This window comes from Eleutherodactylus coqui, chromosome 13, assembly GCF_035609145.1.
Source record: "Eleutherodactylus coqui strain aEleCoq1 chromosome 13, aEleCoq1.hap1, whole genome shotgun sequence".
NCBI lineage: Eukaryota > Metazoa > Chordata > Amphibia > Anura > Eleutherodactylidae > Eleutherodactylus > Eleutherodactylus coqui.
In genome coordinates this window covers 37,203,313-37,335,930 of record NC_089849.1, presented here as the reverse complement: position 1 = coordinate 37,335,930, position 132,618 = coordinate 37,203,313, and the positions used below count along the sequence as shown (strand labels likewise).

The 132,618-nt window shown below is 46.5% G+C and overlaps 4 protein-coding genes and 1 pseudogene across 7 annotated transcripts; 2 read left to right on the top strand and 3 right to left on the bottom strand.

Moving 5' to 3' along the window:
* Positions 1–23,651: 23,651 nt before the first annotated feature.
* IFI35 (interferon induced protein 35) lies at positions 23,652–68,454 on the bottom strand. Its single transcript, XM_066586409.1, has 10 exons — positions 68,251–68,454; positions 60,404–60,461; positions 51,701–51,772; positions 34,126–34,284; positions 30,426–30,533; positions 28,648–28,792; positions 28,439–28,545; positions 27,343–27,529; positions 27,050–27,159; positions 23,652–25,757 (listed from the first exon to the last, which is right to left on the bottom strand). Exons 2-10 carry the CDS (start codon positions 60,443–60,445, stop codon positions 25,548–25,550), a joined length of 1,140 nt encoding a protein of 379 aa, XP_066442506.1. The 5' UTR covers positions 60,446–60,461; positions 68,251–68,454; the 3' UTR covers positions 23,652–25,547.
* Positions 37,918–44,679, top strand: LOC136587987 (catenin alpha-1 pseudogene; annotated as a pseudogene).
* Positions 68,455–73,590: 5,136 nt separating the features above from the next.
* Positions 73,591–81,327, bottom strand: RPL27 (ribosomal protein L27). Of its 2 annotated transcripts, none has more exons than XM_066586138.1 (5): positions 81,271–81,327; positions 79,051–79,133; positions 78,788–78,957; positions 75,630–75,740; positions 73,591–73,681 (listed from the first exon to the last, which is right to left on the bottom strand). In XM_066586138.1, the coding sequence occupies exons 2-5, from the start codon at positions 79,129–79,131 to the stop codon at positions 73,633–73,635; spliced, it is 411 nt and encodes a 136-aa protein (XP_066442235.1). In that variant the 5' UTR covers positions 79,132–79,133; positions 81,271–81,327; the 3' UTR covers positions 73,591–73,632. The 2 variants fall into 2 exon arrangements, with proteins under 2 accessions (XP_066442235.1, XP_066442236.1); XM_066586139.1 differs by lacking the exon at positions 81,271–81,327 and adding an exon at positions 81,218–81,236.
* A 5,930-nt stretch (positions 81,328–87,257) lies between these two features.
* On the bottom strand, positions 87,258–100,619 carry RUNDC1 (RUN domain containing 1). Its single transcript, XM_066587894.1, has 5 exons — positions 100,174–100,619; positions 94,789–94,947; positions 93,940–94,138; positions 90,962–91,045; positions 87,258–89,800 (listed from the first exon to the last, which is right to left on the bottom strand). The coding sequence occupies exons 1-5, from the start codon at positions 100,558–100,560 to the stop codon at positions 88,935–88,937; spliced, it is 1,695 nt and encodes a 564-aa protein (XP_066443991.1). The 5' UTR covers positions 100,561–100,619; the 3' UTR covers positions 87,258–88,934.
* A 9,424-nt stretch (positions 100,620–110,043) lies between these two features.
* PTGES3L (prostaglandin E synthase 3 like) lies at positions 110,044–127,136 on the top strand. 3 transcript variants are annotated; one of them, XM_066586561.1, is made up of 9 exons: positions 110,044–110,152; positions 112,950–112,985; positions 113,258–113,324; positions 119,911–120,009; positions 120,452–120,541; positions 122,738–122,800; positions 123,531–123,589; positions 125,846–125,885; positions 127,026–127,136. In XM_066586561.1, exons 1-8 carry the CDS (start codon positions 110,148–110,150, stop codon positions 125,883–125,885), a joined length of 459 nt encoding a protein of 152 aa, XP_066442658.1. In that variant the 5' UTR covers positions 110,044–110,147; the 3' UTR covers positions 127,026–127,136. The 3 variants fall into 3 exon arrangements, with proteins under 3 accessions (XP_066442658.1, XP_066442657.1, XP_066442659.1); XM_066586560.1 differs by having other exon boundaries at positions 112,950–113,063; XM_066586562.1 differs by lacking the exon at positions 123,531–123,589 and having other exon boundaries at positions 112,950–113,063.
* Positions 127,137–132,618: the final 5,482 nt, after the last annotated feature.

The following is a 132,618-nucleotide window of genomic DNA, read 5'->3' as shown; positions in this document are numbered from 1 at the left end:
TCGCGCTATCCCGCAGCAGGAGCCGGCTGCCACTAGTAGCCGGCCCGCAGCGTCCTGTATTGCCATAGCAGGAGAGAAGTCCTGCCATGCCTTATTGTAGCAATCATCTGTGCTGTAGTAAAAGTCCCCAAGAGGGACACAGATTGTGTAAAAATAAGAGCAAAATAAAGTACAAAAAATAAAAATGTAAAAAAATGTTAAAAAATCCTTTTTTTATGCTTTTTCTCATATTAACATAAAACATTTTTTTAAAACTAAAAACCCCACATATTTGGTATTGACGCGTCCGTAATGACGTGTACAATAGATTGAACACACTTTTTATCCTGCACAGCAAAAAGCGTTAAGAAAAATGCTAAAAAAACTGAGGCAAAATGCTAATTTTTAACATTTTGCCTCCCAAAAAACGCAATAAAAGGGATTTAAAAAACGTGTGTACCCCAAAAGGGTATCAATAAAAACTACAGCTCGTCTCACAAAAAAATAAGCCCTCACAGAGCGTTGTCCATGGGAAAATAAAAGTTATAGGACTTTGAATGCAGTGATTTTAGAAAAAAAACTATAATTTCCAAAAAAAGGGTTTTTATTGTGGAAAAACCTCAAAAAAATATAAGAATTTTGGTATCGTTGTAACCGTACCGGCCCGCAGAGAAAATGTAGTGTGTCATTTATGCTGCATAATTAACGCTCTAAAAAGAACCAAAAAATCTATGGCAGAATTGATGCATTTTCTCTCCCTACGATCATAAAAAAAATAATAAAAGTTTTACAATGTAGTCTATGTAACCAAAAGTGGCACCGATAAAAACTACATTTCGCCACGCAAAAAAACAGCCCTTATACGGCCGCGTCGACGGAAAAATAAAAAAGTTATGGCTGTTGAAAAATGGAGATGAAAAAATACCAAAAATCGTTTGGTCCTCAACGCCAAAATAGGCCACATCATTAAGGGGTTAAAAGTTGTGCCCGAAATTCTCAGGCGCAACTCACATCGGACAGCATTCAGACATCCGGTCCGAAAATAGGACAATAATAGGACATGCTGTATTTTTTATTTTTTTTTAGGCTGAGCTCACACGACCATATGGTTATACGCTGCACCAAAATTGGCGTAGGGAACTGCACACGTCTGCGTATCGTCGTGTTTTTTGTATACGTGTGCCTGCACTCATTTCTTCTTTTTTTTAACTTCTAATGTTTCCTAGCAACATGCGTAAAAATTGCCGTAAATACGCAATGTAATTCCGTAAGTACTGTGTTTCAAACGCACCCATTGAAAACAATAGCGCTGTACGCGCTCAATACGCTGTAAAATAGAACGTGCTGCGGGTTTTTTAACGCTCGTAATATATGCGATAAATATACGCAAGTGTAAGTGGAACAACGAAGATCAGCGTACTTCCATTGCCGCCATTCACAACTCATTATGCGCGTGTACATTGCTCGCGTAATACGCAATTCAAATATGTTTGCGTGAGCTTCGGGGGGGGGGGGGGAGTCTCACAGGAACGGATTTGAATTGCAGATTTCCTGATCGTTGCCATTTGAAGGCATGTATTTTCTAGTTTTTCTTGACCCTCAAATTGCCTATTCCTCGAGCGGAGGAAAAATCCCAGCATGCTCTGTTCTAACATGGATTCCGCACGGACGGCCTTTATAGAGGTCTATGGATGCGAGCGATCCGCAGCCTGTACGCAATTACCATTGCATGCACTCGCAATGTGATAAGAGAATAGATAGAGAAGCCGAAATGCCGTCTGGAGGGGCGAGCTTTCTTCCACGCGGACGATACGATGTGCATATTCTGCGTGGAAAAACGCCCGCATCCGTGATTATTCGCAATCATTTTCCACTGGGGATTGCAGATTTTCCGCTGCAGAATCCAACCTGTTTGTGTGAGCCCGGCCTTACTACAATATCAGTCCGAGTGAAAAAAGCATCGTCTGCATACCCCCACTCAGAATAATGGGGGCTATTTCCATCCGATTTTTGGACTGAAACACACGCAAAATCCGGAAATGTGAATGAACCCATTGAAATCAATGGCTTCTATTCTCTGCATATTGCGTGCGCAAATATACCCGTGTGACGACGACCTTAGTAAAATCGCAGCATATTCTATTTCTCTGCAAGTCTACAGAAATCTCACCTATTATTTCCATTGGGTGAGAAAAACCGCATCGCGCTGACACGTACCTGCGAGTTTTGAGTGAGTGCGATTTCTAATTTTTTGTATTTAACCCCTTAAGGACCAAGCTGTTTTGTACCTTAAGGACCAGATACTTTTTAGGGATTTTACCCATGTGGCGGTATTACTGCTCTATTTTTTTTCCTTTAGCTACCAAAATTATTTTTGCTGCGTGTTTTTTTCCGTGACATATAGGACGACTTTTTAATATCTTTTTCACTGACTTTTTTTTCCCGTTTTTTAGTTTTATTGGGGGTAAGAAGCTAAAAAAAATCATTTTTTTAACATTTATAATTTTTTTAAAATTATTTTTATATTTACACTAAAGTAAAGTACGGGAACGGGTTCCTCTATTTGTTTCGGACGTTTTGATATATAGTATGTATGGTTTTGGTTTATAGGGCGCATACGGCGACGGTTTTTGTTGGCGTCTGCTTTGTGTTATTCTCTTTCTTTTGTATGTATTGTTGTTTTATTCTGTTATTTTGTTTTACTTATGTATGTAATTGTGTTTTTTACTATCTGTGTCCCCCATGACGTCATATAAGACCTCTGGGGGACATTCACATATTTTTTTTTCCTTTGACACTTTCCCACTGTAGCTGGGGCGTCCATAGGAGCCCTAGTTACAGGGGAAAGCAACCCCTGTGCTGACATTAGTCACCTGCAGAGCTGCCAGGGTCTAGTCTGACCCTCCAGCTCTGCATAGCAGGGAATCCCAGGAGGTCACATGACCCCCGAGGCTCCTGTAGTGAAAGTACATGTTACTTTCACTTTCCCCATACAGTGCTCATTGAGCAGTGTATATCGGGGAAGCAGAAGGCAGGAAGGGTTAAAAACCCCTCCTGCCTTCTGCTCCGGGTTATCAGCTGTCACTAACAGCTGATAACCCGTTCCTGCCTCTGACTGATTGCAGAGGGCAGGAGACTTAAAGCACCGCCGTAATTTTACTATCGGCGGTGCTCTAAGCCCAGGACCAGCCGCCGTAAATTTACGGCGGCTGGTCCTAAACGGGTTAAAGTACATGCAATTTTCACACATGTGAAAAATGCGTGTGAAAATCTCATATTATGCGATGTCGTTTTCTCCCAGATGGCATTGCACTGGCATACAATATCGCAGCTTTACAAACACAGTATCAGTCAACGTTTCTCCAACCAATATTGCGCTTTTAACCTTGTCTGGCTTCAGAGATCTCTCCCATCATCTATTTATACCCAGAACTGTAACAAGGGGGCGCTCTCTAGATCTAGAGGAAAGAAGGTTTCTACACTGACATAGAAGAGGGTTCTTTACTGTAAGAGCAGTGAGACTGTGGAACTCTCTGCCTGAGGATGTGGTACTGGCGATTGTGGGCGACACAATATTACATGTTATACTCATTAATTACTTCAGGAGGGTCGGTGATCTGGGGATTATTCCGAATGCCAGATTGGAGTCCAGAAGGAATGTATTCCCCTAAATGAGAAAAATTGGCTTCTACCTCACTGGGTGTTTTGCCTTTCTCTGGAGCAAGATGGTGGTAGTGGTGATGGTGATGGGGTAATAGTCTGAACTGGATGGACATATGTCTACTTCTTCAGCCTACAAAACTATGTGACTATGTTACTATTGTGCGAGGTCATCCATGTGTAAGTCGCCAACAGCTCTTCGACCGTGTGGCTCTGCTCCCCTGGACATACGGGTTTTGAGGACATCACGTTGGCACTTACCACGTGCACCGCTGTATGGAGGTTGGATTCTGTTACATATATGTGCTTACGTGGAGAGTGTTGAAAGGTGGTAAGAAGAGCTGGAGGATGAGAAGGGGACAGACAAGGATGAATGTCCCACAACTCTTGGGGGTACCATGAAATGTGAACCACTACTTTCCACTTCATGCCCCACCTGCAGGACACTAACCCAGTGTGCTGTTAAGGATATATAATGTCCTGGCCATGCTTGCTGGACCATGTGTCCGCCGTCAGGTACACCCTGCCACTGACAGCGTTCTTCAATGCCAGGGACATGTTATCACTCATATGGCGGTACAGGGCAGGGATGGCTTTTTGGGCAAAGAAATTGCGTGTGGACCTCCAGTATTGTGGGTTAGCATGAAGCATCACATTATGGAAGGTGTCTGTGCCCACTAGCCTAAAGGGCAGCATGTCCATTGCAAGCAGCTGTGCAAGGCCTGTGTTCAGGCTCTGAGCTCGTAGATGGTTGGGGTGTTTTTTTTACGTTCCCATATGGAGGGCTGCCTACAACCGTGGACACGCTGGGATATGGGGTAGATGTAAATGTTGGTGAAGGTGATGATGGTGGCGGCTCAACTTCTTCTCTATGTTTCCCACTCTGGGCTCTGAAGCCTGCAGCTCAATTGTCAATTGCGGAGGAGAGTCCTGAAGTAGACGTGCTACTGCGCTACACAAGACTACCTCTCTATGCTCAGAGGCTACTGCAGGACCGGGGAGGAAGAGGAGCTACAGCAGCGGAAGAGGGAGCAAGTTGAGACTGATTTGTTACCCTATGGCCCGGATGGGCTCTCCAAGGCAGCGGGTGGTGGGAGGTCATGTGACTGTTCATACACGTTGTGTTGTTTTTACGTTCTTACCGCAGATCTTACAGATGACCGCTCTTCTGTCATTACGTGGCATTTCAGAGAAGACCCAGACCACACACGTCCTGTGAGAAGACCTAGCTGTGGCCTGATGATGGTGCTGCTGTGAGTAGTAGTAGCTGAGGGTGGTGGCACTACCCTTTTGTTTTGTTTGACATCCTACTTGCTGCCCTGGCAGGGTGCTGCCCCACAACATCCGCCGCTTCCCCTGCCAGCTGCTAGGATTACTCTCCCTGCCTCTCCCTGTTAGATCAAGTACTTCACCCTCTTCCACCTCCTCTTCGTCATCCTTCTCCTTCTGAGTGGACTGTATGTCACAGTGGACACCAGGAGCTGGCACCTCCGTTTCCACATCCGCCTGAGTACACATTGCCTTTGTAGGGCTGACCGCCGCACAGACCCACCTTCATCTTCCTCTTCGGAGGAAAAAAATAGTTGGGCATCAGTGCATTTAATGTCTGGGTCTTCTCCCTCTGGTTTTTTGGACTGCCCAGTTGACATCCATGATAATGAATAATGAAACAGCTCTTTATACTGATCCATGTGGACTGCTTCAGGGGGTGCATGGGATTTGGCATGTGGTGACGTAGAGGGGGATGCTTATGGCTGACAGGTGCAGATTGACATGCTGTGTCATCTATTCTACGACCTGTTCTGCATGATGTGGATATAAAGAATGGGCAGAACCACATCTAAAGAATGGCAGCGGGCTTGCCTCACCTCCTGCAGAACGTGGAGCTGCTGCTTCAGTGGGAGCCACTTGAAGTGCCAACTTGGCCCGTCCTCTTGCACCTCCACCGATATGTCCCCTACACCTTGCTTGCTTCATGTTTCCCTTTATTATTTAGGCTTTTTTTGGTTCACTTTTTAATGTAGTTTTATGTAACTTTTCAGTTCATTTTGTAGTTTGCAAAAAAAAACCTACTGCTAGCTGCGTAAGGCCTGAAATAATTTGTAGTGGACGGACTGGCAACTTTGAACGAAGTCTGAGGCCGCTGACACGCGTCGTATGGATTTGCTGTTTCCCTGTTTGGGCTTCATTTTATTTTGTATTAACAGAGAAAGCACCACAATGTGTGCGAACAATAGGCCACACAGTACAGCTTGTATCTTTGTGAGCTGTCTGTAATTAAATCCCCCAAACCCCACTGCAAGCTGCGTAAGGTCTGCAAATAATTCATAGTGGTGACTTTGAACAATATCTGAGGCCACAGAGACAGAACTGCAATATTCCCCACGCCAAAGTGCATTTTGTCTGTCTGCTTTACTACTACATACATTGACAGCAGCAATAATATCCCCTCTCCCAATGTACAGACCATGTGTCATAGAAGCATATAAACGTGATGCAGCTCCTACCTCTGCTCCCTCTAATAGAACCCTGTTCAAGTTCTCTGCTGGTATACAAGCTTTCACACCCAGCAGCAGTATATCCTCTGCAGAATATCTGACCCTAACAACAGAACACATAGCATATAGGGCAGTTTGGACAGCCATGGGCCCCAATGGGGCCTTGGCCCCTAGGCTACCACCCCTATTATAATCCGCCATTGAGTGCTGGTCAGTTTACACTGTGGATGGGATTTCTAAAGTTAAGATTTTGAGGCTGAGTTGATCCAGTGGAAGGCAAACACCCTCTTGAGGTATGAGCCAATTGTTCTCAAGGGGGAAAAAACTTCCTTCCTAACCCCAAATATGGCGATTGTAATAGGTTTCAGGATCAAAGCCTTTAGCTACCCTATCTGACTTTCTAAAATATATTTGTTACAAAGTGCCATCTGTAAGGCCTCCCTCACACAGGCGTTTTTGTACAGAGTTTAGCGCTGCTTTTTCAGCACAGCGCTGTACAAGGCTCCCATTCATTTCATTGGCACTGCTCACACAACGCTGCGCTTTGACAGCATTGCATGTTCTATTTTGGCCGTTTTCAGCCCTGCGTCGCCCATTGAAATGAGCGAGCAGCGGTTTCAGTGCTGCCAAAAACGCGCCACAACTTGGTCCGACACTAAACGCCCTAGGTACACTGCCTGAGTCAAAAAAAAAAATCAATACTCACCTTGCAGGTGATGTCGCTGTTCCCGGCGGCGCTCTCGGGACTTGTCAGCCACAGGGGAACTTTTTCTCTGGTGACGGGGATTCGAAATCCCAGCCTCCAACGAGAGTTTGCTCAGATTGGCTGAGTGCCGCTGAGTGACAGCCCACTCAGCCAATCACAGCCAGCACTGGATGCATCCAATCACAGCCATTCATTAATTGAATGGCTGTGATTGGACGCATCCAGTACTGCCTCTGATTGGCTCGGCTGGCTGTCACTCAGCGGCACGTAGCCAATCAGTGCAATTGGCCAGCTTCACAAGGTTCTGAGAGCGACGCCGGGGACAGCGACTTCACCAGCTAGGTGAGTATTGATTTTTTTTCTTTTATCAGCAGCCTTGGCTGCACTGAAAATGTAGCCAGAACGCTGGCATAATGCACGGCAGCGCTGCTGAAACCGGGTGAAATCTGCAGTGAACACAGTGTTGAACGCTGCGTTTCTGCAAACGCCTGTGTGAGGAGGCCTAACAGGTAGTGGAACCAGGGTGGCGTCATTATGTCATCGTGGTCCATGTGGCTATGCCTTCATCTCTGCTGTTTGCCTTTTACCTGTCACTGCAAAAGCTCCCTGTAACATTGTCTGTTGTAAATGCCTCATTGGAGCCCTCCTCTCCACTATGTTGTAACATCTCCTATGGTGTATGGACTGATTGGTTGACTGGGAGGTGTGTCCCTGGTTGGCCAATCAGCTATGGGGTGAGTGTATTTAATCTGATCACGCCTATTCCTGGGTGTGCTTCATTCTGTAGTCTAGCTGTTGGTGTGAGGATGTGTGCTGAGCAGCGCTCTGTCTGGTTCCAGTTTGGTGTCTAGTTCTATGTTGTGTCAGATGGGTGTAGTTCGCTTGTTGGTGTTTGCCTAGATCCGGATTGGAATTCATGTTTTGTGTTGTTTGCTCCCCAACATCTGTCAGTGTGTAGACGCCTGGTCTGAATGTCCCCCTTCTGACTGCAGGTGTGTAGATGCCTGACTCCATGTCTTGTTTGGTATGTGGATGAGCGTGTGACATCTGTGTGCTGGGTACCTATGGGTTCATCTTACATCTGTCTTTCTGTCTACTTTCCTACTTTGCATCTAGGGACAGACTAGGCTCCCAGGTTCGAGATGCAGAGCCGTTCTTGTCAGGACGATCGCCCTGCTTGCAGGCAGGGTCTACTTCCACCCCACCCCAAAAAAAGTTGCTAGGGCTAACTTTCCCTTTTATGTTTGATGGTGTGGTCCGTTTTGGACCATTATGTCTCAGTGTGGACCCCTTTCTTCATTCCTTCATGCAGGAAAGATGAATGATCCTGCATGACTGTAATAGTATTATCATCAATCTAAATATATATCATTTACTGTATGTGTGATATATACAGTGTATCAAACTAAACCCATTTATAAACTCTGTTGATCCAGAGGAAGACTAAAACCTCCTTGAGGTAGGAGGCAATTGTGTTCAAGTTGGAAAAATTCTTTCCTGACCCCAAATATGGTGATCAGAACAAGTCCCGGGGTCAAAGCTGAAATCTACATCTATCTGCATGTGTCTATACTTGTATCTGTGTGTAACAGTAATGTATGTGGCGTGTGCTACATACCAGGCCGCCTGTGCTGAGGTGTAACTGGAAGCCAGGCGTTCAGGGATAATGGTCGCTCTGACTATTTTTCGTGTGGCGTGCCGGAGGCTTAGGAGGGCAGATGATAGGAGTTGTAGTCAGTAACCTGATATGTCACGGTGACTGCTGTCGCCCTCTACCTCCAACCCAGCTGGTATATATGGTGTTGCTGTTCCGGTCGGCCTCTGCTCCAGGAGGGGTGATGAGCCTTTACCAAGTAGTGAGACACGGGACCCGCGGTGGATAGACTCTGGGAAATCAGGTAACAGTAAAAATAGCAGTTTAACTTTTATTTGCAAATCTTTCAAAACAGCACAAGCTGGCCTGCACAATATATAGTTTTCATCCTGACTTCGGTCCAGATACTTTATTCTCTGGGCCTAGGACAACTCTTCCTGTCACACAGTACTCTGTGTATTTCTGATTCTGTCTTCCCAGCTGCTTCTGGCTGTCTTGAGCTACTTGGGGCTTAAAGATTGCAGACTGACATGACGCACCTCACTCTGCACTCGCTGACCACCAACTTCATCTGCCCCTGACTTCTCTCTCCTCTCTAACTGTTCAAACTGACCTATCACAGGCCTGTCACTGATCACCCCTGTTTGTTTCCTCCTTTATTTTTCAGAGCCAATCGGGATTCTTCTCAACTAACTAGGACGGACCAATGACAGGTAACTATTCCCAGTCGCCAGGCAGATGTCGCTGGTCAAAATAGTCCTAAGGCCTCTCTTATCTTGCTTCCTATTGAAATAGTAAAATAAACGTAACCCTTTCTCACCTGGCCGGTAGGATGAGAGGACACCCACATAGTACAATAAATCCATTTTACATACATAGCACTGAAACACCTTGTAGTGCCCATGTGCGGGTCACTACACTTGGTTTGTTCCAGTTATCAAGTACAGGCTGCTCCTGGGGGTGGAGAGGGTCTTTGGATGATACCAGCCGGAGGATGTGAAGGTTCAGGGCAGCAGCTTGATGGAAGTCTGTGGCATGGTGGAGAGAGGATGTTGTTGGTGAGCCGAGCTCTTTTACCGCAGCCGAGCCGTCTGTGGCGTCAGGAGACAGTTGGCGCGGGCTGAGCCTACAAGACATAACAAAGAACTGTTAGTCTGGGTTCACACGGGGCGGATGTGCCGCAGATTTTCGCTGCAGCAAATCCTCGTCAGAAGCCGGCACTACGGTGCGGATTACCAGGACGCAGCAGGTCCTTTTTTTTTTGTTGTTGTTGCAGCTGCACTCCTATCTATGGGAGCGCCAGTCGCAATAGAAAAGCATGCAGCCAAGCCGCTTCTAAACCCACGGCTAAGGGCTGCGGGTTTTGAGGCTCCGCTTTTCCAACGGAAATCTCAGTTTTTCGCTGCGGCAAAGCCACAAGATTTCCGCCAGGAATACAACCTGTGGGAACCCAGCCTTAGTTGTACCTGTTGTGGATATAAACAAGTGAACTACTCTAACATGATGACTTATCAAAATATAATAAAAGAAAAAATGATCTTTCTGTAAGGCCGGGCACACTGACGGACTGGATTCCGCATGCAGGAGGCCTGAAGCGGATTCAGTCTGTGAGCCCGGCCGGTGACTGTGTAGCTGAAGAATCTGTATTGCGTATGACCACAGTGGCTCAAATAAAATGCAGATGTCCAATTTAGCTTAACTTACTATGCTAATATGCTTGCAGCTTCCTTCACAAACGGATTCTTCTCGTCATCCTAAGAAGCAAAGATGTAGTAATTACAGGAGCAGTAATAATGAACCAAGGAGGGAAGAGACTACAGACCTGTCTGATACAATTCTAGAGGAACCATGATTATAAACAGAGATCAAACTGAAGAATATCATCCCTAGAGGAGGAAGAATAACTTACCGGGTCCAGCTTGGTGATGTGAAGGACAATCCGGGGTGAAGGGGTGTCCTACCCTCCGGCCACTGCAATTTTGATTTTCCAGAACTCTTATAAAATAGCACGGCCCCCATTCAAGCCATCTTAAGTTCCAAGTCCCCCCACCCCAACCAATGATAAAGAAATGGTGATCTCTGATGTTCTTATACACACTGCACCTCTTCTCAGGCTTCTTACCCTGCAGACTTTCCAGAAGATACTTTGTCAGCATCCAACCAAGATTTTGGCTCCTTTCTGGTGATGGATTTGAAGACCTTTCTTCTGATGGGGCTGTGGTAGAAAAAGGACTGTCCTACTGCCATCGGGATACAACAATCCCCAGGCTCTACCAGTCAACTGCTGCATCATACTCCTTTCCAAGAAGCACTTCTGTGGCCATATAGTGAAATATGCCAGTCATGCCACCTATCAGACGAGGCAATGCCGTCTTGGGCCAACCCCAGGTCAATGAAGCGGATGTGTCCAAATCTGACCAGCATGAGGTTTTCCTGCTTTATGTCTCTAAAATGGGGGGGGGGGGGGGGGGGGGGGGGGGGGGAAGCAATCCAGAAGACCTGGGATGTACCGCAGCAAAACCAGTTCTCATTCAGGGCTCTAGGAAAGCGTGGTGCGTTATCTCCACAAATACAAGGAGATGGATAAATATGGGAAAGTTCCGCTTACCGGTGGATGATATGTGCAGGAACTGGAGGCCGCATACAATCTCTGCTGTGTAGTATCAATGGCATGAAGTCAGTTCCATATCATGTTACTATTAAAGTCTGTCACAACAGAAGAGAATAGGTGCCGGCCCCCCCCCCCCCCCCCCCCCCCCCGCTTGATTAGTCATTTACTCGCCCCTCTGTTGCTTGATTAGTCATTTACTGGCCTCACATTGCTGATGTCCAAGCAGCCGCACATCCTGATGGTAGGCGCCAGGCTGGTGCTGAACAGATACTGTGTGATGAAGTAGACTCGGTACTCAGACTGCTATGCGGTATACAGATGGCATATAAAGGGGCAGTCTAGGCCTGTGGGAGTATCCGTCGCTCCCTCATTAGGATATCTGCATCACTACTTTTTTTGTTGATCACCTGGATGGCCATGAAGATGTGGTGGCCGGGGAATGATGCCAGAACCACCTCAAGAAAACAGAGGAAAGTATCAGCGGCCAGAGGGGAGAATCATATACATTTATTACATGGGGATATATCAGTAGGGCTTTCTGGCTATTCTACGACCCAAGACTAAGAGCACACATAGCAGATCCTCATGTGAAGAGGTAAAATTCATGCCGAAAATCCACAACCTACATTGTCATGCCGCAGATTTCCAATCTTCATGGGGGTCAATTTACGCAGCAGAATCTTTCTTGTGGAGCGCGATATCTGATAAGGGGAATGAACTTTACTTGCCAGCTACACCATTCCAAATACTTTAACTGTGCTGCGCTTGTATTTGAGCGTGTAATATGCAGAGCATAGAACACTGATTTCTATGGGTCCATTCACATGCACGTATATTTCCTATGCCAAAAAAAAAAAAAAGGTTCTATTTTTCTACTTATTTACACTCAAAGTCCCCATAGAAGTGAATGGGGATATGTACGAAATATGTGAGGAGATGCATGAAACACTGTAATCACGCAGGAAAAAACACATCTGGACTCGGTAGACTAATTAGCCATTTCAGTTGGTGCAAATATTTCAGCGGCGCACAAATAAACATGCCTTGTGGGCACAAAAAAAATACGCCAAAGTGCAGTAAAAAAAATTACTGCTCATTCCCCAAATACGCTACGCTCCTGTAAGCACAAATAGGCATGCGCTCGCGTGAAAGGGTTGTGCTTCGCTTTTTATAGCATTTGCATGGTCTTACCAACGCCGCGTTAACCGCTGTAAAACACTCCCATTGATTTCCATGAGGCCTCGCAGACTAGCGTTCAAATGCAGCGTTTCTAACGCCACGATTTTCGAGCGATTCGTCTGCTCTTTATTTTCATGCGTTTTTTAGCGCACCTTATGACCCATCACAATGATGGGGTGCGTTAAACGCTGTACAAAGTGTTCGAAAATGCTGCTCAAAACCACTGTAAAACTCTGATTTTTGAACGCAGCCTTTTCCTAATGCTTGTGTGAGAGCGGCCGAAGTCTGTAAAATGTAGCTGTCATTTGTGTCTTTACTTAAAGGGGTTGTCCCGCGCCGAAACGGGTTTTTTTTTTTTTCAAACCCCCCCCCCCCCCCCGTTCGGCGCGAGACAACCCCGATGCAGGGGGGGGGGGGAGTTTTTCGCCTGATGCAAGGGTTAGTGAAAAAAAAAAAAGGAGACTATGGATCCAATGACTTACAATTCTTTCCTTCCCATTAGCGATGCTTTCTCTCATGCAATTTTGCAAAAGCAAAACGATTTTTTTTTAAATCACCCCCTTTTCTATATTGAGTCTTCATTTTATCGCAATGCACGAAGCATGCACTGCGATGCATTTTTAACATTAGAAAGTCCCACTGACTTTTGCGATAAAATTGCGCAATTTTTTATCGTGGGCAGCAGCAATGGGAGATTAATCCGAAAAAAAAATATTGCTGATGCTCAAAAATTGCGGGAATGAAGAGGCTTTTTTTGTTTTTTTTTAATTGTGGCAATATTGTGATCGCCTGTGTGAAGCTACCTAAGACCCATTGCTATGAAAAAAATCTGTTTTCAACTTGGGCGCACACTAGTGTTAAAAAATAAACTCTTCTGCGTTGTATCCACAAATAGACAGATGTTTTCTCCGTGTGCCACCAGTATGCCGTCTACGTGGCCTTATTTTAGCTTTGCATGCTATACGTTTTTCATGTCCACAAAAAACAACTTGAGGGCTTATTCCGACGTGCGGATATTGGCCGGGTTTTCACACCCGGCCGATGTACGCTGTCTCGCTCTGCAGGTGGAGGCAGGCTGGTCTGGGAGCAGGGCACTGAGCTTCCGCCCATTGCCACTATTTGCAATGGGAGGGAGTGGCACGGAACCTAGCTCCACCCCTGCCCTCCCATTGCAAACAGTGGTGAGGGGTGGAGAGGCTGCGGGAGCTCAGGGCATTGCTCCCGGCCCGCCCCCTTCCCCGACAGCGTATATTAGCTGGGCATGAAAACCCAGCCAATATACGCACGGCAGACTAAGCCCTGAAACAGGTTTTTTCCTTTCTCCATCTCTGAACATAAACGGCAGCCTGCACACAGATGCTCTCGGCTTTTTCTGTATCCTCTTTGACATGAATGGTTGAGTCTCATCTGCAGGGCTTATTCACAGGAGCGTATATCGGCCAGCATTTTCACAGCCGGCCGATTTACGCTACCATCTGAGCTGTCTTCCCCCTCGCCGGCTCTCTCCTCCCCCTCCAGCTGTTTGCAATAGATGTGGGCACAGCTAAGCACCCGCCCCTCCACTTGTCCACAGCCAGCAAGGGGGGAGGGGGAGCTTAGCTCCTCCCACTGCAAACAGCCGGAGGGGAGGAGAGAGGCAGAGAGCCGGCACGGGGGAAGATAGCTCAGATGGTAGCGTAAATCGGCCAGAGGTGAAAATGGCGTCCGATATACGCTCCTGTGAATAAGCCTGCAAACTGTATCAGTATAGCGCACGCCATGTTTTTTTTTTTGTTTTTTTTTTGTCAGTGTGTTGCGGTAAAAAAAAACCTGTGTCTTGTCGCAGTGACTAATATGGGGCCCTATGCTGTCTGAATCGCGCCCGTCTTGTACTCAGACAGCACATGGACTAAACAAATCATCTTCCGCCGGAGGCCTTATGCCAGGCTCTCACAAACTTGTTTTACCGCAGTGTGAGACGGCCTATCGCCACATATGGCAACAGTTTTTCACTGCCCATGACGGTATTGGTTTTTTTTCTAATTCCCCGTCCTATCACTTAGCGACGTTGCATATAAGCAGCGTTTCTTATGCGCCCATCATGCAACTTGACTGCTGCTTCTGTGAGCCTGCCACTTTAGCCTTCCAAAGGACATCCATGTTGGCCCGGATTTGGATACGTTCTGCTTGAACTCTGCGCAGCTGTTCACCTTCCGTTCCAAATTGGACCTCATCTTCTGTTTTTGGAGAAGCAGTCTTATTTTTTTATTTACTTTTTTCTTTGCGTTTTTATCCTCTGTAGTCCCAGCAAGCATTTGGTTGTCACTAGCAACTACCTTAGGGTTGCTGTCCACGAGCGTATACGTAAAGCGCTGCCGGTCTTCCTGCATCGGTTTACCGACTTTGTAAAGGCCGGCTCTGCCTGCAGAGAATCTCCTTAGGCCTAATTCCCACGGCTGGATTTCCGCTGCGTTTCACTGCAGCTTTTAGGCCTCATGTCCACGGGGAAAATCGGATCCGCTGCGGATTTGTAACGTGGATTTGGGCTGCGGATGCACTGTAATTGTCTTTTATTTTTCATGCTGGAGATCAAGCGAGCTCTATGTGCTCTGTGAGCTCTATGTGCTCTGTGAGCTCTATGTGCTCTGTGAGCTCCCGCACGCGTGATCCGCACTAAAATGGAGTATGGCCATTTTTTTTCATGCTCCAGAATTTTTTTCATTCACTTTTATTGACTATCCACGGGTATTTATCTACCCGCGGGTGGTCAATGCATTCCTATGGGGCGCGGATCCCACCCACCGTGTTATGTGACGATGCTGGCGCGTCATGCAGGAGCTACGCTGCGGATCTGGAGGCGAGTATGGGGTCTTTGGGTGGGTGCGTGAACCGCTGTAAAACCCTCCCATTGATTTTAGTAGGGCCTGGCAAACTAGCGTTCAAATGCAGTGTTTCTAACTCCGTGATTTTCAAGCGCCATTTGCTCTATTTTCATGCGGTTTTAGCACTTTTTAACAACCGCCTTACCCATTACAATAACATACAGTGTCTATGGGCATCTGTGCGTGGATCCATGAATATCCATTGACTCTATTCATCGTGTACCACGGTGTGTAATACTCAGCGAAAACCCGGTTATGGACATGAAACTACATTTGCAAAACCTCTCAAGTTTCTCTTCACCCTCAGGACTACATGCAATCTTTTCATTTTACTCCCTACCACTAGGGGCACCCTTGAGTTAATCACCACATGGGCTGTGGCTGAGCTTTCTCTATCAGCCTGTTATCGCTGCATTCATCTGTATAGATAATGGGCATTTTGCTCACAGAACAAAACATTCAAGACAAAATTTCACACAACATATCTTTATCAGTACACTCTTCAGATACGTTTTTCTTAAATGCTAATGTGCAGATTCCCCTACACCATCCTGCAAAGCAGACATATTCTGCATTTATTGTTTTGTCATTTCTAGCAGCTGACACGTCATGCAACACATTTCTAACATATAATTCATTGAGTTTTCCAAGTCCATGCTGCCCCTTTTCACCAGTCCCTGAAATGACCTCACCACTGCTCAGACCTGCGCTACAGCTTCTCTGGACCTTGGATACAGTTCACACCAGTCAGCTGAAACTCCAGCCACCAACTGCTTAGAGGCTTGTTTCTGGCTTGGCTGTTTGGCCTCATAAATAGCAGATTGTGTAGGAGGCACACCTGATTCTCTCCCTCCCACAACTGGCAGAAATAGGGGAAGTCTCAGAATCAACTCAATTTTTAGATCTTCACATTTCAAAAGCTCAAACGGCACAGTTCCACACACAGTCCCACACACAGTCCCACAGTTGATCGGCACAATCTAACCAGTCTCCAGACCTGTCTTAAAGAATGGCAGAACCTCAGGCATGACCTTGGAAACCTCCTGGTTTGGATCAAGGTCAATCAGCAGTGGCATTCCACCTACCAGCAACTCACGTGTCCCTCTTCTGTTTCCCTGCTGATACGCATGCAAAAAAGCCTTGTTCAAGGTGCAAATACGTCACGCTGAGGCACGCGCAAATGCGCATACACCCGTGTGAAGCCAGTCTAATGACCTGAACTCAGAGCACCATAGTAAATCTAGGATGCTCTTGGTTCAGGTCAGGACACCCACAGTCAGACTCCCACACCATTCCATATTAAGACCTTCTTCACACAAACGATTTTGTGCAGCTAAGTTAGCCGCGCAATAAAATTGCGACCATTAAAACCAATAGTTTCCAATGTATTCATTCAGACGAACAAAAAAAAAAAAAACAGACCTAAAAATAAAGCACGCCAGCAACAGAAATGTCCTGCTGCGCAAAAATACGATATACGGCGTCCCTCTCTGCAGGGGGAGGAGGCTGGAAGAGTCGGGAGCAGTGCTCTGAGCTCCCGCCCCCTCGCTGCCTCCTCTCTCCCCCCCCCCCCCTTGCACTATTTTCAATGAGGAGAGGCGAGACGGGGGCAGAGATAATTCCTGAAACTTAGCCCCGCCCCTGTCCCGCCTCCTCTCATTGCAAATTGTACAGAGGGGGCGGGAGCTCAGAGCACTGCTCCCGGCCCTTCCAGCCTCCTCCCCCTACAGAGAGAGACGCCGTATATCAGCCGTCGTGAATACCCGGCCGATATACGGTTGTCTGAATGCACCCTAAGGCTAGAAAAGATGACCGATGCCTCTATTTAAGTCATTAGGAGGATTACTGCCGACCAAGAAAATTCTGAACAGCAGCACATATTTTTGGCAATACATCAGCACCCGGCCGCGTGAATGGACAAATAAACACAAATGAAGCTTGGGACTTGATTGCGGAAAATCGTCTAATCACACGATTTTTTTTTTCACAGCTAACTTTGGCGCTCGTGTGAAAGAGACCTAAGGATGTATAAATACGCCCATAATACATTCGTGTGAGATCAGATTGGGCTGGATTCACACAAGTGTATATCTGCCGTGTTTTCACTCCTGGCCGATATACGCTGCCCCTCTGATGCATTGGTTTACAATTAGAGATGAGCGAGCGTACTCGCTAAGGCAAACTACTCGAGCGAGTAGTGCCTTATGCAAGTACCTGCCCGCTCATCTCAAAAGATTCGGGTGCAGGCCGGGGTGATATGATATTTGCATATAGCAGAACTTGTGAGTAACGGCTGGTCTGAAGGCCCATTTACACACTTTGCGTGTAAATGGGCCTTTAGTGAGAGTCCACCCTTTTATTACTCGTTGCTCATTTATGAAATCCATCTGAGGTTTGTTTTTTTTTAGCAGTAAACAAGGTCAGGAAGCAGGAACAGCCCAGCGGTCACCATATCTGCCTGTCGTCGGGCTCCATAACTTGGCTTCCTGTAGAATTAGACTCTGTTCACGCTCTGTACAATATTCTCTCTATATTGGCCAATGACAAGTGAATTAGCAAAGCAAAATTTGCATGAAAAAAGTTGCTCCTCTTTTGTGGGATTTACGTGGTTAATAACACAACCCCTCTGCATCTGTTCTCTCCATTTTGTTCACTTTTCCCCCACCAGGTGGCATCTTTCAGAGTAATGGCTGTGAAGAAAACTTCAACCTGCTGCTACTCAGCTGTTTGATAACCATAACTTGCAGCATGACCTGACAATGCAACAAACAAAGGTGGCCACTAGAGATGAGCGAGCGTACTCGGCCACGCCCCTTTTTCACCCGAGTACCGCGATTTTCGAGTACTTCTGTACTCGGGCGAAAAGATTCGGGGGGCGCCGTGGGTGAGTGGGGGGTTGCAGCGGGGAGTGGGGGGGGAGGGAAAGAGAGAGGGCTCCCCCCTGTTCCCCGCTGCTACCCCCCGCGCCGCCACGCCGCCCCCCGGCGCCCCCCGAATCTTTTTACCCGAGTACTGAAGTACTCGAAAATCGCGGTGCTCGATCGAGTAAATACTCTAAACGAGTATACTCGCTCATCTCTAGTGGCCACTATACAGACTGTGTATACCCAGGTTTTTTTTTTTGAAAATAAGACCTAGCATGATTTTTCTGGATTGTTGAGAATGCAGAATAATTTTTCAGGATTTTTGAGGATGCTTGAACTATAAACTGTACTCCAAAATGAAGCCCTAGTTACAGTTAATAAAAAAGTAAATGTAAATAGTATCTAGGCAACTTTTGGAGCAAAAATTAATATAAGACCCTGTCTTATTTTTGGGGAAACAGGGTATTTCCCACTATTATCACAGTTTGTGCTGAGTATGCTCAGATGAAAGGTGTGTAGCTATAAAGATCTGATTGGTGATCGCCTCATCCAGCTGTATGTATACTACCTTATTTACATAAAAAACATCTGGACAATTATGCACAACAAGCCCTTAATCCCAGGGGTGCAGCTGAGGGCTCATGGGCCGGCGTGCAAAAGTTCAGCTTGTGCCCCCCCCCCCCCTCCCCGCCCCTCCCCGTCTTCCTTCCTCCCCCAGCAGCTACTCAGCACGGCCATCTGCCGTGTTCCACCCCAATATATATTACATATTTGCCAGACAGAATACCTATAAGAGAACACTTAGAACACAATGGCTTAGATACAGCAGCTCAGTTCTTGTAACCTCTGTATAATTCAGTCAACATATAATAATCAGATATCTGCTCTTCACAGTGATAGTGATGACAGTTCAGTTACCTCCAGTGACCATAGGTGACGTCTCCTCTGATTTAACTTTACTCACTTTTGTTTTTCTTCTCTATCCAGGTCTAGACCGCCATGAAGAGTTCTTCCAGCTACTATTCATCTACACATACTCTCCCTAGTCTGACGCTACTACACAGTACTAGTGACCCCACACAGTAATAACTCCACTAAAATGCTGAGAAGCACTTGGCTGAAGAAGCTGCCTCTACTGTGATGGAGGGCGGCGTGTCAGAGCAGGCAAAGTGCTATTGGATGAAGTGGCTGGAGTTTCGTATGGGGGCACTCTGCTTCTGTAATGACGGGGGGGCCTTTGGGTCCCCCCTGCCTTCGAGGCTCGGTCAACCCCAGCGATCCCTATTGCTACGTCACGGCTTGTACCTTACGTTATATGAGTCTACTGCAGCCTCACCTAAAGGGGTTATCTAGTTATTGCAAAGAAGAAAAACGGATAAATGATAAAAGTGATACAAAGGGGAAAAGGAAAAACATTACTCATCATATCAATCCCCCACCGATCCACCACACATGATCTGGTGATTCCCCAACAATCTTTAGTTACAAGTTGCCAGTCATGATGTGCCGAGCCAGGATGTATCCACTGCAGCTAATTAGTGACCAAACGGTCACACCAGCAGTTCCGTGGCCATTGAAGCCACTGATTGGATGCGGTGGTCATGTGCAGCCATGGCACACCATCACTCGCAGCTTGTAAGCAAAGGAGAGAAGTTATCCAGACGGTTTTCTTACATAATGAAAAATTTTTGGGACATTCAGCGTGCGCCTCTTTATAGATTTTGTGCATCTGACTCCAACATGCTTAGGTTTAAAACTGGCGTATGCAGCACCAGTCTTAGTAAATTTTGGAAGGAGGAACCATTGGCGCTGGATTGGCGGGTATGAAGAAGAAAGCAGTGGTGGTTTATTTATTTATTTTTTTCATTTTGTAACATTTGCAATTTTAAAAAATAAACAAAAAAACAACAACCGACATTGTTCTAATGTAACCGAGCCTGACACACTGACAGAGTGCAAGCAAATGGAGTCAGCTGTCATAAATGTGGTGTTCACAAGTCACCAGGACAGGTGTCCGCCTTAACCCGGCCAGCGACTGTTGTCCTGTTCACAGGCTGTCAGCTGCTCAGATACCTTAAGGGTGAGTTCACACATAGAGGAACCGGTGCGGAATTCTGGTTGTTTAATGCAAGCCGAAATTCAGCAGCAATGTACAATACAATGTAGATGAATGGGGTTTTTCACAAGTCCATGAAGTAGGGGTAGTCTCCCCCCCACCCACTTTGCGCCAGGCCAGGGCGTCCTCCTTTTGGCGCCAAGTAACTTTGGCAGGAGCTACTTGGTGGGAGTGAGCCATAGAGGAGAGCATTATTATGAAATGGGCACCATCTTGGGGGGCCCCGTTAGAATTTAAGTGGCAGTCCATTAGACTTGTTTTGGTGCAGCAGATCAGATCCTGTGCCAAGTGACGCCAGAAAAAGCTACGGCTGCAACACCCCAGAGGGATGACTCCGGACACTTGACTACTGAGCTGTGAGGGTTAAGTGTTGGTTTGTCACAACGGCACTTACCAGGCTCTGGTATGACACATAGCCAAGGCCAGAGCAGGACTGCAAGCCAGCTTCGACACCCCTAGGATAGGGAAGGCCAATAAATGGGATGAGGTGAGTAGTAGCAGATATCACTCGTGACGCCACCGTTCCCACACACCGGTGTATGCTACGTGGCGGAGAAATAAAACAGAGACTTGTGTTTAGTACCTCAGGTCCCCAGGAACGGTTAGGGCCCGGTATAACTTGACTTGAAGAATAAACTTTTACAACAGGTATTCAAGGCAATGCAGGTACAATTCTCTTAAGTGGAAGTAGACTAGAGCTCAGAGGTCAGGGAGGATACACAGGATGAAACCGGTCTTACAGTCCACGTTATCTGTACGGCACCGCTCCTGGACTGGGAGCACTCCAGAGGAGGAAGGGGGGTAAGGGTTACTCCACAGACTCTCCGAAAGACAGTTATTTAAATGAAGGCTTAAACAATAAACACCCCGCACTGCAGGCGCATGGGTGTGACTCAGTCGCATACCTCTGTGCGGTGATCCTGACTCTGGACGGCCACACAGGAAAAGCCTGTAGTGTAAATTGGTACCTGTACGGTGGGTTCCTCTATACAGAATTATTTTTAATGGCTCTCTCTCTCACTAGAATCTTGGGACTCACTCCATTTACATTCAGACTCTAATTGTTACGGGATCTCTCCTCTTCCTCCATCTTCACCTACATGGAAGCTGAAGGTGCTTCCATGCGGCTCTGTATTAGCACTCTCTCGGAACTCCCGAAGATGGACTCCTTTCCCGCTCACAATCACTCCTATTTATGCCTTCACTCATACCACAAGACATGACAAACAGATACATCTACATGCAGGCAATGATTTTGTTAATGTTAACCTCTCAAGTGCCGCAGCTGTGCAACACACACTCTGGATATGACAAGACAAGCTTTGCACAGTGCATCTACATAGGACAAACATGTATGACATTTATGGAGGGGACCAGGATGGTGTTCTGGGCCACTACAAGAGCATGCTGCAATTTATTTCTTGTATCGATACGTAGCGCCCACACAATGGAAGAATGAAAGGTAATTTGTGTGTTACGCATAATATGTAGTGACAATACACCCGTATGGACAATACTCCTAGTAGTCTTCACAAAGCAAGATTTACCGTGTTTTCCTGAAAATAAGACCTACCCTGATTTTTGCCTATTTTCAGGGAGGCTTGGAATATAAGCCTTACCCTGAAAATAAGTCTTAGCTAGACTACATTAAAAAAATTGTCTCCCAGCCAATCACAGCTGTTGCGTTCATTCAGCGCGCACTGCATTGATTGGCTGAGAGCAGCGCTCTCTGAACCAATCAGAGCCATCACTTCCTGGAGGCGGGATTTATGAACTCTGCAACCAGGAAGCGATGATCGGTCAGCGGCTGAGGAATGAAGGCTGTGCGGCAGAGCTACGGAATTTTGGAGATCAGCGGGAGGGACCCAGACAGCGCTGGCTAGGTAGGTTAAATAAGACATTGTCCGAAAATAAGACACTGTGACTCTTTTGGGGCAAAAATTAATATAAGACAGGGTCTTATTTTCAGGGGAACACGGTATCATTGTACCCATAGTGCCACAATATGTTATACTCCATTTTTTGACTCATTTGATGTATTGATTCGAGGGTTACTCCCTATCTTATCCTTGTGGTATACCATTATATTATATGCCATATAACATTACGATCAGAGAATGTTAGGTAGCGAATACAAGAAAAACCAGGTAGGCAGAGCACTGTGAGAGGGATGGTAAGACAAGGGGAAGAGCACAGTGCTAGAGGAAGAGAAGATGTGGGTGTGCAGCCGACCTAGAAATGCTAATTGACCAGAGGTTGTGATAGTGTCAGTAAGCAGTGAGGTGACGGCTGGGACTCTGGTGCAACCTATGGATGGTGAGGTTCAAGAGTCGAAGATGGCAGTGATGAAAAATGGAAGAACAGTTTATTGAAAACCAGAAAGTAAAACATTTCGAGATGAAACTCCTCTCCATCAGACAGCTGGATAATATATCAAATAGTCGATACATTCATCATAGTCTAATTCACAAGGTGCTCATTACCAGGGATGGTCAGTGTTTAGAGAAAGAGTCAGAAGGGGTAACGTTTCTCCTTAAGCAGAGCAGCTAGTAGATGTGAGGAGACTTATAAAGCCGTGCATGCTCCTCTGGGAAAGTTATGCAAATGGGAAGATGGAATAATGCCTCCACTATTAGAAGGTAACATTCCTGCAAGTCAATGTCTGACAAGCCGGGTAATAATGACTGAAAATATAAGCCAAAGCCAGAGTCTTCTCCAGAAGGAAAAGATAAGTATGCACAGACAGACTGTTTTGGGGGTTTTGTCCCCCATCGGTGTACAATAGTTTGCTGGCTGGCTGGATGAGAGGCCTATGGTGTGGGTCGGAATAGGTTAAGTTCTATCTTCCCATTGCTTACATTCTCAGTCATTGTTACACGGCCTGTTAAAAGGTCAGACATTGACTTGCAGGAATGCTGCCTTCTAATAGGTGGCGCTGTGGAGGCATTGTTCCATCTTCCTATTTACATAGAGAGCGACTCTGATGGGTTATAATGAACATATCAACTATTTGATATATTGCCAAGTGTCTGATGAAGAGGTGGTTCACTTCAACACGCATTACCTGCTGGTTTTCAAGAAAATTTTCTTCCATTCTACAGCACTGGCATCTTCAATTCTTCGAACCTCATCAGCCATAGGCTGCACCCGAGCCCGAACCGTTTCACCTCACTGCGATCAGAAAATCTCCGACCTCTGTGTAAGGGCGCATTCAGACGACCGTATATCGGCCGGGTATTCACGCCAGCCGATATACGGCGTCCCTCTCTGCTGGAAGGAGGCTGGAAGAGCCGGGAGCAGTGCTCTGAGCTCCCGCCCCCTCTCTGCCTCCTCCCCGCCTCTCTGCACTATTTGCAATGATAGAAGGTGGGACGGGGGCCGGGCTAAGAGAGGGATGCCGTACATATATATAAATATATATATAAAATGCATTTTAAAGGTTACACCAAGTACATTTGAGTGTGAAGTGAAACAACCAAGGAGACGTGTATTTTTTCTGCCCTTTTTACGGTTTATTATGCCAATGCACTGAAATGATTGCAGTTCCATTTTAGTACTATATGAAAAATCAGGCTACAAAACATTGAGAAAATACTATTTATTATTGGTGTAGTGCCACAATTCTGGCATAAGTTGTACCTTTTTTGGTGTAAATCGATTTAGTCAAATTTACTGTTGATTTGCGCCATAAAGAACAGATGTTACGCCTCATGCTCCACAAAGTATCTGATAAATGGAGTGGGGTGTGAGTTGAGTGAAGTTTTTGGATTAAAGAGTTGCAACTTTTTAAAAAGTCACAAAACATGTCACAATCTCACTCCAATAGGTGGATGACGTACAACGTGACTCCATGGAGAAGATTCATTAAACAGTCTAAATGAAAAACTGTCTTAGTTGCAACCAATCAGAACTCAGCTTTCATTTTACCAGAGCAGAATACAAAATAAGAGCTGCGCTGTGATTGGTTGCAAGGAGCAACTAAAACAGATTTTCTTTTAGACCGTTTCATAAATCTGCCCCATGCATATCTCTAGAAATATTTAAAAATGATACATTTGTCACATTTGTATGAAAAGGTATGGGACCTCTTTGAGAAATGTGTTTTTTTAGCATGAGGCTAAACGATGGGGAAGATTAATGAAGTTGTCTTAAGGGAAAACTGTCTTTGTTGCCCATAGCAACAAATCACAGAGCAGCTTTCATTTTACCACAGCAGTTTGAGAAATGAAAGCTCCACTGTGATTGGCTGCTATGTGCAATAAACACCGTTTTCCTTTAAGACAGCTTAATAATTCTGCCCCTATATGTTTTAGCTATTGTGATCCACTCCAGAGATGGCTCACATTACTTAAAGGGGTTGCCCAGAACTTTGGTCATTTTTCTTCCATTGAAATGAATGAAGCTGAGCTGCAATACCACTCGCAACCTGCGGACATGAGAGGTGCTGGTTTTTGGAAGGCAACAGCCATGCTTTTCTAATCCAGAACAACCCTAGTTTCACACACAGTGTAAAAATTACGTTGTAAATACGCATAAAAATTCTGCACCAAAAACCACAATGAAATCTGCACATTTCAAAAATAGTCCGAGTTTGAAAAATTTGTGTCCGATTCTTAGAAGAGATCAGGACATGGAAATGACACGGACCGGGTGCTGTCAGATATGAACCGTGTGCGACACAATCCAAGATGTGTGAATACAGCCTAAATGCAGATTCCAAGACCGATACATGGAGTGGGAAACCAGCCTAATGATTATGTTGTGCGACAAGCAAGAGTTGTGACATTTGAAGCAGCAAATCTTAACCCTTTGCAATCCAATTGTAGATTCAGGGTTTCCTAGGGGGCTTTTTCTTTCTGCCATTATACAATGGCGACATCTGCTGGCTAGAGCCAGTACTGCAGTATGTGACATGCCGGAGAGGCCCCCGACAACATAGCGGCCAGTAATATATAGTAAGAATACCCTGCCGGACATCTTCTAACATCGGAGCTGTAGAGGCTACAATCAGAATGTAGGAAGACATCAGACAATGAGTTGGAAAGGGTTAAGAGACTCACTACAGTCACGGAGCTCATCATGGCCCGCAGATGAAGCACGTAAAATTAGTAAAAAAGTTGCATGCATGTATACTAAGCTAGACACTGGTTTAGGCTATGGGTGTAGCCCACTTCAAAAAGACAACATCCATATAAATGAGCTGCCAGTATGTAGCATTAGGGTGTCTCTGGGCACACCCAGTATATCAGCTACACACTACTATTATAGGAATAGACTGCATTGTTATCTGTTGGAAACATTCATTGATCTTCCATAGCTCCCTCGCCCATTGCTTCACAATCATTAACCCTATGCAGAGACATTTTGCATTATCAAAAGTACGTAGTAAGATCCCAAATCAAATACAGATTCAAAAATTCTGATCTTTTCCAAAACCGGAATTATTTCAGGGTTCTGATACATTTATCTTTGCTGTGAATCACTTTTTTTGTGGGACGCCGTCTTCATCATCTTCAAACAAGGCGATAGTATTCTTCCCCAGTGGACAATAGAAAAGTTCCTGCACCTCTCCTCCACCGTTCGTGGCTTTTTGAAAGTGGATCGTCAAAAGATCCTTCAGATTTTCTTCATCCTTAATATCAGGAATCCCTGTGAGCAAGACTGTCCGGTTACACAGCAGTTTCTTCACCTGTAAAGTAGAGTGGTTAGAGTTGTCATCCTATGGTACAGCGAGTACACACCAAGTCTACGGACGCTAATGGTACAGCCTTTGTGCTGTGCTTTTAATAGGTGCAGCACCGTGTATGGTCATACAGTTTCTGTTAGCTAATGTGCCCCTTCACATTTGGTGGAGCTCAGCCGAACCTGTCAAATTTAGCATGAGTGATCTTCCATCTAATGTACCAACTCTCCCCTAACTGTAGATGTTGAGAAAAATAAGGATTGGGCATGTTGAATTTCAATATGCCTGATCCCTGTTCTCTCGCTATCTTTTCTCCTTTGGGAGAGCACCTAGACAGTGAGTGACAGTGTACCAGTGACATCCTGGGCTTAATGCTTGGAGATTAGGGACAGCAAATGTGTTGTGGCAATTAAACTGGTAAGTTCCTATTTCTAGTATCCCTGAGACTTCAGTTCTATGGCTGCTTCACCTAATATGTCAGGACTAGGGATGAGCGAGTATACTCGCTAAAGCACTACTCGTTCGAGTAATGTGCTTTAGACGAGTATCTCCCTGCTCGTCCCTAAAGATTCGGGGGCCGCCGCGGAGCGGGGGGGGAGAGCGGGGAGGAACGGAGGGGAGATCTCTCTCTTCCTCTCTACCGCCCGCTCTCCCCTGCTCCCCGCCGCAACTCACCTGTCAGCTGCGGCGGCCCCCGAATCTTTAGGGACGAGCAGGGAGATACTCGTCTAAAGCACATTACTCGAGCGAGTAGTGCTGTAGCGAGTATACTCGCTCATCCCTAGTCAGGACCTAGATTGTCCTTGAACATTTCTCTGAAACTGTGTTTGCCCCAACCCACTCAACTCCTAGGTGTCTCCACACACTTTTTGGGTGCTCTCCTTAAGGAGAGACAATACTCCTATTGACCAACATCACAGGCCTCTCAACAGCCAAGCCAGAAACCTACTGCACACTAATGAAGGTCAAAGACCCCGAAACAGCTGTCTGTGCATGGAGTCTGGCTTTGCTTTCAATTCCTGGTTATTGTTACAAGGCTTGTATAAAGAGTCTAACATTGACTTGAAGAAATGCTGCCTTCCAATAGGTGGCACTGCAAAGGTATTGTTCCATCTCCCTTATTTGCATATTACCTAGAGGAGCATGAATGGCCTATTAAGTCTCATCACTCACCATCTAGATGCTCTCCCTAAGGAGTCTAATACTTGGCATATACTGTAATTCTTTGTATCTATGATCTTGAATAGAGAACTATACATAGCTATCATCTCTGAAGTGTACCGCCCCCATCAGCTTACCTCATATCTTGAAATGTCACCATCTAAAGATGGAGATACACAGACTCGGTGAGATTCTTTACCCCCAAAAGGCACATAAAACGTCTTTTTTTCTATCAGCTGTGGAGCAACTGCAATATATCAATGAGAGAACTAAGAAGATGGAGAAGACAGATGCCAGATGCATACACTTTTAGAACTGCGATTCCCTATACGTGTGGGGACTGTTGTCACAATCTGATCTATAATGCTAATACTACGAGTGGGTAGACCTGATACAAACACGGACATTTTTCCTATATTATATTCCATACCTCCTTCCTTAGCAAATGTCAGAATGGCGCTCCTGGAGTCAGCGAGAAACTCTCTGTTCTCCACTTCTCCTCCACCATTTTTCGTTTTGCCAAAATATAGCTCTAGCTTGTCCAAGAGAGTTTCTTCAGATATGTTAGCTGGAAGACTAGATACTAGGATCTTCCGGGGGCTTCGGCTCATATCCATCTGTGTGATAGGAAACAAGATCCCAATTACTGCAGTGATTTCCCCAAGAACGAATAAAGGGGGTGTTTAAGAGTTTAAAGGGGTTGTACCAAGATCGACTTTATCACCTATGCATAATCTAGATGATAAATGTCCGATCAGTTGGGGGTTCTCATCACGGAGACCTCGATTGATCCTGAGAACATGGGTCCCAGGTCACGTCATGCCACTCCTCAGTGGGGGCTTACTGCATTCCCCACAGTGCGGAAGAGAATGAATGAAGCAGTGGTCGAGCATGCTCAGTGCCACTCCAATAATTTCTACTGTGACTGCTGGAGATACCCAAATGCTTGTACTCTGCTATTTCCGTCAGCTCCATTGAAATGAAGACCACTACTCCAATTAATGTCCATGTCCCTGTGGGTGGGTTCAAGGAAGCCTGCAGTGATGAAAAGAAGGTGACAAGGGACTCCTGTTCTCTGGATCAATGAAAACTTCCATCAATCAGACTTATCACCTATCCTGCGGACAGTTGATAAAAGTCAATCTTGGTGCAACTCCTTTAAGAAATTGAAGTAGCCGTAGGAAATGTAATGCTGCTCCAGCAGTTCCCGACGGCCTTTGTTTACTGTCCTAGAGTAAAGACAATCCGTACATCCATGTGACAGCAATCACTAGCCTCAGCAATGCTACTAGCATGTATGGAACCACCAGTCATTGACTGCAGCGGTCCTATGGATGTACGATAGGCCAGCGCACCAAGATAATAAACAAAGATTGGTAGGGACCACCAAATCAGCAGCACCGGAGCTTTAACATGTGAGTAATATTTGGGGCACCCCTCTATTAACTCAGAATTCCCTAAAGCAGACATCCCCTTTAAGCCTTGCTTGCAAGCAGGTCTCCACCGAAAGACAAGTCATTACTTACACTGAGATTATCCAGGACCACAAGTTCCACCGGCTCGGCCGTCACATTGATGTGGCACTCCTCAATCTCTACCTGGTGATGCTTCTTCATAATCAATCTTGCAGCCACTATGAAGGCGAATGGCTTCAGTTAGCAGGACTATCCTCCGATTGATGCCTTTGCCTGGATTACTATTTACACTACAGATCTTTATTTCTTTTCAGCCTTACCCGATGGTTCTTCGAAGACCACAAGTGCGGTTCCTCCTCTGACAGGATATCTAATCTGATGAGTGACGTTTATCCCACTTCTGGGAATCTTGTCGCTCACTCCTCCTTTGAAAACCATTTTCCTCTCCACTCCGGAATTGCAAACCTGCCAAGATAGTGGGAATGAGAAGTCTGGGTTTCCTTAATAACTTCACTCTATTAAGACCGTATTTACAGGGTCAAGTTTATGGCGTAAATTCTGTGCGTTGCAAGACGCGCAAAAATAAAACGCATTATTTGCAATGGGTCTGTTTACATGGCGACTTTGCCCTTGCAGCCGGTCTGTGAGACAGGAGAACCGCAGCATTTCATATATTCGTGCGAGTCTCACATGAGAATAGTAGATGCAAATGTGCAGCGTCCCGCACATCACATACAACACAAGCGCGATGTCCGTGTTCTGCGTAATTCGAGGGGGACTCACTATCGCCGGGTAAATATGGCCTAACTCAACTCGGAGTATCTTTTCATTAGCATTGAAAGGGAAAATGACATCAGAAAATGACTAGAGATGAGCGAGTATACTGGCTTAAGGCAATTGCTCAAGCGAGCATTGCCTTTAGCGAGTATCTCCCCGCTCGAGACGGAAGGTTCGGGTGCCGGCAGCAGGCACGGAGCTGCGGGGGAGAGCGGGGCGGAACGGAGGGGAGGTCTCTCTCTTCCTCTCTCCCCCCCGCTCCCTCCTGCTGACAGCCGCTACTCACCACTCCCCCGCGCCGGCACCCGAACCTTCCGTCTCGAGCGGGCAGGTACTCGCTCATCTCTAAAAATGACCTATTGTATAAATCAATTTTTCATCTTAAACATATATTTTTTTTAATTATTGTTGTTTTTTTTTTTAATTTTCAATATCTCTTTTTTTTGCCTTAAATTTTCTGCGCTGCCCCTTTGCAATGGCGTGTATACACGCTGTCCATACGCAACGTAATTGTGTATGGGCGCATGTATCTACGCAGCCATAGAGAACAATGGGCTCTCATGCGTGTATATACGCAACAAGAAAGGGCATGCTGCGTTCTCTTTTGCGCTTGCGTATTACACAATCCTGACACGCAAATGTGATCAGAACTGCATAAGGCAATGTAATGATTGCCTGAGAATGACCGCGTATCACATGGGCATACAGCGTAATATGCAGTAATCATATGCTCTTGTGGGCCCGGCCTTAAACAGATACGAAAAATGGAAGATGTTTCACCATCTTGTCTACGAAAAAATATAAAAGACACATTCCTTTTACAGGGCTGTCCAAGCAAAAGAAGTCATTCCCTATGTACAGGATAGGGGATAACCAGCGAATTAGCAGGGGTCCAACCAGTGTGATTCCCACTGATCCCAAGAACAGGGGTCCCAAAGGTCTTGGCATGAATGAAGCCACAGTTGATCATGCCCACTGCCACTCCATTTAATCAATGAGACTGTCGGAGATAGCCAAGAACTCTGCCATCTCCGGCAATCCCAGGTAGATAAATGGAGCGGTGGTGTGCGTGCTCACTGCCACAACATTCATGCGGGGACCTTTGAGATTAGTGGAGATTCCAGCGCCGGACCCCCCCACTGATCAGCTACTTATCCTCTATCCTGTAGGTAGGCGATAACTTCATTTGGTGAGACAGCCTCTTAAAGGGACTTTGCACTGATATCCTTGGGATAGGCCATTAGGGTGTGATTGGCGGGGTTCTGATCACGTGACTATATTATACCTGACCCAGCACATAGCAGATGATGAGGATACTCACTGCTCCTAGCTTCTCCGTTTCCTTTTCTAGATGTAATATCTTCTCCTTCATGCTGCATTCTTCTTCCTTCAGCTTCTGGTTCTGCTCCTGCATGCTTTTTAATTTTTCCTACCAAGAGAATAAATTCGGAGGTGTCACATGATCACAGAGGTTTGCGCCCCATCCACGGACTAACTTTTCTACTACATTTGTCTCTGTCTTGCTCACTCAAAGTAGCTTTTAGGCCTCTTTCACACAGGCGATCGCGATATTGGCACGACAAAATCGTGCCGATATCGCAGCTTTGCTCACGCGATTTTGGAGCATCAGCAATGCTTTTTCTTGAGAGTAATTTTGCATCGTATCGCTGCTGCCCACGATAAAATTGCGCTATTTTTTATAGCAAAAGTCAATAGTTGCAAGGAGGCTCCATAGGGAAACATGGGCTACAAAAAATTGCAAATTGAAGCAAGATAGAGCATTCAATGCGATGGCTGTGATTGGTTTATCAAGCGCTGCATTGATTGGCTCTCGAGCTCCAGGGCTCAGCCAATCAGAGCCAGCGCTTCCTGGAGGTGGTATTTATGTATCCCTAACCAGGAACGGCGGCTGAAAACTGCAAACAAGTGTGGCGGAACTGCGAAAGGAGAACATGTATTGTTTGTTTCTTTTTAAGGGCAGCTAAGGCTTATTTTTGGGGTAGGACTTATATGTCAAGCCCCTCGAAATTCCAGCAAAAGAGCTCTACATAGTCGCGTGACAAAATCGCGATACGGCTGCGAGGAAATGCAGCGATATTGCACAGAGATTGCAGGAACAGAGTTGTGATAGCGCTGCGATTTTCTCGCTGTCGTCTGTGAGAAAGATCTGACATTCAGTTGGATCCCGTAAAAATGCAGCGAATACGAAGCTGCAGGCGTATTCACTGCATTTTTACGCATCTTGCCTGGAAACATTGGGTAAAAAATGGTGACATCAATTGGGCCTTCTTGCAGTTTTTTTTACAAGCAGAGTGTAAATATGGATACAACACGCGCATTAAAAAAAACCATGCATATGCACTACATAAACTCCGCCGCGAATCCGCCCCATGTGGACATACCCTAATGAAGTCGGACAACAATGCATAGCTAAATCCAAAGAAAAGGCTGAACAGACCAAGCCACTTAAGGACTCGAGCGCTGTGAGTTAATACTTTACAAGCCACAGCTGATCCGGGAGTCATGCATGCCTGAAGCGCCACAAACACAGGGCCTGGTATAAATAGTGCGAGCACGGTCTGCCTCCCCACCACAAGTTAGTCATAGTCTCTGTGTACAGTCAGTGATCGCCTGGGCTTGCTCGGATGACTCACTTACAGTTTGCCTGCGCAGCATTCACCTTCAGTAAACAGCTGGCAGACCATTCGGCTGCAGAAACTCCAACCAATCGCTAGAATAAGGCCATTTTCAAGCGACCAAGAAAACCACGAGATATTTGTGCGCTGCGCAATGCACAAATCTGAACGGTGCACATATGAGCGGTGTGATGCAGCACGTCCTATCTTTGTGCGTAACCTCACATTGCATCGCACATTGTTTTTAATTGGCCCAGCAGCATCGCGTCTGCGATGCCAGGTTTCAACATTGAAAACAATGGGAGAAACTCCGCAATCCCCCGCTGCGGCTGTCAGACAAGGAGGAGGATCGCTACTTCCCCTAAGTGATGCAAGGCGGTTTTGATATAAAACTGCCTCGCATCCTCGGGGAAATCGCATGTTAGCAGCCCGATATCGCATTCACCCATGTGAAGTTAGCTTGAGCCAGCTAAAGCGCTCAATAGAGCTGTCACTGCTCGCTAGCTGAAGACAGCCCACTGACACTCTATTAAATTCGTCTTCGGCTAGCGCTCACATGAGTGTTTCCGCTGATTTGTAAATTCAGAGTGTTCCTTTAGGGTGAATACCCACTCACGTTTTTCTTGCGCTGCGTTTTTTAACGCGATTGTCAGTGGGAGTTTCTAATGTTAAAAACTAGAGATAAGCGAACGTACTCGTTTAGAGCAATTACTCGATCGAGCATCGCTTTTTTCGAGTAACTGCCTAATTCGGGGGGCGCCGGGGGTGAGCGGGGGGTTGCAGTGGGGAGTGAGTGGGGGAAAAAGAGAGAGCTCCCCCGTGTTCCCCCCACTCCACCCTGCCGCGCACTGCCCCCCCGGCGCCCCCTGAATCTTTTCGCCTGAGTAGGCAGTTACTCGAAAAAAGCGATGCTCGATCGAGTAATTGTCCTAAACGAGCACGTTCGCTCATGTCTATTAAAAACGCATCCCAAGTTGGTGCTGTGCTATTTTTGTGTGATGCGTTTTTAACATTAGAAACTCCCATTGACAATCGTGTGAAAAAAAACGCGCAAGAAAACCGCAAGTGGGTATTCACCCTTACTCTAGAACTGCATTACCACAACATGGATCACATGATTAAAGATTGCAGTGTAGTCCTGCAATTAATAAAAGTGAATGCAGGTTGTGTTGCAACTCGCATGTAGCAGCCACTGTGACCTACAGATGGCAAAAAAATCCAACCTTGCTCAAGATTTTGGGTTCAGGACTTCTTTTTTGAGGCCCAGCGTGACCTGCATGGACTTCTCTCAGACTGGGAGATTCCAAGGCTACACTGTGGTCTTGGTCATTATGTACCCTCAGGGCCCTGTTACACAGGACAGTTGTCAGTTGCTGAAGTGCCCAACAGTCGTCCCAACGATTAGCTCTCCCCTGCTTTCACATAACAGAGGAGTGATAATCATTCAGTGAATAGAGGCGGAGCACACCGGAAATCATTCCAGCCCGTCTGCCTCCATTCACAGTGAACAGGCAGTCATTCATAATTGAACTACTGCCTGTTTACACAGACTGATTAACCTTTACATTTTTATGCCCGCAAAAAATGAACAACAAGCAAACTAAATATTTTGTCTTCTTCGGTAGTTGGAAGGTTTAAGACCCCCTGCGCACGGCAAAGCCGCATTCCGCAGTGGAGTCCGGTTTGGCCAGCAGCGGCACCCACACGTACCTGCTGTCTTCTCTTTTGATCTGTACTGCGGATGGTCCGCACGGCGAGCTGACATGAGCAGTTCATATTTTTTTCTAAACTCCTGCTTTTCACGTGGAATCCGCGACCTTTCCGCAATTACATTGTGGAAGCGCCGCGGTATCCGTGGAAAAATTGGAGCATGCTGCGACTTTTCCTCCGCTTGCGGAAACCACAGTTGGTTTTCGCAAGTATGCAGGAAGAATCGATGTCCCATCGCATACTATGGGCGCTGCTGTGGATTCGCGGTGCGGACGCCCGCCGCAAATATCTGTCTGTGGGCAGGAGCCCTTACACTGAACAATTATCACTCATTTCCGCAGGATCTCGCGGTAAACCGAACAATAAGCATTCGGTGTTAAAGGGGCCTAGCCTTTATCTCCTTGCCAGTTTCCTGTAAATGTGTGTATCATCCTTAGAGATACGCTGCATCCTGGGACAATAATAATGATGATGAATCTCATATAACGGGCAAACACTGCGCCAACATCCGGCTTCACCACACACTAGTGCAGTTTTCAAGTTGATTGTTAATGGCTGCTGTTTACTGGTGTAACAACCAATCAACCTGAAAACAGCCCCAATCTGCAGTAAAACTGTATGTGACACAGTTTTGAGCCTTTCCATGTGAATTCCCCCCTTGACACGCATCCTAACCTGGAACTTCTGATCCTGATCATACATGCTGCATTCTTTCTCCAACAGTTTTTTCTGCTCTTTTTGTGTTCTCTCTTGTATCTTCCGAGCCAGATCCTCCGCTTCCATCTTCTTCTGCTTCAGCTTGGTGATATCTTCCAACAGAGTTGAATGTTTCTCCTAAGACAGTACACATAACGGTTACTGATCGGCAACCGCCATGAACATGAGACATCTGTTTAGACCGCTATGATATGCATTAGTCAGAGCCAATCAGAGCACAGTACATTACTATAGGGGCAAGCTGAATGAGGGAAACAAGTCACGTTACAATCCCACAAAAGGTAACAATGATTTCATGTATGATCCATCAATCATCAACAGCAAATGAGACTTTGGATGTTCGATTTTTTTTTTGCCCTTGTATATCAAAGCTAAGGCCAGTGGTTGGCTACATTGGTCATGTGATCTGTTGTGCCTGGAGGAGAGACGAGACTCAGGGAACAGGAGCGGCAGGGAGTGGGTTGGGGAAAGAAGCAGATAAGCATATGTTCATTTGTTATTTTATAAGCAGCTGATGGGCATCTAGAAAAAAATGTACCCCCTAGACAACCCCTTTAATCGGACTCTTTACAGATTGCTGTATGTGTGCTTTCCCATATAGGTCTATGCATTCATTTCAATGGGGCTGACAGAAATAGCAAGCGCTTTGTACTTGGCTATCTCCCGAAATGCCATTGAAAATTAATGGAGCCGCACTGCACATGAGCAACCGCAGCTCCATTCAATCTCCTCCCCATTGTGGAGGCCGCAGCGAGGGGGAAGGGGAAAACGGGACAACTGTTCTCAGGATCAGTGGGGGTCTCAGCGGTCTGACCCCCACCAATCCCATAGCTTATTACAATAGAACACCACTTTAGGGTACTTTTCCTCACTTCCGAAGGTTTCACGCTATCAGCATATCCCGGCACTGGGTGGCCTGTAGTGAGTGCCGCGCCACTGGTCAGGTGATGCAGGAATGCCATCCCCTGAGCAGCGGAGGTCAGACAGAAGTAGGACAGGCTCTTCCAAATACACTAATGCAAATCAATGTTGTATGCTGTTTTTAAGGCCTGCTTCACACAGGTGACACGGCGTCACAGCGATATTGCATCGCTGGTCAATGCAATATCGCTGCGATTCCTCCCGCAGATTCAGCGATTTTGTAGTGCTTCAAAGTCGTGCAACTTTGTAGCACCTCATGCGAGGATTTTCACCTAGAAGTGCTCTCCTGGGTTCCGCCGCAGCTTCTTCTCAGTCCCTGGCAGTCTTCTTCATCTCTTCTAGCCAGGGATTGAAAAATCCCTGCCTCCTGGATGCGGTGCCTGTAATTGGCTAAGCGTCAGCCAATCACAACCAGCGCTCGATGAATGGCTGTGATTGGTTCATCGGGCGCTGGCTGTGATTGGCTAAGCATCAGCCAATCACAGCCAGTGCTTCCACGAGGCGGGGATTTTTCAATACCCAGCCAGGAGAGATGAAAAGAAACAGTGCCGTGGACCGAGAAGAAGCAGCGTCGGACAGCGCTTCTAAGGTGATGTATACAGTTTTTTTGTTATTTTTTTCCTGCAGCCAGGGCTTAGTTTGATAATAGGATTTCCTACGGTCAAAAACACGAAAATCGTGTTTTCATGCGATACAACAGAGAGGAAGGCTCCTTAGGGAAACATGGGCTATAAAACCTCGCGGACATATCGTCGGACCTGCGAAGTTTTTGTGTCGGGATGTTGCATGCTACAAAACCTCACATGTGTGAGGGAACCCAAAGGAAAGCAGGGGCTTCACATACATGCCATTTGTAGCATTGTAGCAACGTGACAAAATCCCCGGTGTGAAGGAGGCCTAAGGCCTTATATGGGTGTAAGGTCCCATTCACACAGGCGTGTATTCTGCCCGTATTATAGCTGTATGTTTTACGGACGTCATATGGGCGGCATACAACACCGCTCATTTGCACAGGTGCACTGTTTTCACGGACTAATTTTCGAGTTGAAAAAACAAACCACATTCTGACCTATTTGTGATCTGTACTTCTGGCCTGAAAATGACCATCAAAGTCTACGGGACTGCGTAAAAACAGCAAATACACAGTTGTGTGTATCGCGTTTTTTAAACACAGTAACAAGAGACCGTGGGGGGCGGGGTATCATCAATTGTGCCTTCATGCTTTTTTTTTTCATGCACGTGAAAAATGTAGTGACAATGGATGCAATACGGACATACAAAGTGGGGAGGAGAGGGGGGACGTGCCTGCTGCTGGGGGGGGGGAGCGGGAACATGTGCCTGGCGCTAGGAAGGAGGGGCAACACATGCCTGGCGCTGGGGTGGAGGGGGGGGAACAAGTGCCTGGTGCTGGGGAGGAGGAGGAGCACGTGCCTGGCGCTGGGGAGGAGGGGATTTGCCTGGCGCTGGGGAGGAGGGGGCGGGACACACGTGCCTGGTGCTGGGGGGGGGGGGGGGGAGCAAGAACATGTGCCTGGTGCTGGGGAGGAGGGATGGGGACCTGCCTATAGCTGGGTAGGAGGGGCCGGGACACACGTGCCTGGTGCTGGGGGGGGGAGCAAGAACATGTGCCTGGCGCTGGGAGGGAAGGGGGGACGTGCCTGATGCTGGGGAGGAGGGGGGTACGTGTTTGATGCTGGGGAGGAGGGGGGTACGTGTTTGGTGCTGGGGGGCGGAGGGGATGTGCCTGGCGCTGGGGAGGACACACGTGACTGGTGCTGGGGGGGCGGGGGGTTGCCTGGGGCCACGCACGTGGAGGGGGGATGTGCAGAGCACAGATGTGCGGAGATAATCTGACTCTTTTTGCCTAATTTTAATGCAGTGTGGAAAACTTCAAAAGAGGATTGTAAGCCCGGTCTGACACTTGCCGCTTTTTACTGCGATCAGCGCAGCGTCCCGCAGCACACCACTGCCAATGATTTCAATGGGGCCCCGCAGACCAGCGCTCCAACGTGTCGTTTCTATCGCTGATTCTCACGCGGTCTGTTCTATTTTTCTTTGCTTTTTTCACAATGATGGGGTGCGTTAAAAAGCGCTGACAAACGCTATTCAAAAACACTGCTCGAAATCACAGTAAAAGGCTGCAGTTTTTGAGCAGCGTTCAACGGAAGGCATGTGTAAGTGGCCTAAAGGTAGCGGCCGTATACCAACTGTACATAGCGATACCGCGATCTCATTACCAACACTATTACTGACAGCTTATATCGCAGCAGACGACGGGTTCCCTTTAATTGGACAAGTCTCACTTTTAGTATTCTACACACTGTACATCCAGTAAAGGCTGTACGTCCAGGGTTAAAAGAACATAGCTGCTTTCTTCCAAAACAGCGCCACCCCTGCCCATAAGGCTGTGTGTAGTATTGCAGATCAGGTCCACTGAAGTGAATGGGAACTGAGCTGCAATACCAGACACAACCCACCGACAAAGGTGGCGCTGTGTTTGTAAGGAAGCTGCTGTTTCTCTAACCCTGGACACCCCCTCCTATCTTTACTCTGAGGTCACTGTTCCTTTAAGACAATTACTGGGGCGTAGACCTCTTGAGGGAACAGTTCCCTGAGTGTAACGATTACTTCCTGTGTGTCTGTAGGACTACAAGCCCCAGCATGTCTGCTCTCTGTACACGCTCCCGTCCCCGCACTGCGCCCTCTCCCACCCCCCCTCGTGTTCTGGGAGCCGCCCGCGGGTGTAGCTCATGACGTCAGGGGGCGGGACGGGAGTGGAAGGTGGGGGGGAGTGAGGTGAGCCGGAAGTTCCTGCCCTCATTGCCTGGATAGGGAACAATACCGGGGTCGGGGTGGAGTCTCCCCCGCCGCTCTCGTGCAGTAGTTTCTCCTACCCGCACTCCCTCGTCTTCCCCGCCGTGGAGCGCACACACCTCGCTGCAACCATGAGCGTCAGCGCGGCCGACATCAACTTCAAGTGGGACCCGAAGTCCCTGGAGATCCGCACGCTGGCGGTGGAGCGGCTGCTGGAGCCGCTGGTCACTCAGGTCACCACCCTGGTCAACACCAGCAGCAAGGGCCCCTCCGCCAAGAAGAAGGGCCGCTCCAAGAAAGCCAAAGTGCTGGCCGCCTCGGTGGAGCAGGCGACGCAGAACTTCCTGGAGAGCGGCGACAAGATCGCCCGGGAGAGCCAGTACCTGCGGGATGAGCTGGCGGCCGCCGTGGAGGATGTGCGCAGCCAGGGGGAGCTGATGAGAAGCGCCTCGGGGGATTTCGCCGACGACCCCTGCTCCTCGGTCAAGAGGGGGAACGTCGTCCGAGCCGCCCGCACCTTGTTATCTGCCGTCACCAGGCTGCTGATCCTGGCAGACATGGCCGATGTCTACAAACTGCTGGTGCAGCTGAAGCTGGTAGAGGAGGGCGTCCTGAAGCTGAGGAATGCGGGCACTGAGCAGGACCTGGGCATCCAGTACAAAGCCCTGAAGGCAGAGGTGGACAAGCTGCAATCTATGACTGCCAAGCGCCAGCAGGAGCTCAAGGACAGTGGGCATCGAGACCAGATGGCAGCAGCCAGGGGCATCCTGCAGAAGAACCTGCCCATCCTGTACACCGCCACCCAGGCCTGCCTTCAGCACCCCGATGTAGCTGCCTACCGAGCCAACCGAGACCTGGTCTACAAGCAGCTCCAGCAAGCCTTGACGGGCATCTCCAATGCTGCCCAAGCCACCGCCTCCGAAGAGACTCCGGCCCAGCATGGCGGCGAGCTTGCCATCGCCTTGAATAACTTTGATAAACAGATTGTGATGGACCCCCAGGGTTTCAGCGAGGAACGTTTCCGACCCTCCCTAGAAGAACGTCTAGAAAGCATCATCAGCGGCGCTGCCCTGATGGCCGATTCGGCGTGCACCCGTGATGACCGCCGCGAGCGAATCGTGGCTGAATGTAATTCGGTGAGACAAGCTCTGCAGGATCTGCTCACGGAATACATGGGGAACGCTGGTCGCAAGGAAAGGAGCGACACCCTCAATCTCGCCATAGATAGGATGACAAAGAAGACCAGAGATCTGCGCAGGCAGCTACGGAAAGCAGTGATCGATCATGTTTCGGACTCGTTTCTCGAAACCAACGTGCCCCTTCTGGTCTTGATCGAGGCGGCCAAGAATGGGAATGAGAAAGAAGTCAAGGAGTATGCCCAAGTTTTCCGTGAACATGCAACCAAATTGATCGAAGTGGCCAACTTGGCCTGCTCCATATCAAACAACGAAGATGGAGTTAAAATTGTCCGCATGTCTGCCAACCAGCTTGAGGCGTTGTGCCCTCAGGTCATCAATGCCGCCTTGGCGTTGGCGGCCAAACCTCATAGTAAAGTAGCCATGGACAATATGGACGTTTTTAAGGAACAGTGGGAGAAGCAAGTGTTTATCTTGACCGATGCCGTGGATGATATCACTTCCATTGATGACTTCTTGGCCGTCTCGGAGAACCATATATTAGAAGACGTCAACAAGTGTGTCATTGCTCTCCAAGAAAGAGATGTTGATGGACTTGATCGAACAGCTGGTGCAATCCGTGGTCGTGCGGCAAGAGTCATCCACGTTGTCACTGCCGAAATGGAAAACTACGAGGCCGGCATCTACACTGAGAAGGTCGTTGAGGCCACCAAGCTATTGTCAGACGTTGTTATGCCACGGTTTGCCGAGCAAGTAGAAGCTGTGGCTAGTTCTCTTGCTGGTGACTCCAACCAACCAGTAGATGAGAACGAATTCATTGACTCTTCTAGACTGGTGTACGATGGCATCCGTGACATCCGCAAAGCCGTGCTCATGATAAGAACCCCCGAAGAGCTAGATGATTCTGATTTTGAGACGGAGGACTTTGATGTGAGAAGTCGTACCAGCGTCCAAACTGAAGATGACCAGCTCATTGCCGGGCAGAGTGCCAGAGCCATCATGGCTCAGCTTCCACAAGAGCAAAAGGCGAAAATTGCTGAACAGGTGGCAAGCTTCCAAGAAGAAAAGAGCAAGTTGGATGCCGAGGTCTCCAAATGGGATGACAACGGCAACGACATCATCGTCCTGGCCAAGCAGATGTGTATGATCATGATGGAGATGACCGACTTTACAAGAGGCAAAGGACCCCTTAAAAATGCTTCCGATGTTATTGGGGCCGCCAAGAAAATTGCAGAGGCTGGGTCAAGGATGGATAAATTGGGCCGCACTATTGCCGACCACTGCCCCGACTCTGCCTGCAAACAGGACCTCTTGGCCTATCTCCAACGCATTGCCTTATACTGCCACCAGTTAAATATTTGCAGCAAGGTCAAAGCCGAAGTCCAGAATCTTGGTGGTGAGCTGGTGGTCTCTGGGGCAGACAGCGCCATGTCCCTCATACAAGCGGCCAAGAACCTGATGAATGCCGTGGTGCAAACCGTGAAAGCCTCTTATGTGGCCTCCACCAAATATCAGAAGTCCCAGGGCATGGCTTCTCTCAACCTTCCTGCCGTGTCTTGGAAAATGAAAGCCCCTGAGAAGAAGCCCCTCGTCAAGAGAGAGAAGCCTGACGAGACCCACACGAAGATCAAACGGGCATCTCAGAAGAAGCATGTCAACCCGGTGCAGGCTCTTAGTGAGTTCAAAGCCATGGAGAGCATCTAACGACTCATTAATAGACCCTCTTCATTCCCGTTGCCCGTATCGTTATACGGTAACTATATCCATTGCCCCAAGTTTTTAGTTTATCAAACTTGACTACTAATGGAAATATTTAAAGGGACAGTCCATCTAAAATACCCCATTACCCCCTACTTGAGAACTTACACCATCTTCTCTTCTTGATTGATTTAGGAGTTCTTATGAGCCCTGCAGTGGAGTAACAACTTTTTGGGTTCCAGTTTATGAATATATTGACTGTTAACCACTGTGAATGCAAAATGTATGTGGCACAAAGATGATTTCCAGAATGACCGTAAAGTACCATAATCTTATTTTTTGGTTGCTTCTGCACAGTACAGATGGCCGTATGGTCTACTGGACCAGTATTCAGCTGTGACTTGATCCGGACGAATATTGGGTTCAGTGCATTGGCTTCTGTATTGGGGGTGGGTGCCCTTTAAATGTTATAGGTGTCTTGGGGGTAAAAACTGCCTATTGTGTGTTAATATAGTAACGTATTTATCATTTTCAGCACCTATATATATTTTTAATTTATTAACATGGTTTAGGTTTTTTTTGTTTTTTGGGAAGCAGTCTGCATTCATCTTGACAGTTGGAGCATGATGGGGATTGTACTTCACATGCTGCAGGCTACTAGTTAAAGGGGTTTTCATGGACCTTTACTGTTGATAACCTATCCTCAGGATAATCGTCAATAGTTGATTGGAGGAGGTCTGCTCCTCAGAATCGACGTCGATCATCCGATTCCGGGGCCCACTATCAGTGTTGGAAGCAGCTAGCACTGTCAATATTGCAGTGGCCCAGTTTGGTACTACAGGCACAGATTCAATTCAATGGAAACTGTGCTTCCAGTATCAAACGGGTCCGCAACAATAGTTTTATCTGCCTCCGGTGCTGTCCGCACCGACAGTGGGGCCGGCCATCAGCTGATCAGCAGATATCCCGATCAACTATAGGTCATCGATAGTAAAAGGCCCAGAGAGCCCCTTTAAGGTGTTGGAAGATGGGACTAGGTGTCATAAAGGTTAGCTTGCCATGCATTAGTAATGGGGCTCAGTTGATATGCTTTTAGTGTTGGGGAGAAGCGAGGGTATTTGGGGAGGGGGCCACAGAAGGTGTGGTCATTCTGGGACTTGTAGCGTTACAGCAGGGTGGAGACCTTCACTCTGCAATACAAGGAGCTACACCTAGTGACTGCAATAAGGGTTCACATAGTTTTAGAGGACACTAGTAAACTGTATATAAACCTCTGGTATTTCCGGCACAACTCTATAGCAATCCATATAATCTATGCATCGAGTAATAATCTATAAATATCATATGAACTGTAAAGACCCCATACTGTGACCACGTATGTTATTCAGGTGAGCGGTACAACGCACCAACGGCTTCCTGCTCGGATCTATAATAGCCTTATATTACACGTGCGTTCTGCGGGAAGCTCGCCATGCATGAGAGTCTTGGCAGCTGCTTATGGGGCTGTTACTAAGGGCTATTGCACAAGAAAATACATTTATTTTTAATCTTTCGTCACCAAAGGAGTTTTTGAAGTGGTTTATCATGCATATGTTTTAATCGAGAGGCGGCCATTTTGTGTCGCCGTGAGGGACTTGTAGATGGAGGTTGGGATCCGTTTCCAGCTTTATTACCTCCGGTTTATTCCAGCGTTGTACAGGGTGGGCCGCGGAAAGTTAGCCCGCCACTCTTATGAAAATATAATCTTTGTTGCCCCTAGCAACCAATCACAGCACAGCTTTCATTTTACCTCAGGAGTGTAAGAAATGTAAGCTGCAGGGTGATTGGTTGCTAGGGGCAACAAAAAACTGGTTCTCCTTACGTAAGAGTGGTGCGGCCTACTTTTCCACGGCCGCCCTGTACTTCGTTAGTGATGTCCAAGGTCACAAAATGGCTCCTTCAATGCCTTTTGACTTTCCGGTTTCATCGCCATTCCCTGTGGTGGTTTGACCTCGGTTTTAGGTTTTGCCTTTGTGTTCATTGAATGTCTGTAGGTGGCCGGGGTCGCCCCTTAACATGGATCATTTTTGAGTGATTTTGGGTTTCATGTGCTAACGAATACATCTGCATTAAAGGGGTCCTGTACGGCTAGTGCTTGCCTGAAGTAAGCAGTCTTGGCCGCCATGGTTGCCCGCTACAGTGGCACCTTTTGTAGGGAGTATGACTATCAGTGCTGTAGTCCTTAGGCCTCTTTCAGACGAGTGTATTGTAAATCCGTATTTGGCCCTTGTCTTGTTGACCGTGATACGGAGCTAATGTAAATCCATGTATATATTCACATGGCTGGGGTTTTAAAAACTTACGGTAGTATAACCTATTTTTGTTAGTTTTTTTGCCTCCATATATTCATTTTTTTGGTATCCTTTCTTATTGGGCAACTATAGAACGGTTTGCCCTGTAGAAAATAAATGCAGTGACAGCAAATACTGGTTACTTACGGTACAATGGCATCTTTAATATGTCGGTATTACAGTACGCTCGTCTGAGACCAGCCTAAGGGTACGTTCACACACAGCGGATTGCGGTGCAAATCGGCAACATTTGGTCCAGATTGATGTGGTTCTGCAGCAGACTTGATGAAAGGGTGAAGTCTGCCACAGACCCGCATCATTGGTGACTGGTTTCTGCTGCCCAAAACTGGCACCAATTTTGCTGTGATATCCGTATGGAGGTTACTGTACAGAACATGTCATCCACGGGAGACCACGACTGCTTACTTGCACTTTAAAGACCCCCATAGTGGGGAAAAGTTGTCAGAATCCGCTGATTTTAGTGGGACCACACAGATTTTCTGACATGATGTTGGGATGGGGGGCAGATTTTGGTCGTTGAAGTTCAACACCCGATCCTTTAGTTCTCATGGAGATAAGCCGCTATCATAACTGACTGTGGCTTTCTTCATTCCACCCCTTCCCTATGGAAAACACATGAGCGCCTGTCCGAACTGAGCCTTCATGTTTATGGGGGCATCGGGATGAATAACGGTCTGCTGAACCAGAGTTTAGCGACAGCTGGTGAAGGGGCAGAACTAGTTAACGTACAACCCCCTTAATTTTTGGAGAGTTGCACTGTTTCTGAATGCATCACTATATGAGGTGTTAATGTATGTAGAGAAAAATGGTGGATTTTGGAGCAAGTGCTGAAAAGATGGAGTGGTTGCCCAGAACCACCAATCAGCATTAGTTACATTATTAGTTAATGATTAGTGATCTGATTGGTTGCTATGGGCAACAAGGCCTATTGTGTTGGTACATGCAGAATCTAGTTCAACCTCTCCAACTATTCCATACATGTGCAGTGGTGACTACTGAAGCTCCGCAGCCGTGTACTGCACACTATTGGGAGTCCTGGTCCAGCTGCTTACCTCTTACATGTCTACTCGTTCTCTTTACATTTCACCACATGGAGTGTTTTACATCGTGTGTTTGCTTTAATGGGGTGATCCAGGCAGGAAAACCTTTTTTTGACGTGAGCAGAGGGTGGTGACAAGACCTAAAAGTCGTACTCGCCGCCCCCTGTCCACCAGTGCCTATTTCTCCACAGCTATGATTTCACGGACGCCAGAGACGCGACCGCCGCAGCTCTCATCAGCTCACTTTGGCTGGTGATGAGCTGCAGCAGCCGTGTGTAACCAGGTCAGGACATCCTTACTGGCTGCAGCAGCGGTAGAGGCCGGTGGGGGAATAGTCAGGTGCGGATGTCATATTTTATTTTTTGCCACTGTTCTCAGCTCACTTCAAAAAATGTTTCTTGTCTGGATCATCCTTTTTTAAAGCGGCCTTTTGTGTTTACTTTTATAACTTAAATGCTTTGTAGGGTTTTTAAAGTTTGCTCGATTTACTGTAATATTTGGGGACTTTATTTGTATGTTAACAATAAATAAATTTTGATTTTACTTAGGAAATGTGTGAATCTTTGTTTTTTGGCGGCACAGCTTGGGGAAGTGAGGATTTCTGTCACCTGATGGAACTATGACAGTTGGTGGTTGGGTACAAATATGGTGCCTCGAGTTGGTTCAGAAGGGGTGTTGGATCCAAAATAGGGAGAGGTGTCATAGTCTCATCCGATAGAACATTAGCTGAGGCTTTCGGATTGCTCTGAGCTAAGAAGTGGCACCAAACTAACACCTTCAGGTTACATTCACACGTAGTGGACTGGGTGTGGAATTTCCGCAGCGGAAAAATTAATGCCCATCTGCGCCACTTTATGTGGATCCACACCCTTCATGTGATACGCTGTGGAAAAGTCTCACCAAATCTGCTACATGTAAATGCATCCTATTCATGTTGGGTTGTAGGTATCACAATAGCTCCTATGATGTTAACAGAACCTTATATAACTAGAGTTGGGCCTCCTGGTTTCCTACTCTGTTATGGGCTCCTGCTTGAATGGACCCAATTTTTTATAATTGTGTCTGTATGCTGCGCCACTTTGTCTGGAATTTTAAAGGGCCACTGTTTTTTTTTGTTTCATTATGCAGCTATCCCCTAAGGCCTCATGTCCACGGGGAAAATCGGGCCCGACGCGGATTCTTCATGGAGAATCCCGCATCGGGTCTCTCCTTTCCCGGGAACATGAGGCTAAAAAGAATTTACTCACCTGTCCGGACGCTGCGGACCTGCCCTCCGTCACGGCCGGATCTTCTTTCTTCGGTCCGACGGATGTGCTCGGCATGCCAGCAACATGCCGTGCGCATGCGCCGGGCACTCCATTTTTTTTTTTAACTCCTGCTCTCCCGCGCGGAGAGCAGAAATTCAGGCGCGGGTGTACCGTGGATCCGGACGGCTTCAATAGAAGCCTGCGGGAGACCCGCACTAAAATGGAGCATGCCGCGGTTTTTTTCCCCACACACACACACAATCCGCACCTAAAGGGTAAAATGACATCCACAGGTATTTAACTACCCGCGGATGTCCAATGCACCCCTATGGGGCGCAGATCCGCGTGCGGGAAAAACGCTGCAGATTTTAAATCTTTTTTACCGTGGACATGAGGCCTAAGTGTATGGCCTCCTGCACACGGGCGGGATTTCCCACAGAATTTCCACCCGTGCACGCTGCCATAGGATTGCATTAGGTAATGCAATCCTGTGCAGACAGACGCAATTTGACTGCGTGAAAACTCGCACGGTAAACAAATCGCGGCATGTCCTATCTCTGTGCCAGCCGTCACATAGAGCGCAGAAGACGCTAGGAGGAGGTGAGCCGCGGTGGTCACTGAAGGAATGCAGCTCACATCCCGCTGCGAGAACTCTCACGCAGCGAGAACTCTCGCAGCGGGATCCGACTCGGTCGGCTGCAGAAGGCTTATATGTGAGCTTATGTTACTCTGCTTATGCCCCTTCTACATGGGGCAAGAATCTCACAATTCTCGTCTGCCTGAGTGAATGAGCTGCTGATGTCATCACCCGTTAGTTTGCGCTTGGGCGGTGTGTTTAAACTTCCCGATTCTTGTTCAGAATTGTGCAGTTCTAGTTTAATCTGGCACATTCTATGTGAGATACTGTACAATCTGTTTAAAGTGCACGAGCCGGAACTGATTTTTATGCCAACTGAACAATGACGGAGAAGCACCCGATTCTTGCTCAGTCGTTGGCTCGCATTTAAACTGAACGGTTCAGAAAATTGTTCAAACGAGCGAAACTCAATGGTTCCGTGTAAACGCAGCATTTAGTTATTTCTTTCTGCCTTAGGCCTCATGTCCACGGGGAAAATCAGATCCGCTGCAGATTATACATGTAGAATCTGCAGCGGGTCCCTCCTGCCCCGCGGGCATGAGGGCTGAAAATACAAATAAACGACAATAAACTTACCTCCGATCCGCTCCGTTTCTTCTCTTCGCGGCGGCGTCATCTTCTCTCGTCGCGGCCGGATCTTCATTCTTCGGCTCGGCGGATGTGCACGATGACGTCGGTGACGTGCCCCGCGCATGCGCCGAGCCGAAGCAAAATGATCCGGCCGCGGCTGAGAGAGGATGGCGCCGCGGCGAAGAGAAGAACCGGAGCGGGTAAGTAAAATGTGATTTTTGTGTCCCGCGGATCCGGACGGCTTCCATAGGCTTCAATAGAAGCCCGCGGGAGCCGTCCCCGCGGGAGACCCGCATGAAAATGGAGCATGGTCCAGATTTTTTCATGCTCCATTTTTTTTTAAATCACTTTTATTGACGATCCGCGGGTATTTATCTACCCGCGGGTGGTCAATGCATCCCTATGGGGTGCGGATCCGCGGGCAGAAGAAGAGTTAAAATCCGCTGCGGATTTTAATTCTTATTTTGCCCGTGGACATGAGGCCTTAATCTCAGCCGCTTTGTGATCTCAATTCTGACCAGCTGAGATCTACTTGAGGGTTATGGATTTTCTAGGCCATTTCTCGGCTTGTGTGATGGTGTTACGTGGATCTACCACTACTTAGAGGGGAATACAGACACTCCTGTCAAATATACTGATGATGATCACAGTTATAATGAAGGAGATCACAGCTCAGCCTCCTGGCTGTATACTTATGATCTGTATCTTAAGCCGGTTTCACATCTGCGTTACATCTCTGGTCAGAGGCTCTGTCTTGAAATACTGGAAGCGCTGCATGCACAAACAGCTGCACCCTGATCTGCTGAGTAGTTTGCTGATCACCTTCCTTGAAAGAAGCAAATTGTGAAATATGTGATTATACAAAGGGGTGCGGCTGCCTTGCTGGTCGGTATCCGCACTGTGTTGCACCATTTTGACTAGTGATATTTTTCTCTTTGCAGGTGCGTGTATAATATAACGTATGTGTATTTTCGGGTATAGTATATTGTGTACTGTGGCCATATATGTAACCTTTAACATCTGCTTATGGAACTGGTTTCAACCACACGGGAAAGGACTCCATTGCTTCTAAAGGTGAGGATTATAATATATATATATTTTTCTCTCCTCGCTGCGAGAAGCAGCAATGTGAGAGAAAAAATGCAGCATGTGCTATTTTTGGCAATTGTGTTTTTAAAAATAGTTCATTCTTCCTTATGAGAGTAGAAAAGAAAAAAAAATCCCATTGCACTCACAGGTACATGCGAGCTTCTTGTGGGCACGATGCAATGTTTTGGGGTTTTTTCGTTCCCACACGGAATAGGAAAAATTGCGAATGCAATGCAATTTTTCTTGCAAAACACATTGCACTCACATGAAAATTAAAGGTTTGCAAAAGAGCAATTGCACTCAGCAATGTAAATGCACCCTAAGGCCAGATTCACAACAGCGAGCGCGATATCGGGCACAGAAACTCTGCCTGTTGCGCTTCCCAACGTGCATTTTCCATGTGGATGCAAAGCGGTTTTCATTCAAAAACGCCTCACATAACTTCCGTGTAATTGTGATCCTCAGGTGCATCAGAGGTTTGCAAGTGTTTCCCATTGATTTCAATGGGAAGCCTCACATTGCACTTGCGTGGACATTGTACGGCATGCGACTGCCATGCGATGTCTTTAAAGGTGCCATTGAAAACAATGGGCGAGGCGTTCCGAGAGAATGCCAAAACTCTTAAAACATGATGTTTTGTTTTTTGTTTCCATCCCCTCTGTCCTCGCAGCATTTCTGTGAGGGAAACAATCGGTCGTATGAATAACTCCATCCAAAAAGAGTTCATATTTTGTGAGTTTTATGCGTCTTGCAATGCATATTATGGACGCGTTACAATACAGTTGCCTAAGGCTGGATTCATTCGTGGCTTTATGCCACAACCCCGCGCTCGGCTTACACATGGATTTTAATGCCGATTTGCTGAGGAAATGGCACTGCCAAGAGTGGAATGTGCAACATTTCCGTCCCCAAATCCTTATGTAATACCTGGATTTTGTGGGGGATTTTATTACAGTTTTGAATCCTTTTACACAGACATTGTGATTCCCGCGATCAGCGACAATCTGTCCGATTCTTGTTCCGTGTAACTGCATGGCCCAAATGAACGACAAATAGAACTTGTTTGCTTCTCATTCGTTGTTCAATTTCTGCATGCGGGAAAGTGAACTGCTGACCGGTACTGTATACTGTCAATAGAGGCGGGCTGGCACGAGCGCCGACCCGCTGCCGCCATTCACTCAGCAATGATCATTCCCATGTAAAAGCACAGAAGCCATTGTGCTGGGATGGGCTGGAGAAGATCTGTGCCCAATAGGGCGGGTCATCTAAAATAGTCCTTGGGCTACTATTTTTTTTTTTTCCCTTTTCTTCTAATTCACAGTATACTACCAGAAAGCCTTGGGTGTGCACTTATGGCACTGTGGGGGGTGGGGGTCTGATCACATAACATTTACTTACTGGCATAGTAGATGATTAGCAAAGTCTTATCTGGTGTATGCAGAGTAGCACACAGCAGGAGACTATATCCATATATACAGGCATACAATAAAGAACAGGCTTTCCCCTGCCCACCAGGACAATCCATAAGGGCTGCCAGCATTAGGTCTTCTTTATACTGTATATGGCAGTTTCTAGTTCCCTATCAGCGGCGCTTGAGTGAAGAATGCCAGCTATGCGTCATATCGGGGAATGTGCCTGATAGGACAAAAGTGCAGAACTGCTGTGATGAAGAAAACACAATGCTGAAGGTTTCAGGGAAACAAAGCGGCTTCCAGGAATGGGATCGGTGGTTTCCTGCCCCGGGCAGGGGATGGGATCTGCAGAGAACTTACAAGTTAGGACAATAAGGGCCGGGATGCCTTAAGTCTGATTAGGAAATGTGTGTTAGAAGCAGCTCCTATGTGACACAGCATTGATGTAGAACACAGTGTGTGGTCCCATGTTAGCCAGAGCAACCTAAATACTCTTGTATTAAATATTCTAAATACTCTTAAATAGACAAAATTATTATAGAGGTGATATATTTATTGGCTAAGCAGAAAAAAAATATATGCAAGCTTTCCAGGCTACTAGGCCTCTTTGTAGTACCCAAGTCTGATGAAGAGGCCCAGTAGCCTGGAAACCTTGCATATATCATTTTTCTGGTTAGCCAATAAAGATATCACCTCTGTCGTACTTTTGACACAGCATAGAAAGACTTCACATGTGCAGTCATGGCTGCAAATTTACATAAGGTTGGGAAGATTATTTTCAGGACTGGTCTATATTGTGACACCAACCTACTACTAGTTTCCTGAAAATAAGCCCTACACTGATTTTCAGGAGTGGGTGGGCTTGAAATATAAGAACTACCCTGAATAGAAGCCTTAGCTACACTACATGAAAAAAAAATAGCAATACTTACCTAGCAGGCGCCGTCCGGGTCCCGCCCGCAGGCCTCCGCAGTTCTGGCAGGCTTCCTTCCAGTTTTCAGATGCCAAAAGATGATCGCTTGCTGGTAACAAGGATTGTAAACCCCACCTCCAGCAAGGGATTGCTCTGATTGGCTGAGCCGCGGTGCTCGAGAACCAATCACTGCGACGTTCAATGAGCCAATTACAGCCATCACATTGTAAGTATGATAGGACATCCCCCTGAAAAGAAGACCCTCTGCCTCTTCTGGGGCAAAAAATTAATATGTCAGGATCTTTATGGTTTGAACACCGCTCAAGGAGCTATCGCACCCTAAAATTGCCCACAACTTCAATGTACATCTTCGGAGTGAGGCCACATGTTTGTAAGGTAAGGGCCCTTTTCGATGGAACGATGTCAAGAGTTCGCTCATGCAGATAAATTGTTTGCTTGGTAAGGGCTCATGCCCACGGCCGTGACGGGCTCTGCAAGCAGAATACCACAGCGGAGTCCGTCACGGCGCCCCATACTCTCCTCCGAATTCGCTGCGTAGCTCCCACATGACACTGCCAGCGCAGTACAGCACGACACGTCGGCGGTGTCACATGATGCAGTGGGCGGGGCACGTATTCACACTATATTTCCGCTGTACTACAGCGGAAGTATAACGTGACGGGTGGCTTCCATTGACTACAATGGAAGCCGTCTGTGAATATTCCCACAGCAAATAGGGCATGCCGCGTTTCACTCGGCAGAAATCCGGCCATGGGCATTAGCCCTAAATCATTCAGTCGAATGAGAATGAACGATCAGTATTTAAACTGAATGAGCCAACGAGAATTTTCATGCTTGCATGAAATAAACAATAAGCAAATGAATTATCATTCAGCATTGACCGTGTTTATATTAAACAATCGAGCATTTCCTACGTTGCGCGAGGGTATGTGTGTGGAGCTGCTCGTTACCGCACGAATATTTTCGAAGGGAATCGCTTTCAGATGAATTAGTGTAACAATATAGATATTCATGATGGCAATTTTAAAAAAATGCCATGTATGAATTACTGCAATCAGTGAACTGAAATCAGCCCGTTAAATGGGCCTGCGCCAATCGTACGGAAAATCCGTGGCAATCGCTACATTTTCTAACATAATCATCTAACGTTTCATCTAGTCAAGTCATATTGCGACACTCTGCCAGTACAATAAGAGCCAACTTGGTGCCAGCGGCTAGGTGACACGGAGTACAGTATCCAATACAAATGAACTGTCACATACTAACGCCTTACTTGGAAATCAGATGAAACGCGCGAGCTGCAGCACGTAGACTTCAATATACAATGGATTGCATACGCTGCCTTTACAAAAGTATTAATCTCAGGCTGCGTGGTACGCTGAGCAATAGTGCATGCTGCTATCTATTGCTTGTGCGTATCTACATGTTCATTGCATGGATCAACGAAGGTCCATTGACTCCATTCAGCACATATTACACTGAGGGGGGAGCTTTTACACGCAGCGAGAAGTCGGCGACAATTTTTATGCTGGTTGAAAGCAAGTGACAAATGAGAAGTAAATGAATAGTAAATGATGCTTTGCATTTAGATGTAACTGTTATCGCACATTTTTGTTCATGGGAGCGAATTTTGCCCCCATAACCGTCCCAAATAAATACCCCTAAGACTAACAGAGCGACCTACCTTGTATTTCTCAATCTCCTTTCGTAAAGAGTCTTCACTCATTTTCTCCTCTCCAACATGTACAAAGTCGTCCTAAAATGAGGGAGTCACTCGTGTCAATACGTATTTCTGCACATATAGAACTACTCGCAGTTATAGAATACCTACATATACAATTATCATACTGCAATCCGCCAGCAATCTCTAATGCTTTGCTTCCCCTAATGTCGTTAACATGAAGCTCCAGTACTGACCCCCCTCAAGTAATACTTATATAAAGTTATTGGTACTGCTAACTTTCCAGATGAGGACCTTGTATTACGCCCTATGTATTACACTGTGGCCCATTTATTTCATTGGCCACCATGTAATATTATACTATTTCACAGCATGGCCACTACAGGGGAAATGTTTACTTCCCTTGTGATGACAGCAAGTGTGTTATGTGTGCGGACACGTGGGGTGGGCTAGGCAAGTATAAACTACAGTAGCCCACTTAGAGTCAGCATTCATAACGGGAATACTAGAGGAGTCTCGGGACACAATGGAAAAAGGAATTAGTCTTGGACAAAATTTTTGCTGCCTGGACTTACTTCCCAGCTTCTGAATTAGAAAAGCGTAAATGCACACGGGCAGAAATTCCTCGGCGGTATTTCCCGCAGAATTTCCACCCGTGCACACTGCCATAGGATTGCATTAGATAATGCAATCCTTTGCAGACAGCCGCGATTTGTCCGTGTGAAATCTCACGCGGTAAACAAATCACAGCTGTTTGTAGGAGGCCAAAAAGAGAGCCAAGTCCTGATCATGTTGGGGGAAAGAATTGGGCGTGCTGAATTACAACACCAGGCCGTTTTATGCCCTTGAAGGTAAGCCGCAAGAGTTGTCTGGCTGTGGATTTCTCCATTGGCCCCACGTAACACACATGAGCGCTTGATCATATTGGGTATCCATGTGCAAGAGGGAACCGAGAGAAATAGCTGTCAGCCGAAAGCTATTGAAGACGTACAAAGACGCACCGATTGAAATGCCTAGTTAGTGCCAGATGTGTTCTTTTTCCAGCGCAATAACGCATTGTTTCACGCATCTCTGTGCGCACTCCCCGTTGACTTCTACGGGGACCTTCGGCGTGCAAATACGGAGTAAAATAGAGCATGAGCTATTCTTTTTTGTGCGACCAAAATACGGACGCAAAATACAGAAATGGGAATGATTGATTTCAATGGGTTCTATTCCCTGCGTATTGCAAATACGTCCGTGTGAAGCCGGCCTTCACACTTGCAATTAAATCCTGCGATGCGAGAGTGAGTGAAACCGCAGAATTACGAAACCAATGGTTTCATTCCCATTTGCGATGTTTTCACTCATGCAATACAGTGGGGAAAAAATCACGGCATGCTCTGTGTGGTGCAGAGTGTAAGCTCTCGCCTACGACCTGCAAGTTCAATCCCCACATGAGTCAGGTAGCCGGCTCAAGGTTAACTCATCCTTCCGAGGTCGGTAAAATGAGAACCCAGATTGGTTGGTGGGGGCTAATAAATGAATTTATTTAATTTTTTTTTCTTAATCTCCCATGTTTTCCTATGGAGCCTCCTTTTTATTGCATCGCAAAGCACAAACTTGCGATTTTCAAGCGATGCATTTTTAATAAGAATGAGCGAGCATACTCAATAAGGCAAACTACTCAAGCGAGTAGTGCCTTATTCGAGTACCTGCCCGCTCGTCTCTAAAGATTCGGCTGCCGGCGCGGGTGACAGGTGAGTTGCGGCGGTGAGCAGGGGGGAGAGAGAGATCTCCCCTCCGTTCCTCCCCGCCCCCTGCCAGCACCCGAATCTTTAGAGACGAGCGGGCAGGTACTCGAGTAAGGCACTACTTGCTCGAATAGTTTGCCTTATCGAGTATACTCGCTCATCTCTAATTTTTAACATTCGAAACTCCTATTGTCTATCATGAGAAAAACACGCAATAAAACGCAGTAAGCAGAGCTGAACGAGCGCCGATCGTCCCTAACAGGCAGTCTGCCAACGCAAAACCACCTTGAGCTCCAGTATATACTTTGCACCAGGGAGTCAGACAACAGCTGGTCGCTCCCAGGGTGTTGATCCCCATACCAGCTACTTCACCTAGGTGACCTTTATCCCTAATTCCTCGCACCAAGAACCCTCAGATTCTAAGATTTTATATAGACATAGCAAACGTTACACAGATGGCAGAACAGACAGGTCATATATTAATCTGAGTGCAAATACAGTAAAATCCCCTTAATCTGAGCGCCAGTAGTCTAGAAATTCTTAGAATCTGTCAATAGTGTCAAGAAACTAAATAAAATAATCTACAGTTGACAGGTAGCTTTCATATTCCAATAGACGCTTCCCCCCATATGACCTTCAGACCATCCAGAATATTGCATATCTCAGCACCATTTATGTTACTGGAATTTACTAAAGGGTTAAAGCTATCAATTGGCTGATGTGGAATAATCACGGATCTAAATAAATCTATCTTAATCTTGTTGAAGTACTAAAGCAAATGAGATTAGGCCAACTCTAATTAGCATCAAGCTCCCTGCAAGGTGTTATCCATTATCTGGACAGACACCCCAGAGACCACCCCTCCCTCGTTTGGTTTATTACCCTAGCATCAATACACAAGTGTGTATCTCCTATGGAAATACTCGCCCATATCAAAATTAGTTTCAACACCCCTCACCCACCATGAATAAATGCTAATGTATCACAAATAGTGGCATGTTTAACTCCACACTCTACATCAAGTACCATCCTTAGCAGACCAGGACCTTAAAATCCTCTGGCCCATGGAAGGATTATTCAACTGCTTGAAAGGATTATGGAGTTTTATGTAAATTATAATTATTGCACAATGGAATATTCTGCAACTTTAATTCATCCTGTGTTTCAACTCCCCACAGTGCTGAAGAACTCTGCCTGCAGTCAGTAAATAGAAACCTTGTTTATGTGCAAGGGCTGAAAATTTAGGGCAGGCTTACACAAGTGTAATTTCATTGCGTATTACGCACGCATAATGGAGTCAATGGAAGTACATTGATTTTCATTGATACATTGCCACTTACGTATAATACAGGTGTAAAAAAAAACCCCAAAAAACACAGCATGTTCTATTTTACTGCATATAATGCGCACTAGAGCCCTATGGGTGCATACAAAACACTCAACATCACAGCAGAGTCCGCAATGGCGTACCCCCAAAAACCCCATACTTACCACTCCGGATCCACTGGACATGTCCCACATGGAGGGCCGGCGCGCATGCGCAGTACAATACATGACGTATTCATGCGATAGTTCTGCTGTACTACAGCGGAAGTATAGCGTGACGGACGGCTTCCATTGAGTACAATAGAACCTAATAGCTGCGGGGCAACACCGGATTTCCACTGCGTAAAACGACTAGAAATACGACAGTGGGTATTAGACCAAATATAGGAAATGAAAAACAAAAATGAAACCGAGAAGCCTGTGCATGGAAGTGTGTGTGAGATATGCTGTAATGCGCAGTTAAAAATTACTGCCATACGTGGCCATAAGCCAGCGCGACCGAAAATCATGTGAATGGGCGCACAAATCTGCAGTTTGTGTGTCCATTCAGACAGCCCGGGCCCGGTGCATATACACAGAGCTCGGGATACCATCGGGCGAGGGGAGACAGCTCTGCTAAACTGCCTCCACCTTTCCATCCCCTCGTCGGCTCTCGGCAAGGGGAGGGGGTAGGAGCTAATGTGCTAAGCTCCTGCTCCCTCTCCGCCCCTTGTTGGTTGCCAGCAATGTGAGACATGCTGCTAAACTCCCTCCTACCTCCCTTTTCCGACAGCTACCATAGGAGTCTATGGGAGCCGCCGTATTCCGGGCCAGAAGATAGTTCAGGAACTATCTTTCCTGGCCGGAGTTAAAGCGCCCGTCAAAGTTCGCACCATATGTGCTATCTTGACCGGCCGGGCGCTTTTATGCTGCAGGAATACGCCCATCTGAACTGATGCATTGTAAATCAATGCATAAGATGGGCAGCGTATATCAGCCGGGCGTGAAAATGGCAGCCAATATAATAATAATCTATTTATATAGCGACAAACATATTCCGCAGCGCTTACAAAAACAGGGGGATACAGAAAGCCAAAAATACAAAAATCACTGTTACATAGTAATCAGTTGGATACAGTAGGGGTGAGGGTCCTGCTCCAATGAGTTTACATACTACAAATAATGGAGTGATGCAGAAGGTAAAGGGCTGGAGATGTGCACGGTATGGCGGGGTGGGGAGTGAGGGGTGCTATACACATTGACAATAGTCAGACATTAAGCCATGTGGTGGCTGAATCGGTGTGACTGCAGGGGGTGGTTGAAAGCGGCTAGCAGGGTTGTAGTCACTAGGACAGGGAGCCTGTTATCAGGCGGAGTACAGAGGGGTTTGGTTTAGGAGATATGATATGCCTCCCTAAAGAGGTGCGTTTTTAGAGCACATCTGACGTTTTGTGAATCAGGAATTGCGCAGATAGTCTTGGGTAGCGCATTCCAGAGGACCGTGCTGCTCTGGAGAAGTATTGGAGGCGGGAATGAGAGGTTCAAATTAAAGTGGCACTCAGTCTGATTTCGTTAGCAGAGCAGAGGGCCCAGGCTGGGTGGTGGACTGAGATGAGGGAGGCAATGTAGGGCAGTGCAGTGCCATAAAGAGCTTTATAGATGAAGGTAGTGAGTTTAAATTGAATTCTGTATTTGACAGGCAGCCAGTACAGCGACTGCCACAGGGCAGAGGCGTCCGAGTAGCGGCTGGACAGGAAGATGAGCCTGGCTGCCGCATTCAGGATGGATTGGAAGGGGTAAAGTCTGGAGCAGAGGAGGCCGATCAGCAACGAGTTGCAATAGTTGAGGTGAGAGTGGATGAGAACAACAGTGAGTGCTTTTAGCATGTTCACAGTGAGGAAAGGGTGGATTCTTGCGATGTTCTTGAGGTGCAGCTGACATGTTCAGGCCACAGATTGGACGTGGGGGGTAAAAGCAAGATCAGAGTCGAATAGGATTCCAAGGCAGCGGGCGTGCTGTCTGTGAGTTATGGTGGCACCACACACTGAGATGGAGATGTCAGGATGAGGTCGGTTAGTAGAGGGCGGAAACACCAGTAGGTCACTTTTCGAGAGGTTCCGTTTTAGGTCATAGAGAGAGGACATAGTGTTAGAGACAGCAGACAGTCGGTGATGTTTTGGAGGAATGGTGCAGAGATGTCACGGGAAGAGATATATAGTTGGGTGTCGTCAGCATAAAGGTGGTATTGGAGGCCAAATCTGATGGCTTGTCCAATAGGGACTGTGTAGATGGAAAAAAGGAGGGGGCCAAGGACCGAGCCCTGGGGGACCCCAACAGCAAGTGAAAGAGGAGGAGAGGTAGAGCCAGCAAAGGAGACGTTGAAGGAGCGGTCAGATAGGTAGGAGGAGAACCAGGAGAGAGCAGTGTCCTTTAGGCCGATGGAGCGAAGCATAGTGAGGAGGAGTTTTTGGTGAACAGTGTCAAATGCTGTGGAGAGGTCGATGAGTATCAATATTGAGTAGTCACCCCTCGATTTGGCAGTCAGGAGGTTGTTTGACACCTTTGTAAGGGCGCTTTCTGTTAAGTGTTAGGGGCAGAAGCCGGACTGTAGGGGGTTGAGAAGAGAGTTTTCTGATCGATAGCTTATGAGGTGGGAGTAAACCAGGCGTTCTAGTAGTTTGGAGATGAAGGGGAGGTTTGAGATGGGTCGGTAGTTACCAGCATCAGTCGAGTCAAGAGTCGGTTTCTTTAGCAGTGGAGATACGATGGCATGTTTGAAAGAGGAGGATAAAATGCCAGAGGTCAGAGAGAGGTTGAATATAGTGGTGAGATGGGAGATAACCACGGGGGAGAGAGACCGGAGGGAGGTGTGAGGGGAACAGGGTCGCTAGCGCAGGTGGTGGGGCAAGCAGAGGAAAGAAATCTGGAGATTTCTTCCTCTATCGTTGGTCTGAGTATAGACAGCGAGTAGGGGCTGTTACTGACAAGACTAGGGTCAGGGCTAGTCTGAGATTGGGAAGTTATTTCCTGCTGGATGTCGTCTATTTTCTTTTTGAAGTAAGCAGCCAACTCTTCAGCACTGAGATCTGGCACTGGGGGCTACAATTTTGGGCTGAGAAGGGAGTGAAAGGTATCAAAGAGCCGTTTAGGGTTGTGCGATACTAAAGAGACGAGAAGGGTGAAGTAGACTTGTTTCGCACGGTGGAGGGCGAGGTTGTAGGTTCTGAGCATGAATTTGTAGTGGAGAAAGCTCGTGGACATTTGCGACTTTCTCCACAGCCATTCGGCACAGCTAGAGCACCGTTGGATAAAGCGCACTTGAGGCGTGAGCCAGGGTTGCCGAGGTCTGCATCGATATACGCTCGTGTGAATGAAGCCTTCTACATGCAAAACTTTACAACACGCTGATGTGAGCCCGGCCTTATTCTGACCTAGTCCTACTCATAAAACTGATGGATTTGTCACAATATGGCAATGAAAAGTATCTATTGTAAGCAAAGTACAGCAGCACAAATGTATCTCCTGCCCTGGGCTCCAGACTTATAGCTGTTGTTACTGCACCAATCAAAATGATAAGGCATAGAAACACTAATGACCCTTTTAGACACTATGAGAACTGCAGGATTCCCATTTGCCCGAGCAACCCAGCTAGTGACGTCATCAGCAACTTGTTACATCACCAACTTGTTAAGACAGGCAGATCATCCTTGAGAATAGTTTAATGAGTCGCATTCCTATGTGTTTAAACGCAACAACAAGTGAACCAGCCAATGATGGTTTTTATGCCGGCTGAAACTGAACAACAAACGAGAAGTGAACGATTCTTTTTCGGCAGTCAGTCGTTGGCCCACAATTGTTCAGTTTTGTTCATTTGAACGATTTTTGGAACAACAGTTGTTCCATCTAAACGCACTTTAACGCTAGCCATAAACCTTCATATGCATGGTCATCCGCTGGCTGTTTCCCCCATTCTACACATTCACATTGGACTTGGCCAAGCATTCATGAGTTTTCAATGGGGTCGGGAAGAGTTCTCAGATTGATGTCCCGAGTGCCGATCAACACACGTCAATTGATGCTCGTTTCATTTTCTTTTACTAAGGCTTCTTTCACACGAGCGCATATCGGCCGGCCGTTTTTACAGCCGGCCGATATACTCTACGTTGCTAGTGAAAGATTTGGTGAACGGGAGCACAAATCAAACGTTTGTGCGCCCATTCATATAGCCTGGTGAATTGCGCTGAGCTCACCAGGCCATTGCCCACTTCCCCTTCCTCCCCATCGCAGGCTCACCTCTCTTCCTCGTTCTGTGCAATGGGAGGGGGTGGGACGGGGGCGAAGCTAAGCACCAGTCCGCCTTTCCAACTCCTATTGATGGCTATGGACAAGGGGCGGGAAGAGGGCAGGCACTTAGCTCCGCCTCCATCCCACCCATTGTCCATAGCATCAATGGGAGGAGGCAGGCGGACAGCGCTTAGCTCCACCCCCTCCCATTGCACAGAACGAGAGGGGAGGAAAACAGGTGAGCCTGCACGGGTGGGGGGGAGCACCCACGCTGCTAAACTCCCTCCCACCTATGGCCGCTGCCATGGGCTCCCATAGGAGCCCGTGCAACGGCTGGACGTATTCCGGCCAAAACATAGTTCCAGAACTATGTTTTGGATCAGACGTAAAAACGCCCGGCGCTATATTGGCTTGGCCGGGCGTTTTTACGTCTCACAAATACGCCAATGTGATCTGATGCATTGGAAATAATCCATTGCATCAGATCACAGCGCATATCGGCCGGCCATGAAAACGCCGTCCGATATGCACTCATGTGAACGAAGCCATAGGCTGAGAATTGGCCTATGGGGACAAACGATCACTATTATAATCGTTCATCCCCATAGGCCAGGCCATATCTCCCTGTTCACACATGGAAATCTACAGACGAATGCCCTCTGATATTGAACGATCAGCCAACAAACAAGCTGATCGCTCTTTGCTCGTTTGTTGGGTGATCATTGGGTGCTTTATACAGCCCAATTTTTGGCGAAATGCCCAGGCCCAATTATTGGGCCATATAGAAGGAACTTAAGCTGATGTCAAGCACTTTCAGTAGCAGCTAATCGCTCATAAGGATTAGGATGTTAAAAACCATCTGTAACCCGTTTTCAGGGATTCATACCGAACGTCATATGGAATCCAAGGACATAAAGTAAAACATGGTCTGAACATACATGAATCTAATATGTACAGCCAATGTAGGTTTCCGAATTCTGGCGTACAGGCTCCACCCACCCACCTGCTTCCGTTATCTAGGGAAAGGCCGCCTGCACACGGGCGGAAATCCCGCCGCGGGATTTCCGCCACTGAAAGCTTGCATAGGATTGCGTTAACAAACGCAATCCTATGCAGACGGCCGCGGTTTGGTCGCGTGAAATCTCGCGCGGCAAACAAACCGCGGCATGTTCTATTAGAGCCGGGGCCGCCGGGCGCGGGTGAGTACGCACTCGTCCCTGCAGGCGCTCGGGTCGGGTCCCACCGCCGGATCCAACCCGCTCGTCTGCAGTCGGCCAGAACGTCATGCCACCATTTTAACACACAAACCATCAAGCTTTTCTAGTAAATTAAGACATGCGTTTTGGTATCAGACACGAGCTCTTAAATGTTTTTGTTATTGTACCTCATTTTTGACCATCTTGGACGCCATCTTGGTATCTTCCATGTGACAGCTGTGATTTCTGGAAGCAGATAAATTAAAAATTTGTTCAGAAAGAATAGAATTTAAATGTTTTCTTAACTATGTGTCTTAAGGCTCATTTACACGCATAGACAATTTTTCAAATGATTGAAAGATTGACAGTTTTAGCGATCGTTTTGCATAAAGTGTTAATCATAAGGGTCCCTGTTATCTCTCTCTGAACAATGGATTTTTAGCTCACCTTAAAATCATTGTGCAGCCGAAGAGTGAACGATGGCAGCATTTACACGCAACGATTATCGCTCATATGCCATAGTTTGCACGAATTTTGAGCGATAATCGTTGCGTGTAAATGGGCCTTTAGAAAGTAGCTTACTGTGAGATGCTATATCTGCCCCTGCTTTCTTAAGTATGTTTTAGGCTCGAGCTACATGACAAACCTGGCCGCGACCAAAACCACTAGACTACTGGTGCTTAGATTAACCCCTTATGACATGGCCTATTTTGGGCTTAAGGACGCAAGGATTTTTGGCGGATTTTCTTCTCCATTTATCAAAAGTCATAATTTTTTTATTTTTCCGTCGACGCGGCCAAATAAGGGCTTGTTTTTTGCGTGGAGAACTGTAGTTTTTGATGATGCCATTTTTGGGTACATGGACTATATTGTAAAACTTTAATTTATTTTTTTTATGATAGCAGGGAGAGAAAACGCATCAATTCTGCCATAGATTTTTTATTTTTTTTTTTACAGCGTTAATCATGCAGCATAAATAAGACAATCCATTTTTGATCACTTTTATTGCGTTTTTAGTGAGGCAAAATGCTAAAAATTAGCATTTTGCCTCAGTTTTTTAGCGTTTTTTTTTACGCTTTTTTCCGTGCATAGTCAAAAGCATGTGCAACTTATTGTACACATCGTTACGGTCACGACAATACCAAATATGTGGGGTTTTAATTTTTTTTTACCTTTTTTTAAGCTAATATGAGAAAAAGCATAAAAAAAGGGTTTTTTTAACGTTTTTTTACATTTTTTTTAAATTCATTTAAAAATTTTTTTTTTTTACAACATTTGTGTCCCCCTGGGGGACTTTGACCACAGCCCTGATGATCGCTGTGATAAGGCATGGCAGGGCTACTGCCATGCCTTATCGCTTATACAGCGATTTTAGGCATTGGCACTACAGGACGCCAGTGTCTGGCGATAACATTGCGAGAGGCGGCCGGATACACAGAGGGAGCGCGCTCCCTCTGTGAACTCTTTCACTGTCGCGGCAGGGAAGGGGTTAACAGCGGGGGGCCGCCGGCTGTGATTGACAGCTGCCTCCCGCTACGGGATAGCGTGGGATCATATGTGATCCCGCGCTATCCCCAGGACATAAGTTTACGCCCTGTTGTGGGAAGTACCCCGCTCCCAGGATGTAATCTTACGCCCTGGAGCGGGAAGGGGTTAAAGGAATTTTACTGTATTTGCAGTATGATTAACCCCTTAGTGACCAAGCCTCTTTGTGCCTTAATGACCAAGCCAAATTTTGGAAATCTGACATGTGTCACTTTAACATAGAATAACTCCGTTAAGGTTTTGCATATCCAAGTAATTTGTGACACACTTTATATAGTGTACTTCATTTAGGTGGTAAAAAGAGACCGAAAGAATTTGTGGATATTTATTAAAAGCGACAAAATCTGAAAAATGTTGAAAAAAAAGTCATAATAATTGCAATATCTGAAATCTGTGCAAATCCAATGTTATTCATTGAATAGCACCGATCACATTACTGAGGGGGGCTCCCCGCGGCCCCCCATGACAGCTCCAGGTTGTCGGCTACCTCCGGGAAGCAACAGCATGGAGCTGTCACGTCCAGAGCCTGCAGGGCTTTAATCCCCAGAGGAAGCATGATCAATATACTACCGTTGAACTCAATGGAGGCACAGCGCTAGTCGCAGGTTACCACAATGTTGCGGTTGTGTTAACTAGCAACTTACACTGCGAGTTGTACTCCATTGAGTTTAATGGCAGTGCAATTTTGCTTCACTACACCGTAGTTTTGGTCACGTGACCCCAATCACAGTCAAAATCACTGTGTAGCTCTAGCCTAAGAGGCGCTTTTTACCGCGATGTTTTAAACACCACGTTAATCCCAGTATAACACTCCCATGGAAATCAATGCGACCTCCCAGTCATGCACTCAATCACGGCACTGGATGGCACTTTCGAGCACCGTCATTTTCGAGAGGAATCTATTATATGTTTGTCATATAGCGCACCTCATTACCAATCACAATGACGGGTGCGCTAAAACACGCTGCGGCCGAAAGCAAAAGTATAATCGTGGCAAGGGCTGCATTTGAAATTGCGGCGCTTTGCTGCTTTTATGTGTGAGAACGGCTTTAGGGCCTTTCTACACGGAATGATTGTCGGGCACTTTAACGCCAAACACTTGTCCCCTCGATCGCTCCTGTGCTGCATACATATTGGGACAGGTACTGGTGCATTATGTCTCCACCAAAATAATGGGTGGAGACATGGTTTAGCATCCTCAGAGGCTTAGGCCTTATTCAAATGACCAAATATACACAGTTAATAAGCGGTGTCCAAAAATCAGGCAAAAATCGCGACCATCTGAAGCATTGGATTCCAATGTATTCATTCAGATGAGCGGTTTTTAGCAGCGTAAAAAAATTGCGCCGTTAAAAATAGAACATTGGCGGCAGTTTTCGGTCACTGAATTTATATGCTGCGTCCAAAGATAGGTTTTGCCCTATCTTTGACCGAGATACGCTGGAAGCTCCCATAGACTCTTATGGAAGCTGAAAAAAGGGAGGGGAGGGAGTTTAGCTGCGTCCAACGCTGGGAAAACAAGACAGCTGGCTCTATTTAAGCATTAGCGGTCATTCCGAGGATTTCTACCGATCAAGGGATTTTCGTGCTGAAGTGTATTTTTTGCGGTATGCTGCAGCCGGCCATGTGGATGGCAGAAAATACGAAGCTAAAGATTGGAACTTGATTGTGGCTACTCTTCATTCATGTGATTTTTTCCTCGTATACAGCTGAATGTAATAAAACAAGCCCTCATACAGCTATGTCAACAAGTTACGGCTCTTACAATCGCTTGGTCTTGAAACCCAAAGATAGGCTGATCACTAAGGGGTTAAAAAAAGACCTCCATCCAAAACGTTTCTCTGAGGATGGCTATATCATTGGGACGCCTGCTAGTCATTGACCCCCTACTATTACTGAAAGGAGAAGCAGCTGCCAGACATCTCTGGATGCGCTTATCTCCAGGGGAAGCGAACGATGAAGAGCGGAGCTCCCTCATGCCTGAGCCTTGTTCCCCTGGCGGTCAGCTGCCCCTACATATGAGGTTGTCAGCAGATTCCTATGCAAGCAGTGGGATCAGCGCTGACATTTCTGTGTACGGCCAGCTTGAGTCATTCTTACATTAACTTACTAGGTCTGTCCAATGTTTGTCCCTGGTAAACAACAGCGCTCTATTGTCTGATGGGAAGCAGGGAGAACCAGCTTGTAGGGTGTGGTTATATGTGCCCTGAGCTCATGGCAGGAGATACTGTTCTGATTACAGATTAGGGTATGATCACACATCGGGGATTAAATTAAAGATTTCGGGGTTGGTTTTCGCCGCGGAACTCCCTCATTGAGTCAGATGAATTCCGTAGTGAAAATCCATAGCACTTCTGCCACAAATAGACCATGCGGGAAGCCTTCAGAGGAGGTGAGGAGGAGCGCCGCGTAGAATGACATCAGCTGCAGATACATGGCTGATTTTAAGTCAAAATCGGCTCCAATGGTGGATGCAGAAATGCTGCGGAATTTGCTCCCTGTCTTGTTTGGAATGGCCCTGTACTTTTTATAGCGACGGAGGTAAAATCATATTAGTCTGGCTTACTGCATCTTATTAGAGTCTACGGCGATTGTGCCAGCCTTCTGGCGATTGTGCCTGCTCTGCACATTATCGGGCACCTCTGTGATTCCGTTCTTTTGAATGTTTTCATACACATTAGCGATGGTTTCCCATATGGCGCTAATATATCGCAGCCTTATCCTCTGCCACAGCCTCGCTCGCATTCACAGAACTTTCACATGATGGAGAGTGTGATATGGGGGCGATATTCACGGCCCCATACCCCGCTCGCCAGTGTGAAGGCAGCCTTAGGCTATGTTCATGGTTTTTGTTGCACAATTAAAAAACATCAAAAACTGCATTTGGAAGAAACTGCATTCACTATTTAAAATTACGTGTGCATTTAAACAATGCATGCTTTTTTTAAACCAGCTGTACATATATAATTATATACAGGAGATACCCAGGTTATACCAGTATGGTCCATATCACTATATACAGGATGTATAACTAATACCAGCTGTACATATATCATTATATACAGGAGATACCCAGGTTATACCGGTATGGTCCACATCACTATATACAGGATGTATAACTAATACCAGCTGTACATATATCATTATATACAGGAGATACCCAGGTTATACCGGTATGGTCCACATCACTATATACAGGATGTATAACTAATACCAGCTGTACATATATAATTATATACAGGAGATACCCAGGTTATACCGGTATGGTCCACATCACTATATACAGGATGTATAACTAATACCAGCTGTACATATATCATTATATACAGGAGATACCCAGGTTATACCGGTATGGTCCACATCACTATATACAGGATGTATAACTAATACCAGCTGTACATATATCATTATATACAGGAGATACCCAGGTTATACCGGTATGGTCCACATCACTATATACAGGATGTATAACTAATACCAGCTGTACATATATCATTATATACAGGAGATACCCAGGTTATACCGGTATGGGACATATAACTATATACAGGATGTATAGCTTATACCAGCTGTACATATATAATTATATACAGGAGATACCCAGGTTATACCGGTATGGTGCACATCACTATATACAGGATGTATAACTAATACCAGCTGTACATATATAATTATATACAGGAGATACCCAGGTTATACCGGTATGGTCCACATCACTATATACAGGATGTATAACTAATACCAGCTGTACATATATAATTATATACAGGAGATACCCAGGTTATACCGGTATGGTCCACATCACTATATACAGGATGTATAGCTTATACCAGCTGTACATATATAATTATATACAGGAGATACCCAGGTTATACCAACATGCTCCATATCACTATATACAGGGAGATGTATAACCAGCCCTCAAATTTTTTCGGACGAGCAGGCATGTACTCGAAAATGGCGATACTCGCTCGAGTAATTTGCCTTAACGAGTACACTCGCTCATCTCTAGTAATTTCTCTTCTAAATATGATACAGGATGATTCAAGACTTGGCGGACCAGACTTTATGTCTGTGGCCGGTCCTCTCTCCATAGACCTCTTTATTTATAGATAGCCCACAAGGTTAATGATGGGAGGACTGTCCACTCAGGGATGAGCTTTCAGTTATCTGCACCCTCCCTTAGTAATGCCACCATTTCCAATTAGGACAGAACCCCCCTATAGAGGATTTCTGCCATCGTCAGTGTCCGTCTGCCTTCCTAAATGCTTTTCTAAGTGCAGATGAACTCTATTCCAAGTCATTTTATTGATCATAGATAGAACTGAAAGTCTGCTGCTTATAGTGGATGGAGGCGGCGGGGGGAGAACACTTTACAGCCACCCCACCTAGATGCCGTGCTGTGAGCGATGCCAGCGATACCCGCTCCTGTGAAACAGCACAGCAGTGAGCTTCACTGGGGCGCGCTGTCGGGCATCGTTTGCCCAACAGTTCGTCCCGCCTAAATGGGCCCTAACTTATACCAGCTGTACATATATAATTTATATACAGAAGATACCCAGGTTATATCAGCATAGCAGTATTATTGTACCTTGACGCCACCAGAAGCTAGGGATTTGACAAGAGGAACCCCTGTCACACCCCAACTCCCGATTGGCAGAATTGGTTAAGCTGCTTGAAGGTCCCACCAGCCTCGGTACTGATTTGTGCCTGTCGTCTTGTTCGGCGGTAATGATTCGGTGTAAATGCTTCTATGCTACTACTGTAACATGCAAGCATTTACAGCTAATAATGAGAGCAAAACCTACCGTAACCCTCCAGCCCTGGCTGCACTGTGCACCAACGCTGTCCTACCCCCATGCAGTTGCGCTGACATAGTGAGCTGGGTGACTGTGAGCAGCCGAGGAGCACAGCAGTTCTGCAGGGTGAAGAGCTCAGCACGGCCATAGGACCGGAGGAGCGCTGCTACACATGCCCGATAGCTGCCAGATAGCAAGGGGGGGTGGGTGAGGGGAGAAGGTTTACTGTCAGCAGCGGAGGGCAGCGGGCAGAACATCAGCAGGCTCCTAGGACAGGAGGTGCGCTGCAAGTCATCAGGGACAGCAGGAAGGGGGTGAGTGTCAGCAGCGGCCAGAACGTGAGCACGCTGCTGGGACCGGAGGAGCACAGCAGTGGGAGCAGAGGGGGCGAGTGTGAAACTACGCTGCTGGGACAGGAGGAGTGCAGGAACACATCCTGACCTGCCAGGACCTGCAGGAGAGACATCTCAGCAGCCAATCAGTAACAGGGGGCATCACCCCTCTGTCACTCTTGTCTCCACTAAGACTTCTTGGTGGCGTCAAGATACAATAATACCCAGCATAGCATGCTCCATATCATATATACAGGGAGATGTATAACTTATACCAGCTGTACATATATAACTATATACAAGAGATACACAGGTTATACCAGCGTGGTCCATATCACTATATACAGGGAGATGTATAACTTATACCAGCTGTACATATATCATTATATACAAAAGATACCCAGGTTATACCAGCATACTCCATATCATATATACAGGGAGATGTATAACATATACCAGCTGTACATATATAATTACTGTATATACAGGACATACCCAACTTATACCAGCATGCTCCATATCACTATATACAAGGAGATGTCTAGCTTATACCAGTAGAACATATATAATTATATACAAGAGATACCCAGGTTACCCCAGCATACTCCATATCATATATACAGGGATATGTACAACTTATACCAACTGTACATATATAATTATATACAGGAAATACCTAGATTATATCAGCATGGTATAACCTGGGTATCAGCTGCCCCGCATTTTACCGGATGAAAAAGCGCTGCAAGCAGTGCTATTTCTTCCGGTATTTTGTGCTGGAGGTTCCAATGCAGATGTGAACGCGACCTTATCCTTCTTTCCTCCGCCATCTTCTGTCAGAGGAAAGACGGACAGCTGCTGTACATATACGAGAGTCATGCGATCCTGCTGAAATCAGCGGTTCAGACAACCATGTATGGGGGCCTTTATAAAGAAAGTTGTGGATAAGAGTGTAACAAACACATTATTAAGGACCTGAACCATATCTCAGTGGAAAATAGGGCATGCATGTACGCCAGTCATAAGGTGGCATTACAAAAGGTGTCCAGCATGCCTAGTAAGTGCGCCATTTATATTGCTTCAGATATTCACGTACCCTAAGACACTAATTGTGAAGGCAGCTACGATAGCTCCGCAACTCACACACATTAGGTAACTACTGGTCAAACTTTGTCCACCCTCCCTCCCTTCTCTGTTACATGCATGGCATAAGGAGCTGCCAGCTGCTGGGGCACACCAGATCCGCTCTTCTGCATTAGGCCATAGTTTTAGCTATATGGGGGTGATATACCAGTGGGTATATAATGGACCCCGGTGCCTGGCACGGTCAGTAATTGCAGACTGCTGACATGTTCATACCTCTCCTCTGCCGGCTCTGCTCCTCTCCTCTTCTTTACGGCATCTGCAAGTTTGCAGCTTTCGCTTTCATTTCTTCTCCAGGAAATTCTCAGCCTTGTTGTAAGAGGCGCTCCTGCCCTCCCGCCTTACCGTACATTCACATGTAGCAGATGTGTTGCAGAAAATGTTGTGGCTGTGCATTCACTTGAAGGGGGCTGGCAGGACTCCCTCTGTGAACCCTTTACATGCCGCCATCAACAAAGGTCGCAGCATGCAAGGGGTTAACAGTGGGGGTCGCTGTCCTCGTGTACCCCATTGTTGCAGGGGGAGGCCGGCTATCAGTAACAGCCAGCTTCAACTGCCGGAAGGTGCAGGATCACTTCTGAACCCGCACCATCCACAGGACGTAAGGTTACGTGCGGTCACACGGGGCGGAAATCAGATGGAATTCTGGGAGATTTCCGCAGCAGAAAGGCAGCTTCAAAACCTGTGCGGATTTTGAAGCGGCTTGTCCACCTCTATTCTGCTGCGGAGATCTCTCCCCATGGAGAGGAGAGAGCCCGCAGTGGAAACGGCGATACAATTGACATGCCGCGGCTTTGAATTGCGCACGGCCTGTCAGTTTCATCACGGCTTGTCCGCAACGTGAATGAGATTTTTGCAAAGCTCGTCCACTTTGCTGCTTAGACTCGGGTTTAAGATTGCCGGTGGATTTTCTGTACGGAAATTCCGCAGCAATTCGACCCTGCGTGAACGCAGCCTTGGGCTAACTGCACAGAGGTGAGCGCGAATCCCGCCGCCATATCACGCTCCCCACCATGTGAATTCCCCGAGGATGCTAGGAGTTTTCATGCCAAAACAGCCTGGCATCACTTCGGGGAAGAAGCAATCCTCCTGCCGTGGCTGTGGGAGACCTCGCAATGCTGCTGTCGCCGACCCTAGTGAAAACAATGGGTGCTGCAATGTGAAAGAGAATGCAGAAAGATAGAACATGGTAGATAGAACCATCGCTCATCTGCATGACCCCATTCAAAAGAATGAGGTTCGCACTTGTGCGTCTCGCTAAGCACGAATCTCACACAATTTTGACGCACAACTCTCGCATGAATATGAACCCCATAAGAACCTGACTTTTCTAACTTTTCGCGTTTATATGGGGTCCTCGGAACACATCGCCCAGGGACAATGGGACAGGAAAACGCATGGCACGGCGTGCAAGGTGCATGCGGGTGCGATGTGAGGTTTCTCCTTGAAAACAGTGAGAAACTCTTAAAAATCCTTCGGCATGGCACGGGAGAATCGCTACTTTACCTGAAGTGATGGGAGGTGGTTTTAATAAAAAACACCTTGCCTCCATGTGTAAATCGCACATTGGCGAGTGCGATATCGATCAGAGTTTATCGGATATCGCGCTCAGCCGTGTGTTAGCCTATGTTCACACATGACAGCGGCCGGAAATGGGAGGTGGGAGGGAGTTTAGCAGTGTGTCTCGGCTGTTGGCAAAGGGAGGGGACGGGCCGAGGCGGGAGATTAGCACACCGAGCTCCCACCCTCTCTCATTGCAGACAGCCGGCTAAACGTTATCCCTACGCCCGACCGTATTCTGGGTGCGATGTATACATGCCGCACACGCTCGTCTGTACGGCTATATAAACGGGAGATGCAGCCGTGACTTGGTCACAGCTGCCACTTGTTCAGGCGATTTTCGGTCACGTAGCGCCCGTGTGATAGAGCCCTCAGGCGTATAAACGTAACGATTGTTAAAAGGTAATCATTCAAATGAGCAAAAGTGAACAATAATCGTTCGGTCTAAACGCGAGCCAACGACCCGCACTACAAACGAGGATTACGCTAATCACGCACTTGTCGATCGTTATTCAATTTCAGCGGCACTAAAGATCACCGTTAGCCCGTTCCCTTCTCGTGTGTCCCATAGGAGTGTGAGGCACTGAACAAGGAGTGCACCATTCTCAACAATGATCTGCCTGTCTAAACGAGTTAGCGGTGACGTCACTCGCGCGTTCACACGAGAATCTGATTGTCTACAAGGAGTATAATTAATGACCCAACTGCTATAGTGCACTGCTCTAGCCCCCATAAACAGCCTTTGTTCTACTGTGTTCCCCGCCGCAGCCACCCTGCTATGCCTGGGACTACTGGCATAGGGTGTTGCCAGTGTTTAGTCTTTACAAACCAAGTCGCACAGTGACATCTGCTGCCCAAACATGGAACTACACATCATATGATAGGAAACAGGAAAGCGGAAGATACCCTTGTTTAACCCCTTAAGGACACGGCCTATTTTGGGCATAAGGACGCAATGATTTTTGGGTGATTTTCATCTCCCCCTTTAAAAGCCATAATTATTTTTTTTTCCGTTGACACCGCCATATGAGGGCTTGTTTTTTGCGTGGCAAGCTGAAGTTTTTATTAGTGCCATTTTTGGGTACATAAACCATATTATAAAATGTTATTAATTTTTATATTATGATAGCAGGGAGAGAAAACTTCAATTGTGCCATTTTTTTAGCGTTAATTATTCAGCATAAATGACGATCCGTTTTTTCCTGTGGGTCGGTACAATTACAACAATACCAAACATTTTCCACAATAAAAACCCCTTCGGAAATTATTTGCTTTTCTAAATCGCTGCATTCAAAGTCCTGTAACTTTATTTTGCCATGGATGGAGCTCTGTGAGGGTTTGTTTTTTGAGTGACGAGATGGGGTACATCCGGCTGTTTTGATCACTTTTATTGCTTCTTTGAGAGGCAAAATTAAAAAAACATTTTGCCTCAGTGTTTGTGTTTTGTTTTTTTTTTAATGCTTTTTGCTGTGCAGAACAAACCGTGTGTTGTACGAGTGTTCACGAATACGATGATACCAAATGTGGGATTTTAATTTTTTTACCACTATTTAAGTCCCTGTAGGGCCGTGTGAATGGGGGAGAAAATGTTCACATGATTGTTCACAGTCCAATTGTCGGGTAAATGGCATTTGGCAGAACACTCAGGCTCCAGAGTCCCTGTAAAGGACAATGTTTCTCAGATGGCTGCACTTCTATACTACAAGGAAGAAGGGGGGGGGGGGGATACTGCTAAGGCCTCGTTCACACAGGCTACAAAGTCACGTGATTTTGTAGCATGGCTGCAAATCGCATGTATGAGAACTCCATGCTTTCCTGTGGGTTACGTCACACATGCAATATTTTGTAGCATGCAACCACCCAACACAGAAACCTTGTGGGTGCAGCCACTCGTGAGGTTTTGTAGCCCATGTTTCCCTATGGAGCCTTCCTCTTTGTTGCATCACGACAGGACCAGAATGTCAGCGCAGTTGGCAGTCGTTCAGCAACGGTTTTCTGGCAACAGACTCTTTAATCACATAGCAAGTACAGCCTTTTAGGCAGTAGCCTTACACTCCACACCCATGGCATGCAGATTTTAGATAGCAACCAACGATCATTTAAAAGCCGGCTTGAGGACTATGGCGATTGTAGGTTAGGTTTAGTAAAATCACAAGGGAAGGGTCTAGGGACTGAAAGCAGCCTCATGGTACGTTCATGCTCAGCGGAACTGGAGGGAGTTTTCTCAGCCCAAATTCTGCACCAAAATCCATGCCTAAACTTGTACCAGACTTCACACCCTTCAACTGCAAGGATGAAATCTGCAGTAGATCTACATCAAGATCCACGCCAAGTGATGCAGATTTTGGTATGACTTCACTAAAATCCGCTAAGTGCGAACATCCTTCAAGGATACAGACAGCGGCCAAAGTATGTATTCACAGAGGCAAGTATTCCGTGCGAGTTCTGTCAAGAAACAGGCAGAACTTGCAGGGAAGAACCGACAGTCCAAGTTTCACGAAACTAGAACATGCAGCGAGTCTTGCAATGTGCGGAGTGTCAGGTGCGATGGAACTCGCCGTGTGAATACGGCCTAGAGGGTGCCCGTATACACTGGATGATCCACTAAACGTAGATTGCACCTGGCCTTGCTTACTGAAAGTGCAGGTGCCACACAGCCATTAGCAGTGGTCCTCTGTTTAAGGGCACTCTTAGGTCTCCATCGGTTGGGGACTGTACTAGTGATGCAATATACAGACTACCTACCTACAGCACCAACTTTTTCTGAATGGGTCCAGAAGGTGAAAACCAAGCCATCAACTGTTAGCACAGGAAAGCTGCAGCCAGCAACAAATGGGATATTATAAGGTCTTCTTTTGACCAAATGGGTAACCATGTATCACCTGGCTACACGGAATCCATAACACAAGTGGCTCTCCAATCAGCAGCTGGAGAGCGCCCACATATCATTGGATAACAAGGGAATTCCCCATTGTGTCAACATAAGGGTGCTTTTACGTGGGTCAATCTGTTGTGCCCTCACACAGGAACGAGCATTGGTGACTAAATGAAAGTGGTGCGGCTGGGGATTGTTCCAGTCCGCCTACTCCCATTCACATTAACAGGTAGTCCATAAGTGAGCGAGCGCCTGTTTATGTCATTCAGTTTGTCTCATTCGTTGTTCAGTCGGGGCATGCCTTTACACTGAACTCTACTTGTTCCGAGTGTCCCTGGATCGTGGGAATCAGAACGACAGTTTAAAAGCACATTAAGAGCCCATACTGTCCTCTTTTCAATGGCGGCTTTAATCTGCCTGCTGATGTCCTTTTGCAAACTGCAGGCAGCCTGAGCCGTCTCCAAACTACTGCAGCCAATGACAGAACGTAGGGATCATCACTAAACTCAAGTCATTGACTGCAGCACCATCTTTACAGGATGTCAGACTGCAGCCTGTAAACAGAGTTCCAGAGCCGCTAGAGGACAAGGAGGAAGCAGCGAGTATGAGCTCTTTATTCGGTTTACACATTAAGGGACGTCTTTGGGGGATGGCTCTCTGGCAAGCTTTAAAAAAAGTTTCTCAGACAACCCTTTGGACCATAAGGAAGCGTTCCCACAGCTTTTATCTAAGCTGTGCGATTCCGTCTGGGGGTTGTCACAAATAGCATCGGGACGGAATCATTTGCCCATCAGTGCAGCGGACATCACTTGGGTTCCACTCATTTCCGTTATATTTAGATTGTAGGACAATGTAGTCGACTACCGTTCTATAACCCAATATAATGTCACACATACACCAGGGTGGTGTCAGTTACACAAATGACAGCGAACGGTTCCATTAGTTTCTGTTTGGGAGCTGTTACTTATGCTGAACCCTCCCCTTCCCCCCCGACAGTCATGAAAATCACTGAGGTAACAATCCCTCCGCCCCACTCCCAAGTAAGCAGCTAGGAATCCATTTATTACACCAAGAAGCTCCCAGCAGTTAAGTCATGTCCATTACAAACACTTAAGACTTCATGTTTTTCATAAACTTTAATGTTGAACAAAACGAACAGTGATTTAGAACCGCAGCTTCTGGAAGAACCACTTGTTTTTGCCAGTCTTGTACCTGTAAAATACATAAAGACATATTTAAGAAAACTAGTAATATAATTATATACGGTCCCTAGAGCTGTCCAAAGAAATGTCAATTTAGTGCAGAGCTGATGTATAGTTATTAGTGTCTGCAATACTTTACAGCAGGAGCAACTAGAGCGAGAGAGCTGGAAGTTTAGGAGGCGCATTCACATGAGCGGCTCTTTAGTTCTGCAGCAATGGGCAGGTGTACAATCTTCATCCAATGTAGTTCTGCAGAACTACAACTCCCAGCCCACAGCTGTCAGAATGCGATGAACTAACGTAATGTATAAGACTGGAAGAAAAAGAAAATCATGGGCTCCTAGGATGACCATGGAAAAGTTAGGAGACAATATTGCCAACAGAACCATGTGGATCTAAAAGACACACACTTTGGAGGAGGGGGATGTGTGTCTCCTAACTTTTCCATGTCATCCCATGAGTGCAGGATTTTTATTTTTTTTTTTACAATTTCTTTTCTTTTCTATACACTGGGGAACAACTGTTTAGAGGTCCCCGAGCACGCGTGCAGCTCTCCCCTTAATCAAGTGGATGCGAGCAGCATAGGACAAAGGCCGAATGGACACTTATTGGAGGACCACAGGTGAGGCACCTGGAGACCCATAGGGTCCAGGAGCCCACACCCAATGAGTACAGACCATTGCCTTTTGAGGCGCTTTCCTTATACTTTCTTTTGCAACGTATAAGACGGCATTCTATAAACGCTCTCATTCACTACTGAGGCCTGGTTTGGAGGATGTGAAATGTTCTAGCACTGGCTTCCCATTTCTTATTACTATACTTCTGTGTTAACATGCTAAAAGCTTGGGGTTTCAAAAATCCATTGATGTCAGGCAAGCCTCAAATGAACATCCAACCCAGAAGCTCAACCCATCACTCACAAAAACAAGGGTACAGAAGGCCCTTCAATGAATAGGATGATTGTCATACGTGTGCACATCACCACTTCCTCCATTTCAATGAGACCACAAAGATAGCTGAGCGCTTGTATTGGGTTATCCGTCAGTGGAGCGATAGTGTGCGAACGTGACCTCCACTCCATTCAGGGACCCCATTCTTGTGATTGGTGGGGGTCCTAGATGACATACCCCGACCAATCAGCTAGTGATCCCCTTATCCTGTGGATAAGCAACAACATATTTCGGTTGTTCAAACACTTTAAAAGGGGTTGTCTGGTTACTTTTTGAAGATTTAATGGTGCACATGAGTGAAAACATTCAACAGTACTTACCCGCCCTTGGCAATCCAGCAACGCAACATTGCCATTGTTCCAGTCGGTTGACAGTGGAAGTCAGCTGACCGCAGCCTGCCATCAGAGGCTACAGCATCACCATTTGGAATTCCTGGCCTCATGGCACCCAGTATGGGAGCTGACACCAAGAGAATGGGTAGTGACACTACTGCCTCTGATTGACAACAGAAGTCAGGTGACTGCTGCGTGCCAGAGACCAGAACAATCGCGGGTCTGCAATGCTGGATCGCCATGGCCAACCAGTAAGTATAGCTCCCTGCGGCCGACAGCTTCTTCTTAGTGCACTTCATAGTGATGGGTGATGAGGTGCACTAAACAATTACAGAACATGCTGCGCTTGAAAATTGCATTGCTAAAGGCGCTGTTTAGCACTGCGATGGAATACGCTGGGCCATGGATTTTAATGGGAGCGTTATACCACGATTAAAGCAGAGTTCAAAACGCCGCATTAATCACGGTAAGAAGCACCTATGTAAGCGAGGCCTTAGGAACAGTCATGGATCCTACAGAAACTTAACTGATCTGAGAGATTTATTTAAGGGCAATCTCCTTATGTTCAAAGCCTGACAGAACCTAGTTTATGTATTCTTAAATCAGCACAAGCTAGTTGTCCACGATATGCACCTCTCTGTGCAATACTAAACAGCCAAGAGCAGGATATACCAACCTCTCCTCAAATTTTACTTTGGCCTCCCTCCTGGCTTTACGCTTCAGAGCTGGGTCCCTGAAAACATCCTTGTTCACCACAGCCTTGTCCAGGGGGATGTCAACAGAGTATCTGCAAAGACAAGGACATTTCTGGTTCACTTATGTGTGCAAGCCATCAGTATAAAAAACTGTCACTAGGTATATAGTTGTGCTGCGGGTCAGAGGGTGATCCTTCCCAAGATTGTAGAAAGTAGTGCGCTGCGCAACCTTTATGAGATTTACCATTTACATACAAATATATCTAAGCAAAGTACCAACATGAGATCTCTGCCAACAAAATAAAGGCCATTTTACATGACAGAATGGTTTTGCATCGTCAGCGCATATAATACAAAAAAAGAAGAAAAATTATACAAAGCAATCTGTAAATCATTTCCTTCAGTATTTCGGAGAGCGGCTGCAACAAGGAACTACTATTCATTTACTCCATGTCTTCCTACGATAAGACCTCACATGCCACAGTCACAACTGTCACTGTGCCAGTCAGCCCATTATTGGCAAAAACACCCGTCAGACATGGAGTGCAGTTGAACGCATGCAGATAAAGGCCTGGCCCAGACTCAGATAAATGCCAGAGAAGATCTTACACCTGGCACCACGTCTTGCTCTCAATTACTACTCTGTCATTCCTGGAGTCTTCACAAGCATCTTCATGCGGAGCGTCATCCTGCTCCTCTACGTATTTTATCATAAAGTGGTCTACCCATCTGAAGCCCGCACCTATATACGCATGCTGGGAGTTGCGCGTCCAGAACACATGGCGTGTCCCGATACTGACAAGACATCACTTCAGGACAGCGGTGGGGTGGATACAACTAGAAAGGCTAAGGCCTCATGTCCAAGGGGTTAAAATCCGCAGCGTATCCGCGCCCCATAGGGATGCATTGGACACCCGTAAATACCTGCAGATGTCATTTTTCCCCGTCAGGCGTGGATCCGCGTGCGGGGAAAAAAATCCGGACATGCTCCATTTTAATGCGGGTCTCCCACGGGGACGGCTCCTGCAGGCTTCTATTGAAGTCTATGGAAACCGTCCGGATCCGTGGGAGACCCGTACCAGAATTAAAACTCACCTGTTCCAGACGATGCGGTTCCTCCTTCCTTCCCGGCCGGATCTTTTTTTCGGCCCAAGCACATCCGCCGGCCCGAAGAAAGAAGATCCGGACACGAAGAAGGGAAGAACCACATCGTCCGGAGCAGGTGAGTTTATTCTGATTTTTAGGCCTCATGTCCGCGGGGCAGGAGGGACCCGCTACAGATTCTACATGAAGAATCCGTGGCGGGCCTGATTTTCCCTGTGGACATGAGGCCTAAAGGTCCTTTTATAAAGCCTGGTATGAACGTTCCTCCGAACATTCGCCTGACAATCTGCTGTGTGAAAGGGCCAATGATCAGACCGCAAATACGTTTACGCTCATTTGGATGATTGACGATTTCCAGAGAGCATGAAAAGGCTCATTGATTAGCTGTACATATTCCTGCCTACGCTGACAAGTGATCATAGTAGAGGTTGCTCATTTACATAAGCATTAAACATTTAATGAGTGCTGATATATATGTTTGTTGAGCAGCAGTCCATACATTAGATTAGTGTAAAAAGGACCCCAAGATTGTGACAGCAGGACCCTTAGCCTCGGAAGCAGGTGCTTCTAATCCTGAGATTACAGTGCTGGAGATGCTCTCTATAGGCTATGTACAGTGAAACCAGGGAAAAGCCACTTGCATTTAAAGGGAACTCGTCACCTGCCTAAAAAACACAAATGTTAGGGCAGGTGACAGGAAGCCAGGTGAGGCATTTCATACCCACCAGCTTTCTAGTTTCTACCTGTAAGATGCATGCGACAGCCAAAAATCTCTTTTCAGAGTCCTGTTTGCGCGCTCTCCTGTGCAAGTCTATGGACTCTGAAAAGCGGTAAATTTGCGGCTGGCACAGATTTATAAGCCGGCACCAGGAAGCAGGAGTGTATGAGAAATACCTCACCGGCTCCTTGTCACCTTCCCTAACAGTAGCATGCGTTAGTTAACGGTGCTTTAGGCAGGCAACAAGAGTACCTGTCGCCTCTCCAGATTTCTCCTTTTTGTATTCCCCATACCACCAATTCTGCATCTTGTCAGATCTCCTGGTTGTGCTGTTCCTCTGTTGTAGAATTTACTGAAATCATTAAAAGCTGACAGATGCTCTTTATACTTGCAGATTTATATCTATTTAGTGAAAATTAGTACAGCAGTTCTATTTCACATGCCAATACATGAACTTGTCTTACGTAGCAATGTGGGGGCTCTACTGCCTAACTCACAGCAGAAGTGATGAGTTTAACAGGGTAGGGTAAATAAAAGTGCTGGGAAAGAATGTGGCATGGGCCATTTGCATTGAGCAAAGTTAAAAAAAAAGGGGGCCATTTCTGGGAGTGGAGACATGCAGGTCACTTTCCTCTGAGAATACACTCATTTTGCAATTACGAGTTCTCCCTCTGCCGCGCTTTAAAATGGCTCTGCTACTGATGTATACCAGTGGAACTATGGAGCACAGAACAAGTGCAATGGTTTGTATCTGCTATTGCCAAAGACCATAGTAGAGGGCAAATCCATTAGAGCACAAGAAAGCCGGATCCAAAAACGGATCCCATTGTTTTCACTATGATCGTTTCTGTCAGCTGACGCATCGAATGCAACACCAAATGTCTTCCTATGCTTGGATGAGAAATGCAGTGGTTTTCTGTCAGGCTACTTCAGGTTGTGGACACCACACTGGTGCATAAAGTGCTCAAAAAGGTCATTAATTCTGTCCAAGCTCAGGAGTAAAACTACCACCTAGACATAACTGATATGTGCACGCAGCATCAGCGGGGTTGTAGAAGTGGCTGAAGAACTGATGCACATGATAGCATGACCGCTCCTGACAACCTCTGTAATACACCGATACAGGCATAAGACGACAATTCTATACAAATCTGACCAGAAAAGAACAAGGATGGCGTGCTCCATCAGGTGCTGTATGACTGAGCTGTGTCTCTAGAGGACAGCTACATGCACATGGTCTAACCATAAGACGGATGGGATATAAAAGGCTTTGACATCACCGATGCAGTGACCAAACCTGGGTTATTCAGCCCTCACCTGGTTGGCATGAGATGGTTGTAGTTGTACACCTTCACAAAAGACTTGATCTTGGACCGCTTGGCAATTCTTTTCTTGCCCATGGTGGCAGTCACCTTGCGGGGATAGCGGTCAATGCCAGCAACCAGGGCGTGACTGTACTGACGATCTGAGGTGCCATCGTCAATGTTCTGCCAGGGAGAAAAAAAAATAAAATATAATGTACACAATAATACCCGGCATCAACCTTTATACTGAGGAATACAGATTGGGATCGGGCATACCTTTACAATGACAGCTTTGCGGCCTGCGTAGCGTCCTGCCAGAACAAGGACGACCTTCCCTGGTTTCATAAACTTGCCCATCTCTGCAGGGAAAAAAAAATTCTATGTTAATAAGACTGTCAACATTTGTAAGCAAGATAAAACAGCTCAAACATCTTATTACTTTGTATTCGGCCATGCCCAAGATGCTACGGACATCCCGAGTCATCGCAGCACTGCTGAGAGCCTCCAGAGCCACTCCAGGTAATGTGCCTGTTCCTCATTGATTGGCAGCCCCCCTCTTCTAATGTAATCCCTTGCAGGCTCCTCCTCAGTCTGGTAATGCACAGTGAACCCCCTGCACCTTACAAGGAGCACCAGCGACTCAAGGGCCTTCAGCAAGGCCAATGACTCTGGTGGATGTCATTAATATACTGCATAGCAGGATACAAATTATCCAGCAGAATGACACCAGTGATTTCAACAAAAATCATGTACACAATACCGGTTGCTATAGCGACATGATGGTGCATTAGTATGCCAAAAAACAGTGACAGGATCCCTTTAAATGAATGCACCTTTGCACAGATTTCCTTCACTTACAGAAGTGCAGCCTGACAGCACCCCATAATGGAAAGAGCCCACGGGTGAAGGAGCATGGATGTCTTCAAGGAAGGATAGTCTCCAGATTGTTATTAGAAGGGTCCCCCAATGATAAACTAATCACAGGGTCTCCCGCGGCTGACACCCCAGTGATCACATCCGCCTCTGAGGCTGTCACAGACCCGGGCCACAATCCCAGACAGAACAGCTTGCTGTGCCATTATCCCGTAAAACGTCATAAAGGCATGACAGACCCCCTTATAGCCAGCGGTCGATCCGCTGAGTGCGACAACATTCCCATTACTAAGGCCGCTGTCACATCTGCATCCATCATAGATGCAGGAAAGACTCCAGATGAAATAGTACAGCATGCTGCGCTGTTGTCCTGGAGACTTCCAGAGGTCATAATGGAGGCCGGACAGACGCCATTATAGTTTATAGGGTCATTCGGCGCCATCTGATTCTGTTATAAGAGCGATTTTTGTCCATTTGGACAGGAAGCCTACTTTTACTGCTCCTGTAATGCAGCAGGACACATATGAACCCGGCCTTAAAGACCCGGTCACCATCTTTTTGCACTTCTATCGGAGGGCAGCACAAGGTAGCGACAGGCACAGATTACAGCGATATGTCTGCTGTGTAGATCCGTGCAGTAGTTTGGGAGAAACTTGCGTTTTATCAGTAACTGCACTTACATAGAGGACTACAGGAAGTAGTCCTGGATATGGATGAGCAGAGAGCAGTCAATCAGTGACTGGGTAGGTGGAGCTAGCCTGCAGCTCATGAATATCCAGGACTACTTCCTGTAGTCCTCTACATATGTGCTACTGATAAAATGCAAGTTTCTCCAAAACGCCTGCACTGATCTATACAGTAGACATCAGTGTAACCAGAGCTGCCTTATAGCGCTCAGTGAGGGCTGCAGAGACACGGGGACAGTCTCTGCAACACAAAGCTGTAATAAAAGGCAGGGAACCAAGATTATGTGTCACCCCTACCCTCAGGATAACCTGCGGATTGCTGGGGGTCTCGACACCAACGGCCCGTTTACACAACGATCGCCATTTAAAAATATAGCTTAAACAAGTAAAATTCGATCTGGGGTCCCGTGTCCCCCCTGCGAGGAGGGTACTGAACGAAACGCCGGTCACACAAGCCAACCGACGTGGACTGTTCAGCCCACGCTCCTCAGTCGGCCATCACCAGTGGGAGATGCGGCCTCCACAGTGACAGGCAGAGGGGGACAGGAGACCCCCATTCCCCAGATCAGCGGTGAGTCCCCACCAATGTGATTCTGGTACAACCTTCAAGTCCAATGCACCCATGAGGAGTGGCACCGCTGCGCCCCCTGCAGGCCCAGATATCTGGCTGGATGTACAGTCCATGAAGCTCAGGCTGAAGACCCCACGTGACATGCCGGGAGCAGCCATCACTCCTGTACAGTCACACCGACACATATGTGCAGCCCGGCCCACTATATACACCTCTGACCGGGGACTAAACAGCGGCCCCCGCCATAATACCCGGCCGGTTACATAAAGCAAGCCCCGTCCTGTGAACCCCCTAGGCCTACAGAGCGCTATACCGAGGGGACACGGAGGATGGAGAAGGATTACACGCAGAGCCCCGGCTACTCACTCGCTCCAGCTCAATGGCCGCCCTGAAAAGAAAGGAAGTAGTTACGTCTGCGCTCACCTTTCACACGCCGCCGCGATGACGTACTTCCGCCCGGAGTGTGTGACGCTCTATGCTGTAGGAGGTCGGTTTTCTATGGTGCTGGAGGACCCCGCTCCTATTGCTCCCTGTTGGAGGAGGGCAGGCTGTGGGTCACTTCTGTGCTTTGCACCGTGTAATAAAGAGACATGTCCATCAGATGTGTTCACAGCAGCCCTGTATCATGTAGTCAGACATAGAAGGGGCTGCGGACACTTAGGGCCTCCAAAGGCGAGCGTGTGCGCAAATACGCTCGCCGCAACACAGAAAATGTGTGCATGAACTAGATTTGGGGATGGCGACAACCGGGCTGATGCACGCGTCAGCGCAGAGTAATGTCATCTTTGCACGCACTCATGAGAACAACCCATTGAAATCAATGGCTTCGCTTTGTCACGTTTTACGGGCGTGAGTTTCACGCGCACAAAAACCTGCGCAAACCCGTTAGTCCGTTAAAGGGCTTAAACAGCCACAGGGAATATAAAACGGGTGTACTGCGTAGGACAGCGTGCGTGAGATACACCGCGACACACCGGGTCACCGCCGGCTCTACAGCTGTAAAAACGCTGCGTGACCCCCACAGCCGTTTACACTTACGGACATATGAGCCGGCCTAATACTGATAGATTGGTGGGAGCCCCACCTATCCTACGAACAGCGGACCCGTGTCCCCCTATTTCACAATGCCGGGTTGTGTCGATCACTGTAAGGCCTCAAGCCTTTTTAGCGGGGAATCCGCGATCGGTTCCTGCAGCTAAAATCCGCGGTTCAAGACGCACATAGAAAATAATGGCGTCTGCTGTACTCCACGCACGGATTTGCAATGCATAGGAGTGGATTTAAAGACACAGCATGCTCTATTTTATCGCGCATTATACGATGACTGGCTGTATTGACCTCTGTGGAAGCGCATATCCGCATGTGCTGAGTGCATGAGGCCTCATGTCCACAGACGGGTCAGATTCCGTGGGCGGGAGGCCTGCCATGGAATTCCACCCCACCCGCAGCATGAGGACAGTACTTACCTCTGCGTGTCTGTGCAGATCTTCCATCTTCTCCTCTGTGGATGTGGGTGGGCACGCCAGACGTCACACATGCACAGTGATATATATATATATATATTTTTTTTTTTTTTAAATCTCCTGTTTTTCCGCGGGATCCACGGCTCGTCTGCAGGGTCAGCTGCGGGTGTGCCGCGGATCAGACAGCTTCCATTGAGTTCCAGCAGATGATTGAAAAAGTGAAAAAAACTTTCTCTCTCGAGAATGCCCCTTTAAATGATGGGTTTATAACTTTTTTTTATGTTGAAGCACTTGCCCCCTCTATTAAGTGTTTGTAACCCCCTTTTATGTCTAAATATATGATATAGGTGAAAACTTGAAAAACCGTATACTCTGCGGAATACCCCTCTAAGGCCAGGTTCGGTCTCTGTTGAAGGTTCCGGTTGGAGCCCTAGGCCCAAGCCTAGATGAAATAGCACTATTATATCCAGGAAAATGCTGTTGGGATTGCCAGAAGTCAGATGGACCCCATTATATTCAATGGGGTCTTTTCATTGTTTGGCTTCAATACAGGAATAGACCAGAACCGCGGCTGCAAGCTGCTCCCTATTCATGAACACAAGATATCCACCTGTGTGAAAGCACCCCAAGACGTTTGGAACAACCTCCCTGCTGAGTTTCTTCAAAAACTGTGTGCAAGCATACCTAAAAGAATTGATGTTGTCTTGAAGCCAAAGGCTGGTCCCACCAAATATTGATGTGATTTACATTTCTCTTTTGTTCATTCACTTTGCATTATGTTAATTGATGTAAAAACTATTAATACTTCTATGTTTGAAAGTGTTCTTACTTTGCAGCATTTTTGTCACGACTGCCTAAAACTTTTGCACAGGACTGAATGGCTTTTTTGATAACACCAGCAGACATCGTACAGAGCTATAAAAATGTGTCTCCTAACTGCGATATCCCTTTAAATGATGGCCAGATGTCACTGCTGCACCCTTTGGCCATAGTATGTTACAAGTTTAAAACTTTTTTTATATAAAGTGTGTTTTGCCTTTATTTTAATGGCTCATATCCCTTTTAGTAGCAGCGACTCTAAAATGCAGAGGCTCCCACTCTAATCTTATTTTTAAAAAGACTGTTACAAAGGTTGTCTCATCCGGACTTGCTATTTCCATAGGATATGGTAAAGGATTATCCCCAAACCATGTATTGGCTATCTGCAGTGTGAATTCCCAAGCAATTATGAGAATGGCGCACGGGTGAATGGACCGCTGGTCACATGTGCCCTGCCCATACATTATCCCGCGGGACGTGTGTTATTCTCAAGATCCCCCACACCCCCTCCAGTCATTAATCATTTAACACCTTCAGGCAGCCAGTACCCAAGCATGTTTTGGGGCCTTGTGTGGTCCATGAGCCTATACACATGGACATTTGTATCACAGGGCCCCATGATCTGGGTGGAATAACTCATCACACATCCTATTCCTGTCTGTTTTACAGATGAGAAATAGGGTATGTCAATGTGCAGAATTTGCGTATAACAGACTGGTGCCTATGTGCTTGTCTGATGCATGTTGCTCCCGAGTCTTCTAGGCACAACTAGCCCAAGAGGTTGGGGAGTCCCTAGCCATACTGTGCCTAGGTGATAAAGGGTTTTTGTAGGATCACTTTAGGGGACATTCACAGGTAGTAGAAATAGTGCGGAAAATCCACAGCTAAGTTTGCAGCAGACCTCACCCCTTCAATGGATCCGCACCAAGATCCATAGCAAAAAATCTGATGTGTGTGTGAACCTTCCACTCCTGTGCTCGATTGTCACGGAAGCACAGGGCCTTCTGAAGGCACCCAGGGTTGCCATGAATGTTTGCCTATTAAGATGTGTCTGTGGCATGTCTTAATAGAATACCTGTCCAAATGCAGTACGTACGATAAAGTACACCCTTCATGAACTCCTTTGAAAACTAGCAGCATTTTATTTCCATGATATGATCTATTTGCACCACATCTACATAAATAAGCATTTAAACAGACCAACAAAAATGGCAGTAAGGACATGGCATACAGGACGGGGCATTCAGCCAATAGAAGATGTACAACATGGAGACACTGGATTCTCGGAGGTCTGTTCACAGGGTCCACAGTCAGATGTTCAGGCATATATGATGTGAAAGCAATAAAGTGATTTACCCCACAGCCGCCACTTCTACAAATACCTGATGCAGTTACACATTAGTGCGCTGCAAACTATACTAATAGATGCGCCAAAAGTGCAAAATAGGAGTCAAATCCCATTAGAATGGAATAGTCCATTTCCCCCCTTTTTTTCCCATATGGAATGGTTTTAGGATTTTGGTCAGGGTCACCGCCATTTAAGTACTTGACATTGTGCGCAACCCAAGCTTGGCGAGATCCGTCCTCATCAGGACTGAAATGGTCGGAATACACTGCAAGGGAGGAAAGAGGTAGAGAGAAGGGTGCAGATTTCGTGAAATCAAAGTTTTAACCCATGTACTTACGCTGCTCTCACACCACCCGCTAGACGCCGCAAAAAACTCCCAATGATTTCAATGGGGCCTCGCAGACTAGCGTTTGAACGTAGCGTTTCTAGCGGCACAATTTTCGAGCGTGATCTGCTCTATTTTCCTGCGTTTTAGCGCCACGTAAACACACCTCATCCCCCATAAACAATGGAGCGCATTAAAAACCACTGTTGTACGCTGTACAATGCATCTGAAATCGCGGTAAAGTGCTGCGATTTCAAATGCAGCGTTTTGCTAAGGGCTGTGCAAGTGGCCTAAAAAGGTTGAAGGCAGGCATGCTGTGGGGTGATAATCTGCAGGTTTTACAGAACGCTGCCGAAGTTTTCTGCAGGCCGTGGAGGAGATTTTGGAAATCACAAGGCGGAATTTACAACCGAGTTTTCCATGGGAATTCCGCCTCTAAAAACCACGGCTTCCCACAGCGTGGATACAGCCTTGTCAATGGGCAAAATCTGCATGTGGAATTCTAATGGGGAGGGGGAAAGAGGCGAGAAAAAAAATGCATTTCTGAATCATAAAGTGGCATGTCATTTTTGACATTGAAACATGTCAGAATTCCGCACACGGATTTGGGCCATTTGCTAGGGCTAAATCAATGCTAGAAACCACAGTTGAAAGCTGTGGATTTTGACAGTTTTTTTTTTGTTTTTTTTTTAGAGGCAGCATTCACGTGTGATCATTTTCCGAATGCTGCGGAACGTCTGCAGAGATTCTGGCAGCGGAAATTAAGCAGCATTTCGGGCCGGTGTGAAAGCAGCCCAAGGAGACACATTCACACGTGGCTCACGCGCTGCAGAATTTCTACGGCTTGTGAAAGTGGCTTTAAAAAGAGGTATTCTAAGTTGCTAGTGTAGAATATCAATTGGTGAGGTGTTCAGCTTCTGGGACCCACATGGACACCACAAATGAAGAGCGTGAGGTATCAGGGTCCATTTTGCAATTCACTTGCACAGTAGTATTCAGTCCCTTTAGAAGTAGAGGTTTAAGGGGCGAAAGAAGAAAAGAAAAGGAAAGGAAAAAAAAAAAAAAAAAAAGGGAGGAGGGGGAGCTACTTTTTTGTGGCGCTTCTTCAGGGGAAAAATAATGCCGCACTAGGGAGTTATGAGATGCGCTACAAACAGTACATCTTTTTGTGGCATCACTTTTCATGAATTTTCTCTATCCCCTTCAACGTAAAACTTTCTGTTGCCAAGAGCAACCAATCAGATCTCAGCTTTCATCTATTAAACTGCTTTGGTCAAATAAAAGCTGAATTCTGATTGGTTTCTATGGGTAACTATGTTTAGTCAGACAGTTTTGATACATCCGCCCCACCACAGGAGGCAGGGGCGTAAGCTCCTGCACACAGGATGGCTGGGAGTGTTATATAGGGAAAACCTTGGAAAAAGGGCTGCAAAGTGTAACTAGTGCTGTGGCCCCTTTATTCTAAGAATCGGTGGGGGTCCCAGAAGTCAGACCCCATTACCTTCTATCCCTTGGATATTCTGACTGTGTTGACGCATTCCAGTTCAATGCCCTATAAAAGAATATTTTATAGTAACCAACAAGAAGCAGCGTATATACGGGGCGCTTTATACCGCAGAGGTAATGCCAAGTTCATGTAAGACATTCAGAAATATGTACGTCAACCATACATATGTGCTTCAGAAGATACAGAATCAAGATGGACACAGCTCTATGGAAACCTCCTTCAGGCCGTATTGACGCGGGTTCTATCCAGCTACGAGCAGGACAGAATACGTACTTGGAAAAAAAAAAAGTTAATTGCGATGAGTTTAATGCACACCAGCGATTGTTCCATTTTTGGCCAATTCTTGCTCAAGAATCACTCGTTATTTACTATGGCAAACAATCATTGCAGTTGCATACCACACATTTAACTGTTGGAACTAAATGCGATTTCCTTCATTTGCATGAAAAACATAAATCAATGTGAATCCCGTGTTTCTGATGTGAAACTGTATCATATGTGTGAAAGTTGCAGGGGGAAAAAAAAAAAAGTCTGGGAAACAAATGCGATGTGGATCAGATTTTTCATTGACCTACAAGCAGTCGCCCGTGTAAATACGGCCTTAGGCCTTATTCACACGTGTATATCGGCCGGCATTTTCACGTCCGGCTGATATACACTACCATCTGATGCATGGGCTCGGCCCATCTATGCCATCGGACGGGAGGAGACACCCGACGGCATAAATTGCTGGTGGAGTCACGGTGTCCACCTTCCCTCCCCCGCGCCGGGTCGCCTCCTCTCTCCTCTCCTCCAGCTGTTTGCAATGGGAGGGGGCAGAGCCAGACCCCCCCCCGCTCCTTGTTCGCAGCCACTAATGAGGGGGCAGAGCCAGCCCCCCCCCTCCCCCCATCCCCTCTTCCCTCCCACTGCAAACAGCCGGATGGGAGGAGAGAAGGGGGAGGGAGTTTAGCAGTCACACTGCTAAACTCCTTCCCACCTCCCTTCTCTGGCCACTGTCTTTGACTCCCATAAAAGTCTATGGCAGCGGCCCTAGACCGGCCAGGAAGATAGTTCCAGGACTATCTTTCAGGGCCGGGCGCTTTTACGCCGAGAGAATACGCCTGGGTGATCTGATGCATTAGAAATCAATGCATCAGATGGTAGCGTATATCAGTCGGCCATGAAAACGCAGGCCGTTATACGCTCCTGTGAATAAGCCCTTACAAATATGACAACAGTGGTTCATCAATAGACTATATTTGGGTGGCCTAAAACTTCAAATATACAGTATAAATATATTTCTTTGGTGCTCAACTCTAAATAAATCTTGATTATATTCAAGCTCCAGCATTTCAGAAACCGGTATAACTAGTAGAAATACTTCTAGTAGTGAAATCACATCACTCCTCTAGGCTTGTGATCTACGACACGATGGACATTTAATCCATTAAAAAAAAAAAACCCCAAAAAAATCTCCAAGTGACTATTGTATGAGAATCATTGAAGTTGCCACATTGGCACATGGTTAGGATGACTGGTGAGCAATACACAATACCGCGTGACTGGGGAGTCCTAACCCTCAAGGGTTGGTCTCATTAACGAGGTTTGTGTCCCATTAACAGGAATCTGAGTGCTATGACCCCGTGACCGCCTTAAATGTATGGCAGTGGCACTAAAGGTGGCTTTATATAGGACAACCATCATCCAACAGGCACTCGATTAGCGAATGCAAGAGACAGTTATGTGTAAACATGGCCTCCAAACAGGCGATGAGTGAGAACTTCTTGGTTAGTTGCTTTGTTTCAGCGCACCTAGAGAAATATATATATATTTTTTTCTTATCGATTCTTCGTGAATCATGAAACCCTTGTGTGCTTGGTCTCTTCGGGACCAACTTTTATGACGTTTAGTATATGATCCAAGCAGCCAAGTCTAGAATAAAAGAGCCATTTTGGCATCTGTAGAGTATTTTAATTAACTCATTTCCAAAAAGGAGTAATTAGGCAAGTATTCTTCATGCTGGCATATTGCTTTGGCAACTATTCAGACAAATAGTTGTCCCATATAAAGCCACCAAAAGAAAGCACACTGCCTCGTTAACTGGTGTCAGCCACTTATTCCGACCCACTACCATTCTTCCTTTGAATTAGTGTAATTTCCAATATTTGAACATTGGAGTCTCCTTTGTAATGCCCTCTTCTATGTAGTGCTATACCGTGAGAGCAGAACCTCCTACAACGGCAGTAGTAGAGTAGTCACAGATCCTCAGGGGCGGGACATATTTTGCAGTAGTTACATAATATCGATACTATATTTAAAATACATATAAACCTGTTAAAATAAAAGTTACCATTTTGAAACTTGGCAAAATACATGATTGGATGATTTACGGAGGACTTTTAATTGTGCTTGGTATCCTGAAAACATCTCAAAGTTTTGGGACCACTCGGACCTAGTTATACTCGTTCTCCCCATTGAACTGGCAGCTAGAGAAAAGAATGGGGTGCAGACGAAATCCAGTCCTCTACAGACACCTGAAATGATTACGGCGGGATGTACAAATGAGACTCTGTTCACCGGGCAGTGTCAAAAAGCATCTTTTATGTTTTTGAGCTGCCGCACAGCAATGTCTACCGGCAGGTTGAACTTTAGGTTGCTGAGCCGGCTGAGAATGTTCAGGGCACTTTCGAAGCCGCTACTTGCCATGTAACTCCAAGGTTGGTAGTGAGATTGTATCAACACCCCCGACTTGCAGATGAGGTTCAGCCAAGATACAAGACGCTGCTCGTTCAGCGCCATGCAGATCAGCGCCTTGAATTCCGAGTCTGCGCCGCGCTTGAATGGGTCATGCTCAGTTAAGACTGTATTGATAGCGGACAAAAGACTCTGCTTTGGGGTCACCTTATGACCTCCTGAGACAGGGAGGGAGAAGGACTGCGAGAGCTTGCGCGCAGGAGATTCAACAAACGCTTTTCCGTTCTTCTCATTGTAGTACTTAACAAAAAGTTCCCACGGGTGCATAGAAGGTGGTGAGGCGGTGAAGACAGGGATGAGGCATGCAATGGGTGCTAAAACCACACTCATTCCTTGAGATGTAGCATATAGACCATGTGACATAAGGTCCCTTATGGCAATCGCCAGCTCTTTCCTGACAGCCACTGTCAACTCATCTTTTCCTCCTAGTGCCACCTCCTGCATGGTGGCATAGCTAATGACATGATCCTGAGGCTGCTGGTGCAGTGCCAGCTGCTTCACCTTCTCCACGGAAATGCCCAGCTTATTAATTAGTGGCGTGAAGTCTCTGTTGCTTTCGTCTTGATTCCACAGGTTTTGAGGAACGCGACCCGCACCGCAGCCAAACTGACTCACAGCAAAGATCTGCAGGACGGCCAGGGCCCGACGTAACAAGTGTAAGCCCGTCTCTCGCATTTGCTTGGCCTGCTCTGGACTCACTGTCAAGACAGAAGACGCAATGTTTATACGGTTCGCCACACCATATATATTACACACATACAATTGGCAACAGTGTCACAGACAGGAAGTAAAAGCAGAGCATCTTCATACCCACTCATTGCTAAGGAAAGGTCATACTTTGTATATATTAGTACTGTACACACGATCAAAAAATTAGCAATAAGGCCACTCACACACCTATTCAGTTTTTTTTTTTACTGGTGAAACAAAAAAAAAATAACATAGCAGCCAGGTGGTGGCCCAATTGATAGAATTTAAAGCGCCCATTAAAGTCAATGGGTGCAAGAAAAAAAAAAAAAAAAAAAACACTCACGGCCTGTGTGCGCACTTTTCCCGCACTCTGACTTCAGAAGGGGTTTTGGATTACATCAATTGGGCTACCTTCTGTTTCTTTCGACATGTATGAAAAAAGGATTACACGCCGATAACAAAAATGTGATTGTTCTCAGTAAGAGAAATCAAGTAATCTTGTAGATGAAAACTCAGATAACACTCACACGTCAAAGCGAAAAAACAAACAAACCGTGAACGTACATACAGTCCCAGCGCAATCAGTCAGTTTTTCACTGATCAAGATTGCACTTGCCCACATGGATAATGGCCAAGAGTGAGGATCCTCGGAGCGCACTGCTCTGTACAGGAATCCCATTAGGATAACCCTTTTAATTCTTCCTCCATGTATAGAGGTTTATGGGTTGTGAAATTATACATTAAAAGGGCCATTTAGGTGATTTATTTTTTTCAAGGCATCCATTATGTGGTGGGGAAAAAAAAAAGAAAAGTTTTTTGCCAGAGCAGCACTTTGTTCCGATCTCAGACTGCTGGCATAGCCACGTCATAAAAGTGTGTTAGACATGGACCCCCTCGGACACTAATCCGACTGTACGTAGCATCTGGCAGTAAAAACAACTGAGTGACTGCTCTACGTCACCTCTAAACCAGAAAAAAAAAAAGCGAACAGCAATTACTGCACCAGTACAGCCAGCTTGGCCTTTCCAGTCCTCCCGCATGCACAGGGGGTCTGATCATGTTATATGCCTTAGTGGAGCAAGGATATGGCAAACCGGCACATTTTGTTGCTTTTTGCAAGCTGACTGGCATACCCCCCCTCCAATTCCTCCATGAAACCTTATACTCACCACTGGACCGTGCATTTGGGCCAGAACTTGAGCTGTATCCTGTCGCTCCACCGATAGGGTTCTCCGATGGGCTGCCGATTTCATCTAGACAAGAGAAAAAGTTTTATACCAGTTTATGCAAGAGCTGCGACTTCAAGTGACAGAAAATAAAATGATAAGCTGCTAGATAGAACAAAAGTTGGTTCCCATCTCAGGGAACCCCTAGTGTAAGAAAGCGAGAGGAAGGCACTGATGTCTTTGGACACTCACCTTGAAGAACTTGACACCAAATTGGGAATCCTTGCTCAAAGCCCTCCTGTAATTACACCTACGATTCTAGTGACTACCATACTGTGTCACCTGTGACCGGACCTTAAGGACCAAGTTCGGTTTTGCATCACACATTCAAATGCATGCCAGAAGCTAGGGTGTCGCCAGAGACGGACACGCTGTGGGGGACATCATCACTCCTTCAGCGCATCGATAGAACGTTTGCTTTGTATTTTGAGTCAATCATTTGTTTTGCGCTCCCTTCAGACATCGCAACGGAATCCGCCTGCCTGTTCAATACGTATGGAGAAAGCAAGTGTGCCGGCCGAGTATTCGCCAGGGGTGCGCTGAGCGTTCAATTCTGTTCTGGGCAAGATTTGTGACCATTTTTATCCACTTACATGCAGAGTATCTTTAACCCTTTCCAATCCCATTTCCCTGTAACCCGCACACTACCTAGCCTTCATTTATATTAGGGTTGGATAGCGCATTGGGGATTCCTAGGAATTACTCAACAGAAACACATAAAATGAACTGTCACAATGACACACATACACAGAAGGGAGCTGCGAGGTCTGATGCATCGCTGTTAAATACAGTAGAGAGCCCCAACATCGCAGCTCACTTCTGCATAGTGTTAGGAACAAGTGGCGAACTTCAACCGACAGCAGAGCTGTGCAGGGAGATCTCAATGTCCGACACTGGATTGTAAAGGGTTAATAGAGCCAAGATCATCCCTACTGAGAAAGTGACCACTTTGTGGAACGCCATTATATGATATGCAATATTTGTCCTATAATGCTGTTCATAAATTACCCTTGTAGACCCCAACATGCCAAGCAGAAGCCCCCACCCTACTCCACTATCCCTACGATTAGTTATTTGTTACTTGTCTTTGGCCACGGATACACCAATACTGAGTCACACTACAATATCAAGGTATCTGAAGAAGTAAATACGAACAGCGCCGTGCACGCACGTTACAAAATGAATCCACCCTGCAACACGTCAAACCCATGTTAATCATTAACCCTTACACCGGTCTGGTACGGTTCGTTAAAACATTTAAGTATGATATATATTAAAAAAAACAACAAAAAAACGACATTTTATGCAATATACTACTGAGAGAATATATGCATTTATAAAATATGAAAAGGTCCTACTTACATTTTTTTTGCATAGATTCCAATGCAGATTCTGTGCAGAAATCCATGTTATTTTATGTTGACTACATTGTACTTCACATTGAGTTTTCTGCCCACAGACTTGCAGCATTTTATTTATTTTTTTTACATTGCAACACTTGAGGCAAATGCGGCGTTGGGTTGCCGTACAGCGCCGAGTCCATTAATACACATATTTACAGCGTAGGAAGCAGCACCAGACTCATCTCTGCAGCTTCCTGCAAACTTTGAAATGTAAAAAGTGTTGTCCAAATTATAATAACTTGGTACAAGCCTTTCCCCTTATGCAGCAACATAAGAAATAGACATACTCACCCGTCCCTGCTCCCGCGCCGGTGTTAGGGCCATAGTCTGTGTTACAGCTGCAGTCCCATCCGGTTTAATCCGACAATAGCAGAAATAGGTCGGGTTTTCAGTTGTTAGTCACAGCAGAGGACCCGGAGGGGGAAGGAAGAAGTGGTTTTTAACTGCTTCTGCCTTCTCCTTTGCATGCAACATAGCACTCAATGAGTGAAAGTATTATTTCTACTATGCGACCTGTGGCTGCATGTTCCTGTCATGGTAGAGCTGCAAGGTCTTCGCAGACCTTGATTAGCTCTGCCAGTGACTATTGTCACTACAGGGGGATGTTTTCCCATGTAAATGGGGGCTCCTATGAATACTGCTTCTATGGATGCCGCAGCTACAGTGGAAAGGTGTGAAATTAAAAGAAATACAATGTCAATGACCCCTAGAGGTCTTATATGATGTCATGGGGGTCACAGATGGTAAAAATATCTATATAGTTATTGAAATAAGTAGTAAAATACTACAGAATAACAAAAATATATACAGGAGAGAAAATGACCCAAAGCCGATGCCAATCAAAACAGTCGCCATATACGTCCTGTAATCCAACACTATACAAATTATATCAAAATGTCTAAAACAAAATGAGGAATCCCTTCCCGTAGTTTTAGTGCAAATATACTAGTTTTAAAAATTAACTAGGTTTTTAATGTATCATATTCTAGCTTTGTATCGCTAACAAAAAAAAAAAAACCACCAACACAGCAAAAGTAATTTTGATAGCTGAAGAAAGGAAGAAAGTAAATAAAATCAGTAAAACACGGGTAGAATCCCTAAAAAGTATCTGGTCCAGAAGGGGTTAAAAGGAAATGTAAACAGCGCCTGAACTGTAGCATAGGGGGAAGTGACATCTTCCTCATCACTCAGCAGCCTGTAGCTTCGTTTTCCTGCCCGTTGACTACCTATTCTCAACGAGTCGCTAAAAGGCAGAGTGCAGAAGAGGCAGGCTTCTGATGCAGGTACTACTCCACAAATCCATAGCGATTTACACGGCAGTATATGTGAATGAGGTTTGCAAAACGCCATTCACACGGACAGGGACGTTTCCGCAAATTCAGAGCTTACTGGGGATTTTCAAATTCTCCCTATGCCCATTCTGTTGCGGATCATCAATTATCACAACGGACTTCAACCCTTGCAAAGCAATCCACAGTGTAACACAAGGAGTGCTTAAATTGCAGTCTAGATTCTGACCTTGAATGAACTGTATGAACATCTCCAGATCTCGGATCTGGGTCTTCAGCTGCTCCACTAGCTGTTCCTTCACCCGCGCTGGATTGACAATCTGAGCGATTGCAGCATCCACTCTCTGGCGCAGTTCTTCAGGAGATAAGCAGCCAATATCTTCATTTAAATTGACATCCAGTTTCTTTATTAACTCATCAATGATCACCTGAGGGAGGAGGAAGATCAACTTTATACATCGTAATTAATTCGTGACATCATCGGTCACCAACATCAATCCCCTTTAGATTAGGGTAAGGGGTATTCCAGTTGCGAGCCTTTTTTTTTTTAAGCTTTCACCCATTCACTAGATGGGTAAAAATTATAGCAATGGAGTTCCATCCACTGGGACCCAAACAGATCTCGAGAACGGGGGACCCGGTTTCCCAATCATTCTCGCTTCTGGTTGGCTCCTCCCACCAACAGTGACGTCATTGAATCTAACACAAGTCAAGCTTACGCGGTGCGGCTCTATTCATTCCAATTTGGCTAGCACTTTGTACTCTGCCATCTCCGGCAGTCTCAATGAAAATGAATGGAGCGGCACTGTCCAAGTGTGACCTGCGCTCAATTTAATCTCCTCCTCACTGTGGGGGCTACAGTGAGGAGAATAAGGGAAACGGGATCCCCGTTCTCAGAGGTCAGACGCACACTGATCTATCAATTTTCAAAAACTTTAGACGTGTACTGGAAGTCAGAGCCCACCAAGCTGATATTCATGGCCTATCCTAAGCGTAGACCATCAATGTACTCTCAGAAAACCCCTTTGATGCAGATATTGTAGTGTATAAACCATCTTATAGGATAATGATCACTTACCCGCTGTCTCTCCATGACCATGGACTGGGGTAAAGAGTCATAATTTCCCTCTTGGTATGCAAAGGTCTCCAGATCATCCAGCTGTGTCTTGAGTTGCACGATCAGTTCTCGCTGCTTTTTCCTTTGCGCCTCAATACGTTCCCTCTTCTCCCATTCACTCTACAGAATGAGCAAGCAGGAGAGTTATAGGATATGGCTGCAATAGTGCACTACAAAATGACCCCAGGAAAAGCTGGTTTATCCCAAAATGCCCATTTCAACTAAAGGAAAGCACAATCTGGAAGACCTTGAGAAAGCACAGGAGGATAGGTTATCAATAGTTGATCAGTGGGGGTCTGCTGCTTGGGACCCCCAGTGATCCACTGCTATTGGGACAGCGGTCAGTGGGGATGGACCCAGGAGCTGACATTCTGTCCAGCCCAGGTTGGCAATTGCAGGTACAGCTCCCAATGAATTCCATAGGCATACACGCTCATTACAATATGGACAGTGTGATCACACAGCGACAAGGAGTCTGCTTAATGCACCAAATAGAGAGAGAATGGGGACTCAGCAGCCCCCTGACCTACAAGTCCATAACTTTAGTTTATGGCCCTTTAAGTCTTTATCTGGAGATTTTCTTAAAAACAAACATAAAAGGAAATAATGCAAGGGCTACATGGCAAAAATTGGTCCTGCAACATGACATCACTGTACCATGACATCACATCTAGTGATTGTCAAGGGGAGTCACGCTGTGACCTGCGTCTTAAAGTGATGCACCAGGCATTGGTTGCAAGCAGCTCTGCCATCATAGACTGCAATGAAAGTTGTACGCGACTTGTTTGCAACGGATTGTAGCGGCAGTTTGGCGGTTTGACAGCCAATTTGCAACTGTAACAATCGCATAACCCAAGTGGCAGATAAGTTCCACGACTCGGCTGCGGCTAGGCTTACACCGTGACTCTCCCCACAACATGTCATATGGCCAGAGATCAGAGTTTCTGTGCTACATTGCAAACGGACGTAAGTGAACGCGATCACGCTGCAACCTGACAATCGTAAGAGATCCAGCAAGGAAACCGCTGCGCACCCGCCTTCACTTTTATTAGTTTGTCATGCAGCACGGCAATAGAACTGTTTTTGGCTGTATGACATAGTTAAAGTTGCCATGCAGACCTAGCAATAAGGCTTCCTCACAGGACAGTATATGCAAAAACGCTTGCCGCAGCGCAATATATTTACGGATGGATGAAGTACATTTGCACGTCTGCACATAGCAGCGCACTTTTTGCGTATGCAGGGCCAGTTCACACACCCTTTCCGTGAATTAAAAAGCTAACTAGCTAAACTAGTTCTTATCCCAACGTTCTGCACAGGTGTTTCCCCTTGTGTATTCGTACACCTCCCATAGACTTCTATAGGGTCTACGCTTCGTAAAACCCAGGAAGATAGAGCAGGTCTTGCTTTTCCCCCCCCCCAATGTACGCAAAATGCGTTCACGAAAACTCAGCCATTGAAAATACGCTCATGAGAACGAACCCATTGAAATCAATGGGTGCTATACTCTGTGTTTAGTGTGCGTATATTTAATGAGCGCAAAAACGTGCACAAATCCAGCCTAAGCGCTTCTTCACGCGGCCGTATTTGCATGCAAAAAAAAAATCTACATGCGCAATACGTAGCAAGAAGAACTTATTGATTTCAATGGGTTCGTTAACAGGCGCACATTTTGCATGCACAATTTCATTGCGCAAAAGAATACGCAACATTTTTATTTTACTATGCATTTGCACAGGGAAAAGCAAAAAAAAACAAAAAAAAAAAAAACAATAAATTAGCCATTTCAATATAAAGAACCGTGGCGGCTGTTTTTTTTTCCTTCTGTATGCGCATGACCTATTAATGTAGCACAACCAAATCGCCATGTAGCCCTCGCCTTGTGCGGCTTGAGGGGATATAAGCTAGAAACAGCACAATATAAGACTGACACTTACCAGTTCCTGCACAGGGCAAGCAGTAGAGAGAAAGGAGAAGAGAGTTGGTTATTGGCCATCAGTAGATGTACAACTGGTTTTACACGTTACTAGAAGAGCCGGGCGTGTCGCGTGTATAATTCATTACTCACGGTAGCTGCAGGCTTGTAACGCCAGGAGCCAGCCATTCCGACATCACAATGCAGGACTTCCCTCAAACTCAAGGCCCTTTTACACGCAACGATCATCATTTAAAGAAATAGTTCAAACGAGCGACAATGACCAATAATCATTTAGTGTAAATGCAACCAACAATCGAGTTCCAACTAAGTGCATGAGCCGTGGCTGAACTCGCTAGACAACAGGGAAAGCTTGTTATGAGACAGCCCCTTCAATTCTCACTTTCGCTGAAGCACCAGGGAAGAGGAGCAATCCTGTGCCCACTTGTAGCATGGAAGGATAGAAGGATGTTACTGCTAAAGATGTTAGCCCATAAAGAAAACCACAGCAAGGCGACTTGGATCAGCATTAGGGGACCTGGTTCAAACAGTGGGTCACAGTCCATGAACCGGGTTTGAGCACGAGAATTAGAGATGAGCGAACACGCTCGGATAAGTCGGAGGAGAGGGGGAGACTGACTTATCCGAGCGTGCTCGCTCATCTCTAATTCTAATCCCTCTCCCCCTGCCCCTTGATCCCAGTGTACAGTCAAGCAGGGGCTCCTCTAAAGCCCCTTTTACACAGAATGACTGTCAGGCGCTGAAGCATCCAACGGCTGTCCCAGCTATGATCATTCCCGTACTTTTACACAGGAGGTTCATCACTCAATGAATGGAGGTGGAGCGGGCCGGGAATGATTCCAGCCATCTCCCCTGCATTCATATGAGCAAAGAGTTATCAATAGATGAAGGGCTGCCTGTTTAAATTGAACAATGCAGTGGTAGACCAATAACGATTTCATGGTCTGCATGAAAAATCCGATCAGCGATTTATCACCGATTGGTCATTCACTGCATGTGTTGACCGTGCACAACTAACGGGCAAACCGCTCGAGCCAATGGGCAGTTTTCCGGATAATCGTGCGTGTGGGAGGAGTTTAGCTCGGCATGCTGTCTTTGTGTTCCCTTCGCGTAGCAAAAATTGTCTTTTTATGTGGGAGCTTTAGCTGATCAACAAGCGCCCACCGGGTATTCTCACTTCCGCTGCTCCAAAATTTGGAGCAAAAGTTTGCCCATCTTTTCCAGTCCGTTTCTGAAGACAACTTTTAACCCTTACAACCATAAACGTCTTGTGCTAATCTGTGGCTGAATGCGTTCATTAGGAGCGCAGGATTACAGATCACTGAATTGTAGCAAGTCATCTTCATTTCAATTAAAGGTTATCTGGATGCAGATCATCACCGGCTGTGGTTGGGATTAAGGTGTTTGCACAAAAATTTGTAGCACGCAAACCCGGTCAGACATGTGCAGGATGAGCCGTATACAACACCTCTGCGCTAACGAAAGACTGCCTGTCCACGGGCGATTGTTCATTGTGTTACCCGTGGCGATAATCCGGCCGCGGGTAAAGCAGTGAACGCTTTCCATAGCGCAGCCCCCTGTCCACGAGTGGAGAATCATAGGGATTCTCCGCTTGCCGGATTCAAATTGCGACATGCGGCGATTAGCCGCGGTGGGCCTGTCAGATGGGCTCACCGCAGAGACCTGACAGTCCTCCCCCCTCGGCGGAATATTGCTGGCAATATTCCGCAAGGCCGTGGACAGGGGGCCGAACTGTATTCACTGCTGTACAATTAGATAGGTAAACAGAGTATAGGCACGCAGGATAAGGTGCTTTTGGAGGGAATGATACTCGTTAAATTAAAAAAAAAAAATTAAAAAAAAAAATCTTTGAAACGAGCAAAAGTGAGTAATAATCGGTCTAAGGGCGCCTGCACACGGGCGAAATCCCGCGGGATTTCTGCCGCTCAAAGCACGGGTGAGTACGCACTGGTCCCTGCAGGCACTCGGGTCGGGTCCCGCGGTGAGAATTCTCGCTGCTGGATCCGACCCGCCCGTCTGCAGGCGGCCTAAATGTGAGTTAACGACGAATGATAATTCACTTTTCATTTGTTTCTTTTATGAAGGCATAAAAATTGCTGTTGGTTTATTCAGTTTTTCTCATTCATTTAGGCTGCCTGCAGACGAGCGGGTCGGATCCGGCGGCGAGGATTCTCGCCGCAGGATCCGACCCGAGCGCCTGCAGGGACGAACGCGTACTCACCCGCGCCCAGCGGCCCCAACTCTTTCATGTGCCGCATGCGCAGACCGGAGCCGGGTGAGTGAGCCCCGCACAGAAATAGGACATGCCGTGGTTTGTTTGCCGCGTGAAATTTCGCACGGCCGTCTGCATAGGATTGCGTTTGTTAACGCAATCCTATGCAGGCTTTGAGCAACGGAAATCCCGCCGTGGGATTTCCACCCGTGTGCAGACGGCCTTAGACAGTGAATGAGAACGACTTAGTGATTCTCTTCTGAACGAGCCAACGGTGTATCTGCGGACCCCAAGTCAGGCCAAATGCAGACGGGCGGGTCGGATTCCACCTACAGAATCTGGCCCTGACCCTAGTGGGTGACCCTGCGTACCAGTCATCCTCTTCGCCAGCATCTGCGTAGACCTGTCTTCTTCCAGCTTCTCTGTACTGCGGATGGTCCGCACGGCTTGCCATCGGACATGAGCAGTACAGATTTTCTTTTTAAACTCCTGCTTTTCCTGTGGCCCGTCCGCAATGTCAATTGCAGACGGGCCGTGGGTCAAACGGCTTCCATTGACTTCAATGGAAGCCATCCGTGCGGGAACCGCAGTAAAATGGAGCATGCTGCGTTTTTTCATCCGCAATTTGTTTCCGCTCGTGTGCATGAAGAATCATTTTCCCATAGCATGCTATGGTGGGTTATTGCTGCGGGATCCTAACGGACGCCCGCTCCAGATTCCGCAGCAAAAATCCGCCCGTGTGCATGAGGCCTCAGTGGGTGCGAGGGTCATCAAAATATACAGGATGAGTGCGTGCACTGCATCTCTCGGTATGGCCAATCCACAACAAGTGCGCTAATCACATGACTGGTTGGGGAGTTGGGGAGTTTCATGGTAATTGCCAGGAGAAAGACGACTGCAACATCTGTATGGAGTTATGGTCCCTCTGTTTATTCTTCTCCTCTGTCTCTGGAGAAGAACAAATGTGGTGGCTCAGAGGTTAGCATCATTGCCTTGCAGTGCTGGAGATCTGGGTTCACATCTGACAAGGACAACATCTGGATGGAGAGTTAAGAACCCACAGGCATCCCAGCATCACAAGGCAACAGTGCCCACCACCTTCACTGAAGAGGAACCGGATATACAATCAGATCGCTCAGATATAGTCCCGATCTCGCACAGATCCAGCAGCACTCACCGACTCCTCCAAGCCCGGCTGCCCGTACACCCGCGGGCTTCCCTGCACATACGGGCAGCCCTTGAAGGCGAAGTCTTCCAGCTCTGCCAGCAGCCGCTCCTTCTCCGTCCCCTCCGCCCGCACGATCTGCTTCAGCCTGAACTGCACCTGAGCGAAGTGCGAGGTGAGAGCGAGCAGCGACGAGTTCAGCAGATCCTGCTCCTCCTCCAGCCGCCGCAGCTTCTCCACCATCCCCAGCGAGCCGGAGCGCCGCCGGCCGCCCACCTCTGCCTCCTCCACCGACTTCAGGCTCAGCCCGTCGGCTTCATCTGCCACCGCCCCGACCGGCGCCCAGCGTTCTCTGGTGGACGGCTCCCCGTCGGACATGGATAACTCGTCGGCGGACATGGCGCTGCGTGTTTCCCTGCTGGAGCTATGGCGCCATGTTAGAATGCTCCCTGCTGACGTCAGCATTAGAACGCTGACAGGTGTTCTGTTGCCATGGAGAAGTGACGCCAATGTTCTTTCCTGGTCCTGATAGTTAAAGGGACCGCACACAGATCTGTTGTAATGTCGCAGCTTCTAGTTTTGTTTTTAGTTCTAATATCCAGGAAAGTCTACATTTATTTATGTGCCTGGAAAGACCAGCAATTCCCAAGATTTGTTGTAAATCTCCCCTCATCTTGTCTTCTGTTTTGCCTTTTCAAGTTTAACAGAAATGGTCCTCTCTTACAATCAAAACGCATGTTGATCGGCGCTCGTTTCATTTTCCTTCACACGGGCTGAGAATCGATTTATGGGGATGAACAAATTTAAAGGGATTGCCTAGTTGTAGACTATTGATAGCCTACCCTCGGGTTAGGTCATCAATATTAGATTAGAAGGGGTCTGCCTCCCAAAACCTCCACCGACCAGGATGTTATGCCATTCCCTGCAGTGACCAGGCTGGGTATTGCAGGCAAAGTTCCCATTGAATGGGATTATATCTTTTGTGCAGCTGTAAAAAATAACTGATGGCGGCAGCAACACATCTCCTCATGTAAATGGGAAATGTGCTGCTGAGGATGATACTCTGTTGGAGATGAACAAACCCATTAGTGTGTGCAAAGGACATTTAAACGTGCACCAATCTCATTAATCAGCACTCCTTGCACAGCTCAGACTGGACCATGCAAAAAGACCTTTAGGCCATCTTCACATGGGCGTGTTTGTATGCGCAGTATGCAGAGAATAGAACACATTTCAATTGATTTGTTCACATTTCTGTATTTTGCGTGTGCATTTCAGTCACGCAAGAAAAAAAAAACATGCTCAATTTGACAGCATATTTGTGCATCAAAGCTACCTATAGAAGTCAGTGAGGGGTGCGCAATAAGCAAGGAGCTGTGTGACACGCTGCATAATTCCGCTGGAAAAACAACACAGCTGGAACTCATTAAGACTAATTAGCCATTCCAATCAGTGCATCTTTGCTTGCCGCACAGTAAAATACGCCGGTGTGTATGCAAAAAATATTGTTTATTCCGCAAAAATGTTACGCTCATGCGTGCCCAAATATGCATACTCTCATGTGAAGGGGGACTTAGGTCTAGCTCTTGTATTTTCCCAACAATAGCTGGTCGGCACACGAAAGCACAGTTGCTGCTCGACAATTAGCACTATTAGGCTGGGTTCACACGGGGCGGATTCCCGGCGGAAATCTCGCGGTTTGGACGAGATTTCTGAGAAATCTCATCCACATGGCTGGCTAACCCCGGGATTAGCGGCCGCAGGCGGATTTGCCGCTGCAAAATCCCGGAAGGAATTTCCGCAGCAAATCCGCCCAGTGTGAACCCAGCCTAACAGTGCTTACAGGTGCCGCCTGGCAATTGTTGGGTGATAGCACCCTGAGTGGAGTAAACAATGAGAGAGAATATCTACAGGCAAATGAATTTGTAAGTCGTTCATATACGACCAACTGTACCAGTATAACAGTTTATTTTAGATCAACCAGTGACTGTTTTTTAGGTGGGCTGAAATGAAACTACTAGCAACTCATGAGCGAATTATCGCTCAGCACCTCATTGGTGGCCATGTTTACATGGAACGACTGTTGATTGCGTGCTCTCTTTCGAGCAATTATTTGGCTAATAGACATCCGGTGTAAAGCTACCCTTGAGGCTGGATTCCCTCGAACGTATATCGGCTCGGTTTTCACGCCGAGCCGATATACGGTGTCCTCATCTGCAGGGGGGAGGGAGGCTGGAAGAGCCAGGAGCAGGAACTGAGCTCCCGCCCCCTCTCTGCCTCCTCTCCGCCCCTCTGCACTATTTGCAATGGGGAGAGGCGGGGCGGGGCTGATTCTAGAAACTTAACCCCGCCCCCGTCCTGCCTTCTTTCATTGCAAATAGTGCAGAGGGGCGGAGAGGAGGCAGAGAGGGGGCGGGAGCTCAGTTCCTGCTCCTGGCTCTTCCATCCTCCGCCCCCTGCAGATGAGGACGACGTATATTGGCTTGGCGTGAAAACCGAGCCGATATACGTTTGATATAAGGCCCATATAGACACAACGATTCTCGCTCAAAACTCGCTCAAAGCCGTCTTTTGAGCAATAACCGTTGCGTCTAAATGCGCGGACATCGTGCAGTTTTCATTCACAAGTTGTTCCTCGCTCAATTCTAGTTTTCTTGAATTGAGCAATGAACTCTTATCAGCGGTAAAGCCTGTTATCACAGTCGGCAACGCTGATAAGATTCTCACAGCCCATGTCCTGCTGGTAGTTCACAGCGGGACGCGAGCTATAATCGCTGGAGAACAATACAGCTGTTTGCTTATGCAGAACAGCTGTATTGTTCGCCGAGCGATAGCAATGGTGTCCCGCTCCACCTGCATAGCTCTTAAGTAGCTACTTAGCTACTATAGACTATGCAAAGATGATCGCTGAAAACCGTCAATCAGACTGTTGTTTGAGCGACTTTTGAGCGATAATCCGTCAGGGTAAATGGGGTCATAGTTTCCCTTACATTAAAATACTGTGTCTTGTATAAATGTGACACTGCCTAAAATGCAAATCAGTGGAACAAGCTCTGCAGATTTTGAGGCTGCATAGGATTCTGGAAGATTTGAGCTCTGAAGCCTGCAGAATTATGAACACTGCTATAGACTACAATACAGACTGTAACCCAGAAGCACTAGCAGATACATAAAGTGACGTATTTACAAAATTACTCAACTTCGTAGGTCACCTAATTGGCATCCAGAGGTTAATATAGTAAGGAACTAGACAGACATGCACAAGGTAGAGCATTCTGCTCTCTTCTAACACGTTCTGTGGAGAGCGTGATGGAGTATCCACCTTTTGTTTGCTCTATTATAAGAATATCGCTTTGTATGATTTCCACCCTCGGGCTTCTTTTTCTGTTCCGTTACATAAGTGCAGCCATTAGCACTCAGCGCTCATGATATTTCCATACTTCTGTCAATGAATAGCCGGACAATGAATGGAAAACTGGAGCTTTCATGTTAATGAAGTCAAGCGTGTAAAAAAGTGACATCTTATCTTAGCAAATAACCAGAAGCTCAAACAAGACAGATAATAGATTTACCTCCTTCCCAACCAAATCACATAAAGATGCATCATGCAGTCTCGAAGGGTGCATGGAATGGGCTCAATAGCCAAGTCGGATTCATATCTGGCAGCTATCAGCTGTTTCTGACAGTTGACAGCTGCCGGACACAGCCACGATTAGAGTTCTTTCCCACTGTGTCTGTTAAGTAGTTAGATATCATGGTCTAAGCTGCATACCCATTTAACCGCTTAATGACGCGGCCATTTTTTTCCCATTTTCGTTTTTTACCTCCCCCCTTTAAAAAATCGTAATTCCTTTATTTATCCATCGACGTCGTTGTTTTTTGTAGGACGAGTTGTATTTTTCAATGGTGCTATTTAATGTACCATATAATGTACTGAAAAACTTTTAAAAACTTCTAAGTTGAGTAAAATGAAAAACAAACAACTTTCCGCCAGCTTTCAGTGCGTCTTGTTTCTATGGCGCACAAACTGCAACAAAAATGACATGATAACTTTATTCTATGGGTCGGTCCGATTACTACGATAACAAACATATAAGTTTTTTTGCTGTACTATTTTTATTTTTTTTCAGACATTAAATTTTTTAAAATTATTTTCTGCCGCCATCTGCGCACAATAAGCTTTCTTATTTTTCCATTGACATAATTGTAAGAGGGCTCATTTTTATTTGCGGGCCGTCCTGTAGTTTTCGTTGGTACCATTTTGGAATAAATATGACTTTTTGATCGCTTTTTATTGTATTTTTTCTGGGAGACTGGGTGGCCAAAAGAGTGCATTTCTGGCGCTCTTTATTTTTTTTTCGGACAGCGTTCACCATGCGGGGAAAATAATGCATCACTTTGATAGATTAGACTTTTACGGATGCAGTGATAACAAATATGTATTTTTGTTTTATTTATTGTCTTTTATTGTAAATATGGCAAAAGGGGGGGAGACTTTAAGGCTGGGTTCACACGGGGCAGATTTGCTGCGGAAATTCCGTGCGGAATCTCGCCACGGCAAATCCGCATGCGGCCACTAATCCCGGGATTAGCCAGCCACGTGGACGAGATTTCTGAGAAATCTCGTCCACACGGGACAACAAATCCGCTGCGGCTAAGCCGGCAGAAGCCGCTGCTGCGGCGCAGATTTGCCGACCGCAGCATGTTCATTTTCTTTTTTTTCCACTGCGGCTGCGCTCTCCTTTATGGGAGCGCCGGCCGCAGCGGAGGAGCGAGCGGCCGGGCCGCTTCAAAACCGCCATTGGTTTTGAAGCAGCGGTTCTCCCAGCGGAAATCTCGCGTTTTTTTGCTGTGGCCAAACATCGAGATTTCCGTCAGGAATCCGCCCCCTGTGAACCCAGCCTTATAACTTTTCTTTTTTAATATTTAGTAAAACCTTATTCTGATTTCTACTTTTTTTTTTAGTCCCCACAGGGGACTGCAATGCTTTGATCGCTCTTGCAGTATGATGTAATGCCATAGCATCGCATAATACTGCGATTGGACAGGCAGTCTATCAAGCCACCCATGGGATTGGCTTGATAGGCAGTCTGCTAAGACAGCCCAGGGGCCTTTCAGAAGACCTCCGGCTGCCATGACACCCACACAGCTCCCTGCGATCTCATCGCGGGAGGAGGGACACAGGACCCCTGAACATCATTTGAGGGATTTAAATGCTGCTGTAACAATTGACATTTAATGGATTTATAGCGCCAGTCAGCCCCGCTGCTGATTACAGCTATTGACACCAGGTGTGCGCTGTAATAAACAGCCGATGCCTGTGCTGTATGAAGAGAGGTCGCCCCTCCATCTCTCTTCATACATACCTCGACCCCGTAGGACATAACTGTCAGTCCTATAGCGGGAAGGGGTTAAGAAGCCAGCCAGCTTGGAGGGGACCCCTCCAGCACACCATGCCCCCCAAACCCAAATGGCATTTGAAGGCTGCCAATTGGCTCCCAGGGCTGACAGGCATGTGTAGTGGCCTGAAGTTGTAGTGTTGATGTATGTGAATGACTGTTGTGAGTGAATCCTGTGTTTGTGCCCCTTTAACTGTGTGGTTGTAAGTCTTGGGAAGTTAGGGGGTGGAGCTTAGGAGAGAAGAAAGAGAGTTGAGAGAATGTAGTCTGAGGTGGACGTTGCTAAACTCCCTCCCACCTACGGCCGCTGCCATGGGCTCCCATAGGAGCCCATGCAACAGCCAACATATTCTAGCCCAAAAGATAGTTCCAGGACTATATTTTGGGTCCAACGTAAAAACGCCTGGCGCTATATTGGCTTGGCTGGGTGTTTTTACCTCTCAGAAATACGCCCATGTGATCTGATACATTGGAATCCAACGCATCAGATCACAGCGTATATCGGCTGGCCATGAAAACAGCCGGACGATATGCGCTCATGTGAAAGAAGCCTAAGCCTGTGAAGCTGAAAGTGTGGAAAAGGAATGAAATCTTGAAAAGAAAATGTTATACTTGAAAAGTGTACATCACAAGTAAATTGTTGAAGAATCAAAGGTGGAAAAGTGTGAGTAAAGTACAGCCGTGCACCCCTGCTTGTGTTCTTGAAACTTCACTATTGGACTTTGGACTCTTTATTTCGCGCCGTGTGAATAGCAGCCTAGAAGAGGTGCTGGTGTCACATGACATTTATGTTAGAAGCCAGGAACATCATAAGCTTTGATGCTCCATTATGTTCACTGTGTGCGTGACCGAGCTAGGCCATGCTGATGCCGCTCTCGCGATTTTAACATTACAAGTCCCATAGACCCCAGGAGAAAAAAAATGCTGCGAATTTCGCAGGGAAAAAAAACGCCAGTGGGTGGGCACCCTCAGGGAAGATCATAGAGCCACCTGTGACTGCTGGTAGTGGTGTATTATGTCGCCAGCAGAACTAAGGGGTGTCGACATAATAGAGCTTGTTCAAAATGTAGTAACTCCCCCAGCTTCTGATTGGCTGGGGGCGTGTCAGCGCTAAAGCTGGGAACTGCAGTGGTCTGCCCCTTGAAGTAGCGGCGCTCACGTGCTGTCCCGAGCTTCTGCGGAGGCGCCCGCTGACGGCAACTCCGCTCCACTGCCTTCAACAGCTGTCACGGGTGCCCCTGCTGAGAGAAGCATGGGGAGCAGAGTAGCCATCAGCGGCACCTCCCCCCCTCGCGCTCCAGGGCCGACAATGCAGATAGGCACCGTCCGTAGGGCGATGGAGCGCAGGGTATGGATGGGCAGGACTTGCAGCCGGGAGCACAGAGGGGAGGCTGCCAGTGGGGGGAGACTTTTTGCCTGCATGTGCAGGACTTGTGTATGGGAGCGCAGAGGGGAGGACGCCGGTAGGGGGAGGGAGACTTTTGCCATGGGATTTAGGGTTAGGGTTACATTATTAGTGAGCCTAACGGTGAAACTAATTCTAACCCTTCATCCCACTACAAAAGTCCTTCCATGCTGCTTTCGGCCCTCTGAGCTCTGCTTGGGTCGCCACCCAATCGGAAGCTATGGGTGTGACAGGGGCGTTCATCAATCTCAGCCCTGTCAAACCCCTAGCTTCCGGTGACGTTAAGGTACACCAGTATCGTGACCGCCATCGTAGTTTCCCTGTGGTCTCCCCGTCAACGATGGGCGTCCCGCTCAGTCTGACACACATAAATCCTTATTAAGCCATGCCTGTGGCAGGGTTTAATAGGCAACATTGAAAAGTACCAAGCACTGTGATGCTGAAGCATATAGTTCAAATGATCGCCACTTCAAGTCCCTTGTGGGGACTGTAACAAAACTGCAGGTGTGGTCAGAGAGGGAAGGTATATTTCCCCTAGATTCCTCACCTATGTGTGGTAATAGGGACTGTCCATCTGCTGGCTAATTAATCCAGTGGGTGGATATTTAAGAGCAGCTCAGAGTACAGGGAGTTGTTCAACCTGGGGGAGACAGAAATGCCACTCTGTGTGGGCTATGGACTGTGAGTATGGCCTCCTGCACACGGGCAGATTTGCATCCGCCTTCGGATTTCATAGCAAATACCACCCTATAGCATGCTATGGAAGTACAGGATTTCATCTCCACGAGTAGAAATTGATTGCGATTTTCCGCTCGCGGAGTACAAATCGTGGCATGCTGCGATTCTGTGCAGGCACTGCAGAAGTATTGTGGGATCCGCGTCATTGCCTAGCGCCAGCGCCTACTGCGCAATCGGACCGAAGCGATGTCCGGTACGTCCGCAGCAGAGAAAAAAAGACAGCGGACAGGTATGCAGGGGGAATCACACATGCGGGGTCCAACCCGCCCCTGTACAGAAGGCCTAAGGTTGCTAAAACCCAGTGACTTTTGTGAAGTGATAGAGAGGAATCTTCATATAATAATTAGAGCCAGACACAAGTGTAGTGGCCCACAGTTAGTAGAGTCCCTCCATAATGTTATATGTTTGTGTCGTGTAACGGTCTTGTCAGTGTCTTACCTGTAGTGTGTATTGCACTTCTGCAGCACTGAATGGGATAATATCTGGGTTATGTCTGGAAAATGTATCTGGTTGCTTGTCATGTGACTATGTTTGATATATGTGGATGCAAGTGAGTAGTAATAGTTTTGTCAGAGTCTGAGAGAGCCACACTACAGACACTGATCAGTCTGTGTGTGGAGGATGGAAGAGGCTGAGCGACATCCTTCAGCTGGGCCTGGGTCTACTCTACCCAGAATGTACCAGTGCTACTATTATATCACCGAGGAGGAGAGAGGGAGAAAGGCACCTGCAGCGTGAGTGTTGACCGGTAGAGAGTTGGAGAGAAATAGAGTCGCCGGGAGCAAGATCACACAGATAACTAAGACTGTGGATTGTCTGGCTAACGCTGAGAAGTCCTCCCTGTCACACCACCTTCTAGAAGTGTAATATGTGCCAATTTACTGGTTTTGTTGGAACTTTGTTGGAGACAAAGTAAACGGACATTAACAACTGTTCCCGGCTTGTCCATGAAAGTTTTCTCTGTGTGTATGGACTGTTTTATTACAACATCCAGTTTTACCACAGAGGACGGAACGCTGGCGTCACGAGTGACAAAAGAGACTCAAGGTAAGTTCCAGTTGCTTTTTCCTGTGGTTTCCCCAAGCAGTAACTTGGACGGGTCCCGAGCTACCCCCGGGGAGGAGATGGTAGAGCCACCGTGACATAATCCTCATCTACCCTGCCTTCTCCTCGGCTGCGGGCCCCGCTCCTCGGACGCTGCACAAGGTTTTTTGTTTCTGTTCATTTTGTTGTGCAATTGTACTGAATAAAAGTCTGACAAAGCGTCAGTTAAACCACATTCCTGGCTGCTAGATTGCATGTTTTTGTAGAAGACACATGACCTTTTGCTTCAACAAAGGCAATCCCAAACTGATCCCCTCACAATTGGTGGAGGATGTGGGCAAAGAGCAACAAATACCACCCAGCAGGCTGCAATCAGAGAACAACAAACTACTAATGCAGCTCTGTAGGAGGCGAACCACTTATTGATGGCACAACTGGGCTTGTTAATGGAGGCTGGAAATAAGTACCTTTAAGAGCTACAGGATGTGGTACAGTGCAATACTTCGCTCATAATGCAAGAACGTTGTGCTGAGGCATGCGCAATTGTACTTACGCCTAAGGCTGGGCTCAAATAGGTTGAATTCCGCATGTGGGAGGCCTGCAGCAGATTCCGGTTGCGAGCTAGCCCGATCACCCTTTGTACCTGATTTTTCTGTATTGCGAATGGCTGCAGCAGCTCGCAATTGGTCATGCACAGTACATTTCTTTTTTCAATGTTTGTATTGCCTGCGCCATTGCTAAGCAATGACACAGGTACCCGCAGCCCATACACAATGTTACTTGCATATGGGCTACAGGTCTGGCGGTCTCCATGGACTCGTAGTCTGCAGCAAAATAGAGAATGCTGTGATTTTTCTTCCACTCGCGGAATACGCAATTCAAATCCGCGAGTAAGAAAAAAAAAATGCAAAAGTTCATGCCTTTTAATGCCTGAGTTTGCCGCGGACGCCGATTGTGGGTTCCGCAAATGGCATCCTGTATGTGAGTCCCCGCCTAAGACTGTCATTTATGGCGTAAGTTGTACCATCAGAGGTGAACCTAACAAGCTAATATCCTGGAATATCCAGATACATCTGATATTAAATCCTAGTTACTATAAACAATTATAAAGCACCTATAAAGCACTACCAGGATATTTACCCTGGATGTCGGTGTAGTACAGCACACGGCCGGCTTGAGGAATACTCTAGAAGACAGTAGAGTCTTCCTACTACACTGACAGACCCTTCTAATGTTTCCAAAGGGGAGGGGAGAGATAGGGCGAACAGCAGCTGTTCCTAAAAATAGTCAGACTTGGGAGTGATACCGGTTGTAGTCACAGAAGTGCTTGTAGTCCCTCATCTACCACAGGAGCTGATCCATCTTCCCGAAGAGCCCTACGTGGATTTCATAGGAATATCATGAGGTAAATTAAGGAAAGACTGCAAGAAGTTAGCATTATATACGCTGTGTTATAGTCAGGCCGGGCCGCAGCAATGCTTTATACAAGCTACACCAGATCAGAGGGAAGATATTAGAAATATTACTCAATGCCAGAGTGTTAGGTCCTCAGTGCCGGAGGAATGCTGCTCTTCCCGACTGCGTCTGGCTCTGTAGACGCAGCGCCTTCCGTCTTAGGTAGATGCTCACAACATGCAACTCTGATGTATCCCAGTGAGATGCGTCACCCATAGGGCCATATATAGCAGTATACGTCATCTATACGGTCCCACTATAACAAAAAAACGTTTACTGCACGGTTTCCTCTTTTTTTTTTTTGCAGTAGCCCTCCTATTTAGGATCACTTTTCTATACATTTGAAAAAAAAGGTATACTGGCTCATCGGAGGGGAAAAGGGCGCTCTATCGGGTCAAGGGTGCCCTATGGATATGTTTATTGTATACAGAAGGAACTTTTTCTAGCATATGTGTTAAATATCGGGAGTCATGTGCACTGAGTGCTTTTAGGGTATGATCACACATGGCGGAGTAAATCCACATGTGACTTCATTGCAGATTTCAGTGTAAATGCTACTAATTGAATGAAATCTATAGTGAAAGTTCATTGCTCTTCCGTGACACAGCGTGCTGCAGATTTGAAAGTCTACAGTGTGTTTATTTTCCATTTCGGATTTCTTGCACTGGACGAAAAAGGGGCTTGTTGAGACCCAATTTACTTATATTATACTGTACATTGTTGTGGAATTTCAGCTCGCAGGGATCCGAATGCTGAGATCCCCAGCGATCGCTAAAGTGAAGGGGCAGAAGCGCTAATCTGGCCCCACCGATCGAATCTGTTAACAAATTAACATGACATATTAAAAGTTTGTTTTTTTCACGCTTAGTTACATTTAAGATCTGTTAACACTGAGGCAGAAATGCTGCAGAAGGTCAACGGTAGAAATTCTATTTCATCATCCCAAACCATTTGACTGCGTACTTGCAGCTGATTTTAGAAGACACAGCGCTCTGAAGTCTTTGGCTGTCCGCACTGTCATCACCCGCCAGCCTCTAGTGAACTCAGTGCCGCTGGTCAGGTGATGCGGATGAGATCAGTGGCGCTGTGCTCAGTACAGGCTGCCGGGTAGCGGGTGAAGGAGTGCGCTGACAGCTGAAGACTTCGGAGGAGAGCGCTGTGTTTAATAAAGTCTAATTTTCTGATACTTCTAATGGACACAGGATCAGCTTCTTAAACGAGAGTTTGTTTTCATGATATGGCATAAAAAATATGGCTGTTCATCCACATTTAATCCTTTCCAATCCACTGTCTGACGTCTAAAGACATTCTGATTGAAGGCTGTACAGCTCCGATGTCGGAAGACGTCCAGCAGGGTATTCTTACTGTAGATTACTGGCCACTCTGTTGTCAGGGGCCTCTCCAGCATGTCCCATACGCAGTACTGGCTCTAGCCAGCAGATGGTGCCATTGTATAATGGCAGAAAAAGAACCCCCCCCCCCTCCCCTTAGGAAACCCTGAATCCAAAATTGGATTGCAAAGGGTTAAAGAGGAGTGATTTTTATATGTGGTGGAAGTGATAGTGTGTTACCAAAAGGGTTCCCCGAGGGATCAGCTGGGTCTTTCACTGAAGGGCCTGCTAGCAGAGTCTCAACTGACGGCCCGCTGTAATTGTGGAAACTGCAACACTGGTACTGCAGGCTATACCGCACATAGTGGGCCTGGGCACTCGGCTGGCAAAGTGTAGCAAAAGGCCTCCAACTGGGCGACGACAAAGCAAGTTGTGACCTGTCCGTGCTTGAGATGTCTTGCATTTGCAGAACAGGAGAAAACACTCACAGTATGGCCCAATTCACACGTGTATATACATAGTTGCGCGCACATGAGCGTATCGTTTTAGCAGATCAGACAATGCTTTTTTTGCATGTGCATTGGCGTATTTTACTGTATGATTTGCGCACACAAGGCATGAGCATTTGTGCACGGCAAAAAAACATGCATAGATTAAAATGGCTATTTAGTCTAATGAGTTCCGGTTGTGCTCTTTTTGTTGCACAATTAAGCAGTGTTTCATGCACCTCCTAGTGTATTTTGCATGCCCACTGACTTCTTTGGGGATTTTTGGTGCACAAATGCGCAAAAAAAATTGAGCATGCTTCGTTTTTATTGCATGACCAAAAAGTGCAGAAAAATATGCGCATGTGAATGAACCCATTGAAGTCAATGGGTACTATTTTCTGTGCATTACGTGCGTAAATGCGCTTGTGTAGAGGAGGTCTAAGGAAGTTGTCACAGATCCTTCAATTTAAAGGTGAGCAAACTGGCAGCTGGACACTGGAGAGAGGCAGACATGAAGTTCTCCAGATGTTGCAAAACTTACTCCGGCTTCATATGTCAACACACTTCTTCTCAGCAGCAATCTATGTAGCGGTTCAGCAGACGTAGCAGCCACCTGCAGCCTATAATAAACACTATATATATATATATATATATATATGGAACAAAATAAGTGGATCATACCAGTGTCTGGCCAACTTACAGTGCATTAGCTACCCAATATTCAGCAGTAAGAGGGTGTACAGGTCTTCCCCCCTCTATTACACCGTAAGTCTTAAGATTGCAGTTCCCCTTCTTGTTTCCCCTGAACCGTCACCCTACCGTTACTGACCTCCCGTATTGACATTTTCCACAAGACTAATGTCAGAGTAAACTGTACATGAAAGTATTTATGTTAAAACCTTGTATTTTGCATGTTCTTTATTTCAAGGCAACCTGCTAAAGTCCTTTGGTATGACCGGGCAAGGTACGTGTATCTGGAGTTCTGCGTTGAGAATAGCCGGGATGTTAAGGTGGACATAGACGACTATAAGGTCACTTTCAGGTGGGTATTCGATATTGTTTAAAAAGATGGTCAACCGGTTCCCTATAGACATTCCAGTTAATTGGCCACAATATCCAATGCAAGCAGTGCCTGTGGTGTATAGTAGTGATTGTGGAGTGGGGTCAATGCATTCTTCATAAAACTAGAATCATTGGAGTAACCGGAGCCTTTTCTCCTCTTGTTTTTCTGCACAGCTGTCTAAATGAGGATAACATTCAGATGTATAATGAGATTGTGGTGTATGACAGAATACAATCCAAGGTAAGGAGACATTGGTACTTCTAAATACAAAAACAAGCAGCTTGCCTAAATGCAACAGGGCAATCCTTCCACTAGTCTGCTGAAAGCATGTGTAGAGCCTTGGCTAGCTGCAAGTCCAAGCAGCAGAGAATATACTTCAAGAAAAAGGATAAGTTGCCAGCTTCGTGTGATTGTTCTCAGTGAGAGAAACCAAGTAATCTTGTAGATATGATACCTTTTAATGGCTAACAAAAATACATGATGTTAAAGCAAGCTTTCAGGGATACCTCACCCCCTTCGTCAGGCTATTGAATGAAACTAGCTTAGATGGCACATAATTATAACATACAGATGCAGAGGGGAGGGGAACACACTCCTCTTGATCTAAATAAATTCATTCATAAGCCTGACAAAGGGGCCGAAGATTCATTCCCACAAGCCCTCGAGATAATAAATCTCTTCTCCCAATACTCTGGACTATATATAAATTGGTCCAAATCAGCCATAATGTATACATCCCGAAACCCAATCACAATCCCTGGTGTGCTTACCAGTGGACTAATAGAAGTATCCAAATTTAAATATTTGGGAATAAACAGTACAAGATCATGAAAACACAATAAAGGAAAATATAGACCTATTATACGATCTAATAAATGCTAAGGTTAAAATCTGGTCTGGATTGCCTCTCTCGGTAGCTGGCCACATAAATCTGGTCAAGATGGTAAACCAACCTAAATGCCTATACTCTTTACAACACACCTCGGTCAAAGTCCCAGAAAAATTCTCCCTGATTATTAGATTTATATGAGGTCCGTCCAGATCTAAACTAAAACTCACTAGTCTACAAAGATCCAAACAACAAGCTGGAATAGCACTATCTGACTTTAAGGGTGAAGTCACACGAACGTATATCGGCTCTGTTTTCACGCCGAGCCGATATACGTTGTCCTCGTGTGCAGGGGGGGGGGAGGATGGAAGAGCCAAGTGCAGGAACTGAGCTCCCGCCCCCCTCTCTGCTTCCTCTCCGCCCCTCTGCACTATTTGCAATGGGGAGAGGTGGGGCGGGGCTAATTCTCGAAACTTAGCCCCGCCCCACCTCTTCCCATTACAAATAGTGCAGAGGGGAGGAGAGGGGGCCGGGAGCTCAGTTTCTGCTCCTGGCTCTTCCATCCTCCCCCCCTGCACACGAGGACAACGTGTATCGGCTCGGCGTGAAAACCGAGCCGATATACTTTCTTGTGACTTCACCCTAAGCTATATTATTTAGCGGGACAGCTGAGAAACCTCCGATCTTGATTTGCTAAAGAAATACCACTGACTGATCATTATTTGGCCAGCGAGGTGGCGGGACAAAACTTGATTGGCTTTTTGGAACATCCAGAAAATACTAAATCATCAAAACTTATTGCATTGCATAAACTAGCATTATCAATATGGCAAATGGCCAAAAAGAATCAACAATATACCGATATAATGACTAATACACCTTTATGGGGAAACCCCACCCTGACATCGATACAGACACTGCAAGACATTGGATATTGGAAGGCACTGGGGGTAGAGATATTGGGTGATGTATACAAGGATAACATAATGTTATCCTACATGCAACTACGGGAGAGGTTACAAACCCCAGAATTACAAATTTTTAGATATTTTCAGTTGAGACACGCTATGAATGCTCAATTTCCATCAAACGTCATTAGAATATCTAAATACCCAATAGTGGGGATCCTTAAGACACAAGGACCCAGAGGACTGATATCATTGCTATATACACATCTGCTATCAGCCAAAATGGACCATGAACCATTGTCAGTATACGATAAATGGAAAAACGACATTCCCACACTGACAACAGAAGATTAGCAAGAAGCAATGGGGTCACATCTACTAGTATCACCAGCAATTAAAGGGGTTGTCCCGCGCCGAAACGGGTTTTTTTTTTTTTCAATAGCCCCCCCGTTCGGCGTGAGACAAACCCGATGCAGGGGTTAAAAAAGAAAACCGGATAGTGCTTACCTGAATCCCCGCGCTCCGGTGACTTCTTACTTACCTTGTGAAGATGGCCGCCGGGATCTTCACCCTCGGTGGACCGCAGGGCTTCTGTGCGGTCCATTGCCGATTCCAGCCTCCTGATTGGCTGGAATCGGCACGTGACGGGGCACAGCTACAAGGAGCCGCTCTCCGGCACGAGCGGCCCCATTCAGAAAAGAAGAAGACCGGACTGCGCAAGCGCGTCTAATCCGGCGATTAGACGCTGAAAATTAGACGGCACCATGGAGACGAGGACGCTAGCAACGGAACAGGTAAGTGAATAACTTCTGTATGGCTCATAATTAATGCACAATGTACATTACAAAGTGCAATAATATGGCCATACAGAAGTGCTGAACCCCACTTGCTTTCGTGGGACAACCCCTTTAACAACAAACTCATTCAATTATATATAATACACCGAGCATATTTAACACCAGTCCGTCTCAACAAAATGGGCAGAACCAATACAACATCTTGCCATAGGTGCCACCAGACAAACGCTGACTTCTGGCATTTAATGTGGGAGTGTACTTATGTTAAAACCTTCTGGGAAGAAGTTACCACCTTTATTTCTGGACTACTACCAGTCCCTCTGGAGCTAAATCCCAAAATGGCGATATTAGGGCTGATAGATGAAGAAGCATGGACCCACTATGACAAAATATTTATCAGGGAGACACTATTTATAGCTAGGAAGACGGTGGCTATGAGATTGATGGCAACAAGACCGCCCTCCGTCTCATAATGGATGAGAATGGGTAACACAATAATTCTATACGAAAAAGTAATATATCAACACAGAGGATGCCCGGATAAATTTGAGAAAATATGGGGTTTATGGACAAACTCGCACAACACACTATAAGTAGAATAAAGTTCAGTTCAATAAATAAGGAATTAGAGATGAGTGAACCTACTCGGCCACGCCCCTTTTTCACCCAAGCGCCGCGATTTTCGAGTACTTCCGTACTCGGGTGAAAAGATTCGGGGGGCGCCGTGGGTGAGTGGGGGTTGCAGCAGGGAGTGGGGGGGAGAGGGAGAGAGAGAGGGCTCCCCCCTGTTCCCCGCTGCTACCCCCCGCTCCGCCACGCCTTTCCCTCGCCCCCCGGGGCCCCCCGAATCTTTTCACCCGAGTACGGAAGTACTCGAAAATCGCGGTGCTCGATCGAGTAATTACTCGAAATGAGTAGGTTCACTCATCTCTATAAGGAATAAATAAATAAACATACACAATGAACCAAGCATATCAAAAGGTTTTACTTTTTCTTTTATTTTGTTTTAAATGTTAACTACTACAAATGATGTTGTACTGGAAAACTATGATGTAAGATACAGAACAAATAAGAAATGCACTACTCGAAATTGATTGTAATAACTGTTTAGTAATATGTTAATAAAACGAAGTTTAAAAAAAAGCCTGACAAAGGGGGTGAGATATCCTCGAAAGCTCGCCGTAACATCATGTATTTTTGTTAGGCATTAAAAGGTATCATATCTACAAGATTACTTGGTTTCTCTTACTGGGAACAATCACACATTGTTCTACTGGCTAACACGGCACCAAACCTTTTTTTTCGAGTTGCCAGCTTCTTCGCACAACTTCTTTCTTTATTAGAAATTCATATTTAGAGCACAAGACACATAGATAAAACCGCTTGGACGCAGTGACGCGTTTCGCCAGCAACTTCTGCCTTTGTTAAAGCTGACTAAACAAGGAAATACAATGGTTTTAAAAGATTAAAAACAGCTGAATATCTTTGGTTCTTAATGTTGACCAGCTGTGTCACTCCCCTCCACTTACACATGGATACCACATCTCCTCTAGGCTGCCTGTCCACGGGCGTTGCGGAGTATTGCTAGCGATACTCAGCTACCCGGGAGCAGGGGAGAGAACTGTCAGTTCTCTGCTGTGAGCCTATCTGACAGATAGGCTCACTGCGGAGAATCACGGCATGACACGATTTGAATCCTGCAAGCCGAGAATCACTATGATTCTCCGCTCATGGACAGGGGGCTGCGCTTTGCATAGCTGCACTTTCCGCGGATAACGCAATGCAGCAACGCCCGTGGACAGGCAGCCTTACCGAAGCATCTTTTTGAAATAGTCTGCAATTTGCCATGTTCTTGCATGCCTATAGAAAGCTTATTTACCACATTTGATACAATATAAGATAAAGCCTTGTTGATGTAATGGGCTAGTTGACAACAACCTCCCTCTGAGTAGAAGATAAGATCATAAGGCTGGGGTCACACGGGACATATTCCCGGTGGAAATCTCGCAGTTTTGCCGCAGCGAAAAAAAATGCGAGATTTCCGCCAGGAAAGCGCAGCTTCAAAACCCGGGGCACTTAGCCGCGGGTTTTGAAGCAGCTTGGCCGCATGCTTTTCCATTGCAGTTGGCGCTCTCATAGAGGAGAGCGCAGCCACAACTGCTTCTGCCAGATTCGCCATCCCGTGTGAACAAGATTATTGACGAATCTCGTCCTCATATCTGGGTTATCCCGAGATGGAATTTCCGTGGCAAATCCACCCTGTGAGAACCCAGACTAATGCCTCAACGCAGCAAAAAAAATGTTCTTAAGCTGGATTTTAATATATATACAATAAATCAGTTTTATTATTCATTCCTCTATGATACCTTGTATCTAACTTGAGGATTCAAAATGCCTCTCCCTTTAAGACTTTGTATAGACTCTCCTAAGGCCTTAGTCAGACGGGCGATTTTTCGCGCGATTTGCGGATCGCATGACGGATGCGCATCCGCAAATCGCGTGACCGGTGCGCGCAAGTCGCCCGCAAATCGCCCGAAAATCTGCTCCTAGCCGCGTTTCATTAGAAATGGGCCGGAGCTGTCCAGCGCATTGCATTCAATGGAGACGGCAATACAGCCGTCTCCATTGAAAGCAATGCGCTGCGGGCGAGCCCGGGATGAATTGTCGGTAAGGGCTTAAATATATAAGCCCTTACCTGCAATCCATCCTAAAATGTGTTAAAATAAAAAAAAATTATATACTCACCTTCTGCCGGCAGCCGGAGCTCCGCGCGGCCGTCCTGCAGGGGGTGTGAGTCAGACCTGCCCCCTGATTGGCTCAGCGCTGAGCCAATCAGAGGCATGCCTCACTCACACCCATTCATGAATTCATGAATGGATGTGAGTCAGACCTGCCCCCTGATTGGCTCAGCGCTGAGAGGCAGCAGTCACTCACCCATTCATGAATTCATGAATGGGTGTGTGAGTGTTTTCAGCCTCTGATTGGTCAGGGCTGTGACCAATCAGTGGCAGATCATTCAGCAGGCGGCGATTTTAAAGCCCCGCCGGCTGAATAGTGCCAAGAAGCAGTTCAGGAGAACTGACAGCGGCCGCGGCTGGACTCCGGCTGCAGCGGAAAGGTGAGTATACAATTTTTTTTTATTTTAACACATTTTAGGATGAATTGCAGGGAAGGGCTTATATATTTAACCCCTTCCCGACAATTCACCCCGCGCACGCCGGCATCCCATTGCTTTCAATGGAGCGGCTGTATTGCCGCTCCATTGAATTCAATGGGCAAACATCGTTCTTCTCTGCCACAGCTGTTACAGCTGTGGCAGAGAAGAATGATTTGTCTTCTATATGTTCTCAATGGGGTCGGCGCTGCTGCCGCCGGCCCCATTGAGCGCATATACAGAAGAGAACAGGAATCGCAGATCGCAGATAGGTGCGATCTGCGATTTTTTAATTTTTTTTTTTGTTCTATAATTTATCGGACAAGCGCATAAAAAGCGCTCATGTGTCCGATACCATTGCAAAGCAATGGTTTTAAAAAATCGCCGGACGCATGCGCATGCGCAAATCGCGGCTAAAAACGCCCGTCTGACTAAGGCCTAAGAGAGTTTCTGGGTTAAATGCTACCATATCTGCCATAGGCTTCAGTGGAGAGGGCCATGTGTCTCCTATGTGCGGCTGCTATGGGGTCGTGTTTACGTATTAGGCAGGTATCAGTAAGAATGCTTTAAAAAAATAGTGTTAATAGTTTTTTGGTCAATGAACAAAAAGTGAATGACCAAAAAAGAAATAAAGATCAACTGAATATTTGGTGTGACCATCCTTTGTCTTCAAAAGAGCATCAATTCATCTAGGTACACTTGCACACAATTTTTTAAAGAATTTGTCAGGGAGGTTGTTCCAAACGTCTTGGAGAACCATAGATCTTCTGTGGATGTCGGCTTGCTCAAATCCTTCTGTCCCTTCATGTAATCCCAAGCAGACTGGATGATGCTGAGGTCAGGGCTCTGGGGAGCCATATCAACACTTCCAGGACTCCCTGTTCTTCCTTACACTGAAGATAGTTCTTAATGACATTGGCTGTATATTTGGGGTCGTTGTCCTGATTCAGAATAAATTTGGAGTCAATCAGACGCAGTCGATATTTGAAAAAAATTCTTAGCTTGGAGCATTTTTTCCACTCCCGTTGAAAACCTTTACACAGAATTGTTTCCTATAACATTTTTAGCCCAAAGGCCCCATCGGCCTTAATCCACCCCATTGTAAGCAATGTTTAGTGACCAATATTTCTACATTTAGGATTCCAGAGAAAGACGTTCCGACCGGTCCATTACTTGCTTCCTCAGGAAGTGGAAGGAGAAAGTGGCTTGGCCAAGACTAACCAAGGACAATCAGAAGGTGGTATCTGATTAATAATTATGTGATGGTGGTAGTTTGAGATTCGCCTGAACCTTGGAACCAGGACTAGTGGCATCATACTAAGGGCTTCTTCACTCGAGCGTGATTGTGTGCCGTTATGTGGCCGCATAACAGGACATAACGAAACCATGGATTTCTATGGTTTCATTTTCATTAGCGGTATTCTCGCCCGCCAGATCTATCTTCCCACAGTTTTTTTTTTCAAACTCGCACGCTATAGCACAGAGTTTGAAAACCCCATTCATGCACAGCTGTGATGTTTTTGCCCTAAGTTGTATCATTGTGCCGCTCATCACACTATATTTATCCGAAATTGAATTCTTTCCAATTTTTCCCTTTGCACATACTGCCATAGATATATGGGGAGATGTAACATGCATTACTATTGTCTAATAACTGGTTTATGGTCTTCTGTCTGTAGCCTGGCTGGTTGTTTGTAGACTTTGACAACTGGAGAGACTGGGATACAGAAGAGGAAGCAGAAATGGCGTTAACAGAACATTATATGGATGTAAGTCATATATCCAGCATGTTATTACACCTATTACAGTATTTACACCTAGGCACTAACCTTGAGCACGCCTCCATGAAGGGTATGTTCACACGTGGCAGACTCTGTGCAGTGGATTTAAGTGCAAATCCATATCAAATTCTGTACCTTTTGATTTGGATTTCAATTAAAGGGGTGAAGTCTGCTGTGGATCCGTGTCAAAATACGCCCAAATGGTGCAGAGTTTAATGCGGCTTTTGGTGCAGATTTTCCACTGCATGTTAATATACCCTTAGGTTATGTTCACACGTGGCAGAAAAATCTGCAACACTTCCACATCAAAATCTGCACAATCGGTGGTACCGACTTTGACTCCAAATCTTCTCTCACCTCGTAGTACTGAACGCTCACTGCCAGTACCAAAAGTGCACACTGCCATACAGCATCCTCTACTGAGCCTCGCCGGTGTGGATTTTGTTGCAGCTTTTGATGTGCAAATGTTGTGGAAAATCCGCACGCTTGGGCCCAATGTCCACTTGCACGCATGGATTCCACTGCTGAATCCGGTAGTGGAATCCAGCCGTATCCGCGCAGTGGGAGAAAAAAACGTTTTCTCACCTACCCGGCTCTCCTCTGCGCCAGCCGGATCTTTTTTCTTCAGCACGGCAGATGCGTCCGGACGTGGCGGCGACGTGCCGGACGCATGCATAGTGCTTTTTTTTAATGTTCTGCTTTCCCGTGGATCCGCTGCACAGCCAAAATGACAGCTATGGATACGACGGCTTCCATTGACTTCAATGGCAGCCGTCCCACAATATCCGCGGCCAAAATGGAGCATGCTGTGACTTTCTCCCGCAGCGCCCGGTTTGCATGCCGACAGAAAATGGCATCCGCATGCTTTTAAATAGTTTGCGGACGCTAATGCAACCCTATAGACGGCTTTGATTTGCAAATCAAAGATTCGAGTGGACATTGGACCTTAAGCTCCATTTATCCATTTAATTTCCTAGCAGATCAGGAAGGGTATCGTTTCTTCTTAGGGAGATCGCCTAGAAGATGTCATGAGACTTATAAGGCCACCCATGCTACTCTAGGAAATATGAAAATTAGAAGATGAAACAATACCTCTGCAGTGCCACCTATTGGAAGGCAGCATTCCTGCTAGTCAATCTCTGAATTTTTAATCAAACCGTATAACAGTGTCCGGGAATTTTAAGCCAAAACAAGAGTAACCATACACAGACAGCTATTTCGGGGTGTTTGCCCCTCATCAGTGTGCAGTAGGTTTCTGGCTTGGCTAGTGTGAGACCTATGACATGGGTCAGGAAGGGTATCATTTTTCCCTACAGAAAGCACGTATTTCCAAGAGGAGCATGGATGGCCGTATGTCTCCTCACACACTTTCTAGCTGCTCTCTTAAAGGAGAAACGATACCCTTCTTGAGCCACGTCAATAGGCCTCTATGCCCGAAACAGCTGTCTGTGTATGGTTTTTGGCTTTGGCTTACAATTCACAGTCATTGTTATAAGACTTGTTTTAAAAAGTCAGACATGGAATGCTGCCTTCCAATAGGTGACGTTGCAGAGGTATTGTTCTATCTTCCCATTTGTATATCTACCAGTAGCTCACACAGCATTCTTTCCACCCCCCACCCCCACTCATGCGGTGTCCGCTCATGTTCTACCCTTTCCCCGCTCACCACACAATGTCCCATCATGTTCCCCATCTTCACACACCACAGTGTCCTGTCATGTTTCTCTCTCCACCCTCACTCATAAATGTCCTTCTCATGTGTTAGTCCCCACTTACATCACGGTGTCCCTCTCATGTACCATCTACCTGTCCCTGAAAGTGTCCAGCTTATGTCGCCCTCCCCCATAGGGGGAGCTGGAGGACTGGAGAAGAGGTCAGTGTCTCCTGTTGCCGATGGGGGTAGCACTGTCCTATGATTCCTGCTACTATTTACTGCCTGTGGGGCTGCCGCCCTGCCTGGACATCCTAGTCACTGCACCTGCAGGGCAAATACAGGGCCTGATTACATTGCATGACCTTGTAAGACTGTGTCACACTGGTGTTTAGGTTCCATTCTGCTGGATCTCATTCATGCAATGGGATCTCTTAGGATTCTTTACACTACAATCTGAACAAAACCTCAAATTTACAAGATAAATGTATACACAGCACTGAAAATTAATGGATTAATATTTTGTTCCTCAGATGATCAACAACGTGAAGGAGAAGGGAGCACCTCCTAGTATGGACGACCTGGATGACTTGGATGTGAGTATATCATAGTAGTAAATAAGCTGTATATCATTCATAGCGTACAAGTAGTGCAGTTCAGGAGTATTTCCAACTTTTAGTGTTATAGCATAACTTAGTGTGATTGTTCTCAGCAAGAGAAACCAAGTAATCTTGTAGATATAATACATTTCAATGGCTAACAAAAATACATGATGTTATAGCAAGCTTTCGGACCTACTCGGGGTTGTTTCTCAGGTTCATGGAGTAGATCTCAAGAAACATGCATTTATACATACAAATGAACAGGCACAGACCTGGTGTGATTCATTTGCACTTAAATCAATGCCATAACAGTATGAAAAAGCACAGACATGAAGTGATTAATTTGCACTTAAAATAATACCAGTACAAGATGGGTAGAGGAATAAATATGTAAGTAGTTCGCTGATAATGGATGTAAAAGTTTTATGGTCTCTGAATTTGTGTTAGGTGGTCACCAGGCCAGCTGTGTTATCTTTGCTACAGATTTTTCATATTCTTCACTGGTGTAGACAACCCCCTCCGATATTCATTCCATTCAGAGAATGTCAAAGGTAGTAATAAATTTGCACTCCTAGATTCTCCTGTGACGTAGAGATTTGCCTTTTAATATTGTAACTCACATATGTTCTATGTTGTGTCCGTGACTAGAGAAAAGCTCTGCCGCAGGCAATTCTGTCTTTCTTTCTTTAATTCTGTGGCGATGACATCCCATCCTCGCTTTCAGTTTCTCTCCTGTTTCCCCAACATAAAGGCCCCAACAGGACATTTACTGCACAGGATCAGGTACACCACATCAGACGTGGAACATGTGAATGTCCCAGGGGTCTTATAGTCCTGCTGTGTGTTGGGGATCCGTATCCTGTCCGCAGTCAGTATATGTGAGCAGGTCTTGCAGCTCCTTACATTATAGGGATAAGTTCCTTTTTGTGTGTAAGAGGGCAATGCACTCCTCATTATAAAGTTCCTCAAATTTGAAGGTTGCTTGTAACACAGAAGCAGAGGGTCCGGGAGTATGGTTTTCAGACGGTCATCCTTGTGTAGGTATGGTGGAGTTTCTTTGTGGTTTTCCTTAGTACCTCCAGCTGCGGATTGTAGGTCACTACTAGAGGTACACGATTGTTTTCTTCCTTCCCTTTGTATCCGAGCAGCTGATTTCTGGGTATCCTGGTGGCTCTGGTGATTTGGTCATCAATTGAGGTTGGATGGTAGCCCTGATTTATAAATGTATTTTTATGATGGCATAAATGTTCCTCTCTGTCTGTTGGGTTGGAGCAGATCTGGTTTTATCTGATGACCTAGCTGTGGACGATGGACTTTTAGATGTGTTTAGGATGGGAACTGTCCCATCTGAGGTATGTGGGCCAAACAATTGGTTTTCGATAGAGGGATGTCTGTATTGAGTTGTTTGAAATTTTTATGGTGGTGTCCAAAAAGTAGATTTCTGTATACGAGTAGCTTAATGTCAGGTTTATGGTCGGGGGGAATGCATTGAATCTCTCACGGAATTTTATTAGTTCTTGTTCGGTGTTGGTCCAGATAATTATGATGTCATCAATGTAGCGGAGGTAGGCCAATGGTTTGCTGGAGCAGGAGGCCAGAAAGTCGCTCTCCAGATTTGCCATGAAAAGGTTGGCATATTGCGGTGCCATTTTACTGCCCATGGCAGTCCCGGTGAGTTGCAGGAATAGCTCTTTGACAAAGGAGAAATAATTGTGTGTGAGGATGTGTCTTGTGAGTTGTAACACTGATCCATTGGACTCAAGGTGTGTCTGGCAGGTGGTCAGTCCGTCTTTGTGTGGGAGAATGAGGATTCCACATCCATGGTGGCCAGGATGGCACCACAGGGGAGACGACCTATGGCTGACAGTTTGTTCAGTAGGTCTGTAGTGTCCTGCAAGTAGATGGTTGTATTCTTCACCATTGTTTTCAGGACACCTTCTACCCGTCCTGAGATTTTTTTCAGTGAGGGTTCCCACAACTGAGATAATTGGCCTCCCTGGGTTGCCAGCTTTGTGTAGTTTTAGAAGCATGTAGAATACACCAACTCTGGGGCTCTCCAGTATCAAGTCCAAACGTTTTGTGGAGCCCACAGACAGGCTTCTGATGACCCTTCTCAATTCCCTCACATATTGTTGAGTCGGGTCTTGATCCAGTCTGCTGTAGTATCCGGTGTCTGTTAGCTGTCTGTCTGCTTCTTTCATATAGTCTGATGTCTTCATGAAGACTATAGCACCACCTTTATCTTAATAGTGATCTCCTTGTTGTTTTACCTAACAGAGCATATACTTGGGGTATGCAATAACATTGTCACTGGTTGGGTCTAATGTCTTGGAAAACCTCTTATCTAGAGAACAAAGTGATAACAGGTTTAAGTGGATGACACTGTGGTAGGAAGCCAGGAGTACAATGGTGCAGGAGAAATCAGCCACCCCTCCATTTGAAAGTTTGTGGGGGTGCAAGTAGTCAGACCCCATTGGTCCCTAAGTGATAGCATATCCATGTATCGTAGTAGGAGAACCACTGACAGAGCTGTTTATATTAGAACATCTAGAAGATTATGATGCCCTGCTGTAGAGGACATAGTACATCTGTACAAAGTAAATAACTCCCGGATAAGGAGAGAAGGTCCATGACACTGTATGTAATAAGGTCATATTCACATCTGCGTCTGAGGATCTATTTGGAGCTTTCAGTGCCGATCTGGTACAAAATTCGGGACCTAACAGTACGGCGGACTGCGCTGTTTCATTGCAGAAAATGTTTACAGCATGGCCGGAACCTGACAGAAACCATTATAGTCATTGTTCTGTCGGGTGCTGTTTGGGTACCGGGTATGCTAGATCTCATGATTCTGGTATCCTATAACACTACTGAGCATCAGATATTATACCAGAGATGTAAATGCGTCTGAGTAATGATCCCTTCTTTTACCTGCTTAGACTCTGGAAAATAGTTTTTTCTTATTAAATACAATAAGGTTAAAGTAGACTAGATGAGAGAATCTAAAAGGAAATACTAATAATTCATGTCTTTTACCAGGATGATGTATGACCTGTGTATCAGCCTTTCCCTATTATAGGTGAGTTGTCTTTATTTCTTTATCAACAAAGGTCACTGTTTTGCTATTAAGGGGAATCAGAGGTGTAGGAGGCCATTTACATTTCATCTTTTACTACATCTCTGGGTTCAGTCCAGGGGTTATCCATAAATCTCTTGAAAACAAGATTCAGATGAAACATCATGGCAGGACCATGGACTAATGCATATGGGAAGATGGAACAATACTGCTGCAGTGCCACCTATTGGAAGGCAACATTCCTGCAAGTCAATGTCAGACTTTTTAAACAAACCTTATAACAATGACTGAGAACTGTAAGTCAAAGCCAGAATAACCATACACAGACAGCTGTTTTGGGCATCAGTGTGCAGTAGGTTTCTGGCTTCTGATGTGGGTCAGGAAGGGTATCGTTTGCTCACACACCTTCTAGGTATTCTCCTTTTCGAGAACCATAGACTGTCATTGCCCAAATGGTCACCAATAAGGTTTCTGATTGAGCAGCTTTCTATTCATTTCCATCATTTGTGTTAGAGAGAATAACATGGTCAACTATGTTATTCTCGGAATGGACAACTGCTCAAATGGAGACCTTATTAGTCTCCATGTGATCAACAGAAGACAATTGTTCTGTCTCTGAGCTTGGACTGAATCCTGTTTTCAGGTCTTTACAAGTAACCCTGGAAAAGAAACCCCGGCCAGAAGGTAAAAATCGAATTATGAATGCCTCCAACTTGAAGCTTTTGGGTCCCAATGAAAAGTCCTTAAGAGGGTTTCTACATACCACATGGTATAATACTGGTGTCTTCTTATGTGGTAGAGGGGGCATATAAAACTCCTCAAGTATCGGTGTCTGGATGTGACTTCTATCTCTGCACACCTTATAGACACTCCCCGGAGGGGATCAGGCACATGTTACACATAAAGGAAGAATCTTCCTGCACCTTTACCACCTGAAGTAAGAAGCACCTTCAGTACAGTAGGTGTATATGGTTTTGGTTTCATTCATTACTATGGAACCAACGCTGCAATTAGTTTGCAGTCTCAGGGTATCACAGTACAACACATGAGTTACACCAATGTTCTCAACCAACCAGATGAAATCTGGATCTATAGGATTTATATGCAATATAAGAATGAAGCCATGTGTATTTGTATTTTCAGAGTCCGTGTCACGACCTACGTAAATGAGGCTGAAGAAGGAAGAGTGAAGTTACTGTTTAATTCTTCCTTTTTGTAACTTTTTGTGTTTAGAATAAATCGTTTTTTTTCCAATGGTGTCTTCTTTTGAGAACTCATGGGATAGGCTAGCTGGGGTGTCATAACATGTGGGGCACCTCGTCTCAGGGAGGTGGGCCGGCCCATAAATCGGCTTTCAATGAACGACTTCTCAGTACTTTGTGTCATCTTCAAAAGCAAGATTATGTCACAACAAATGTCCTCTTTATTGCCTTCCCAGTCCTCAACCACCATATTTTGCAAGAAAAATGTTCACTTACTTTTATCTCACTTTTCCATTTTCGTTTCTCTGTTCAGAAACTGAAATAAACTGATTTGTTTTCTCTCCAGTGATTTTAATGGGCTTTAAAAAAAAACAAAAACGGAATGCTTGACGTTTTGCTTCAGTTTTTTTTGGACTGGAACAAAAACGCAGTCTGCTGCGATATTTAGGCTGGGTTCTCACATGGCTGAATCCCTTCGGAAATCTCGCGGTTTGGCCACAGCGAAAAACAGCGAGATGTCCGCCGGGAAAGCGCTGCTTTAAAACCCGCAGCACTTACCCATAGAGGAGAGCACGGCCGCAACGGAAGCTTTGCCGCGACGGATTGGCTGTCCAGTGTGGATGAGATTTTTCACAAATCTCATCCACATGGCTCGCTAATCGCGGGATTAGCAGCCACAGGCGGATTCGCCGCCGTGAAATTCAGAATTACGGAATTTCCACAGCAAATCCGCCCTGTGTGAACCCAGCCTTAGGGTGCATTCACACGAACGTATATCGGCTCGGTTTATACGCCGAGCCGATATACGTTGTCCTCGTGTGCAGAGGGGGGAGGATGGAAGAGCCAGGGCCAGGAACTGAGCTCCCGCCCCCTCTCTGCCTCCTCTCCGCCCCTCTTCACTATTTGCAATGAGAGGAGGCAGGACGGGGGTGGGGCTAAGGTACAGGAATTAGCCCCACCCCCGTCCCGCCTCTCCCCATTGCAAATAGTGCAGAGGGGCGGAGAGGAGGCAGAGAGGGGGCGGGAGCACAGTTCCTGCTCCTGGCTCTTCTATCCTCCCCCCTCTGCACACGAGGACAACGTATATCGGCTCGGCGTGAAAACCGAGCCGATATACGTTCGTGTGAATGCACCCGCAGGCTGCCTTCACATCTGCGCTGGAATCTCCGTTCAGAGGTTTCATCACAGATCCAGCACAAAATGCCCGAAGAAAAAGTGCTTCATGCTGGTCAGCTGGGCAGAAACTGAACGGACCCCATTATAGTCAACAGGGTCCATTCGGTGTTGTTCGGTTCCGTTAACCTGTTTGACCAGGGGATTTTATTTTTCCCCCGCACCGTTGCTAGGCGATGACACAGAATCCGCGACCTTTCCGGGACGTTTGTGCGGAATCTACAAGAAAATAAAAGATGCTGCGATTTAATTTCTGTGAACGGAAATCACAATCCCTGTCCACCCATGTGAGCGCACATAGCCAATGTTCTATTACACCGCGGATCATCAGTGCGGGCGACGCTTGCGGATTCCGCAATGCAAATTCGGTCTTGTGCAACGGTCCTTACTTTCTACTCTGGATCAGCACGATTACTAAAGTACCAAGTTTATATAGATTTTTTTTTTCACTACTTTAGCACAATTAAAAAAAAACCTTTTTCAATAAAAAGAATTCAATCTGTATCGCCGTATACTAAGACCCATGTTCATCTTTCTGGCAGTGGAGCTCTGTGAGGTCTTGTTTCTGGAGGGATAACTTATAGCTCTTATTCCTACCGGTTTGAGGACTTCGGCGTTTTAGTACATTTTTTGGGAGGCGAAAAAAAAAAAAGACAATTCTGGCATTACTTTTTAAAATTATTTTTATGACATTCACCAAGTGTGACAAATAAAATATTCATTGGTTGGCTTGTTACAAACGTTGTTATACCTATCCGTTGTTTTTTTTTTGGGGGGGGGGGGTATCTAATCCGTTTAAAATGGATTTTTGTGGCGATAAATTTAAACTTTATTTACATTTATATGAACACTATTTAATAGTCCCTGAAGAGCATTCATAGATGTGATGGTTCAGTTGCTAGAACAGTACACTGCATTACTTATGTAGTGCATTCTACGAAGCCTATGACAGCAGCCTATTAGATTTTATAGGAGGCAGGGCCTAATAGGCTGAGCTACATGGCAGGCTTTCTCAGGCTTTCTGCTGACATGGAAACCTATTGGTACCTTGTGATCGCACTATGGTGCTGATGGGTGAAACATGCTGCAGAGTCTATTATTTCAGAATGTAAGGGAATAAACTGCCAGGATCTGGAGTTTGCTGTTCCTGGCTGTTAGAGCAGGAGCCTGGCTATTAGTAGTCAACCGAACCGCCGCCTTAAAAAGATGTATGTGCAGGTTTAAAGCCCATTAGTGATCACAGTAAGGGTGACTACCCACTACAGTTTTTTTCCACTGTGAAATTCGCTGCGGTTTTTTTTTCTGCAGGGGTCTATGGGACTTGTAATGTTAAAATCACGATTTTGCGGTAAATTGCGATTTTGCGCAATAGCGACTTCAACATTACAAGTCCCATAGACCCCTGCAGAAAAAAAAACGCTGCAAATTTCGCAGTGAAAAAGAACTTTAGTGAGTAGTCACCCTAAAAGGAGTATCGGTGGTCACTAGAGATGAGCGAGCGTACTCGGTTCGGGTGTTTTTGCACTCGAGCACTGCTTTTTGCGAGTAACTGACTACTCGGACGAAAAGATTCGGGGGGCGGCATGGTAGAGCGGGGGGTAGCAGTGGGGAACAGGGGAGAGCTCTCCCCCCCCCCCCCGCCCCCCCTCTGCGACCCCCCCCCCCCCCCCGCTCATCCCCGGCGCCCCCCAAATCTTTTCGTCCGAGTAGTCAGTTACTCGCAAAAAGCGGTGCTCGAGTGCAAAAACACCCGAACCGAGTACGTTCGCTCATCTCTAGTGGTCACAAAGGAGTTAAATCAAATACTTTATTTGTAACAGCCGCATGTACCGGCTTGATTTGAAGCCCCACACATCCGTTACTTGCCACGGTCCTTCTTCAGGGTTCATAAATCCAGCCTCCAGGAAGTGCTGACTCTAATTGGTTCTTGAGTGCTGTGGCTCAGCCAATCAATGCAGCGTTCGATGAACTAATCACAGCCGTCACATTATGGGGCTCCTATTTTTCTCACTCACGCGCAAAAAAATGTATTGTAAATTTACCCAATTGGTTCTATTCTCCACTCTGACACACGTCTTTATCATCCTAGGGGGCGCACTTTTACAATCTGTATGTAGACAGACCACTAAGGCTGTACTCACACCGCTGAGGGCGATTTTGGTCAGCGAAAAACTGACAGCTTTCCATGCATATGGAAAAAAACTAGTTTTTATCCTGCGTTTTCTCTGCTCCGCATTTCCTGATTTTTTTTCCCCCCAACCTGCAATAAGAACACAACACAACTGTATGATAATCCCATGCTACGTGATCCCATAGAAAGTAATGGGCAGAAGAATCGCACAAAAATTGGACATGCAATAATTATTCTAACTTGGATGCTCAAGGTCTGCGAGTAAAATGGCGCGCATGAATTAACCCATTGAAGCAAGTGAGTTCTTTTCATGTGTGCGTTCTCTCTATCTCACCATTGGACAGAACTCTTGCATAAAAAAACTGTCCGTGTGATACAGCTTCACACTGACCATTTTCAGGCACACTCGGTACGGTTGCGAGGACGGAATTCTCACGCAGAAAAAAAAGACCGCGTTATTTTCAATGTGTTACTTTATAGGATCGATTTTTCTCTCGGACTGAGAATCAGAGATGGAAAGATGGCGGCACGTCCAATTATTGGGCGATTCTTGTTCAAACCCTGCCTCACACCCGCACGCCCCGCACTTGTTATTATATCTATTGGAAGCACGTAGCTAGTTTTACAAATGTGATAAACTTTTTTTAAAGTCCTGCTTTCCCGAGGTCCTGCAGCACGGACGCAGTGTCAGCTGCGTCTGTGTCGCGGGTCCGATGGCTTCTATTGACTTCAATAGAAGCAGTGGAAGCCATCCGCGCGGGAAAACAGCACAAAATCTAGCATGCTGCGGGTGTTGACAAGGATTCCCTATAGGCGAATCAGTTTTGATAATTTTATTTATGCCATGGACATGAGGCCTTAGACGGGTAGGAGAAAACTTTGAGATGCTATGGCGGGGCCTGTCAGCCATCTTGATGGCAGTTACTATATTTTGGATTCAGCCCAAGAAACTTCAATGGAATGGGGGTCATTTTATACATGATTTAAAGGAGATGTCTCGAGGAAGCAGTTAATTTTTTTTTTTTTTGCCCAGTCCCCCCCATTAAACATACATTACTAAGCCCCCCTGTAAATGACATTTCTAGCTGGTTCGTACTTACCGTTCCAGCGTTTCAGCAACTTATAAAAGTTTCCTCAAGATGGCCGCCGGCTCTTTCCCCGTCGCTCGCTGCAGCCCGACGTGCGCGCTCCCGAGACGCCGCCAGCTGTGTCTCCATGGCAACCGGACGCCCCGCAGCCGCCGACCAGACGCCCCGCAGCCGCCAACCAGACGCCCCGCAGCCGCCGACCAGACGCCCACCGCCAGGCAGCAGGTAACCGGCGCTAGCCCCCGGCTCCCCAGCGCTAGACCCTCAGCCCAGGTGAAGGCCCCGGAGCCCAGCGCTAGGTTCCGGAGCCCAGCGCTAGTTCCCCCGGCCTAGCGGCAGCCCCCCCCGGCCTAGCGACAGCCCCCCCATCGCAGCGGCAGCCCCCCCCGGCCTATCGACAGCCCCCCCATTGCAGCGGCAGCCCCCCCCGGCCTAGCGACAGCCCCCCCATCGCAGCGACAGCCCCCCCGGCCTAGCGCTAGTTCCCCCATCACAGCGGCAGCCCCCCCCGGCGCAGCGACAGCCCCCCCGGCGCAGCCCGGCGCAGCGGCAGCCCCCCCCGGCGCAGCGACAGCCCTCCCGGCGCAGCCCGGCGCAGCGGCAGCCCCCCCCGACCCATCACTTACCTGGGAGGCTTCTCGGGGCTGCTGGGCTGGGCTGGGCTTCTCCGCTGGGCAGCTCCAGTTTCTGCACCTTCCTCTAACAGAGGATGGTGCAGAATGGCCGCTCCAGCGCGCTCCCGAGCAGTGACAGCTCGTCTGCGCATGCGCAGAAGAGCTGTAGCGGGGAGCACACTGAAGCGGCTCGTGCTGAATGGAGAAGACCGGACTGCGCAAGCGCGTCTAAAAAAGCAAGCTGCCAGCGAATTTAGACGGAACCATGGAGACGAGGACGCTAGCAACGGAGCAGGTAAGTGGAATAACTTCTGTATGGCTCATATTTAATGCACAATGTACATTACAAAGTGCATTAATATGGCCATACGGAAGTGTATAACCCCACTTGGTTTCGCGAGACCACCCCTTTAAGGGTAGATTTTCATCAGATATTGAGAGGTTCAGTCATTTTTTCAATACCTACAACTATTTTTGAGTTAGGGCTGATGTCATGTTGCATGTGAATAAGGCCTCCCTCATACAGGC

Excerpts from the sequence above, each read along its gene's own strand:
- RUNDC1 (XM_066587894.1), bottom strand. The coding sequence starts at position 100,560 with ATGTCCGCCGACGAGTTATCCATGTCCGACGGGGAGCCGTCCACCAGA. Across the intron at positions 91,046-93,939 it reads GTTCATACAGTTCATTCAAG|ATGAAATCGGCAGCCCATCG; the intron begins GTCAGAATCTAG and ends TCTCTTGTCTAG. Across the intron at positions 89,801-90,961 it reads CCCAAATGCACGGTCCAGTG|TGAGTCCAGAGCAGGCCAAG; the intron begins GTGAGTATAAGG and ends CTGTCTTGACAG.
- RPL27 (XM_066586138.1), bottom strand. The coding sequence starts at position 79,131 with ATGGGCAAGTTTATGAAACCAGGGAAGGTCGTCCTTGTTCTGGCAGGA. Across the intron at positions 78,958-79,050 it reads GCAAAGCTGTCATTGTAAAG|AACATTGACGATGGCACCTC; the intron begins GTATGCCCGATC and ends TCTCCCTGGCAG. Across the intron at positions 73,682-75,629 it reads AAAGTAAAATTTGAGGAGAG|GTACAAGACTGGCAAAAACA; the intron begins GTTGGTATATCC and ends TGTATTTTACAG.
- PTGES3L (XM_066586560.1), top strand. Across the intron at positions 113,325-119,910 it reads ATGACAGAATACAATCCAAG|GATTCCAGAGAAAGACGTTC; the intron begins GTAAGGAGACAT and ends TTCTACATTTAG. Across the intron at positions 123,590-125,845 it reads CATTTACTGCACAGGATCAG|GATGATGTATGACCTGTGTA; the intron begins GTACACCACATC and ends GTCTTTTACCAG.
- IFI35 (XM_066586409.1), bottom strand. The coding sequence starts at position 60,445 with ATGGAAGATACCAAGATGGCGTCCAAGATGGTCAAAAATGAG. Across the intron at positions 51,773-60,403 it reads CCAAGATGGTCAAAAATGAG|GACGACTTTGTACATGTTGG; the intron begins GTACAATAACAA and ends CCCTCATTTTAG. Across the intron at positions 28,546-28,647 it reads GGTCTTCGAAGAACCATCGG|TGGCTGCAAGATTGATTATG; the intron begins GTAAGGCTGAAA and ends TCGCCTTCATAG.